This window comes from Cyclopterus lumpus, chromosome 7 (genome assembly GCF_009769545.1).
Source record: "Cyclopterus lumpus isolate fCycLum1 chromosome 7, fCycLum1.pri, whole genome shotgun sequence".
NCBI classification, from domain to species: Eukaryota; Metazoa; Chordata; class Actinopteri; order Perciformes; family Cyclopteridae; genus Cyclopterus; species Cyclopterus lumpus.
The window spans coordinates 10,549,608-10,693,786 of NC_046972.1; the positions used below are offsets into that span (position 1 = coordinate 10,549,608).

The 144,179-nt window shown below is 40.8% G+C and overlaps 5 protein-coding genes across 16 annotated transcripts; 4 read left to right on the forward strand and 1 right to left on the reverse strand.

Annotated features, from left to right (window-relative positions):
• Positions 1 to 16,804: 16,804 nt before the first annotated feature.
• On the reverse strand, positions 16,805 to 66,246 carry LOC117733509 (neural cell adhesion molecule L1-like protein). 12 transcript variants are annotated; one of them, XM_034537219.1, is made up of 28 exons: positions 65,953 to 66,246; positions 44,648 to 44,817; positions 43,973 to 44,081; positions 43,690 to 43,868; positions 43,441 to 43,563; positions 41,899 to 42,069; positions 41,637 to 41,675; positions 41,331 to 41,442; positions 41,047 to 41,228; positions 40,806 to 40,940; positions 39,822 to 39,962; positions 38,760 to 38,871; positions 38,044 to 38,207; positions 37,317 to 37,482; positions 36,625 to 36,749; positions 36,311 to 36,415; positions 34,271 to 34,468; positions 33,790 to 33,860; positions 33,467 to 33,689; positions 33,254 to 33,289; positions 32,434 to 32,549; positions 31,239 to 31,443; positions 30,208 to 30,330; positions 28,567 to 28,749; positions 22,546 to 22,707; positions 22,029 to 22,160; positions 20,724 to 20,796; positions 16,928 to 17,377 (listed from the first exon to the last, which is right to left on the reverse strand). In XM_034537219.1, the coding sequence occupies exons 2-28, from the start codon at positions 44,727 to 44,729 to the stop codon at positions 17,164 to 17,166; spliced, it is 3,681 nt and encodes a 1,226-aa protein (XP_034393110.1). In that variant the 5' UTR covers positions 44,730 to 44,817; positions 65,953 to 66,246; the 3' UTR covers positions 16,928 to 17,163. The 12 variants fall into 12 exon arrangements, with proteins under 12 accessions (XP_034393112.1, XP_034393110.1, XP_034393105.1 ...); XM_034537214.1 differs by having other exon boundaries at positions 21,978 to 22,160; XM_034537217.1 differs by lacking the exon at positions 65,953 to 66,246 and adding an exon at positions 50,879 to 50,927 and having other exon boundaries at positions 21,978 to 22,160.
• A 17,546-nt stretch (positions 66,247 to 83,792) lies between these two features.
• On the forward strand, positions 83,793 to 109,057 carry cntn3a.2 (contactin 3a, tandem duplicate 2). The gene is made up of 22 exons (XM_034537236.1): positions 83,793 to 83,862; positions 84,471 to 84,582; positions 87,849 to 88,024; positions 89,321 to 89,416; positions 89,561 to 89,764; positions 90,585 to 90,687; positions 91,031 to 91,215; positions 92,068 to 92,204; positions 93,282 to 93,411; positions 93,902 to 94,052; positions 94,670 to 94,797; positions 96,065 to 96,234; positions 97,498 to 97,615; positions 102,064 to 102,222; positions 103,333 to 103,482; positions 103,651 to 103,721; positions 104,382 to 104,616; positions 105,160 to 105,269; positions 106,667 to 106,853; positions 107,060 to 107,172; positions 107,329 to 107,497; positions 108,903 to 109,057. The coding sequence occupies exons 1-22, from the start codon at positions 83,793 to 83,795 to the stop codon at positions 108,998 to 109,000; spliced, it is 3,072 nt and encodes a 1,023-aa protein (XP_034393127.1). The 3' UTR covers positions 109,001 to 109,057.
• A 4,752-nt stretch (positions 109,058 to 113,809) lies between these two features.
• exosc10 (exosome component 10) lies at positions 113,810 to 125,544 on the forward strand. Its single transcript, XM_034537060.1, has 25 exons — positions 113,810 to 114,039; positions 114,771 to 114,907; positions 115,328 to 115,451; positions 115,541 to 115,645; positions 115,825 to 115,984; positions 116,073 to 116,181; positions 116,269 to 116,344; positions 116,428 to 116,538; positions 116,727 to 116,870; positions 117,186 to 117,376; positions 117,522 to 117,678; positions 119,513 to 119,661; positions 119,854 to 119,904; positions 120,025 to 120,136; positions 120,252 to 120,299; positions 120,400 to 120,475; positions 120,566 to 120,675; positions 120,768 to 120,860; positions 120,952 to 121,020; positions 121,869 to 121,986; positions 122,080 to 122,153; positions 123,856 to 124,036; positions 124,135 to 124,196; positions 124,293 to 124,369; positions 124,457 to 125,544. The coding sequence occupies exons 1-25, from the start codon at positions 113,893 to 113,895 to the stop codon at positions 124,485 to 124,487; spliced, it is 2,712 nt and encodes a 903-aa protein (XP_034392951.1). The 5' UTR covers positions 113,810 to 113,892; the 3' UTR covers positions 124,488 to 125,544.
• A 1,986-nt stretch (positions 125,545 to 127,530) lies between these two features.
• On the forward strand, positions 127,531 to 131,081 carry srm (spermidine synthase). Its single transcript, XM_034537061.1, has 8 exons — positions 127,531 to 127,744; positions 128,271 to 128,391; positions 128,501 to 128,593; positions 128,947 to 129,100; positions 129,191 to 129,274; positions 129,536 to 129,681; positions 129,838 to 129,960; positions 130,061 to 131,081. Exons 1-8 carry the CDS (start codon positions 127,614 to 127,616, stop codon positions 130,076 to 130,078), a joined length of 870 nt encoding a protein of 289 aa, XP_034392952.1. The 5' UTR covers positions 127,531 to 127,613; the 3' UTR covers positions 130,079 to 131,081.
• Positions 131,082 to 134,205: 3,124 nt separating this feature from the next.
• On the forward strand, positions 134,206 to 135,011 carry LOC117733787 (somatostatin-1B-like). The gene is made up of 2 exons (XM_034537678.1): positions 134,206 to 134,310; positions 134,784 to 135,011. Exons 1-2 carry the CDS (start codon positions 134,206 to 134,208, stop codon positions 135,009 to 135,011), a joined length of 333 nt encoding a protein of 110 aa, XP_034393569.1.
• Positions 135,012 to 144,179: the final 9,168 nt, after the last annotated feature.

Consider the following 144,179-nt stretch of genomic DNA (forward strand, 5'->3'; position numbering starts at 1 on the left):
AAAATAAGAATGTAAAAAAGAAGTGTGAGGAAAAACACTTGAGGTTTAAAAATCTAATTACATCATTCTTTATGATTTCTTCATGCTCCAAAGTCAGATGTTATACCTCGGTCAATACTATCCCCTATTAATTTTGCATGACCAAGGATTCACAGGTAGCACATTTCACAGCTTATCATTGCAAAGATTGTGTTTCAGTTAGCAGGAAACACAATATCTCTGAAGAGATGTGATCTCCTCTGGGGTAAGCTGAGGTTAATAATGATAAAATGCTGTGGCTTTCTCGTGTCTTGGGGTCAGACTTTGTGTTCTCAACGTGGTGAGGAGCCGCTAAACAGATTCATAAGCCACATGAAAGTTGAGTGATGAATGCGGGCGTATCGCTAAAACTGAGGACTGTGTGCTGATACAGAAAGAAAAAAAAGATTTGCTGCAACATCCTGGGATGTTGTTATCTATCAGACCTCTGTGTGATTTCTCACTCTGAAGCTCATGGTTGCAGCTCGCTTGATTCACTGTCAGACAAATCTCACAGCTCCAACAGTCAAGGTTTCCTTGCTGAGGAGAGCAGAAAACTTCCCAGTGCTGTATGTGTCACTGAGATGATGCATACATTACATTACATTTCATTTAGCTGACGCTTTTATCCAAAGCGATTTATAATCATACACCGAAGACACAGCTACGGGGAGCAAGTATCTTTCTTAAGGACACATCGACTAGGACTAGCAGAGCCGAGGATTGAACCGGGATCCACTGATTGAAAGACTCACCCACAGTCGCCGCGCATACACAGAGCTAATTAACTTACTTAAGGTCAGCCTACACCATATCAAGACCACGTGCTGTATCTGTGAAATATCAACATTACTGCAGTCCTGTTTGAGTCCGAATCTAATGAAAGCATGTGCAGCAGCGTCACTTGTGCAGTAGAGGCAGTTATGCATCAGATTTGTAAGTATTCTGTATTACGTGAGAAAGTTAAACTGTCCAGCATATTTTTGTGGACTTTCAGTAAGTGCAACTTTAAAATGAAGTGAATTTTCTCTGAATGAAACACAACACGTTTTGCATCATCAATCAACAAAACAAAGTAAGAAAGTGCCGTCTATGCAACAGCAGGAATTGCAGATACAATATATGAGCACGACCTGGAGAAGATGTTAATTGACACAGACCTTTAAAATTGTATGCGTCTATGAGATCCACACTATCTAAAAAGAAATGTCAAAGCACATTGATTGGAAGTGAGAAGAAGTATAGAGATCAGGCACAGAAGTGGCACAAACTTTTAACAAGCAAGTTTGATAAGTCGCAGCTCCAGAATGATGTTTGAGCCATCATGCCTGCAAAAGCACGCAAGACAGACTTTCAGTCACACACACACACACACACACAGACACACACACACACACACACTGACATTCACAGTTTCCACAGCAACACATCTTTGATTTTTGTGGTGAAAATATGACTTTTTTGGGGGGGGGTTGATAAGATAAAAGTAGCCTTTCGAAACCTGATTTACAAGGTGATGTGAAATGCAAACGCTGAAGACAAAAAGATAGTTAAAAACGGGGACAAAAAAGAGTCAAAAAACTATTTAACAAAACTATACCGAAGGGAACACAATAAATTCAGAAATATAATCTAAATATTGATTTTGCTTCATTTTCCAAGAAGTTACTTTCTGCAAGTTAATTTATATTTATTTTATATATATTTCAAACATATGTACTACTTGTCTAGCCAATGCCAACCCCAAATGTGTGTGTGTATGATTCAAGATCATCATTGGGATTCATATTCAGTGTGATATATATATAACATATTCAAACTCCCTGTAACACCAAAGAAAGTGATGCGATACCACAATTATGTTGAGAAGAGAATCACTGAGCGTTTAATAAACCACATATCATAAGTGTGACTTCTACCTTTAAGAGTGCAAAGTTGTTATCTCTAAGATGTGTGCATTGTACATAGACACAGCTGTAAAACCTGATATATATTTAGATGGCTTTTCTCCCATCAACCTTGACCAATTGTCTTCAACGATTTCTACTTCTAAACCTTCTACCTTTCTCTTAGACCCCATCCCAACAAGGCTGCTTATAGAAGTTTTACCTTTAATTAGCACCTCTCTATTAGATATTATCAATGTAGCTGTAATTAAACCTCTCCTTAAGAAGCCCACTCTTGATCCAGAGGTGTTGGCTAACTACAGACCGATCTCTAACCTTCCCTTCCTCTCTAAGATCCTTGAGAAAGTAGTCGCAAATGAGTTGTGTGACTTCCTACATCAGAATAGTTTATTTGAGGTCAATCAGTCAGGATTTAGAAACACCACAGCACAGAGACAGCACTGGTGAAAAATACTAATGACCTTCTGATTGCATCAGATAAAGGACTCATCTCTGTACTTGTCTTGTTAGACCTTAGTGCTGCGTTCGACACCATTGACCATGACATCCTATTACAGAGACTGGATCAGTTGATTGGCATTTCTGGTACCGCACAAAGTTGGTTTAAATCCTATTTATCAGATCAATCTCAATTTGTATATGTAAACAATGAAGCCTCAATGACCTCCAACGTTAATCACGGAGTTCCACAAGGTCCTGTGCTTGGACCAATTTTATTTACCTTACACTGTTTATATGCTTTCTTTAGGAAATATTATCAGAAAACACTCTCATTGTTTCATTGTTATGCAGATGATACTCAATTATATCTATCGACCAAGTCAGATGAAACCAACCAGCTCACTAAACTTCAAGCATGTCTTAAAGACATAAAACATGGATGACCTGTAACTTCCTGATGTTAAACTCAGAGATCAATTATCTGGTGATGTGGCTTCTGTAGATGGCATTGCCCTGGCATCCAACACCACTGTAAAGAATCTCTGAGTTATCTTTGATCAAGACTTGTCCTTTAACTCCCACATAAAACAAATCTCAAGGACTACATTTTTTCATCTACAGAACATTTCCAAAATCAGGCACATCTTGTCTCAAAGCGATGCAGAACAATTAGTTCACGTGTTTGTTACTTCTAGACTAGATTACTGCAACTCCTTATTATCAGGCTGCTCTAATGAGTATCTTAAGTCCCTCCAGTTGATCCAGAATGCTGCAGCTTGTGTACTCACAAAAACTAGGAAAAGAGATCACATTACTCCTGTACTAGCTGCTCTGCACTGGCTCCCTGTAAAATCAAGAATCAAATTTGAAATTCTTCTCCTCACCTACAAAGCCTTGATTGGTGATGCACCATCATATCTTAAGGAGCTTGTAGTACCATATTGCCCCACTAGAGAGCTGCGCTGAAAAATGCGGGGATCGTGGTTATCTGGCTCGTGGTCCATGCCTACTACTCATTATTAATCATTTCTGTCATATTCATTGAATGTGTTTTAGCTCAGTAAACATTCTGTACACATGACATTTATTGCTTCTGTCCATCCGGGTAGAGTGATCCTCCTCTGTTGCTCTCCTGAAGGTTTCTTTCCTTTTTTTTCCCGTGAAAAGTTTGTTCTGTTCTTTGGGGAGTTTTTCCTGATCCGATGTGAGGTCCTGGGATGTGTACAGATTGTAAAGCCCTCTGAGGCTAATTTGTAATTTTTCATTCTGGCTATACAAACTAAACTGAATTGAATTGCGGGTCATGCACAAACCAACATGCCACTAACAAACACAGATCCAGGCTCACCATATGTTCTTCCTGAGCAGCCACTCTTTAGTTTCCACTGCACAAATATAAGTATTGTGTGATGATTGCCAGGAATTGTCGACGTTAGATGGTTTGAGGACTTTGGACAGAGCCAGGTAAACTATCCCCCCCCCCCCCCCCCCCCCCCATGTCCAGTCATTGGGCTCAGCTGACAAGCTTTTTGCTGTATCACTTCATATTAAATCACGCAAATATGACAAAATGTCAAACTAGTTGACAGTCTGTATGTGGTTCGTATTGAAAAAGCATGTGAAGAGTTAAAGTCAACAGGTGCAGTCTGAATTGTCCAGTGTGAAGAAGCTGATGTAAGGCAGGGAGGAGAGGAGTGACAAAGTGTGATACATTATATGCAGTGATGTTTGATTAAACAAATGAGACGAAAAAGTCTGCAAACAGACCGCCTGTTCTTCTCCGAGCTGCTGTCTCCTCATGAATATCAATGAGGAGGTGGTAGGAGGTTATTTCATAGTTGAAGATTGAATGCAGGGTCTGTCCCTCTGCCTGATAATGCTGCCCTGTTTGTCTTCATGTGGAGATGGAGAGATGTTGACGCTTACAGCTACAGAGCCAGAGCATCACACACAGCACCCTGACACAGACAGAGGGAGAAAGGATGAAGAGAGCGAGAGGAAGACTTTGAAATAGAAGGACAGAAGGCTTGAGTTATATTTGTAAGCAATGCCTGTAGCAGGGGCACATTGACACAAATAAACACGGGCACAAACACACGCAGACATCCGAGTGCGTGTTAATGCAAGCCACGTCGCGTGGGCCATGCCCTCTTGTGACGCCAGCTCAGTGGACACACAGCATGCAGGAGTCATCGCTGGCTGCCATGGATAATTACCATAATGAATGTAAAGGGCAGGACACACAGACTACTGCAGAAAATAGCCCACAATCGTTCACAAGACAACCACTCTGACTGCCGTCTTCTTGAAATAAACATGAGACAAGTCAGGTTTGTGGATATGTGGCATACAAAGATTCCGTGTCAGTAATTCTGCTATATATATATACATATATGTATATATATATATATATATATATATATATATACATATATGTATATATATATATATATATATACATATATGTATATATATATATATATATATATATATATATATGTATATATATATTGTGGATGCACAAATTTACAAAGATTCCGTGTCAGTAATTCTGCTATATATATATACATATATGTATATATATATATATACATATATGTATATATATATATATACATATATGTATATATATATATATATGTATATATATATATATATATATATATATATATGTGTATATATATATTGTGGATGCACAAATTTGCAAAAAGTGTATCTCCTCTCAGATGCTGAGATATTACCTCTGGTCTCCACAGGACATGCCTCCAATTGCCCTGCCAATGCTTTTCAAAGTGTAAATAATCTCGAAGCTTCACAGATCTTACAGCGTTGTTGAATAATGCATGCTTGAAATTACAGTTGCTCTGTTGTATCAGGGCATCCTCTCTCCTTCTCTCACTCTCTCTGCGATTGATCACAGCCCATAATTCCCTCTGTCTAAAAAGTGGGATGTCACAGAGAGGACTTCGATAAGGAATTTCTGCTTTGTCACCCTTTGAGAAAGGTCCCTCTATCTGCGGTCGCACTGCAAGCGGAAATTGCACACTCCACCAATCCAAGAGTGCAAGGTTTAGAAAAGAAATAACACCTCAGAATAAATACATACTGTTGCTGCATGCCATTCCCTCTCTATTTAACCCGTTTGCTTTATTTACTATAGATTGATCAACCAGAGACTTTTCTCCAGGTAATTCCACAAACAAAGTCCATAAACAAAAGTAGAATTTATAAGTAATCCAAAAAGAGTTGGAGGTTGGCAGCCAACTTTAGTTGTAGTCCATAATGTAGTGTAAGCAAAACTACTGAAGAAGATTACATTATAGCTTGTAGTATTAATTCTTCTTATTACTTTGTTTTCTCTTTCATCTTTTATTTACACTTCAAAAGTGAAAAAGGGTATCGTTAGTTTGGCTGAATGATAATATTTTACTTTTATCTTTAATACGATTTCTCCTAACATCTTTATAATGCATTCCTTAGCACACACATATTTTTCACACACAAAGTCTTATTTTTTAAATAGTCCACTTAAAATGTAGAAATCAGCTTTATACATTTAGTACAATCAAATCATCAGATTCAGTTAAACTATTGCAGGCACACATCTAACATGATGGAAAGAAAGAAATACCTCAGAGTCCTGAACAATGTGTTGTTTTGAAAATGTAGAGATGACTGCACTAACAAAATAATTAGTTATCACATTATGTGCAGGACTTCATGAATGCCCCTGTGACAAAAGTGGTGATGACAATGTAATTGTGTTGAAGGCTCTGGAAAGTTTGCTCTCCACTCTGTGGAACAGAAAAGATAGCACCACAGTGCAGTCACCACATTTCTCTGTGATAGCGTTGGGGTTTTATGACCTGCTGTGTTCTTTTCTGATTATACTCCACTCAGTAGCATGGACGCTTTCCAGACACTGTATATACCGCTGAGCTACCTACTGTCTGGGGAGAGAGAAACACATGGTCCTTCAATAAAAGATAATAGAAATGACAATAAGATTTACCATCTTCATTCATCTTCTTCATTACCACCCTCAAGATACTGGGAATAAGAAAAATCCACAAGCCTCACCAGCCCACCAGGTCTAGTGGAACACTGCTTATGTGAGGCAGCTGGTAATTTCTTACATTTAATAGGATGCTACTCTACACTTCAAGGCTCCTACTTATTCAGTCTTTGATAAGAGTTATAAAATCTACTCCTCTGTGAGTCTTATATAGCAAAATATCTGAAGAACTCCTCTGAAAAGAAGCTCCTGGATAACAAACATTCCTGGTGGACGATAAATCAAAAATACTGCATGCTTAAACAATAAAACAAAATAGGTATTTCAATATATTTTGCAAACTGGGCTTATTTCCCCGTCTCAGTGTGTGTGGTGGCAGAGAGCAATGCCACCACAGTAGCCCTCCTCGTTTTCTACAGCACTCAGCTGCAGACAGGAGAAAATTGGTCTTGAAGGGCAAAAGCAGCCATTATGTACTTTAGCTATAAAAAGGTGTAGAGTAGTGAAGTTTCCTTCCAAAGACATGATCCTGTAGAGGTGTTATAGCAGCAACTGACACGTAAATGCCAAGCGAGTGCCTTCTTTCTCACAGAGCTTTTCATCAACAGTTTGATTAGACAAAGATTACACCAATGAGGTGTGAGAGTAGTTATTTACTGGAGAAAGTTAACTTCATGTTATGGAAAGGTGTGTTTGCCTATAGCATGAAAATGTATGTGTCAACCAATGCCGAGCCACAAAAACATCATGTTCCAGTGTAGTGTTTATACATACTCTGTGCACCAAGAGTGAAGAGGAAGGAGGAAAGGATGGACTGAGAATGGCTGTCTCGGGCCTGCACATATGTGCGTCTACGTACAGCAAATGACATATAGAAAAGACTGAATTTCACACTGCGCCTTCTATTGAGCAGAATTAGGCTCCATCACAGCTGAATAAGTATGATGAGAAAGGACAGGGAGAGGTTTTCTAGTAATCGTGCACGTCAGGGGAGATTTCTCTCAGGCAGAAAATGTGTATGAGTTCAGAAGAAGGGTGATGTGCAAATAAACGAGGTAGGCAGGACCTGATGGATTCCAGAGGAGGATGACTGACCGCTAATTGAGGAAGAGGTGCCCCTGCTGTGTCTCACAACATGTCGCCTAAGCATTGGAGGGCAAATTAGGTTTCTTGAAGTCCTACGGGAGGTATAAGGTGTGATGGAGTATAATGGAGGCAAATGAAATGAAGCGATTTAGACTGAAAGATGCAGAGGACACAGCTCCTTAGCCAAGCTTGCGACCACTGGAGTGTGTAAAGTTATAAGAACTTAGGTATTATGAGCCCCGAGTCAAACTCTGTGTCCCTAAATTCTTATCATGGGTTGTAGGGATGTCAAATCTAACATTACTGGTAAAGTTTGACACGGAAGCCAGTTCCACCAAGTTCACGCAATGTCAACAGTGTTGTGTGAACCACGAATATGTTATTGAATGTGTGTGTGTGTGTGTGTGTGTGTGTGTGTGTGTGTGTGTGTGTGTGTGTGTGTGTGTGTGTGTGTGTGTGTGTGTGTGTACTTGTGTGTGTATGTGTGTGTGAGATGCATATTAAAGACAAGTCAAGTTAAGCTCTAAAACACCAAAATATCTGAGTGGGTTTTATAGGTTCAAACAGCAACAGATCCTGACCCGCAGAAGAAAAAGCACGAGGGAGGAAAAATTGTGAAATAAATGCAAAAACAGGAACTCATTACACAGCTGGGGAAGCAATAGTTGGGAAAATAAGCAATTGTGAAAAATGAAGACATCATTTATACAATTAGGAGAAATACAACGTCCAATGCTATTATAATCCAACAATAGGACCATATTAGGTAAAATACCAATAAAAACCACAACAAGAAATTCACTGAATAGGTCCAAGAAAATTTGATTTTGAACAATAGCATGATCATACCAGCGAGCTCTGATGTCCAAACCAACAATAAATGCCACGTCCAAAGACGCACTGAGCATGTATTGACTAACAATATTAAATGTAAAATTGCCTTCCTTGGTATATCTTCACAAGAATCAATCGGAGAAGAAAACAAAACTCAGACAATTAAACAAAAATGACAGACAATAAATAAAAAAGGGCTTGTTGACACAGACAGAAAGTAAATAGCCTGACAGTTCATGCCGAGTCAGCAGCAGAACAAAGCGTGCACAAAGCACAGACAGCGCAGACTGATGGACAGAACAATACAGACTTCACCTGGGCCTTTACACACAGTGCATGCTTGACTGTACAGGGGTGTGCGTTGAGCTACAATTGTCAGTTTGTTGTTGTACTCACCTGTCTGAACGAGTCGAGCGTGTTCACTTTGTAGTCGACCTCAATCTGATGCAGGTTCAACTCCTTTATGTCACTCGGCGTGCTGGCCAGGTCGCTCATTAAACTCTAAATCAGTGATTAATAAAGATAGATGCTACATTTTATTAAACTCCAACGAGGTACAAACATGCTCTTGCTGACCACGCAGCTCAGGGGGACCCGCCTGCCTCCCAGCGGGTTGTGGGAACTTCTCCATGGCAACGACAACAAGCCTGTCCAAGCCACATGCGTCCCCTGGTGTTTTTGTATTTGCAACTATGAGTTGTCAAATTTGCTTGTGTTTGTCTATTTGCATGTGTTTTTCTAATTTGCTGCGCTTTGAGCCACCAGGGCCACAATAAAGAAAGGTGTGTATTATAACAATGAACTATCTCTGAATCTAAACCCAATTACTGTGGCTGCCGCCAGCTCAACTACACAACTGTGAAAAGTGTTGCTCCTGGTATCTTTTGCACCTTTGTGATGCTGTCTCAGGCAAAGGACTCAAACCTGCTTCTGTTGTTGTGTCTCAAGGACCACATTTAGCCGCGATGGAACACAAACACACGCATGGACTCAGAAGGTGAAAGCAATACCAGCCACACACTGTCGCAGATGGTAATTACCGTCCTCGTGTCGCAGCAGTCTCTTACAGAGAAACCAACCAAAGACACACGTTTGTCTCACTGACATCCATGCTGTTGGACGGCAGCACAACACGTTGTTCATGCTACCGCTGCCCGCTCCAGCTATTAACAGATACAAGGATTTGAACTGTGCCCAGGGGACATTATGATTATAATAAAGATAGTGATAAAGAAAGACAGTGAGCGATGGAAACCCCCACTAAACACATAATACCCATCTGCGCTTATTGCTCTAGCGTGTGCATGTGCTGGTGTGTGTGTGTGTGTGTGTGTGTGTGTGTGTGTGTGTTTGAATGCTCAGCAGTAATGGTACACAGCATACGAAAGGATCAAGTATGTTCATGGCGGAGAGCAGGACAAAGCCATTACAGTAATCAGTCCGCGCTGAGTGGAATTGAAAGAACCAGATATGCAGGCTTTCACGTTAGTGCTCCACTAGGATTTAAGAGTTGATTGTGTGATTATGTTTGGCCAGATGATGCCTTTTGCACCAGTTTTCATCCATTACTCCCGCTCACCCTTTTACAACAAATTGTGACATAAAAAGACAACAAAATTGAGGGAAAACATTAAAACCTCACAAAAACACATTTGGTATTGGCTGGAACATTTCTGCTTCGCAAACAGTCAAAGGAGGACCGCTCGGGGGAGGAATCACGAGTAAACAAATCTGATGACAGATAATGACAAAGAAACATTAGGATATGGTCACACTGCAGGTGAAAGTGGTCCAAATCAGACGTTGTTTTTCTCATAATTCAGATCTCAGAGTGACGAGTCTGACGACTGTGGGCAACTTTGTCCGCAGTCATAGCATCGCAATCTCTCCACTAGAACAGAGGTGGGGACAGTGAGGCGTTGGACTGCCATCATTGGTATAGCGTTAACCAGCAGAACTCAAAAACACATCATCAGTGTGTGTTTGAAAGAAGAAATAATTTGTCTGTGACATCAAAATTAAAGCTCTACGTCCTTTTAATGTTTAAGATTGTTGTAGCTGACCGCTTCAGAGTGGATCAAAGTATTTAGTTTAACATATAACGTTGGTTATGAATTAGTTATTTTGATGCTGGGCTGTTGCTGCCTCCCATCCCCAATTGTATTGCTTGACAGAGTGATGCATTTACTTGTAGCCATGCTAGAGACTGGCTTTAGAGGTGGTGATGTTGCTTGTTCATCTGTCTTTTACTATTAAATGGATTTCCATGAAATATAATCCAGATATCCATGCGACCCAGAGGATGGAACCTACTGGCTTTGGTGATCCGCTGAAAGTTATTCTTCATCTTGCCAAGGTCAGCTCACACAGCAGCGCACACAATATGAGATCAACGACTTACTTCAGCCCGTCGGCTTGTTTTTCAAGCTCATTATTTCACATGACTGCATATATTACATCGACACGTTATGCTTCATTCAATGAGTCACAACGCGAAACATGTTCACACATATGTTCATGTGAACTTGTTACATTTGTGCGCCGTGCTCAGCATATCTCTCGTAAACAGGCGAGGAGTTTCACAGCTTGCAGCTGGATTTAGCTGCTGAGAAGGCTCATTCTAACCTCTAAACCTCCTCTTAATAGACACATGTGCATCAGTGTCGCATCCTATACAGACACGTGAACATGGCTTTTGCTCAGAAACAGGCTCTTTGTGTGTGTGTGCGTGTGTGTGTGTGTTTGTGTGTGTGTGTGTGTGTAGCAGCTGGCAACTGAATTTACTCTTGACATGTCCCCAGTTGGAACTCCCGGTATTAATGAAGTTCAGCTGTACAGTCTGTGTTTTGGGGTTACACCTGGCTTTTATCAATCAATCTGTGCTCATTAGCCTGATTGCTGCAATTGATAAAGAACGACCAGGAAAGTATTTAAAATATGATGGATGTTCATATGAGTGTGTCTGGAGTTAGATAGCAAGTAGTGTAGGATTGCAAACTGGTGTGAATAAAATTGAAATTGAACAAAAGATGTCTCTAAAGATACATCTGGAAACCAGCATTTGACAAACAACTGTCATTGCCGCCATCACAAAATAATGATTGTAATAAATCACAACGCTGTAGCTTCTCCAGAGAAACACTAATGTTCTCCAGAATCATACTTTATCATAGTTTATTTACTTCTTCAAGTGGGTTACTGCACTAAAGGGGTCCAATCTGACCCAGTTACATCTCTGCATGATCATTTTTCAGAAAGCAGAGTTAGGTTTATTAGGTTATTTTGTTTCCATGATGCTGGGCTTTCTGGTGGTCCGGTTCTGTGTTCAATTATTTGACATGTACACGAGGATCAAAAGCCTTTATGCATCTTATGCGAACTAGTGTGTTATGCAAATGGAGGTGTTTTAATGAAGGAGCAATGAATAATTCAGGAGTTGTGGGCCACGAGAAACGCACCGCAGGAACAAATTCATAGAAAAAGAATTGCTTTTGAAAAATAAAAATGGACTTGATGGTGTTTCTCCCCTCTGTTTGATATCGAGGGATGCTCATCACTTGCTCATTAACAAACATCCGTAAACTGAAATTAGTTTGTGAAGCACAGGAGATGCACTCAGTCTGTGTCCACTTCTCTCTCTTGCCGGCAGCCTTTTGTACTTTAATAAGACTAAAACTGAATATCCGGGTATGGTTCCAAATTCAGTTTGTCTTTTATTGGGGGGGTTGGTTGTCTGTACACTACTGGAGTCTGATTACTGACTGCAAAGAAAAAAGAATACAAGGAACACACTCTGCAGCATTTGGTCTTCTGACATTTTTTTAAAAACAGACCAATTGAAAGGTTATTAACAAGGGTTTTCTATGCACTAAAAGTAACATTTAAAAACATCCCTGCGGTTGAGCAGGTGCGATGTTCAAACGTGAACAAATGGGAAAGTCATTTTTGATCATGCTCCTTTAGCTGTGTGCAAGTTAAGGATGCCAATTTCACCACGGCTCTGTCGCGGGGACTTTGAGCTGACTTGCGTATTGTGTGCGTATTGTGGTTTGTGCCAAGTTGTTGCTTTGTCAGCCCCGGGCTAAGAAAGGAAGGTGAGAATGATTCACCGCCCACACAACACTCACAAGTCTCATATCTAATCCTCCAGCAATATGAAATCCTTTACTGTATCAAACTAAGGACATGTTGACCTAAAAGGGCCCAGACTGCGTTCCTTAATGACACGCACATCAGAGTTGTTTCAAATCAGCATTAATCACACTACATGTTCTGTTGTCATTATCTGAATGACAGCATAACTTTGGGAGCATCTTTTCCACCATCCACAGCCACTGCCACTCACTTACAGGTAGAGCAATGTCATGCAGATGCAGAGCAACGGAACATCCCAGTGTCCACTTTGTCCTGAGGAGATGTCTCCAAAGCGTCCCCCTGATGTCTGACACAGTCAGGCTGACTTTGTAATCATATTACCGATGCATGTCTCATTAGTTTCTGCCATGGCTGATCACCTTATACCACCCACTCTCTCTCTCTCTCTCTCTGTCCCTCTCTCTCTCTCTCCCTCACTCTCTCTCTGTCTCCTTCTCGCTCTCTCCCTCTCCCTCTGTCTCTCTATATCACTCTCCCTCTCTATCGCTCTCCTTCTCTCTCCCTCTCTCCCTCTCTCTCTCTCCCCATCTCACTCTCCCTCTCCGTCCCTCTCTTTCTCTGACACACAAATGCACATCCACCCAATTGCTGGCTGGCATTTGAGAGTGTCTGGGCTTGCATCTAAAGCATTTCACCAAGGAAATAATAGCCCTCTAAAAGGATTCTCTGTATGCAGAATCATCCCATTGCATTTGCATCCTAGTGAGACAAATTCAATTCTAACAGAAGATGAGTGTAACACCATGTTGAGATGACAAAAGAATGAGCAGGAGCGAAAGGACGCCGGAGACCTGGAATTAAAGTGGACTTCTTCTTGGTGTTTCTCTGTCTGGGGGAACTCTTATTGCAGATACTGATGCATTTTGATGTATTCTAGATTTATTCAGGATTTAGTGGAAGAGGCCAAACGTATTTTAGACGTTTCCAATAGCAGCTTCTTGAATGCTTTCATGTCTCACTCAAAGGACTTTTTGTCTTTTTCTTGTTTGTCTGCTTTGGCCTTCAATAAAAAGGTAAGCCCGGCCGTTCATTCCACATCCATTATAAAAAATGCAGACAAAGAGTGAAGGTTGTTGGAGGAATACGCATTATGAAATACCGGCACTCTGATTGTGAGTCAAGGTCACGAGCCGTCTTTCTACGCTACTTTTCTCCATCTGAAATGATGCTGAAGCAGGTTTCAATTAGGAGGCCGCAGTCAACTCCTCTTCTCTCTCGCCACCCTTAACCCCTTTCTCAGGTAAAGTGCTTAACGCTCATCCCTGAGAGAGTTTGCGTTTATTGCTCTGAATAGGCCTGACTGACTGTTTGTCCCTTTAAGAAAATGGGAGCCGTGACATCGGTTTAACTCCTGATGCGGATTTCTCTCTAAATGCTTGAACAAACATTCTTTCAAAAAGCAGCAAAGAGAAGCAGGTCTTCTGTAGGAGCATCTCCAGAAACACTTGTCTCAGTTCCCCTTTCTGTGAACCTTGACGTTGTTCATTATTAATGAGATCTTCATGGCCATCGAGCTTCCTTTTTCTTACAGCATTAATTCAGTATCGAGCTCCTTGACTAAATGCAAACCCTCCCCGTGTGCCACTGTTTTTGCAGTGTCCGGCCTTTTGCGGCGTCGTCAGTCGGTTTGAGGTTGATGCAACGCTGAGTGGCTCCAGTCTGTTGTTACTGGCCTGCACTCACAGCGTGTGTCAGTATTCTATTGATTTCCTCCCACCAGGCAATTTCCAGGGTACTTAGCTTAAATATCAGCTCTGATCAAACTGACTAAAAGGGAGTGATCCGCTTTGAGCTTGATTCTGAGTGTATGTGCGTGAGTGTGCAGCAACACCATGAGCAAAACACCACACAACAAATATTTAACACTGATCCAAGTGATGTAAACATTATTACATTTTTTACATGTCATTTAGCTGACGCTTTTATCCAAAGCGACTTACAATCATGTTACATTCATACACTGTAGACACAGCTGCAGGGAACAATTCAGGGTTAAGTGTCTTGCTCAAGGACACATCAACTAGGGTGGGGATTGAACCGCCAACCCCCTGATTGAAAGACAGACCTGCTAACCACTGACCCACAGTCACCCCAAACATCCCCACCTTTGCCTGTTCCTTAAACATGGCTGTATAATGATTTTTATGAAAGGGTCACTTGTATGTCCTCCAAATAGATTTAGCAGAGCAAAAAAAAAAAAAGCTGCTTGTGTGACACTCGGGGGGGTTCTGACTAGAGTAATCTTTTGTTGTTGTTTAGAGGTTTTAGCGTTCCATGGAGAAAGCAATTTTAAAACGGAGGAGGGCGTAATCCCCGACAATACAGGGATTATCTCTTTAAATGACCTTTATCTTGCCATGAGGCATGGAGTGCCTTTCAACTCCACTATCCCAAGACCCTAGTTTTATTACGGCTAAAATGCCCATTTATAATCACCAGGCTATAGACACACCGTACGGCTGGAAGGAGGCGGTGTGTTCAACAGTAAAGGTATTTTAGATATGCAAGAAGTCAAGTGACCGAAGTGAGAGGATTTAAACAAGTGAAGACGAAGGGAAAAAGCATTGTTGTCTTTAATGGTATGTGCTTTAAAAAAAACTCAGACTGTGACTGAGGATATTCTTGAAATATGTGCATCTTCCTACCTTGATACATTCAAATGTTTTGTTTCAGTCACAGTTGTTCACTGATGGTTTGTTTTAGAATTTGGGGACAAACAAATATGGTCAATAAGGAAAATAAAAACTTTCTTCTGAACCTCTGAGCTTTTTTTTATTGAAAGGCTCAAAAGCAATGGAGCGAATCAGAGGGGAAGTTGGGCTGTTTGGCTCCCACCAAAAGACGGAAGAGTCGATCAACTTTCTGCCTCATCAAACGTGTTATATTTTACACTCAGAAATTGAAGGGGAGAACACTGCTTTGTTTCAGATAATTGGAGCCATGGGACCTGGCACCAATTATCTGAAGCAAGTAATGGGAAAGAGATTGACTTAAATGTTGACTATCTTTCTTAGCTGAACTTCCTTCCATATGACCTTTTTTTGTAATTTGGGTTTGAAGTGAAAACTCTCTTCATTGTCAACTATTGTTTTGTGGATTTGTATACATCTTCAAAGGAACTCGTACAACACTCAGTTCAGTTGTTTAAATATGAAATGCAGTCCGCTGTGAGTTAAGAAAGTTAAATACATTCTACCTGTATCTCTTTGGTTTTAAAGAATCTTCTTTGTTTCTGAAGACATCTTTTTATCTTAAAAGATCCCAGTGGAGAATCTTGAACTTAAAAAATAAGCCTCGAGCCAATAAAACACTTCAGACTTACTCCAATGCTATCTTGTTTTATTACATCTATTTAAGTAATATTGTTAAATTGGACACATCTCATCTTTACTGACATCCTTGATGAATTTTTCAGCTGCATGCATAATGCATGTGAGGATTCACTGTATGTATTTCGGAAATACAGGAAAAAATTGACCTTTGAGAATGTCGAGTTTAATTGTTAAATGTTTGTATTATTACAATATTGCTTTGTGCTTAGTTTGTAAACATGTTTTGATGTATAATTTTGTAAATAGCTAAGCACAAAGGAAGGAATTTATTTTCTTAAAATGCATTCAGTTTTTATGTTCAGTGGAAGGACATCTCAACTTGAAAGTTAACTTACCATAAAAGAGGATGCTTTTTAAATGACAGAAAAGGAGCAGCAAATAGAAACCGATCATTGCACCACATTTAAATAAAAACTAGGAAGGAAGTACCAAACTATAATAATTTCCAGATAATAAATAGCCCAGCTGCCTAAAGGAATGTGGAGTGATTCATACTGTGCCATCCAGCAGAATGTCACATGATTAAAAAAAGTCCAAAACAAACAGGAGTATGATGAACCACTTTAGTTTCAAAACGTCATCTTCCTTAATACGGCCTTAAGGTGAAAGTCCCTTCGATAAATGTTTTCATGATTCAACTCCAGACACATATAGCACTACACCTTTACACCCTTTAACCTCTTTCTAAACAACATACATGTCTTTGCCATAATTCCCACAATTTGTTCTTAGGTTAATGTTGTTTTTATGTTTATTCTATTTTTCATGTTTGATGTAAAAAGCCATACAAAAAATTTCCAAAATATGTTTGATATAAAAGGTATCAACGGCATCTTTCACACATTTGTCTAATTACAAAAGTCAGACACATACAAATAACAGCAATGGACAGTAAAGCATTTAGGACTATATATTGATTCAACTGTCATCAAACACAGGCTGTAGATGTATATGTATTTCCACTGTGTGTCATTTTCATTCACTGTGTAAAGGAATAACACGTATGGTGACATTTTCAGTGCTTTTCGTATTCTGGGAAATTATTGTTGATCTTCAGCCTTTTGTGAAGGGAATTGACACACACAGCTGAAGATAGTAGTCTATGAGGTACAAAAAAACCACCTTTATTATAATGAATAAAATCAAATGATACAGTTCATTCTCTTACAGTATGTACAAAGACTTACATGGTTTTTACACCGACGTGTGTGGTGGGTGTGTTATTTCCTTTCCAGTCCCTGGGCAAAACATCTGAACATTTGAGTCATTTGTATCCCCCCATATTTGGCTATTCATGCTATATTTAATCCCAGGGAAGCCGAATATAAAAAGAAGTATCTTGAAAAATATTTGATGTCGACCTTTTAGACTGGCTTCATACAGTGACTGGTCTGGGTCCACTGGGCTCGCTAACAGAGCCTCCGTGTGTGCGTGCAGAATATTCCCCGATAAATGAACCGTCCTCGTTGAATTCTCCTTCACTGTCGGCGTAGTCAACCATGCTGTCTCTGCTGACGCTGTCCCCCAACGCGTCGTCTCCAGTCAGGGAACACAAGCTGCTGCCCTTTAGTGGCTTCTCTTCGCTGTCACTGCCACCAACAACAACAGAGGAGGACGGTCAGGGTCAATGGTACAGTGCATATGTTCAGAAGCAACACTCATGGCACTAAGAGGCTGACACACAAGCACGCAGTATTACAAATATACACACGTACACAGAAACACCAGCATACAGAGCCCGCACAGTACATATAGACTAATAAATGCTCGGCTGCACTAACACACAAACAGGCTCCCAATCACAAAGCGAATACTTATGGTTCTTATACGTCACTACGGGAGGTAGGCAGGGGAGGATGCAGCGGCTGCACAGCAGGACAGGGAGCACAAGGGAGGCGGGGAGGGGGCTTGCTACAATCACTTCACTAATTGCTAATTGCCAAGGCTTCAAGACCAAAGGCAATTTCAAATCTCTTTAGAACCAGCGATGGAAATTGCCAGAGTGCAGTGAGAAAAGAAAGAAGATGAGTGGGAATTGTGTGTGTGTGTGTGTGTGTGTGTGTGTGTGTGTGTCGGGGGGGGAGGGGGCACTGCGATTGAGAAAGGGAAAAGGGGGTAGAGGTGGGGCATATGCAATCCCAGACAAACAGCCTGTCATTCCCGGTATTCCCGAAGGCCCGCACGCAGGCCGAGGAGATTAGATGCCAATTTAAGGCTGGGCAGCTGGCCAACTCGCAGGTGTCTCACTACGAGATGCAGGGTCACCTCAAAACATTGAAGATATTTTTCCTCCCTGTCCTCTTTTCTAATTCCCTAAACCCTCCATGTTTGGTAACACCTCTCTCTCTCTCTCTCTCTCCCCCCATCCCTCCGGTTTGGTATTCATAACACAGAGCGTCTGCGTTCAGAGACGAAGCTCTGGTGGCTGGTATACATACGATAGTGCCATGTGAGGCGTACTGTAGTCGACACCTGTGTCAAATACAACCTCGACATTTCGAGCAGCATTTTAGAGCAGAGACATGGTTCAAGCTAAGATTACCAATCCTGTCACCTTCACAGGGACTTTTAATAACCAATCTTATCTACACTATTTCATGAGACCGTTTACCATGCAAGCCACATAAGGTCCGCATTTCAACTCTTATCAAACACTCTTTCTCTGACGACTCCGGAGCGCTGGAGATAAGTGGCTGTTATCTAAGAGCAGTGGAATGCAATGGCCGCCCACAGTGAGTTTGAATACAGCGATAAAATGGGGCTGAGTGCTTTTGAGCCCCAGCTCCCATTCAGACAGTTGGTTTGGATCCTGCTCAGCCTCAGTCTCAGCTGTTGCTGTGGAAAGGCTTTCCTTAAGCCTATCAAACAGGTGAGGGGTGGGGGCACATCACCTGGCAAAAGATAATCAAATTTGTCTTGCCATTGACCCATGCTGACTTGGTTTGAGGGCAGCACAGAAACATCCGGTGGAAGGAGGATTCTCTTTTCTCTTTGCACCTGCAGCTGTATTTATTTTAGTTGAAAAGTGTCTGAAGGAAAACTTCTCCACCTCTGCAGCTTTCTTCCTAATTTCATTTGAAAATGAAGGTGAGAGCTAAGATGATGAAAAAAAGGTGAAGGGGGTTAAACACAAAAGGAAAACAGATAAACTATAGCTGTGGAAAGAATTGCATCACACTGGTGGCTCACAGCGTGCTCAAGCTATGACACCTGCTGTTCTTGCAGTGGACAGAGGGGCAAGACAGCAGAGGGCTGTCTCCAAAGAGAAATTGTCTGAAGCATAATCACCACTTGTCAGGTCCCCAGACACGTGGCATACCAGTGGGTGGTCTAATGCCGTCAGAGATTCAACGAGCACGAGAGAGCACTGAATCCAGCTCCAAAGCCAGGGAAACAACACCACAGTAAAGCTAAGGGCACTCAGGGGGAGAGTAGTCAGAGCAGCCTCATGAAACCAACCATGAGGCATTCCATGCTGCAGCCAAACATTTGCATCAACTTCTGCCTCATGAGAGCCAACTTGGCATCAGAGCTAAAATCTGCAGCACAATATTTATTCATTTTGGACAACGGAATTCTGTAACACAACAACAATCACAGAATTATGAACCAGCTTCACTGAGAGTTGATGTGTGATCATATTGAATCATCTTCCAGCACGTCTTGGTACTTAAACCTCACAGAGAACAATACTTAAAGTGTGTCTGAAAGCCATCTCAGTATCTGCACAGCAATCGCTGGGTCCATATTATCGGTTAACAACCCTGTCCATTCACATAAACAATAAAGTCACTTGAAGCTATGGGAAAGTAAAAACATTGTTATTACATCTGTAAGCAATATAATCTATAAACAGGGCTGTGTAGACAGTGCATTGTGTCTTGTTCAACAGAATTATTGTCTTGGCAAGAATCACAGGAATGTAATTGGCAGCATCCACACAGTTGTGAGTAATCATGTTCTGAATAATATGGTGACGAGCATAATCAAAGCGGACAGAAGAGGCTATTTTAGGTGATTTCTGTCGGGTGTGCACACACAAATACGCTATTGTCACACAGCTGTGCTGTCAAGCAAAATAGGATTCAGTCGATTTCCCTAAACTGTCACCATAGCGGCTAAACAATGCAAACAATGGACATTCAACAGCTATTATAAAAGTACAACAGCTGACTGCTTTGGGCTTAAAGGCTCGGTTTTTTCCACCCATTTGCCAAGCTTAGCTTATGCCGGTTTCAATGAGTGCAAGATATTTTGCATCAGGATTGACTGTACATCTAGAATCAACCTGCGTGTCTGCAGTGAAAGATCTTCCACAGCATTCACCTTAAGGTCACAAGGTGAATCAGGGTTTAAAGGTAAGTCTACAGCTGTCACAACATCCGATAAGCAGAGGCACTCTGCCTAATGTGTGTCATATGTTTTATACATTTATTGGCTTGCTATATCTATCTCTCTCTATATATATATATATATATATATATATATATATATATATATATATATATATATCTATACACACACACACACACACACACACACATATCTACTGCCTACTGGACCAAGCTGAATCACACACTCAGGTCATAATCTGACGTTAAAATAAAAAGCACATAATTCCAACTAAAGGGGGTCAAACTAAAGTGTTTGTTCCCCACTACATCGTGTGATTACCTAGCCCATTAAATGATGAGAACAATGGCTTGCTGGCTGATCCTGGTAAAGCTCATGAATGCATGGTTTTCTTTTGGGATGGGAGAGAAAACATTACTGTGACACATGACAAATGAGTTTCTCCGCCAGAAAGTGTTTAACATATGGTTGTTAGATTAATATTGTTACAACACAATGCATTTGAAGCAGATACACAAATGTAATTTCCTCCGCACACTTTGGCACTGCAGCCCTCCCCCGCAGAGCAGGAGTACAGCTCACCTGTATTCACAGAAGGTGTCATCATTCATTCTTTGTGACTCCACATCAGGGTGGAGGTCCTCCTTCTCTTTCACTGCAGGAGGAGGGGCGGGACAGACATGTCAGCACCGTTGGTAAAAAACAGTCCTTTCATCCAGATGTGATTACATTTTACTTGTACTGTTGGGACATAATATAGAATGTGTAATGCCTCAAATTCAAATAGCTGAAAAGGATTGTGTCTTTAACATTTACAAAAGGGAAATAACTCAAACAGTAGCATCTGCCTTTTGTTAGTTTTAACCATCCAGTGATTTTCTGTCAGACGACTCTTGGAAAGCAGATGTCCAAGAATAAATGATGTGAACTTTTTCCATCACTTGAGTATATATACTCTGTATATATATAGGTGAATTTAAAAGTCAGAACTGAAAAGCTTTTGAGAACAACTAAATCAGACTGTGTAAACATTATACGGAGTCTGCACACTGAAAGCCTCTCTTCTGTTTATCCGCCCCAAAAGTGCTACACATATGCTTTAAAATATACTAGTTGCTTTTTCAACAGAGACAAAAGAGGGGTTTCATGAAACGAGCTGGATGGGCAAAGGGGGAATCCAAAGGAGCTGATAAAATATTCAGTGTTTCATGTCAGAATCTACTGCAGGCAAAGAGGTGGAGCGGTGGGGAGAAGACGGCAAAGCAGGTTGAGAGGAGAGAAAGCGAGCGAGGAGACACTTTGCAGGTACTGTCGGTACCAACGTGAGTTTGAATTTGGCTCTGATACAAGACAGCACAAAGATGCAGGGGAAGAGCCAGGAAGGTCTGGACAGGTGAGGGGTGGGGAGCTGTGAAACAAAGCCAGCTGGTTCCCATTCGTCTGGCTTGACACGGTCTGCAATCAGAGGTAGCGGGCAGAACTAACGGGGCCACACAGAAAGCATCTCGTGGACAGTTAATTTGAGAGGAATTATATTTGACATGGCAACAGTAGCAGAGTCGTCCACATTTCCAAATGTGTGTGTGTGTATGTGTGTGTGTGTGTGTGGGGGGGGTTCAGGGTTGAGACATATTGCCCATTATCATTCTTTCAGGGAGGTCAACCAAAATCACATTAAAGTCAAATCTAAAATTTAAAGATATTTAAAGATTTTAAGTTGCTTATCATCGAGTCCGACTGATGTCTCCTCCATGTACTGTACATTTACGGAGTTGAATTTTGGTTAACTTCGTGAAGCAAGACAACCAGGGGGAACCAACCACAAGGCTAACTGACCTTTCCTCATGGAGAACACGTCTTGCCGCTGGGGCGGCGGCGGCGGCGTACCTGCATACTTGCCACCTCTCTGTTTCCGCACAAAGCAGGCCATGAGCACGACAAGGGTGAGGAGCGCCACAGCACACAAGGTCCCGATGAACCAGCCCTGGGTCGAAAAGTTGCTCTGCTGACTTTCTGCACCTGCGGACAAAACCAGAAAAGAGACAGAGAGCTCAAAAATCGACTTTACTCGGCGGTCTATTGGAGTAGGACAGTTCCCTGAAGCGCTCCTCACACAACTTTATCTTTGACGGAAAACAGAAAACAAACATGATGGATTCTAGTTTGAGAGGATGTTCTCGCGTCGTATTTGACTCACAATCCCTTCAGCTATAAGACTCCATCTCTTATGAAATAATATTAGATAGGGAAAACAAATGCACAGAGAGATGCAAGACAAATAAATAAGCTCACACAGTTGCCACACTCGATATCCATTTGCCAATGCTCTGCTTGTTTAGTTCGGGCAGGTTAGAACTCAAATCACTAAACTCCATTGAGTGCTACACTGTTGTCCTCCTCTCACCTTTGACTCGGGTCTGGATAACACCTTCAAAAATGCTAGCATTATCGAGCAGCCGCTTGGTCATGAGGCGCACGGTGTACACGGTCCCCGGTTTGAGCCCATCAATAACGTGGAAACTTCGAGAAGCGTTTACAGCCTCTGATACCAGCCAGTTGCCATCACCTACACAGCCAAGCACAAGAAGTGCACAAGCAGCAAGTCTGTATTAACATTCGTGCAAAAGAAAATGAAGATTGCAAGAACTAAGTAATAAATAGCTCTAAGTTGTGAAATGTATGTGTTGGACTCAATATAACTCAATGTAACTAAATACATTGTAACACATGTTGAGGCAATCATTGAGATGATGGAAGTAGCCATGCAGACGCGAGGCTTGAAATATATTTGTTACGGTGTTCATATAAAACCTTTCCAGTTGCACCTACACAGGATGCAACCTATAATTTTCTATCAATGTTTCGCAAGGCGGGGACGGGAAAAGTAGCTTACGGTTATTCATATAAGCCACATAAAGCTCCGAGTCCTGCTGCTCTTCTCCGGCAGTCCAGCTGATTTTGGCAAAGGTGTCACTCACATAAGAGCTTATGTTCAACAGCGCTGGCACTGATAAAGAGAGAAGGAATAGGAGGAGGAAAATAAGGAGGAAAAGGAAGACAAGCATAGAGAAAGGGAGAAAGAAGGCAGAAAGAGAGGATTAGCAGGTTCCCCTGCAGCTTGAGAACACTGCAGCTAGCAGAAAAACCCTTCAAGAAGACAGTTCAAAAGGCAATGCTGGGCCCCAGACTTAATTGAGTGGAGCTCGATTTTGACTCATAAAAGGGTAGATATAGAGATCGTGGGCGGGAGTGACATCTAGTCTTCACTCCCTCTGAAGCAAAACTGACATTTTCCTGACGCCTCCTCGCCATGAGTGAATATCAGAATAGATTGAAAAGTCTCCCATTGTTAGTTGAAAGTTGAAGGTATATCAAGAGGAGATCACAGCGGTATCATTGGCTCTACATGTGCGAGTGTGAGCTATATACCTAAAGAAGGATGAGTAGAATTGTCTGGGATAGAGCTGGGAAAAGAGAGAGAACAGTTGTGGCCTGAAATGAGAGAGAAGCCTCAGATGTTAGGTTCCTGCTGCAATGCTGTCAGGTCTAATACTCCATGTTGTGCAACAAGCAGGCTCTATAGACTACATGAAGGCATGACTGTTGAATCAACCGGGAAAACTGGATTAATGGAAGCAACAGCGCAACTTCAGCGCGCCCGATAGTAAACACACCGCTACTGCAGTTGGGTTTGGGTCTGCATAACAAATCTGAATTGCAAATTCAAAACTACAATTGTCACATTATGAAGTTTTTCCTGAACTGTAAGTTAGGAATTACCCACAACTATATCTCGACAAGTATAAGGGACAAACCTTTACACCAACACACCTACAACCTTGTCTATCTCTACCACTACTTCTATGTTAGCGAGCAGCGGCGGCTGCAGACAGCGATACATACTGCTCTGAACAGGGGCCACAGCTGGAGTCGGGGACAAATCTTCAGAGGGATAAAAAGAAAATGAAATACAGCAGAAGATTATAGACGTATATGGAAAGCCAGCTTTAAGGTTTATAGACCAGGCACAGACACAAACACACATACACACAGATGCATGTACACCACCCCTCACAAACACGTGGGCGGTGCATCCTCACAGATACAACCACACAGGTGGATGCCTGCATGTGTGATCTGCTTCTTTTTTTTTTTACTGCTGCTTTGGATTTGGTGACTTGTGGAGAGCTGCGCCACCAGAGTGTCGTAGAGGAAAAAGACCACGCTCTTTGTGCTTCCAATTATTTACCGCGACGATTACTATTGCTTCCAAGCAGGAATTTAACCATTTAGCTTTTGGCTTCCAAATTTGTAATTGTCAGATTCCAAAATCCCATCCAACCTATCATTTCTATTTTTATAAACCTGCATCAACTGATTTGTTTCTTTGTAGTAGACAGTGGGTTGTAGAGCTCTTTAACTGAAAACAGTTGCCTAGAAAACAGTATAGGACGGACATTCCCACAGTCCGCATCAAGATGGTCAGAGCAGCGGCCATCTTTATGTACACCGTACATCATTCTTTTTTAGTAAAATTGGACGCCAGACAGCTTAAAAAATAGCTGATAAAGTTAAAAAAAAAAAGCTACATATTCAGGTGATAGTTTTCTTTAGTTTCATCACTACGAGCAACACATTGTCTGTTGATACATTGTTATTATAACATGATTGATTATAGCAGCTTTAAGTTTGAACTGTTTTAGATCAAATCTCCGGTCAAAGTGCCGACCTATTTAAAAAGGATTAGGTGTCATCTAGCGCTGAGGTTGCAGATTACAACCAGTTGAAATGATTATTATTATTATTGTTATTATTTGCAAACTGTACAATACGATTGATACATGAGTGGTTTATAGTTTGTGATAACCAGAAAACACTTTTTTGATCTAAATAACCTGAATTCAATCACTGAATACTGAATGAATATTATCATATCATTTGTCTGTGTTGGTCATTACACAACGCTGTAGACTGACAAAGACTATTCGGTCCTGAAGAAGATTAATCAGCTTTTGATCATCATGTTTCTCAACCTTTTCAAACATTAAGTATCGGCGATGACAACACGGGTGTTCAAATTCTGTGCCGTAGAGCAAATCATATGATCTCTGGAGGAGCTGGCTATTTCTTTCTGTCTTAAGAGGAACATTCTTCTTTGCGCTTTTGTCATGTTTGCAGTCCGCTTTAGCTCTGCTGCTTTGTTATCTCATGAGACCTGATGGAGAAAAATAGATATTTTGCTTTGCCTGCCACACTCTTCTGCGATGGCTATTAGCTGTTCTCTCTCCGTCTTCCCTGCTCCTCTTTCTCACTGATGCCTCACCCTATCCTTCTGCCACTCACCTCAGACACTCTTTTCATGAGAATAAAAAAGGAAAACACTCATCTGCTAATACCTCTGTGGCTGTTTTTGTTCTGGGATGTCAGTCTGTTTGTCCAGACAATCTTTAAGCTACTTTTTATCCCAACTAAATGGGGATAAGCATTAGAAGCTCACTCAGTTACAAAGGTGAAATATAAAAGGAGCGCTTCAAAGCCTGTAGGCTCACTAACTCTCATGCATTCATTTTTTTCACTGTCGATCCATTACTCCCCATCAACAACTCTAAATTCATGGTGCCCCTGCTCCGTGCTATTGGCATCCATAAATCTGCACTGCTGCATTGTGACTAACTTGCCCTGAGGACATCGCTGAGAAACAGAACTATTTTATCTCCCCACCGAGCCTCCTTATTTACAAACAATGCATCTAATGGCTCTCAGGCTGGACATCCACCTACAAGAGGAAACGCCTCTCAAAGGAAATATCAAAGCCAGAGAGGAATTAATCACTTTTATTAAAACAGCCAGATAGTGGAAACATATTTTCTCATGCGCTCATGTCTTTTTGGCTCGCCCAGTAATGGTGGGAGGAATTTTTTCAGGAACTTTGAACTGTTTGGAAACAAATGTTCCCTGTCTACTGTGTATTATGATGTCTGACATTAACAAGTGACAATTAAAGCTAATACTGTCAATCTACTAGTGTTGAGTGTTAAATTAAGTGTTAACAGAGCTTAACCAAAACAGGCAGAATCTGCATATCTTTGTTTTATGTAAAATACAAATTGAAGCCACCACGTGTGTAGAATCTTAAATTGTTTTTACTTTGGCACCCCGTAGTGGCAAAATACATACGCTGAAAGAACTTATCAGCTCATTAATTCCCTCAGTGAACCTGTGGGTCAAATGGATGACACTCTGAACAACAACCTGGCCAACACTCAAGGTCATTAAAGGATTGTGTGACAGAACATCACCGTGATTTATCAACTCTATTTGAGTGCATAAGAGATCATGTCGAGCCACTGACAGGAAATGCAGAGAGCTGAACTGGAGCTCCATGTTTAATGTACAACAAGCCCATAACTACTTACAATAAAGCTGTATGCATAATGAGAGAAAACAGTGAAAGTTCCACCGTATAGTTTTCTATGATGGATCAGCTGTTAACACCCGTCCCAACCTCTGACATTCACTTCACTGCAGACAGTGAGGGATTTGCTAAATAGTTCAAAACAATCAAAGCTGTTTTTTAGTGAACGATGACAATCCCTGCATTGACTTCTTCAAAAGGCTAATTTTTGTCCTATTTGCCTAAAAGCTCTTCCACAAAATTATAATTTACATATTAATTAACTCAACTTGTGTTACCTTGAATTATTGAAGAAGATTGAGTTTTTCTTGCATGCCTCTATGGTGAACAGAGAACAAAAGTAATCCTTGATGAATTAAAGTATATGGTTTGTGGGTGAAGAATTCCTTGACATTTTTAATTCAGCTACAATAGTGCTTTGAATGTGTGGTTAATGGCGTCTAAGATTATGTCCTTAAAATCATAAACTTGTCTCATGAGATTGAGATTTGGTTGTGGTAATGGTAGGCTGATGATCCGTTTTAAATCATCCGCTTTCTGAAATTAATAAATATTCTGGAGACGTTCCAGTCAGACTTTAAAACAAATGCCGCTGACATCATTGTTTTTCTGGAGACATTTTAAATGTGTCCATCTTTACATCTTGACAAATATTTATGTTGTTCAGGAAGTAGATTTCAGAAGAGCCAAATTAACAAACTGCCTTAATCTCACTTGCATCCTGTCTTTCTCCAATCAAAAACTAGATAAAGTATATCGAAGGCTCAAAGAAAAAACTAAAAAGCTCCTCGCGGCTCAAGATATGCTCTACCTAAGAGTCTTGAAACTCTGGCTCCCCGGATCACATCAAACGTCATACTTTAAGCCTGCGTCTTTGAATCTGAATTAACCTTAAAATCGCAGCAATCAGCAGGGTGGGCAAAATAGCATTCTTTCATCTAGTCAAGTTATTGTAAAAGCCAACATCTCAGACAATGTGAGAAATGCTGCCAATAAGCTGATTCATGCTTTCATCTCCAGCAGACCACTGTAAAGTTTCAATTGAGGTTTTTAAAAAGGGTATTTAGTGGTTAGAAATTATTCACAATTCTGCTGCTAAACTTCAAAACAAAACTATAAAGAGGAAGCACAGCACTCTAGTTTTAGATGGGCTACACTGGCTCCCGGTATCTTTTAAAAACTGCCTAAAATAAAGTCTTATAGCTTTCATAGAAAGCTCAAAAAGATCAGCCTAAACTGCAGAATCCCTGTTGATTTATGTAACTTAAGGTTCACTTGAATCCTCCGCCGTGGGTTTGTTAGATGTTCTCAACTGCTGTCATATGAAAACTGCAAATGCACCTTTTTATCTGCAAACTGTAAAAGCGTTCACAAGGGAATTAGAGAGGTAATCACACTGATCCTTTTAAAAGCAACAGCTTGAAACAGAATTTACTTATTTCACTTCGGTCCCTTAGTATCTTATCTAATAATAATCAAGGTGGATGTCATGCTGTGCTTTTTCCATTGTTATCTTACTTTGTGTTTGTTTTTCCTCATTTTTAGTAGTGTGAAGGGCATAATTTAAATAGCCTATTATCAATTCAAGAAAACATTTTTATTCAGCTTTAGAAGTGAAAATCCAAAGAATTACAAGAATGTGTGACAAAGAACTGATATAAAGACCAACATCTTCTTCTACATATGATGATTAAAAAAAACTGACTTTTACTCAGTGTGGGCGTAGCTCCAAAAGCACAAGCCCTAAAATTCCAACCATGTATCTTTTTGCTGGACCCTCCCCTCCATGCCTTGTTCACACCCACTTCTTTAAACTCCATGTTACAAGTTTGTATCACCTCCTTTACGTAGGCTTATCAATTACTTTAAATATCCCCAATATGTATGAATTATTACATTGTACAGACAACGACCATGTCTGTAGTATGCTTCAAAAACACCGGTAGGGCTCAACCAAATAGAAAAGCGATATTATTAACCAGGACCGGGGAGCTGATTTCATCCACTCACGTGCTGGATTAACGGTGCTGCTCTCCTGGACCATCGGAGGTCCACAACCTGCTCCAGTGCAGGCTCTGAGATGGAAGCGGTAGAGGCTGCCCTCCTCTAGACCATGGAGCTGCCACTGGGTGGTGTCAGCCCCAGTGATGTTCGTCTCCTGGGAATCAACCACCTCCAGTGTGGTCTCATTAACTATAGAAGGAGAAAGATGCCAGGTCAGTTCACGAGGCATGAGTGAGCCAACACATCATGTTGTATGTCACTGTAGCACAACTATAATGAGGGTCAATGGTTGAGGGAGGGAGGGAATGAAGAGATGTCATGCTAGCTCAGGCAGAAAGTGAGTATAGCAGATACATGTCGTGACAGGTGAGCTGAGGAGGAATACATTATGAGGAAAGGAGACGAAAGGAGGAGATAGAGAGCTCAAGATGGGAGGGGGGGGGGGGGGGATGTCGGGGGGGTATAAACAAGTGGCAATCAGTGAATAGAGGAGGCGGAGAGAGGAGTAAGATATACAGGAGGAGGAAGAACTGGAGGATATATGATGACTTGAACTTCGTCGAGACTATGCCAATGTTGAGACACAGGTGAGAACCGATTATGTGCCAAACCTGTGATGCAGCTTCAGAAAATGGATGTTTGTTTACAGCACAGAAAGATGGATACCCCATGTGTTTGTGAACACCGTCAGAAATATCCATTGACTAAATTACACAGCGGTTGCATGACTCAACTGGATGTGCATATACTGTAGTATAACGTATAACATTTAATAGAGTTGACATAAAAACAAAATTCTAGATCTGCCTGAAGTACATGGTGAATCAATACAACGAGAAAAAAAACCTCCCACACCTACAAACTCTATTGTGTGGGAATATCTGTGTAAAGTCTGACATCTGATAGAGGAAGAAGAAGAAAAAAAAGCTGAAAGGAGAGGGGGACCAAGTGTATTGAGGAGCCGGCCAGAGTCCGTGGGTTGTTGGTGTAGGCGGCAAAGGGCTGTCTGCTTTCACAATTCACACAAAAGATTTCAGAAATGTCAGCCAACGAGAGTGTAGGCTTTGAAAACAGAGCGAGCGTAATGAAAGCCCCTCACTCACTCGTTCCACCCTAACGGTTCTCTAGCATAAAAAGGTGGGTTTATGTTGTTGTTGTTTTTTTTAAATAAATGCCAAAGAAGTTAGTTTGAGAGGCACAAACAGCACTGACTTAAATTATTCTTTTGGAAGAGAACCTGCGGTCCATGAGGATACCAGCTAGGAGACACAGAGGAAGGATTGTGACTGCTGCAGACCATTGTGGAGCGTTCAGTGTTAAACAGTGCAGCCTAGTGTCTGGTATGATAACACAGAGGAGAGGAACAAACGGTAGACGGTTAAGTGCGTAGCTTTATCAAATGAACATTGAACCTATAGACGCGATGATATCCCAGGTCAGCCCACTCCAGGCCCCCCCACCCCTCCACACTACTCACACTGCAGCTACACTCCGGTATACACTTCGCCCACATCGTCTCACGCAACAGACAAAGCACTGAGCTACAGCAAGGAGACATCTATGAATGGAAAGCCCCACGTAGGGCCAGAGGTCTGCACTGCGTAAGTCAATGAGTAATTAGTCAAACAGCATTGTGTGTGTACATACTGAGGTGGTGCTGCAGGAGATAACCAGTGAGGACGCCGTTCTTCTCCAGCGGTGGGCCCCAAACCAGCAAAATGGAGTCTCTCTGAGCGTTGGAGGCAGTCAGAATGGGCACTTGCTCAGGAACTATAAAAATGACGGTAATGTTAATGTTTCTACTGTATAGACATGTTTCTCTAGCACCTTGTTATTCATGTCGAGGTGGTAAAACATGGCATCGAAGGGCCAAATAAATTAGGATGTCTTTCTATGTGTCTTTTTTATATTCACACTTTACATTTATTCTGTGTTTTAAGCTTTCTTTTCATTTTTATTTTTTGAACTGATGAAAAACACACTGATTGAATGAACATACGACAGTTTGCCTGTTTTAAGCAGCTTTGTCATTTCCCAAGGCTGTAACATTAAGCAGCCTTTGATGATTTCTTCTTACTCTTCTGGCCTGAAAGTTTAACATTGTATTTTAGATATTTTATTTGAGATATGCTTTATAACAAAAATACAAATACTATAATTTGTGTCGATATTGTTTTTCCTAAAAGGTTAAATTACCTAGTTACATATACTCCTTCTCCCTCTTTGAACATCTACAATCCAATGTGTTTTTTGTCCCCTACATCACTGAAAAGTTAATTCTCAGTGTCTGTTCATCGGAGGTTTTAAGTTGGAAACTGGACCGTGACTGATTTCCATAGTTGCTTGTAGGTAAATTCAGATTTAAGATGAGTACAGAGACATTTTCAGTCAAAACAGTCTTCTGTGTCAAAATCTACACAATTATTACAATGCAATGGGAGCTCAAACATCAAGGTCTAGTAACTTCAATGCAGGGGGCTTTAATGTAAATGAAATAAGTGTTTTTATTTGTACTCCTTGTCACGATACCCAAGTCACTTTCAATGTCCACCATGTTATTAATGTATCCTTCTGCAAGCTTTGAGTGATTTTTGTTGTTGTTGTGTACTTAGTGGCAGTACTTATAAGTGTGTGAGGAGCACCCGTGAGTTGTGTGTGCTATGTCTGTGTCAGCTCACCTCCCTCTGGAGTGTTGAAGGTGACCGGGTCACTGTTGGGGCCATTGCCCTTCTTGTTGAAAACATTGACAGTGAGTCTGTACTCGGAGAAAGGTTCAAGGCCCGGCACGATGGCATGAGTCCTCTTCCCAGGAAAAGACAGCGACCGGCGCTCATCTAAAATCTTGTTGGGGTTCAGCCAACTTCGTTTCCTCAACCAGTGAACCTGCGAGAGGGAAACAATGGAAAATGGTGATGAGGGACAAGTTTGAAAAGAGTGAGAGGAGGGAGGGATGAGAAAGACTGAGATGGAAAGAAAATGTTGAGGTGTGGCAATTAATGCCTGCTTTCCCCTTTAATAAAGCAGATATGTGAAATCAGACATCACATATGAACTGTGAATCTAAGATGTGGCTTTTGTTACCAATCACCTGAAGGGAAGGTGTGCAACAGAAGCCACGCCACACAATGAAGTTGCCACTGTAACACCTACGCGTATCCTTTTCACAGAATTTGTATCACATTTCCTCATTTAAAAATGCATTTTAATTGAATTATTGATCAATTATACATTAATGAAACTACTCTCAAAACTGAGATGCCTCCGTGAGCACATGCAGAAATATCTTCGTTGAGTTCATCAGGTGGTAGTTTCTTAATGACAGAATCATTGGACTGGAGAAGATGCAGCGTTCGATAAAAGGGCCATTAGGGGAGTTTGAGTAGAAACTAATCCAGTCGGCTGAAGCCCACACTATACATTAAATTTTCATGGAATAATCTTTCTCTATGCTCTGTTTAACTATATAATCAGTCGGAGACTACTGGGATACAGCACCTAAACAAATTCACGGCTTTAAAATCCCATAATGAACATTTGCACTTGCATTATTGGCGGAAAAGGGAACTTATAAAAGACAAAACAATGAAAATGAGGTGTGTGTCTTTGGTTGTGAAACCCTGAAGACACATGAAAGAAAATAGATAATAATGTTATCTATTATCATGAGATCTAGAATAAAGATCTAATTGCACCAGGTAAAGGACTTTAACTGTAAGTATCCCTTTGTACCTCTCTCATGTCAACACCAAGTAATTACTGTATTGTAAGATACTGTAAAGTGCTACAAAATGTGCTGTTTAGAGTTCTTCCTTTGCCATCGATCAGTTACACAACGTAGTCTAGAAGTGTTTCAGGACCATCAACAAACCGTACATCGTAGCCCCCCAGATGACCTCTCACTGTGGCAGGTGGAGCAGGGGTCCAGCTAACTCTCAGGACGGTGGTGTTGATCACCTCCACTGCTATGTCCCGTGGTGCTGCAGTCGGGACTAAACCACACAAAGAGGAAGGTCAGGAATACAGGAATAATGCAAACAACAGGTTACCTTTGTCGAAACTCTTTAATTATTACCGTAGAGGATATATAAAGATAGGAAATAAACAGAAACAATACATACACAGTAAGGGAAACAACACAACTATCCTGTTGGACAAAAACAGCCTAGTTTGATGCTCTGAGCTGGCGTGCTTAAGGAGGAACAAGTCGTTTCAGGCTGTGCAGAGATGATTTGTTGCTGGTTTTGGCAGTAAATAAAAACAGTGATGCTGGTAGATCAGCATACATATGCACAAATACAAACTCAGCTGGACACCAAATGAAGCAGATTTTGTTCCTCTTCAGGAGACCAATACAACACCAAACATGGAATGAAAATGCTCTCAATATTTTCAGCTCTACATGCTACTGGAGTAGAAGTAGGAAAGCCCAGCAGACACTAAAGAGAAAAGCAGCCATTGAGCTTCAGTATGTCTACAGCAGGAAGTGTGTCGTAATCTGTCAAATCTCCCACAGCTTCTGAGACAGGAATGGGAATTTGACATCCCTTTGCTCTACAAAAGGTTATCTGCCACCTGCTGGATTTAGTAAAGATGTTTCTTTTTTTTTCTTTTTCAGAGGGGAGGAAAAGTCACTACTGCACAGCCACACGGGGTTAACAACCTCAAGCAAACGGAAAAAAGGAAAGAACTTAACCTGACACATTTTGCCGCAGACAATGCCAAAAGACGACTGAAGACAGGGTGGGATACGATAACACAGTAAGTCACGAGCCAAACAGCAGCTATGTGCTAGTTCAGCCGTATTGAATGAAACAGCAGAACTGAAGTAAATACACTTATATTGAAAAACAAATCTATTAATGACACAAATGCATAAAGTACAACAAGTATTAAGTCTGTAACTCACCGTCTTCTCCAGAGTAACCAGTGACAACTTTAGGATCTGGTCCCCAGCCGTGGCTGTTCCTGCTCTGAATTTTGATCTCATAGGGTACATAAGTGGACGTGTTCTTCACGTCAAAGGATTGCCTTTTCACCAGATGCTCCTTCCAGACATCTTCCACGCCCAGTTTCCTGTAGCTCACCTTGTACTCGAGGCCTGGGCCATTGTGTTCAATAGGCAACAGGGCCTATAACAGAAAAGTGTACTGATGACTTAAAATATCGTGCTTCCAAACTAAAATGGTTTCCAGAGTACAATCGTATAGATCGGTATGCTCTGTCTCTTACCTCCCAGCTTATGTCCATTTGATGAGGGCGATGGCCTTGAATTTTGATGTTTTCTGGGTTTCTTTCAGGAGCTTTGAAGAAAAGTTGCATAATCATATATTTAGAAATGGGGGGAAAAAATAGCACAAAGGAGTTCATCTTACTATTTTTGACTGTAGTCATGTTCTGCTATAATGCAAATATATATCCACGCTGATCAGCTAAAACTAAGAGCTGAGACTCTTTGTCAATTGTAGTACAAGTACCCTTACCCTTCTTCATACGAGAGCCAATATCAAGCAGAAACATGTGCTGAAGCTAATGCTTCTCAGACCCAAAGATATCTACACCCAATACTGCTACAAAATAATGTGTCCAATGGCTGTCTCGTCCACACAGCAACTCTCTGCACATGTCAAAAGAAATGTTAAAACTTTGCATGTTTTCACAATCAACAAATAACCACAGCAGGAAAATGTTAATTAAAGGGAGCGAGTCTCACCAACAGGAGGTGTTTTGTATCTTTCAGTGGGCTCACTGGGGGGTCCAGGTCCAACAACATTAACAGCATACACTCTGAACTGGTAGTTAAGGTATCCTTGTAGTGCAAGCTCGGCTGTTGCCTGGTTACCGGGGACTTTCTGGAGCTCCTTCCACCTGCCGGGCTCCCATTGGCTCTCCTCATACTCCACTATAAATTCTGTTCTCATGGAGGAGACAAGACAGACTCATTCAGTCATCACTGCTGAGAAAGCAATGCATTAGACAACTATTAGTTTCACTTACTGCACAGTCCACTCAACATTACTGATAGATCAACTCCAAGACATGTGAACACTTTCCCAATACCAATAACGGAATAAATAAAAATACATGTTTTTTTGTTTTCTGTCTGAGCGCAAGAAGAGAAGACTTACTTATCTGCGTGTAAAGTACAAAGCTAGAGTCAGGGGTGATTAGGTTGGCTTAGCATTAAGCTTAAGGTGTGTTTTATTTTTTACTTTGGAGAGAATCAGGCTGGCTGTTTGCTTCCAGCCTTTCTGTTAAGCTAGGCTAATTGCCTCAGCAGGCAGCATTTTCTTTAGCAAAAAAGCAATAAAACAAACAAGCGGACAGACACAGAAAACGACTGGGTGGGTGAACATAGCGGAGCATTTAGCAGTTAAAGAGCCAAAAACAGAGCTATAAATGCAGTAGAGTGAATATTGGACAGGTAGCCAGAAACATGACCAAAATATATGATACTGTTACTCCGTAACTTCTGGATATGTAAATGAGCAGCTGTTTGCTAATACATTTGCCATATCAACTTAAAAAAGGTAAAACTATGTCGATGTGCTCACAACTTGCTTCCATTGCCCTCAAGTAACCAAAACAATAAAAAATAATTACAATTATTATATTAGGGTTACATTTCTGCAATTGTTCCTGAAATGAAACCTTTAACTGTGTTGAAAATGATGATGATTTGTTAGTGTTTGAAATCTAAATTAATTGCTACCTAGCTGAATGTTTATCATGTAGAAAATAAGTGATTTTAGGAAGATTTTAGGTAAAGCCATAGTTTTTGCAAATTAATTACATTAAATCAATATTATTACAAACATACATTTGGTGCTGAGCCAAACTTTAGAAAACAAAACTGAGGTCTGTTGCTCCAAGATGTTTGATTAAACAAAAACCCCAAAAAAGGCTGCACATTTCAGGACAACAAAGAATCTTCTTCAGGCACGTCTATTCTAATTTCTGATTATAGATAACGCACATCCAAGCTAATAATCACTACAAGGATATATTTCTCAATTGATCTTCATTTTTATCATCCCCAACTTCCAAAAATAAATGAGTCCTTTTTTGAAGCATAAATGAGACACAAGCTTCCCTGCCAGGATCCTCAGGACTTCACGGCTATTTGCAGCCAGCGCTTGTTAAAGAACTTTAGTTGGAGCAACAGCAGAGTCTGGTAACTCTCAGAGGGGACATGACAGCGTTTTGTGATGTACAGTAACTGAATTAGAACTTGCATCAAATAACAATTATGTAATTTATTTTTCATTTTCTACTTTATTTGATTGAAGACACAGTACTAATGGGGGGAGAGAGAGAGAGAGAGAGAGAGAGAGAGAGAGAGAGAGAGAGAGAGAGAGAGAGAGAGAGAGAAAGAGGTGTATGACATGCAACAAAGTCCGAAGGTCAGAATTTAACCCGTGACGTTGCGTTTATATAACTATTCGGCTACAGGAGCTCCATAAAGAACCATTCTAAATCAATTGTCAATGGTAGTCTGCAGACTTTAGGTGATACAGTAAAGTACCAGGTTACTGGGCAGAGTGTGTGCATGTTATTACTTTGTTTATGTGCTAATATACTCCTATGACGTTTATTGTGTAAAAGCTTCCAGCTGGACAATAAAGCTGGAGTCTCGTCTGTTCTACTATACTCTTTTACACCTCGAAAATGTTGTTTATCTGTTTTTTTTTTAGCACCACTTCCACCTCTTTCAGACCTCAGATCTTCTACTTCTTTTTAATTGACTTCCTACCTGTTACAGAGCTGTTGTGATCACTCCCAGGTATCCAAGACAGGTGAACATTTCTCGGGCTCTTCATTTCGGATATCTCTACATTTCTTGGAGCATCGGGAACGTCTGAAACACAAAATACATACAACATTAGGTGCTCAGTACAAACTGTCACTTTAACACCCAAAACATCTGGGGGAGGGAAGCATAATAATGACAACCAAATCACAATAAAACCACCAGTATTAAATTATTCATATAATTGTTCTTTTCAAAGAATTCACAATGAATAATGAATTACATACTCTACTATATTATTTACTTAACCATCTTACCCAGTACAGTGAGTAGTGCAGTGGCATTGTCCTCATCTAGGCTGGTCCTCGCAATGCATGTGTATATTCCCTGATCACTCAGGTTCACACTCATGATCTGCAGCATGCCATCATCCATAAAGTATCTGAACATGGAAGCACATTTGTTAGTACACAGCTGGAATAGAAATTCAATCAATCAAGTACTCAGTGGGCATAGACAGTGCCTCTGCCAAAGCTGCACAATCCTCTACGCTGTTATTGATTTGGATAATAGGAAAAGTTTAGATTACATTTTTTTTCTACACCTATATCGTGATCTGCATCAAAATGCTCATAGTACTAGACAATCATGGCTTATACGTGCCAGATTTTTCTTCCATTCAAGTAAGTGCAGTAGTTTGCTATGGCCTATATTTTCCGACAACTTTTACTAAAAGCGTTGCACCTTTCTAAGATAGCGAACCAATAGCAGGCAAGACAATATATAACATCCTTGGCAGAGGTGATCAGTAAATTCATTAAGCAGACAAAAAGCGAGCAAAATCCCCTGTCGTTGACCCTCTGCAGGATAAGGCACAGAGCTTTGGGGACTTTTCATGCATTTTTTCTTCCCGAGCATTAGCATAGAGATAAAGACACTGAACAAAGTCCTCTAAAGCAAAAACACACCTGAAAACTAATGGAAACACTATCGCACCACAGCAACTTACCTGGAATTTTCCTCAGGGAGAAGTGGGATCTCCTCCCCATCCTTCCTCCAAGCCAACTTAAAGGTTCCACGCAGGCTTTCGTCAAACTCTGCCTGGCACATCAACTGGGCTGTGGTCCCACTGATGATCTGCACGTCCTGAGGTGGGTATTCTATTTTTGTAGGGTCTAAAGACAAAAAAAGCAAGGGACAAAACAAATAAGATAATAATAATAATAATAATAATAATAATACATTTTATTTGGAGGCGCCTTTCAAGTCACCCAAGGTCACCTTACAATAAAATAATACAGGATAAAAGATAAAAGCATGAAAGATAGGAACAACATTAAAACAGAACATCAACATAAAAACATAAAAAATAATGATATTTATCTCGTTAGGCTGCGGCCAGATAAACATATTAATCATAACTCTTGTAGTAGTAGTGTTTTAATCACTCATCACATACAATACAATGAGTAAAACATATATAAAATATAGTATACAACATGACTGAGAAGGGCAGAAGCATGCTTTGAATCTCTTGGAGTCTTACTTCCAGGACTTAAACTGTTTTTGTTATGTGGTTATACAAACAAGCCAAAGCCTTCTACTGAAAGAATGAAGGAAAAAATAATGTTCCTCCACCCCTAGTCTAGCGAAGCAGACAGAAACATTTGAAAACGGTATCATTTGGGCAAACTGGCACTTGCTTTAAGAAAGCACTAATCCTGTTGCTGAGATACCTTTCACATCCAGCACGGCGGTGACCGCTGACTTTCCCTCCTTGTTAGAGGCAACACACACATATTTCCCGCTGTCGTTTTTTTCGGCACTGATGATTTGCAAAGATCCATTCAGAGAAAAAAATCGTTCCCCCCCGATGGGCTCTAGAGTCTCATCTTTGGCCCTAGGAGAGAAAGTTTTGGCCAATTAGCCGTGTTAATCATGCCTGTTTAATTTCTACTATTGCTATTTTAGGAAAATTTGAATTGACTGTAATATCCTTTTTGCCAACTACTTTAGAAAAAAATCGTGTCCTAATATTCTGAGGGTCTTTGTAAAGTTGAGAGGGTTTTTTCATGACTGTCTGTGATCCTATTTTCCTTTAGGAGAACTGGAGCAGAGCTGTAGTGATGGTTTATAGACTTAATTAGCCCAATTCCAAGAAACAGGAGAGGATTGTCTAATTAAAAAGACATAAGTGTCAACATCTAGGTCCTGCAGACACCTGAAGCAGTCTTGATTAAGAGCATGAATCACTTCTGTGACACAGTAATATAAATGCTCACATCTGTTAACTTCACAGAACTAACTGATACAGCAACGTACGCTGTTAGCTGGAGAAAACATATACACTGAAGGAAGGCAGGAAGTCTTAACACACATGTTAATGTGGTAATGTAGCCCCTGACAGGTGTCACCAAGACTAATATACCTGTTGTTCCTAATCATCACTTACCAGGAGATGGTGGGTGGTGGAGAGCCGAAAACACTGCAGTTGATGACGATGTCCCTTCCTACTACTACAGCATACTCTTGGAAGTCAATTGTCAGTATTCGTGGAGCCATATCTAAGAAGGAGAGGAGATTTCAGCTGCTCAAATGTCAAGTTATTGCCTATGAGCATTTTTTTCCCCGCAAGAAATAGAGACAAAAGAGCAGATGACTGAAAACACAGATACAATTCAGACGCAGGCATCGCACCTCTTGTTACACTTCAAGAGAAATAACATTTGTTAATGAAAACCAAAGTGCTGCACTGAGAGAACTTCATTCAAAAACCCATTGACATTTTGAGTGTCGAGTGGTCATGGCTATATCATGGCTGTAGAGCTGAAACGATCAAACAATGAATCAATTCAAGTCAATAAAACCGAAAATTAATTGGCCACAATTTTGATAATTGGATATGAATGTAGTTTTTTTTGCTAGAATCCAAACACACGCAATCTAAATATGTAACCTTGGAGTCTGGGAAATTGCGATGGGCCTTTCCTTGTTACCATTTTATCACACTTTATAGCACAACAAATAAAATCAGGAAAACAATGAAATGATTAATTAATTGGCTGTAATACCAGCAGGACAGAGCTGGGTTGAACACCACATTAGTTGAACACAGCATGGAACTAAAATGTGAGAAAAATTACAGAAACTGCTGCTGGATATCATGAAAATGGAAGGAACCATCATAAGATCACCTAAAGATTCGCCTCACCTCCTTGCTCCCTTCTGACTCTCTCTGCATATAGGCCGATGTACCTGGCAAACCTCCATTTGACTTAACATCTACTCCTCCAAACGGTGACTTACAGATCCTGTACTACGGAATTTTAAAATGTGAATGGGTGAATGAGAGCCACATTGACACAACTCCAAAACCACCTCTAAAAATGAGGGGAGACTCGAAATGCTATTGAGCCAACAACACGTCATTTCCCACAGCCAGGCGAACCCGATAAAGTAGCCATTGTCCTCGCTGGCTGAGCAAGGTTTACTCACGTCTTGCTGTAATACTCACTCATGACCATGATGTTAATGTTGGCCAGGACACTGCCGTGTCTGTTGGAGGCTTCACACTGGTAGATGGCACTGTCCTCTGCTTGGGCGTTATGGAGGACCACGGTGTCATCAAACACTCGCTTGCTGCTCCCCGGGTCATCTGACAGCAACACACGCACACACGGAAAATACGTGTCATCAGAGTTGTTTTACAAGGGTTGCACTAAAGCACATCCAGCATGGCTTGTTTTAACGTAACAAGTTAAAGAAAATATGACACACGATTAACTGATTAGTTGCTTAATCAGTTAATTCAGACAGAATTGAAACATATTTTAAATATCTTTGATAGAAACATTTTCCGATCAGGAATACATTAGAGAAAGTATACACACACACACACACACACACACACACACACACTTTACAGTTAAATACAACACCTAACCAGAATATACGTTGTACAGTAAACTTGAGTTTTGGAATGTATTCATTTTAAAAGGATAAAAATAAATAATTTTTAAATCACCTATGCACCTAAAAAAATAGTCATATGAATCCATAAAAAAGCCTTTAAAACATTTACAGTATGGACCTCATGACTAACACCACTCCTGCACGATTGCATTGCATTTGTTGCTAAGAAATGACCTGCTCATAATTAAAATGAATAATTCTTACCCATACTTGTTATTACATTTGTCTTACATGTACTTATAATCAGTAAAGGAAAGACTATTACTTGAACTGGTAACAGTGTATTCAGGTTAAATTATAAAAAATGTGCAGAGCATCCTATGAGCTTTGAAGGACACTTGGCAGAACAGCTGCTTGTCAGCTTTCTGTTGTTTGGTTGAAGTTGTGTGGTTGAAGTTGTGTGGTTGAAGTTGTGTGGTTGACGTTGTGTGGTTGACGTTGTGGAGTGGTGTAGCTGCTTGCTGCACTGTCCTCCTGCCCTTTGTCAAAGATGCATAAAACCACAGCTAGAATGATCCTCACTCACCGCTGAACAATTCTCCATTCCTCCTCCATGTTATGTCTGGCGTGGGTTTGCCACTGACCGAGCACTTGATTTGAACATCAGTCCCAATCACGGTCAGCTGGCCTTGAGGAGGCCCTGTCTCCCACTTTGGCCGGTCTGAGGGACGTTAAGAAGACCCATGTTGGTTGGAGACAAAAAAAATACACAAACACTCTCTTTGAAGCAAAAACAAACGCAGCAACAAATACATGTAAGCTCCTACCTTCCACTATTACATCAATGTAGTGGACAGCCTCTCCAGCAGAGTTTTGGGCTTTACACATGTATTTCCCACCATCCGACTCATCTACTGAAGATATGGACAACAGCTTTCCAAAGTTGAGAAATTGTGTCCGAAGAGGCAGCTTGTCTCCCATTTTCATCCATGTTATCGTTGGAGTGGGACTACGACATGAAACAACATGTTATGAAGCGCAATAGCAGATAAATATGACAAGCTATTATTTATCTGTAGAGATAATGTGATGATACAGCATGTATACATACTATCCCTGTGGTATACACTCAAGCTGCAGATTCTCTCCCATCAACAGCACTTTCTCTGTCTGAACACCAGAGGGCAGCAGCAGGCCGGGTATTCTCACTGAGGGGGCTTTAGCTGTGTTGAACATAGAGCACAGCCTTCCTCGGTCAGATGTGTAACTTTAATCAAGGGTTAGATAATCAACACACACGTGTATAGTCAATCTGCTACCAGCAGCTTTCTGCAACATGACAACCAACTCTGCTGCCTGTTCCCATGAGAAGCATTTTGATTTACAATGCGAGGGCTTTGATGTGTGAATCACTCACTGGAATTGCCGCCGTCAGCAGACTCATTGCCATGTTTCACTGGAGGAAAAACAAAATACTGTGAGAATGATACTGGTCGGGGTAGTTAAAGTTCCTGTATTGCTCAATAAAGTGTCATAACAACATGAACGTGATAAGGCAAGCCCTGCTTCTTGGTATGCAATGGAGGATGTTAATAACAACATTTGACTTCTCAGAGATCTCTACTTAATAGCATGATTAGCAAGTGGCTAAGGCCACACAGACTACTTTGTAGACCTACAGTTTGTGACCACGACAGCCATGGCGGTTTTCTGGACGATGGTGCGTATTTTGGTGAAGGCAACAAAGCAACAGTAGTCCTGCCGACTGTCTTTCTGTAAGGCATTAGAGAAGTACAGGTTGCCATCAGCGCCCATGGAAACCCTCTCATCCTGCTCAATGTGCTTGAGACCTGGAAAAAAGCATATTCATATCAATTGGACAGAACTTCCTAGATACATCTATCAGGTGCACCAAATGGTCAGGAGTAAAAGTTAAAAATGATTTTACCGATAACCTGATAATAATGACTCAGGTCTCATGATAGCAGATTGGAGTAGAGTGTCGCGTCATCTACATTAGATGTTAATGGGAATGCCCTGAAGGGTGTCCTTGTATAGAGCCGGTGAACTCATAAGTGCACCGTGACAGCTTATTTGGTTTACATAGAGCCATTATTCAAGCCACGGGTCAGTGATGCTCTGTGTCACTCCTTGGTCAGTGCGTTCACAGTACTTAACAGTTTCCTTTAAAACATCGCCTTCAGTCGTCGCTTGTTTAGTCAATGTTCAAGGCAAAAATGTTTGTTTCCGATTTATATTACATGGCACGAGGTGTACAATATGTTTCCAACTAATGGACGTGGACTGCATGCAGAGAACACAATGTTCTGCTGCAAGCAAAGATGCACATCATCCCGGTTTTCTTTGAGATGTTTTGGTTTTTCAAAGTATCTTGTATCATGTGCGTTTCTTTTTTGATTGTTGTGACATTCCCTGGCAAAATTTTAATGTGTGAAACTAAGAAAACATAACAAAGATAATTTAAAACAAGTATTGTGAGGAAGAAATGTTTTCCTTCAGTCTGCTCCATGCCTCAAGGCCCCATCCACCTAAACATCTAAGTCTGTTTTTCTCTCTGACATCACTCAGGTTTGTTGGAGGCGGCTGAGGGGCTCTCAGGGGGTTTGGACAGAAAACTCAGCCCCTATTGACAAAGCTGTTCACACAGAACTAAGGTGACTTTTTACTCAGTAAATTACTTTTCTTTGGCAGTGGTGGGAAGAAACGTATGGGACTCAAGTGTACCTTTCCTTGACTGTCCTTCTTATTGTCACTGCTAACTTCCCTGATGGCCAGTGGAGGGGAAGGACAGCCTCGTCCAAAGCACATGGTGTGACCTGCTACTCATTTTCAACTGAGAGAAACTTCAGGAACACGCAAGTATCCACACTATCCACAGTATCCACACTATCCACACTATCCACACTATCCACACTATCCCACGCGAGAACCCTACACGGCTTTCACAATGACACAAACGTGATCCCTTACCGGTGAAGACTGCAGTGTTTTCCCCCTCCACCCCTGCACCATCAACGTAACAAAAGTAAAATATGACTGAAAGTGAAGAAGTGGCTTGAATAAAGACCTATATTTGAAGAGCATTGGCTGTTTTTTGTGTGTGTTTGTGTGTGTGTGTGTGTGGGGGGGGGGGGGGGGGGGGGGGTTAGCCAACTAGCTAATCCACCATTTTAAATGACAAGCATAAACAGTTGGCTTACCAATAGACATCCAGTAGATCTGCCGTGGGGCCACGCCTTCTGGAGGGTTACACTCCAGGGTGATTGGCTCTCCCTCCTTAACAACAATGGGTACATTAAACTCCTTTGGAAACTTGGGGACACCTAATAAAACAATTTAAAAAACAATCAAGAAAACATGGGAAGAAAATTCCCTTATATGGTAACTTTTAAAAGCATAAATCAGTAATTGCATGTAATATTTTAACTTCTTATGGAAAGGTTACTCACTGGGAACTCTCAGTTCAATCTCCTCCGTCATGGAAGTTCCCAGCTTGTTGGAAGCGTAGCATCGGTATTTACCCTGAAACGTGACAAGATGCTTGTTGTGAAGCACAAAGGTGCCATCTGTGTGGTCTGTCATGATGTAGGGAGGGACAAACTCTTCGCCATCCTTTGTCCATCTGTACCTGTAGTGAAATATTCAGCAGGTTTTCATCAATCAATTAAATAGTCAGCATGTTATGTGTTTTGTCACAGTTCATCTTCAGCTCATAATGTGTGTTTCACTTACTCTGGTGGTGGGTTGCCCCTGGCTTTACACCTGATAGTAATGGTGTTGTCAAAAGGGAGGGCAATAATGGGACCAGATGTGCGAGTTATTATGGCTGGAGGCTGCTCCACTGTAATATGAAGACACATAAAAGTGTTAAATGTTAACATTGGTGACAAAGTTTCAGGTAACAAAGAAATACAACTGTTTTGGATTTGCCTTTTCTGTTTCCTATTCTTCCCTACTGCCTTATATGATGCTGAGAAGGCCACGTTGTCTGCAAACAGCGCTATAATCTGGACAAATAAGGTGCCTGAACAAAAACCACATACCAGCACCTGATTGCAAAGCCTTCGTAGGCCTAAACAAAGACACCTCTGCTGCAACATTTGTGACATAAACAATTTACTCTAAGTTGTTATCTGTTAGTCGCAATTATAAAAAGCTGCTGACATTCATACTCAAGCAGGGTGGACAGTGGGGGGAAAAAAATGGAACACACTTTTGACAAATGTCAAAACAGAGAGAGGGATGAAATGAAATATTACACATTGAGCAACCAGTTCAATTTACAAATATAATATGAATTGCTTTTTGCTTTCCATGTCAATCACAGTTCGTAAATCAACCGTATATTTACTGGATTAAGTACTGATTACGTAAGCATGATCTTAATCGTCATCATGACACTCCTACCTTCCAGAGGGATGTAGAGGCCTGTGGCTGTGGAGGTCAAGGCCACGAGCAGAACAAGCTGCAGGCTCCCCACCAACCTCATCTCCCTCCTGAATGGAGACGGTGGAGATCAGAGAACGTCTCGATGCAGATCAACTGGCGTCACTTGGGATTTGTAAGGCACAGAGGACCTGGAAGTGTCAGATACATATTAAAACATGGTCATACGTCGACTAATTCAACTTACAAAATAAGAGTCCTACAAGGGTATGTTACAATCAGAGCTGCAGCATTGCATTAACATTGCAGAGGGAGGGTTGTTTTGTTCTAAATGTGGTGCGAATAATCACACTCAAGGTGGCATTGTTGAAAACAGGCCACTTTATAATGTGGCTGACAGCCAAGTGAAAGAAAAGAAAACCAGAATGAGAATGCATGAACAAAATCTGACATCATAAAACCCTGTCAAACCCATGCACTTTGCAGTGTTTCTCTTGGATAATCCCAATTAAAACACATTAAAGATTGCTTCTGTTCCGTTTTGATGTTTCCTTGTCCAATGCTGTGCCTCAGGGTAAGAATAATATTCTTCATGATGTTTTGCAAGTACATGTAGATTAGCTAATGGGCTTTTATTGAATGGAATATGAAAGGCTTGGCACACAGAGGCAGAATGGTTTTAGCAGTAGGAGAGAGCAATGGATTTAAAAACATCAAATTAAATATTGAATTAGAACAATCAAATTTCAGCAGTTTGCACATTAAATATCATATCATCAATATATATTAAATTTAAAAAAGGGGAGCGGTAAAGTTCTGTATCAAGGCTAATTTCAAGAACCGGCCTTATGTATGCAAAATGTCCTGCTAGGGACACTATTTAGCTTTAGTTGTCCCTCATTGTTGTGATGTCAGCGCACCACACAGCACAACACTTGTTCGGAGATTACCCTTTGAACTGTAAAGCCTGGCTAGTGGCATCGCATGGCATGCATACTGTAAACCCGATTGGCACAAATCTGCTGTCTACTACAATGGCTAGATCCAAGATGGCAGACTCTAAATTGGTCTAAGAACGTCAGTATTTCACGGCTTAGTTCTCACAGTGCTGAGACTGTGGCGGCAGCACTGGCAATGCCAAATGTGTTCACCCTCTAACTAATCCTGCTATCAGGAGAATGAAGACGGGGAGCTCCGGCAGTCGTACAGTACGCTGCTTAACAATGACCGAGTGATACTCAGGGTTCTTCTAAGGAGGCAAAGCGGCATGCGTTGTCCCTTCTTAGTGAGAAAGGTTAATGTCGTAATTGTTCTAGACTAGATGCAGGATTAAGCTGCTTGAATTTAGAATAAATTAAACAAATTGAGAGATTGTGGCAGAGTATTATTTGCAATAAGGACTTTTTGTGATTATCTTCCACCAGATTGGATGGTGAACAAAGCTGGATAGATAGTTTGTTCCAGTGGAGTAAACATACATTCTCATGTTGTAATAAAGCTGTAAGCCTCTCTCATTCTCAGTCTGGTGCTATTGTCGACTACAAATTGCACACAGAGGCACACACACACACATGCAGATACAGCCTTGCATTAGAGACCACCTACAACACTTTTGTACAAGCATGCGTAAAAGTGGCGCTGTTGTGATTTCAATCACAGACAAGAAACCAGTCCTCGTTAGGGAGGAGGCCCACAGTCCACCAGAGACACGGGACCTTTCATCCAGATTTGTGTTGATCGTGGCAACAACCAAACAGGCAACTTTCATTCATGCACAGCAAATCCACTGTCTGACGCATGCTCAATGAACCTTGTAGGTGAGGCAGATTACTACGTGTTGTATGCACGTGGAGATCTTCAAACCTGCCACTTTAATGATAACTCAACAAAGCTAACAGAGTCCATTTAAAAAGGCAAAATCTTCAGAGCATGAAATGGGGTGGAGTCCCTATGTAAACAGACAACAAAGCATTTGTTTTGGGAGCCGAGGGATCCATTACCTGAACACATGGCAGATCATAGCCACAAATCCGGAGGGATTTGGTTTCCTAAGCCAACAGTTGGCCAGGGCACTAAGAGGGTGACTACTACATGACTAGGCCTAATCCCTGCCAACACACATACAATAACCTTTAAACTCAAAATCAGAGTTGCCCCTCTCCGACAAGCCATCCCCCCTACGGACCGAATCAAAGTGTAGCTATCAAAGTAAAGACTGCAACGTTATGAAGAAATTATCTGCACATATGTTTTTCTACTCAAATAAATGGACAGCACATACTGAAAGGGACTAATGACAGCATACTTTTCAAGTAACCGATACTTACTGGCTTTTGAGTCATTCTACTTCTTAAATCCGCCTCTAGCAGAGGCCCAAGGCTGCTGCACTACAAGTCCATAAAAGAAGTACAACACAGGACCATCAAGGGATCATTCCAACAACTCTCTCTGAACCAACATCTCTGACATGTCATTCCTCCTCAACCTCACGTTGTTCCTCTCATGGTGCACAGACACGCCTCCCTGCCCGCCCCTCCACTCATGCGGCTAAAGGAGCGACAGGAGACTCACTCAAGTGACATATGTCACACGAAAGCCTCTCACTTTGCAAAGAGGCTCTCTAAGCCGGTGACAATGACTGGGCCAAAGCCTGCACTGCAGGGCTACTCAGTGAGCGTTAAAGAATGGGCGGAGAGGAAGTCCATGCATGTCTCTCCCTCTCTTTCTCTCTCTCCCTTTTCCCCTGGATCCCTCCATCCTGCCTTCCACAAACTATGCACGCCCATTTACACCCTGCTCCGTCTCAATGATTTTAATGCAATGTGTCTCCCTTGAAAAGAGAAGGGAGTCATCTTCTCTCAGAGGACCGGAGCTTTTGTGTACTTTCATTCCCCTGCAGTGCTCCGGGGTATTGATAGATGGAGGCATGGGAGAATGTGCCTGAAACAGACAAAGTTGTTGACAGCAGGCCGCTAGAATGTTTAGGATTTGGCTCTTCATTTTCCATGTTCTATCTTTGTGCAGATTTTCATTGTGCAAGCACAGCTTTTTATCTGGGGATATGTACAGTATTTAGTTTAATCTGTATTTCCCCATGAGCTATTCAAACAACATACACATTCCTTGTATGCAGAGGTCTCTGGATGTTATTCATCTGCAATTCTCTCAATAGGTGCAATTTATATTCCAAGGAGTAAGGCATGAAATTGCAGTTCACCGTTTTGAGGTTTAAATAGATTTTCAGATCTGCAGTGTATTTAGGTATAATGGAGATTGTATCTACAACATCATTTTCTCAGCCTAATGGAGACACATTGGCCGTATCAAAAGGGTAAGCAATGCTCACAGTGCTCTGCAGTGTAATCCAACTCGCAGGAACAAATTGTTCACACTCTAAGCCCAGTATATTAAAGTCTGAAATTAGGCAAGATCTCTGCTTTATGAACTATTCATGAAGGATGGCAACCAGCGTTTTAATGAAAGCTTTGGTGAGGAGTTCTGGAGGGAAAGCAATCTAAACTGCACTTATCCTGCCCGACAAAGAAACTAGAGGCGTCTTCCAAAATTCAATCTTGTTTTTGTGTTTACCTATTTGCAGATTTTAAAAAACTGACATTAACTAGGAAGCTATACTTTTTATACTGTTCCTACTTTGATTCAGGCTTGCAATTTACTAATGTCATTGTCAGTGCAGAATGGCTGGATAAAATTACGCTGTGAATTTAAGACAGTTGTCATCACGTCAAACGGACCTTTTCCATGTTTAAGAGAGCATGGCTTGTGTAAACATAGACAAGCAACTCTAAGGGACAAAACCCAATAGACTTGCATTTTCACTTAACTTGAGCTGCTGTGTAGACAAGGCAGCATGTGCACAACAGATTCATGTAAATGGTCAAACATACATGTTCTGGTAAAAGTTACTGGTATGTAATGTGGGAACAAGTTAAATAAAATACAACAGAACAGAATATTCTATGATGGCAAGGAGTTTTAAAAATTGATTAATTAATCTGCATTTATTTTTATAATCGGTTTAATATCATTTTAAACTGAATATTTCTGACAAAAAGAAAATAATTTAAATTGTACCTTGAATTCTTAAAAATTGGAAAGGTGGTCACTTTGTACACCAAACAATTAATAAAGAAAATAATCGCTGCCCTATGTATTTTTGACCTGCAAAATCAGACTGATGTTTCTCCTTTCTGTTAGTCAAATAAGACAAAGTTTAATGCAGAATGTTGATTTTTGGGGACAGATATGTTCTGAGCTGATAGAACATGCATTAAAATACATATAAAGTACATATATTAATATATTTTAGATTGAAAATCTCATAGTTCATGACTCGCCACTGAGTGATGACAACTCGGCACTCACACAAGGACCTGAACAAAAGAGAGTGAACCGGACTTTGGCAATTGTTGTTAGGGTCTCTCTTCATGACCAGTTTCATTGTGCTTGTTAAAGTACCATGAATATTAAAACAAACCAATGATGGCATCATTTGTGAATTCCGACGTCACGTTTCCATCGACATCTCAATCCCCTGTGGTGACTAACTGAGAAAGGCCCCGCTCTTTTGTCATGACGCATTTTCTCCCCAAACAGATGATTACGAGTCTTTTGTTTACGTCTTTATGCAAAGCTCACAAATACATTGCTATTATAAAATACCTTTCAAACTAACTCAAGAAACCTGTTGCATATTGCAGTGTGTGTGTGTGTGTGTGTGTGTAATGAGTATAATTAAAAGAGAGAACGGAAGGAGACCAGGACACACCTAACTAAGTATGTGCTGTAAAATCTGTTACAACAGCAGCTGAGGTTGTGACCCATTCAGGCTTTTACGACATTCTCAAACATTGTTTGATATCACAAAAGAAAAGGCTGTTAAGACACACACAAGCAGACATATGACTGCAGACACTAAAAATGCACATCGTGACAAGCTTTCCTGTCAATGCAGACAATAGCATCAATGATGGATGGGTGATGTTTCAGACAATAAAAATCTGACATATTTTATACATGAACTACTACGAGAGTGCTTCGGTCAAAGCAGGAACAAAAGAGCCCCAGATTACTTTGGTTTAGTACACAACTTAAACGGGGAGGGCCGAGCTATACTTAAGTTCTCATTCTTAAAATGCAAGATGTTGCACAAATGTGACGGTGAAGAATGTGTAATTATATTAATTTACTGGCTGCCTCAGGAAACCTCTCATCCATGCATTCACGCTGCTGAGCTACGCAGCTAAAACTATTACATTGATCTAGGGTGGAGCAAAACCACATGCAAAAGAATAGTGGTTTTGAGGAACATGTTTGTGAATGTGGGCTTTGTGGCTACTTTCTGTGTGTATTACTGGTACATCTTTGCTTTGTCAGTGACACAAATCGTTAGTCCTCTGGAGATGTTGACTGATTACTTTTGGTGAGGCAAATACCATCTCTTCATCTCGGCTTATCTAGACTGCTTTAACAATACAATATGATCTCCCTGCTTACTGCAGATGACAGAAGTCACACTTACTGTAATCATATTTGCACACACAGATTAAAACAAAAGATCCACTGAACTAAAGCCAACATCAGAAAAAGTCCTGCCGTGCTATTCATATCTATATATGATTGAATCAAATGCAATGTGTTTGTACTCATTCAGGACAGAAATCAATTCCTCAGTTTCTGTTTCCATCAACGAGGAAAAAAGTAATCTCAAAATAAGTTTAATACATGCAATATAAGCAATGAAATACAGGTGAGCTTGACAGCCGATAGCAGCGTTACCCTCTCAACACATCAAGGTTTTGAACACAAGGTTAGTAATCTTGCAAAACTAGCATATATGCTCGATAAAAGAAAAAGAAAAGGATCCAACCTAAAAAAACTGTTGACAACTCTTCTCCCGTGAACGCGCCACAAGTTGCTTAAATCCCTCCAAAGCCACTCTAACAAAATGATCATTATGAACGTAACCCTCTGAATGTAAACATACATGACTGCCGTTGTTATTCACAGCTGTAAAGCTAGGAGCTTGTGGAAGACTCCGCCGATGAGCAATGAATGCACAGGAAAACACCTGCAGGCAGGTAGTAAAGCAGGCAGCCAGCCCGGGCAATCATTTCATTTTGAGCCAATTAATTGATTGTCAGGATGTAACGATACTTTCAACAAAAACGTTTTTGAAGAAGATTACCAACACTGCCTTTAAGCTTGTTAAGGTCTTACCATAAGTCCCCTTACCTCTGAATCTAACGTGTTGTTGTCATTACTTAATGGAGCAGTATCGTGCCTCTGTTTCAGTCCACCAAGCAACCTAGTAATCATGCAAGCCTGGAATTCACACAAACAACTCTGACACACAAACGCATCCACATCAAACCTGTGCATCCAGTATTGCGTTACAAAAGCATTGCAAAGCATGTTGCACTTGCCCTGCTCTAACTTTCTATTTCATACTCCACTGGCAGGGGATTTATTTAAAGCTAAACACACACTGGTTGGAACTCTTTGCCTGTGATCAATCTGGTAAACAGATTTGGTGTAACAATGTAATGTAGTTTTTTGAGGTCATTCAGCTCTCACCACGTACATCAGAACGGTTTTGTTTCTCCATCTTTTAATATAACTCTTACTTTTTGCAGTGTGGGAGTTCGTTGAGGTGTGCCGCTCATGTAAGTGCCACTAAACTATTATGTTCTCTCGTCACCACTATAAACAGGAGCCAGCCTGGCATGCAAACAGTTGACACGCTACTAAATTCCTGATACAAAAACGCAGCCCATCAGATAAGGTATTTCCTGAACAACAACTCTTTAGCTTTTTTGGAAAAAAGCATTTCCATAGAAAATTTTTTTGTAATCTTTCTGTTTAGTGCCACAAGCTAGTAAACAACATTAATCACTATAGAAACACTTCCCTTGCAGAAGTGAAGAGGGACAAAGAGTGGCATTCAGGAGCTTAATCAGTTTTCCACAGCTAGCAGCGCAGGGAGAGACAAACAGTCGCACCCAGCTTCCTCCCTTCAAACACTGAGGCCTTGAGAAGACCTCTTGACACCTTTCTCCACCCTCACACAATGTTCATCACTGTTGCAGAGCGGCAGATAACGGAGCAATGCTGTGCTCTATGGCCCGAACTAAGCTGGTAATTAGTTTATGGGATAATCTTGGAGGCCTAAAGTGGTATTTAGCTAGGTTGGTGAAGTCGTTATTAAGAAGACCCCCCCAAAAAAAAGAGATTTTGCTTGAACACCAGAAGTGTTTGTCGGTCCGATCCTCCTGTTAAAGTTTGTCTTCAAACATAAAACATATTATGGGATTGCAGCTGTGTTTAAGGAACACAATTGCTATCAATGAAAATTATAATGAAATGAAAACTTTCTAATGATTTCAATATTTAATTTTATTGTATGCCACTTTATCGTCAGTCAGTTGTCAAAATAGGTTCCAGTCCTTTGTTTTGAATGTTGGCGGTGTGGGGAGACATCCGTTTACATACACACAAAGGATTATGTCTTTATTTTAACTAAACAAAGATGTACATGTTTTTGGTTGCTCAGAGCAGAAGACCTATTAATACAGTGCTGGCTCAGTGTGTGTGTGTGTGTGTGTGTGTGTGTCTATTTATGTGCAGGATTAGCTCCAATAGCATGAGACACTAGACATGATCATTCAGTTTTTAAACACAATGCATTCCTCGTAGAGAACTTGAAATGTGGGGAACTTGTGTAGTACATGTTGATTTCATTCTTAAGTTATGTATCTTTTTGTTTCATGGATCAAGTGGGTTGGGATGAGGCTACGTTTCTTATAGAGCACTTGTGTGAGCATAAATACATGGGCGTAGTTATAGTTGAAAGTATGGATGCAAGACTAGTGACAGACAATGGGAGGCACGGCAGGATATTTTTCATTTCAATAACCCCTCAGAGTGTGCCATTTCCTGCAGGACACTTGAACCATGACCAATAATGCTGCCCTTCCACTCTAAATCTGTTTACATTACACTATATACAGTGGTATGAAAAAGTTTGGGCACCCCTGATCATTTTCAAGATTTTGCTTTATGTATCATTGGTTGTTCGGAACAGCAATTTCAATTAAATGTATCATATAGCAGACAAACAGTGATATTTAAGAAGTGAAATTAAGTTTATAGGATTTACAGAAAGTGTGCAATAATTACTTAAACAAAAGTAGGCAGGTGCATAAATTTGGGCACCCCAACAGAAAAATTACATCAATATTTAGTAGATCCTCCTTTTGCAGAAATAACAGCCTCTAAACGCTTCCTATAGCTTCCAATGAGGGTCTGGATTCTGGTTGAAGGTATTTTTGACCATTCTTCTTTACAAAACATCTCCAGTTCAGTCCGGTTTGATGGTTTCCGAGCATGGACAGCCCGCTTTAAAACAGACCACAGATTTTCAATGATATTCAGGTCTGGGGACTGAGATGGCCATTCCAGAACGTTGTACTTGTTCCTCTGCATGAATGCTTTGGTAGAATTTGAGCGGTGTTTAGGGTCCTTGTCTTGTTGAAGTATCCAGCCCCGGCGCAACTTCAACTTTGTCACTGATTCTTGAACATTGTTCGCAAGAATCTGCTGATACTGACTGGAATCCATGCGACCTTCAACTTTAACAAGATTGCCAGTACCTGCACTGGCCACACAGCCCCACAGCATGATGGAACCACCACCACATTTAACTGTGGGTAGCAAGTGTTTGTCTTGGAAAGCTGTGTTCTTCTTCCGCCATGCATACCGCCCCTTGTTATGTTCAAATAACTCAATTTTAGTTTCATCAGTCCACAGTACCTTATTCCAAAATGAAGCTGGCTTGTCCAAATGTGCTTTAGCATACCTCAAGCGACTCTTTTTGTGGCATGGGCGCAGAAAAGGCTTCTGCCGCATTCCTCTCCCATACAGCATCTCCTTGTGCAAAGTGCGCTGAATAGTTGAACGATGCACAGTGACACCATCTGCAGCAAGATCATGTTGTAGGTCTTTGGAGCTGGTCTGTGGGTTGAGTTTGACTGTTCTCACCATCCTTCGCCTCTGCTTATCTGAAATGTTTCTTGGCCTGCCACTACGGGCCTTAACTAGAACTGTGCCTGTGGTCTTCCATTTCCTCACTATGTTCCTCACAGTGGAAACTGACAGCTGAAATCTCTGTGCTAGCTTTTTGTATCCTTCCCCTAAACCATGATGTTGAACAATCTTTGTTTTCAGGTCATTTGACAGTTGTTTTGAGGGTCCCATGTTGCCAATCTTCAGAGAAGATGCAAAGAGGAGAACAACTTGCAACTGGCCACCTTAAATACCCTTTCTCATGATTGGCTTCACCTGTGTATGTAGGTCAAGGGTCAATGAGCTTACCAAACAAATTTGGTGTTCCAATAATTAGTGCTAAAGGTATTTAAATCAATAAAACAGCAAGGGTGCCCACATTTATGCACCTGCCTACTTTTGTTTAAGTAATTATTGCACACTTTCTGTAAATCCTATAAACTTAATTTCACTTCTTAAATATCACTTTGTTTGTCTGCTATATGATACATTTAATTGAAATTGCTGTTCCGAACAACCAATGATACATAAAGGAAAATCTTGAAAATGATCAGGGGTGCCCAAACTTTTTCATACCACTGTATACTGTATATAACATTGTTTCCCACACAAATATTAGGAAGCTAGATATATAAAGAATGTTGTGCTATTGTCAACAGTTCATCATAACACAGGTTGTATAGATATTAATGGGGATGACAAGGCAAAAAAAGGCACACCCACAAAGCATAGTGAAGGAGACGGGGTGGGTTGCTGACATCGCCGCAGATCCCTGACACACTGAGGACAGTCTGTCCAGTTGACTGTCGCGGCGGTACGGTGGGGTCCAGAGTTCAAATGAGAAAATGGTGGTGAGGTGGAAAATGCAATTTTTAATCCAAATACCAACAACAAGAACGTTTAACTCCAAACAAGCACAAATGTTGAAGTCAATTGAGCTGCTGAACCCCCCAAGTCTGATAGTGGGGGTTGAGCAGCAGAATTGCTTCATTCCTGAGGCGCCTTTGAGTATATAAAGACTTTCTTATGCATTAATCAAATATGCTCACTGCTCTCCAGCTATTGGTTTCGCAATAACAATATATACCAATCAACAGCACATACCCAATACAAATGATTGTGTCCATACGTAATGGCTGTACATTTTCTGTCTGTCTGAGACAAAGGACAGTGAATACACCTGTTGACGCACTTAACTCTTTCTCTGTAAAGAAAGAACTGACAACAGCCACCCAAAGAGCTTCAGAGACGTCAATGAACTTTGTTGTAAATAAATGCTATTTTGTGACGTTTAGAAAATAACAGCTGTTATGCAATACTGGGGATTATCCTTCATCTCCAAAGGGCTCACACCCAGAATGTATTGAAGCCTCACCTCAAGGCGAAATCTGCCTGGTCTTGTAGCACACAAACACACTCTTTCCCCCCCCCCCCCCCCTTCCTTTTAAAAAACCCAAAACATTGTTTTACTCAAGATTTAGCTCGACTAAAAAGGAAAAAAGAAAAGGGCGATTTTCTTTTCACTTTTACAAAAACATATTTGGGTCTTTCTTCAAGCGCCTTGCACCTGCAGCTTAGATTCTCCTCAAACAAGACGTAAAAGGATGAGGAGTAATATTTCTACCTTAACATCTGTCTGAGCCAAACCTCCAATTCCATACATGTGTGTGATATTAATATATCTAATAATAGGTATCATGCATAATCTGTGAAGATTAATGGGGCAATAATGATACACCATCAAATGCATGATAGCATTCAACAACAATTATATTTAAATTAAAGTGTTGGCAGTTAATTGTTTAAATGCTCGACACTAACTGTGTGCTTGTGGGAAGAAAATAAAATCCACTGCATTTAAAGATTTAACACAATAGTGAGTAAACCATTAGAAGTAAATTACTTATCTGCTAACTCATGGCGCACTGGCAATCACTGAGTTATTAAGCATCTGCTACAACATGTTAAACTCATGAGGCACCTCACCAAGTTCAACCAAGCCCTAGCCCCAGGAAATAACCTTTTAAAATAAATCACGAAAAGCTCCTCAGCCATAAATCTTATGCATACTTCTGGTCTCCTTTGGTAGATAAGAGGCTAAAGAATATGAGTTATATTGTAAGTAAACCTATTTATATTCCCATTCCAAAGTAAATGAAGATCCTGCTTGCTTAGTATATAATCTAAATTTCAAAGTCAATATCACCATTATAACTAGTCAAATTAGCTGTAATACCTCTCCTGAAGAAGCCCACTCTTGATCCAGAGGTGTTGGCTAACTACAGACTGATCTCTAACCTTCCCTTCCTCTCTAAGATCCTTGAGAAAGTAGTTGCAAATCAGTTGTGTGACTTTCTACAATTTATTTGAGGAGTTTCAGTCAGAATTTAGAAACACCACAGCACAGAGACAGCACTGGTGAAAAATACTAATGACCTCCTAATTGCACCAGATAAAGGACTCATCTCTGTATTTGTCTTGTTAGACCTTAGCGCTGCGTTCGACACCATTGACCATGATATCCTATTACAGAGATTGGATCAGTCGATTGGCATTTCTGGTACCGCACGAAGTTGGTTTAAATCCTATTTATCAGATCAATCTCAATTTGTATTTGTAAACGATGAAGCCTCAATGACCTCCAACGTTAATCACGGAGTTCCACAAGGTTCTGTGCTTGGACCAATTCTATTTAACTTATGTATGCTTCCTCTGGGTGGCATTATCAGGAGGGAAACACTCCATAAACGTTCATTGTTATGCAGATGATACTCAATTATATCTATCGATCAAGTGAGATGAAACCAACCAGCTCACTAAACTTCAAGCCTGTCTTAAAGACATAAAAACATGGATGACCTGCAACTTCCTGATGTTAAACTCAGACAAAATTGAACTTATTTTACACCTCAGAGATCAATTATCTGGTGATGTGGCTTCTGTAGATGGCATTGCCCTGGCATCCAACACCACTGTAAAGAATCTCTGAGTTATCTTTGATCAAGACTTGTCCTTTAACTCCCACATAAAACAAATCTCAAGAACTACATTTTTTCATCTACGTAACATTTCCAAAATCAGGCACATCTTGTCTCAAAGCGATGCAGAACAATTAGTTCACGTGTTTGTTACTTCTAGACTACTGTAATTGCTTATTATCAGGCTGCTCTAATAAGTCTCTTAAATCCCTCCAGTTAATCCAGAATGCTGCAGCTTGTATACTCACAAAAACTAAGAAAAGAGATCACATTACTCCTGTATTAGCTGCTCTGCACTGGCTCCCTGTAAAATCAAGAATCACATTTAAAATTCTTCTCCTCGCCTAGAAAGCCTTGATTGGTGATGCACCATCATATCTTAAGATGGGAGCCAGAGCCTTCAGTTATCAAGCTCCTCTTTTATGGAACCAGCTTCCACTTTCAGTCCGGGGGGCAGACACAGTCACCTCATTTAAGAATAGACTTAAGACTTTCCTCTTTAATAGCGCTTATAGTTAGTTAGTTTCAGGATACACTCCTCTCTCCTCTTCTCTCTCCTTTATACATTACTAACTCTACTTCTTCACCGGAGTCTTTGTGCCTTCTCGCCTCATAGGGTCATTGGACCTGGCTGTGTCTGAAGCTGGTCCTGGGTACTGACTCCTTGCCCCTGCTTCCTGCATCCAGCCTCTGGCCTGGACCTGGCCTCCTTCCCAATGGCCCTGCCTGCGTCTCTGTGCCTCCAGCCTCAAAGGCCTGACCTCGTTGGTCTGGCCTCCTTCGCGATGCCTCCTGCCTGGTGGGCCTGCCTCCTGCCTCCATGGCCCAGCCTCCTGCCAGGGATCCTCCTTCCCCCTTTTTTACAATTTATAAAGATATGCTCAGGCAGTCTCCATGTTTTTTTACTTTTGAAGTTAAGACACCATCTATTTCAGTATAGCCATGTTACAAATAACATAAATCTCCCCCAAAATGTAAATAGTGATAAACACAAGGAATATTTATCAATATTTATTTATGACCGAAGAGCTCTGTGCGAAGGCAGATTATTGGAGTATTCAAGGGCAAGCAGTGAACTGAGTTCCCATCATAGATCTAACTGGACAAGGATGGCTGCTGACTCCTCCCTGAGAATGGCTGTGACTTCCCGTTGGCCTAAACTCTACCATAAAACTAACATCTTTGGCAAAAATAACACAAGACTTAATGAAATATTTTGTTGTAGACACTTCGAGCACTTACACTTAAGACATTTATATTTGTATGACTTTATTGTTAAAATAGATAATAAGAAAGTTTGAACCACATACACTAGGTTTACAGATTCTGATAGCTGAAGCCACAGGGGTGGACAAGGTACCGGGCCTCATAGGCGAAAGCTATTCGTTAAACATCATTACATGTGAAGCAAACTCTGACAAAGGCTCACAAAACATTACCAAGAAAACAACAATTTCTGAAATTAAAATGTAACGAAGAAAAAAAGATTTAGATTAACTCAACTAAGTGAGTAGGGTCAACTAAAAACACAATTTGGGTAATTCTAACGTAAGAGTAACTGATGGTGGATAAAAAATGCTACTATTACAGCACTAAAGGCAGCTGGGGCTTTTATGTACTGGAAACTGACAAATGTTCTGTTTGCCCTTAATCTGTGACATCACTACGATGGCTCAGAGCCAATGGCATTTGAGGACACTCATCAGATTGGTAGGTCTAAATTACTCTTGGAACAGGAGACATACTGTAGTAGTGTACCTTGCATCACCCTGAGTGGCACTGGGGTACCCCTGTGAAAGTGTTAGGGTCGTGCTTCATTAGCATTTCTGGAACATCATGAATGAAAGTGTTTGTTCCGGTCTGGGCGTCCAATTGAAAAGGTCCATTAAAGAGTGTGTTAGGGGTTCCGCTGTGTTTAGTCGGAAGTTTTTAGGGAGCTGGTGTACAGAGGAAGGTGCTAGAGCAGAGAAGAAATACTCAGAAGGCCTCGATCGATCTGTATGCAGATAATGCACTGTTTTTAATCTTTCAGCGTGTGAGCAGGTGAGCCACATAAGTGACAACATAAATTAGGTTAATAAATGTTTCAATATAGATGTTGAATTTGTTGGCAGGTTGTGATACAACTCATGGAGGCTGGTCTAACATTCAGAGCTAAGTATCAACTGAAGCCTATTTACTGTAATTCAGAGATTGCAACATCCCCCGTGGCAACTCTGCTGACTCCTTGCTGTCGGTCGCGAAGCGACAAAGACTGTTTTCAATGTATGTACTACTTTACAGCCACTCTCCATGCACCTCTCTGAAGTGCCAGAGATGTCCACGAGTTGGTGTCAATTTCCCTTTTCTTAAGGTTTCTCTTGATCGTGTCTTTATAGCGGAGCCGAGGGCGGCCACGATGTCTCTTGCCAGATGGTAGCTGCGAGAAGAGAATCTGCTTCGGCAGGCGATCAGTTGGCATTCTCAGAAGGTGTCCTGTCCAGTGGAGATTCTTTCTGATGAGGAGGTCTTCCATAGAAGGGAGTCCGGTCCTCTTGAGAATCTCTGTGTTAGTCACCTTGTCCTGCCATTTGATTTTCAAAATTGACCGCAAATGTCTCATCATAAAAGCGTGTAGCTTCTTCTCTTGGCTCCTGTACACTGTCCATGTCTCAGCCCCGTACAGCAGGGTGTAAATTATAATTCAGAGATTGCAACATCCCCCGTGGCAACTCTGCTGACTAACAATTAATAAATACCTCATATTCTCACACAAAAGGTACTGCCAGGAGTAAGAAGGGCATTCAGAGAACACCTGCGGCACAAAGTCCTTTGACTACCAGGTGTGCGAAACCGTCACACCTGATGACTATTTTATAAAAGTAAGAGCCCACTTGTGATATATTGTGATTATCTCAGATATCCGCTTTGCGTCAAGCCAAACAATGCCCTTTAGCAGTGATAAAAAACAACATCCTGTCGTGAGCTGCTGCTTTAGTAGATCATGGTTAAGTTACTAAGAAGGACACATAAGTATGTTGCTGTTGGCACCTGTGGTTTACCGTAAACACAGATTAATGATGGTGTTCAACTATTTTGCCAGGATTAACTTCACAATGTTCTCAAATACAATTTAAACAGACCCCTACAAACCAATCACAAAGTATTTCTGGATTTCTGCAGATTCCTTTCACCAAAAAAGTCTGAAATTCAAGAAACATAAAAAAAATGTTTATCTGAGGGACTTTTTTAATGAGGGAGATTTCATAAAAGCAAGGAGGTGCATGCTGATTTGCCTGAACTTCTGTGAGACATAATGCAGGATGATGCAGAGTCATAGCAACACCTGCTTTCAAGGTGGAACTGCATACAAGAGTCTTGTGTCAGATTACTATGAGCAAGGTTATGACCCAGCGCATGGATGAAAGTAAGAGAACGAGAGAAAGACAATAACAGACAGAAAACGAGAGGGAGGAGGCCGAGTTTTGGGGGTGATATCTATGGCACAGGGGAGACCAATCCATGGGAATTCGTCTCATTAGCATATGAATCAAATTCCGCAGCGGGAAAAGACAGACATTCAGTTCAGAGCCTGTTGTTAGGAACACCAGCAGCGGATGGGCAAAATCATTGGGGTGAGGGCAAGGGTCAAAGTTAATTCTCCCATGGTGCGCTCCAAAAGTAGAACGTAGGATTTCAGGGGCCGAGGGAAAATATGATAAGATAAAACATATTATCATGGCTCACTGTTAGAATTCAAGAATGCTCACCTTAAGGGTGAAACTGAGCTTAACAAGGGCTGCTGGTTCTAATGATTATTTTAAAAACGCTTCTAAGATAATATTTTTCAACGTATGTGCTAATTAAATGCATCACTACATGTTCTGCTTTTAGTGTTAAAATTATACGAGTCAAAAAAGGCAAACAGCCTCTAAACTGAGAAGATGGTATCCTTTTCTTTGTAATACATGATAAGAGACTAAATATATATTTTGTAATTGTTTATTGGTAGGACATTTACTTAGAGCATTTCTGTCATTATTAGGCTTTCACTTGGATACTGATGAATACTCCTTTCAGAACTGTTCACTTTATAAGTTACTAAAAACCAAGAAATATACTGGAAATCGTACACAAAAAAAAAAAAAAAACATCAGTGATGGCTCATGTCGATCATCCCAGCCTTAAAGCAGCAGAACATGTATGAACATGAAACTGGTGCGTCATAGCCAAATTCTTTACTCCTGTTAAACACGGAAGACCTCTTATTGTTATGTTTCCACACACGTGTGCCTGCTGTCAAGTCAGAACTAGTGAGATTGTGAGATTGTCTAGATTCTGAACAAGCCTATCTAAAGTTTCTCTCTCTCTACAGGTTGCAGGACCAAAACAAAGCAAAGTTTGCAGAGATCCACTCAGAAGTCGGCAGGAGGTGACCACACACAGAGAGGATGTTTACTTCATAGTCTGGCAACTGGGACGGCGCAGTCACTGCCAACCAGAAAATGTGCCGTGTGTGTCACAACTTTCTTTCTGTATTTCCATCTCAAAGAGAGCGTTGGTCTTGAAAGGGGGATCTTAACAGCGAGGGCACTGTTCAAAAGCAGGAGTCCATATGAATGCTGTGAAGAGCATTTCAAGTGCCAGCAAACCATGTTCCTCACTCACTAGGAGGAATGCAGCCTATTGTCAATTGAACTTGTATAAAAGCTCCAGAAAGTGCAGCACGGGGGATAGAGGGAGGCTGAGGACACCATACGTGACCGCCCTCGAAGCCGGATCATCCTGCTTCTGTTGCTCCAATTCAGACAGGGTGCAAAGTTATTTGTGCCCCCTGTGTGAGGCGTTGATTTCACCAAACAGTTGTCGGCTGGAGCGGTCATGACCTTTGAACCTGGGTTGTTAGGAACTGCAAGAGCTGCGAGGCAGAAAGCCAGACACCATGGAAACAGGACTGCCAGTATCTATGCTGGAAATATTTACTGGGAATTTGGAAGACTTTTCCATGCGATACAAGCGTAATCCCTTTGGCGGGTGAAAGTTTGATGCTAACAAATCTGTCAACAAATGAAAAGGTCGACCTGAAGGACAGTCTGAAGACACAATCAGTTTCTGACAGTGACCCCTCTATTTTAAACCACGGTGTTAATGGCGGTGAGTTCCTGTGTCAGCGACTCCTCTAAATATTTCACAAGCATTCCGAATGTGTGCTGGCCGTCGGAGGAGGAGAGCGATAAATCCCCTCACCAAATACACTCAGCAGTGCTCCCGACCCGTTTAGTTTCTCTATCATGGTCGTCTTCTGATCGAGCCAACACAGCATCATTAAACTATCCAGCGAGGAGTGCGGAAGGGATTCCAATGCCAATGCATGTCCTTTTATGGCACAGAAGCAGGGAGTAACTACACAAACTAATACTCACAGCAGGAAAGGCCTTGGGAACGTTAAAATCTCCCTTTAGATACTTTTTGGGGTTTTGTATTGGGAGCTGGTTGACGACTGATGGCACTGCGGTCCAGAAGACTGGACATAATATGAAAATATGAATATAATCAATTAAACATTCAAAGATCCAGCATGACAGTGTGTTCTCAAGTACACACACAGCCTAATAAATGTATTCATGTGCAGTATTCTGAGATGATCTTCTTAAACAGTTAATCCACTGGAACGCTTTCTCCCAGGCTATTGATATGTAAAATGTGTGATTATGTGTTTCTCTAAAAAAGCAAACACAATCACTTTTTTTTCTCCTTCTTCTAATTAATTCTTTGCTGCGTATATATTAGATATTTTTCAGACTTTGACACCTACTTTAAAGCAGCCTCTGCATTTAGTTTCCCACAGACAATTTAGTTGAATTGATTATAGACATGATGAATGATTGAAATGAAAGAAATTGCAGAGTCGCATTCAGAATATGTTCATTTACACTTAGATGTTGTTCCTACTGCAATTATAGAGCTTTGCCCATTGAACAATGTTGTATCTTATGGCTGTTTAACAACATTCACATTTTGCAGTGGGGAGAAGCTTTGAATTGCTTTATACTAAATGATTGTTGTGTGTTTGCCTCCCTTCCTATACTTTCCAATTAAGGAAGCCCCCAACTGTGTCTCCCTCGTCAATAAAGTTCCAACACAGAGATCAATTCCTCGTGGCACACTGTTATCACATCACAGCAACTAACCATCTGAAATCCCTCTGGAAGTTATTTGCGACGGTTTATTGTAGATTAGATTATTTGGTTATGTGATATTCCACCATGCGGCGGCTGCATGTTGATAGCACATGAATATAAGTGATTGGCGTGGAGTTTTTACTCTCCCCAGCGCGTCACTGATTAAGTGGCTGAGAAGCTCGCCCCCTGCCTGGTGAGGCTCTTACGTTGCACTAGCTGCTCCTAATGGATAACAATGAGCTGCTCACATGCTGAAAGCAGCTAAATATACTCTGTTCTGTCACGACACATTGGGCTGCGTCTCAAATCAATTCAATGCATTATACAATAACAGAATGTTTTATAAATATGCTACATATGAATTAATCACACAGTAATAATACGTTTTGGAAGAGTTTTTGTCAGTTAGGCTCTTCTGTGAAACCAGGGTTTTACAGTCCAACTGCAGCACTGAATAGCACTCTTCTGACAGGCTGAAATTATACAATTACAGATGTTGCTGACAGGCAATTATCTCTCCCTTTTTTTCTGGAAGTCAGAGTAGAGAGGTGGAGACAGCATGCCTGGCATGTGGCAACACATGTTGGACATACCAGGGTGACTGTGTGTACAACCTCTGGAAAAGCAGTAGGAGGTGATTTACAGCGTGGGACACTTTTACAATGATGTCCTCTCATTGTTGCCCCCGGTGAGCCATTTGCCTTGGGAAGTTTTGATTTCCATTTCACGGTGTCAAAGCATTATGACATTTCCAGCGCGAATCCCCTGTCAGTTTGCATTCAATTGCTTGCTTCGTAAGAAGTGCACTCAGACAAACCACTCACCATCTGACATTTAGAATTTATCATCCTCTCTCTGCCTCGAAACCGGAAAATGCCGGTGAGCCATGGATTTGGAAGGTTCAATTTATATTTGAAGAGAACCCTTTAGTCAAAAAGAACGAGCATGATACAGGGTTTCTTAGAGAGAGAGAAAAAAGCTTTAAATATTCACACTGCACAACGCAGAGGCAGAAATGTGTGTTTAACCGTTTGATCCAACTAGCTGAAATGATCAAACAAATTGAAATGTACAACTTTTTTGCAAAAATGCCACGTTTACTCGTTCCTGTTTATCAAATGTGAGGATTTTACTCGTGTTTTTCTAAAAGATTATTGTATATCTTTGGAATATTGTACATTTGAATACATGTATTTACATTTAGAGGAACTGTGAGGGGTATTTTTCACTGTTTTCTGTGATTGCATACAGGGTTACAAATAACTATCATTTCCATTATTGGTTTATCTGCTTTTCCTGATCAATCGGTCAATAAACTTTTATAAAATAGTGAAACAATTCTGGAGATGTCTTGTTTTTATTTTTTAACTATACTTGCTGTTACTGCTGCAGTGACATGACAATTTCCCTCCGGGAATGAAAGTATCCATCACTCCAACTGAAACCATTAAACATCTTATTACCTTTCTGTCAATTAACTACTCAATTAATCAGCTAACCGTTTAATCACTAGTGCTTAGCCTGCTCATCAATATTGATTTGTATACAGCTTAATATAAATGAAAAACTGCAGCAATGCTGCTATGATACATACACTTAGTATGTTAAAAAGCTAAAGTTTAAAGTTTAAGGTGCAGCTGAGGCTGATGGGAATTAAGTTATTAGTTGTAAAAGGTATCCTCTCATGAAGTGGAGAATGTGTGTGTGTTTGTGGCACTACGTGACTGACCCCCCCCTCCCCCTCCCTGAGCCAGGGTCACCTAAGACTACATGACCCTGCACGTGAGAAGGGGAGAGAATGTGAGTGCGATCACACCGCGCCTGAATTAACACATATCTGAATGATTCTCAAAGTTTGAATTAAAAGCTGACCCGTTTCTCATGCAACAACTGGTTGTACTGTAAATTCATTTATTGAAAGCTCGGCCCCGAACATCACCACGGGGAGCAAGGAACCCAGGATTCCCCAATTACCACATTTCAGTCAAGTTGGGTCGCACAAAGAGAGAGAGACTTGACCCATGCCGCGATGACAAAGCTGCCGAGGCTTGAATGGGCCGGCTTCACAGGGCCGAGCGTGGCCAATGCTGTGGGGCGACTCACCCGCCGCCGCCACTCCTCTTCACTCTCTAAGTGGCCAGACAGAGGAACACAGAGATGGGCTCTCACTGTGAACCGATCTGCATTCAGAAGGGAGTCCTACTTTTGAAAGCGGCAGAAGGCAAGTGAGTTTAACATGTTGATGCACTGCAAAGTCACCAATGTTTAGGTCCATTTTTTAACACTCAAAAATGCTGATTAACACTAATTCAATCTGCTGTAGGAAATGAAGAGCCAACATCTCAGCTGCAATCAGCACAACCTGCTACCAGAGTAAAGAGTGGTACAAACTCTAATGTTTCTGATTTTCAGAGCCCTTTTCAAACCCTGGGTCACAAAATCCAATAAGCTTTGACTGAGGAGTGAAAATGTGAATCATTTTGTATAACTTTGAAGATCATTTTGGTTGGGAAGCAGCTAGAATATTTACATTATGGTGAGTGCCGAACACATGAGAAAAGATCACGGTTTATTATGAAGCAGTGCTGTGATATGATATAAATGTTAACGTGAGAATGCATTGCACAGTTACAACAGGTACTAATGCCAGAATGGACTATAATCATTTGAATAACGTTGTCCATCAAAAGGCCTCATCTCCAGAGGGAGGGAGAAGCACACAGTAAAAACACTGAATCTCCAGAACAGACCAAAGATTAAAAAAAAGAAATCATAACTAGTTCTGTGTTTGTTTCCCCCCATTCACTGCAGATCTTATACTGTGGCTCCAAAAGCCTGCATCGGTACTGATTCGTTTTGGATTTGTTTAGTCTCGGAGCTCCACAGGGAGCAGACAGCTCGCAGGTAAAGTCTTTACCTGAAACTGCCCCTAATTCACTTTCATAAACAAGAGTTTCAGCGTGATGGGTTTATGGAGTGCGTCGGCTTTTATAGCACTGACTTTATTCTAACGTTATTCCAACGTATGCGTCTGTCTTTTTACGTCACACACCTGGAGAAAAACACCAGTAAATTGCCTGGAAGTGAATTTAGTGTCGCAGCTTACCTCAACTGAAGTGACGACAGCGAGAATCCTCTTGGTTTCTCGTTTTCAGGTCCCTCATGAGCAGCTCGTCGTGTCCAAGTGATGACAACTTTTAGTCCGCGACACGACAAACATCACAGCTCCCTTTGCGATACGTTGAGAGATCAGCGATGAAGCTCCGCGTCTGTGACGGACGGCCCAAACGGCTCCGTCAGCAACTCCGACTCAAGTCTCCTCAAGGTCGGGTCTCTCTTTTAAAAGCGACAGAGGTCAAAGGACACCGAGTGCTTTGAGTAAAATATGTGCGTGTGTAAAACGTGGGGAATATTTTCTTGCGCGTGTATGCGCGCGCGCGCGTCACACGTCAATCAAGGGGAAGGCGTGAGAGCGGCGTCGCCACGCCCCCCACCCCACAATTCACAGAGTACACTACCTGAGCACAGCGCTACTTCTGATAGGCTATGAAGGAAACACGTGGTCAGCCTCCTCATGGAAGTCACTCAGATGTGTTATTAGTGAGTTAAAAGGTCAATCACTGCTCATTCATGCACGACAATTGCCATTTTCGAAGAACTAAAGAGGACGAATGTCCGCTCAGTGGTCTTTCCTTCTCTCTCCGCTGTCTGCACAAATGAAAAGGTGATACAGCTGGAGTATAACAGTGGCAGTGTACAATGTGTATGCACTCTTTGAAAGAGTTGGTGCCAGTGTTTGTACAAAGCAACACACCCATCACTTAACGCTCCATCTGCATCAGTCACATCAGCTGCACGAGTGGCCGAACACAATCGACACCCACCAAGAAGGAAAATGTGTTGTGTATTTTACAGTCAGTTGAAACATTCAGGCTTGATCACGTGTCTGAAGGAGTGTGAAGTGCAGGATTGTGGAGAGAGAGCATACCTGGAGATAGACACAGACGTACACATGTTGCCTGAACACGTGGAACGAGCAACATATTGTTCAGATGCTCATAGCTATAAATAGAAAACTCTAGAAAAATATTCTATTCACATGGTGATTGTACACATCCATACCATTTGAGCACAACAACAGCTTTCATTAAGTAATGTAAGCTAGGACCAGTCTCAAAATCTGAATATTAATATTAACTGAATTATGTTCTGTTCATTCACTGAATCACTCTTGGACTGTTGGTATATTAACTTGGGTTGTAGTACATTTTCTGCCATTTTATAGATGATTTATTGATAACTGCAAGATCAATCAGGAATGTAGAAAAGTACTTCCGGTAATGCAAGCCTATCTCTGGCCTTTATTTAACTAATATCAGAAAATGTTAAGTCAGAAGGCACTAAAAGGAGAATTCCTAATCTTGTTTACACAAGTTAACTTCGCTGATACCGAACAATATCTACAGTATATCAGCTTATTTTGTATAACAGTATACCGGTAATAAGTACATAGCTCTGTTGTTAGACAAACTCAAGACCTCAAATATGTATTTCAGTGGCAATGACACGCATTACACCTATAATTCAGATTTAACTTCACTTTATTCACCAGACACAATATATTAACCTTATTTTAGTCATTGATACTGAAAACACTTAGACGAAGCATTTCATTCTAAGCGCAGTACGTCTTTGTTGATACTCACTGTGTCATTAGAGGATCAAATCACAGAGTGAGGGACTCCTGTGTAAAAATAGACCTTTGTTAAGTACTAAGTACTCTTGGACTATGTTTTTGAGATGATAATGTACATGCATACTTCAGCAATTAAGGTTAATATTAGGCCTTTACAAATGGTCTTGTGGGAGGGCCCTTCAATATACAACAAAAAGGGTTTCACAGAGAAGCAAGTGTGTTTGCATTAGTGGCATCAAGTAATGAGGTTGCAGATTGCAAACAACAGCAATAGTGCTGAAAGAGCAAATTTACCTGAGGGCGAACCCGGAGGATGGGGGATCCACTTTTAACGTCTGTAACCGCCGAATGAGAGCAGTGCAGAGCGGCAGCCATGACCTGAGGGTTCAAATGCATGCTCACATGCACTAAAAGGCAGCCCGGCTATGTCAGACACACAGAGGGTCAGCGTCTTCATTTTCTGCTCAGGTAGACATTACTCTGCTGGAGCAAACAGTTGTTTGATGCTGTGGAGCAGGAGTTTTCTAACTCCTAGGGGACGGACCCCTTACAGGAGGAAGCATTTTCCAAGGACGCCTTATTAATCATAACACCAATTAAGCATATGCTTACTTCCATTTTTATGCTTCTACGCCATGAGAACTATTTGTATTATAAAAACGTTCAACCTAAACTCAAAACCTATTCCATACACACATTTCGATTTGAATCACGTTAATATAAGATAAGATGAGATGGGGTGACATAATCCATTAGTCCTTTTGTGAGGGCCCTGGGACAGAGGATGTCATATGTGTACAAATTGTAACGCCCTCTGAGGAAAATTTGTTATGTTTTCTTCTATAAAATAAATTGAATTGAATTGAATATTCCCACCACGGGGAAATTCAACACCACTTATATAACTTTTTTACTAAACTTTCAGCATTTGTAAACAAGACATGCATCCTAATAAAACCAGATAATTAAAGTACTGATTTAATACTGACTTTCAGTAAGTGCTTTAACTTAAACCTAATTAACTTGTTGCTGTGTTCGACAATCATACCAGAGTTTCTATTGGCACACAGCTCACAGGGTTGGGAGTAATGGACACAATATCCTTGCTTTATCAACTCAAATTACCCCAATCTGTAGATAATCACGTTTTAATGATCAACACAATTTTTTTTAATGTTATAGCAAACTATTTATGTGCCCCACTTTGAGAATCACTGGGATAGATAACCTTTAATTTAAACTTTTAACCTTTCAATTTAATCTTGATGAGACGTTTAAGCTGTTTATGGATTGTAAATACACTAGAAAACTAAACTTACCTCCGTCGACATTTATTGACATAAGGCTCTTCACTCTCAAGCTGTCCGCACCATGCTCCGTTCCCACAAGGTCCAAACTTAATTGTAAGGCTGTAGAGAAGAAGCTTACATTCCAATTACCACTCGAACCGAGCAGTGAATACTGTGAGCTGAACCTTGACATTACCCTCCATGGAGAGAGAGACATCGAAGCACAGCTTTGACATCACACATTTTCACCCATTAGAAGGCCATTGTGTTGCACTGACCTGTAATCTTGATCTCAAGTTGTGTTTTCTCTTTGTTCAGAGCACTTCACTGCTGATAAGCGAGATCTACAGATTCCTTTACAGGTTTGAGTATGCATTTTTGTTTAATAGTAATTGTGTATAGAAAAACAGTCTGCCCAAACTAAGTATTCAAGTGTTTTAAGAGTCTTACACCGCCACATAGCAATTCATTTGTATCAATATGTACAGCCCCAATGGTCGTCCACGTTGACCTCCGCCCTGTGTTTTTGAGCTACAGGGAAAATGTGCAAAATATATTCCACTGAGCCCGAACAAATCTAGTTGCCATAGTAATGGATGTATATTTTATTGGTGGCAGGTGGTCCCTCGTGTGGTATAACAATGCCCCCTAGTGACATCTCTGATGGCCCAGCACAAACGGGCATAGCAACAAAAGCAAGTTCAGAGTTTGAAATAATTTAACCAGGCTTTAAATGTAATTTAATTTAACTATATACAGAATCTATATCACAGTGTCAACCTCGTGCAGTGAGTATGAAACATAATGACCGACCAGCTGCACCACAACTGCTTCTCCCATGGATTTGATAGTGGTTGAATATGGAAGATCTGTGGGGATCTTTAAGTATTATTCTGGTATTTCTACTGCTGGATTTGTTGTGTGTATATTGTATTTATCCGAGTTAAACACTAGATGGAGCATCTGGGTATATTTCTCTGAGATTTCCATAGTGCTGTCTATTAAGATATTTCAACCATCCAGGTAGTGATTTAACGTGCAATACAATATTGCATTTAATCACCTAATCTACTTACCAAAATAAGTCTTCACCGTAATCCTGCAGGTTGAATAAAGGACATGGGACTCCCTGGTGGGTTAGTGGTCTAAGAACCACTCAGTGCTTACCATCTGTTCAACCTTGTGACATCATTAGTGACCTTCAATTAACTGCCTTTCTTTCTGTGTTGTGTTTCGGCCTGACCAGAAAACATCATGGTACTTCATTTGAAATCCAAAACTGTGGCGCTGACCTTTAGATAATTGACGGAAGGGGAATGAAGCTGAATACAAAGAAGAGTGAACAAAACACAAAAAAAAATACTTTTTTAAATTTAAGGTCAGTACAAAACATTTGCATTTGAAAATATTTTTTTATGTTGGCCCTTTATTATAAATGGCAGATTCTGAATATCGAATGATCAGAATCAAAGTTGATGCAATACATGTTGATAAAGTGAGTGTAATATTTGATTTATGTGGGCCTCTTTAGATGACAGATATCTAGCTGAAATGCAAAATAAATCTACTCAGTAAATGGTTACCTATGATTCAGAGGAAATTTGAATCATAGGATTCGCACATCTAAAAGATCCCTCAGATACATAGCTAAATATCATGGGCAATCTGCACTGCCATCTGCTTTTGATTGATAGTCCATTTGCTATTGCAAGGCTATCATTCAGATGGTGATCAGCAGCGCATCAAGGAATAACCATAGCACCAGGATGAAATACTGCTCACTGAAGAAATCATCCAATTTTAAATTCCTTTGTATTGAAGAGCAGCATGTGGGAACGTTGACCCAAGGATGTCACGGATCTTTCTCTCCATTCCTTTCACTACAATGTTCAACATCTGCCGGCCTCGTACAACACAGGTGTTCCGCGTCGGATCGAACCAACTTTTACCTTACAGTGTCAGATTCATGAAAGAGTGCCAGAATGGAAGAAAGGGGTGTGGAAGGAAAAGGAAATGATGCTCTGCGGAGCAATGTTCTCTCTGACGAAGAATACTTCAGAGAATACAGAACATATGTCTCGTATCGGAGGAGAATGCTACTGCATGCATTTTTTATGACTGATCGTATTGTGTAGACCACGCTGCAAACATCAAAAGCCGCATGCTAATTTTCAGTTGTGCTGGCGATGGATTATCTCACATTTGCTGCCCAACAATATGACAGCATGGGTGCTAGATGGACATGAACTGGGGAAAAGGGTTGACTGATAAGTGCAATCAAAGTGTGATTGTGTGTAATATCAGTGCTCAGTGTTCAGTCAGTATTAAAGGCAGCAGGAACAAATGTTGTTAAAATATTAAATAACTTTAATACATGTGCACATTGGGAATATGTGACTACGGGTTGCATGTATGCTTTATAGTGTTGTTCTGGGCTCTACTTTATGTAATGTAGGCAAAAGTATATCTTTAATGTTGTAGGATTATGTGTGGCTCAAGGCACTTTGGTTTCTCTAAACTATATGAAGCTCTTTTCTGCTGAACTGTTCAGAATATTAGTTCATAGAAAGGAATATTCTGGCTTTGTCCAGATTGGTGTCTTGTCTCAGCCTTGTGCAAATCTTTGTCCAATAATAGCTGTGAAAGATACATGATTCATTCTTTGTTAAAACATGAGAAAGGATTTACATAAAAGTTTAAATACTAATATAGAGTCCTGGGATTTTTACTGGGAAGCACATTATAAATCATTTTTATGTAATAAATCTCAATGAACAAGGGGAATCACATAATGTGTGTTTAATTTAGCTCTCTTTAGTTTACAATAATAGAATAAAGTACAGTACAGGGAGATATAATAACAATATAATAACAATAACAAGAAAACGCCCTTACATTTCACCCAAAAATGTTTTATCTTCATGGACTTGTAATATAGATTGTCAGTTTCATGTAGACTCATAAGTCAGCTTTTTGACCATCGAGGGATCCTTTATGTTAATTCAGATGTTTGAATAATTCATGTGTTTTCCATCCTTAATGCTAAGAGACAGATGTGTTTGCTCTTAACCAGTTAATGATCATCTAGGAAAATAAGAGCCAAGCAGATCTATAGCTGTTCGTGGTGGCCATAATGAGAAAACAATGCCATTTCACACTATTTCTGCACCATTTGTCACCAAAAAAACAGCAAGTTAACACTTGAGAACTGCAGAGTAGTCATTGGTCACCAGCTGTTGAGGTCGATTGTGTTTTTGCACTTCCTTGAGTGTGAGACCATTTTGTGTACTGCATGTCGTGTGTTGATATTGCCGTCTATTTGCAACTAATGCACATCTTTAAAAATCAGCCGTGATCATTTTTCTTTTAATACAAAAGCTAATTATGCCTGTAGCTTTTAATGCATGCTAAGTGCAGGGGATCGTTGTGTCATTGACAAGTAGAGAATGAAAACATTCATTAGGAAGATTCCACAGGAGGAAAATCCATACTTGCTGTGTGAGACTTGGCGCTATGCACAACTAAATCCCAATCACAAGATAGATCTTTTCATTGAACGCTCGAGAGCAATGTGTTAAAACAAATGCCAGCAGCACAGATGCAGGCTAGCTGCATATCCACGATGTGTGCTTTTGTGCAGGAGGCCTCTCTGGAGAGGGAATGTATGGGAGAGAACCCATTCGGGTGACATCCTCATTGTTTGTTCCATTTTACTGCAGGGTTCACTTGTGTATATGCCTCTAATGCTCTCAAAATGAAAGTAAACACAACTCCCAACTGCCTCCTTTTCTCATGAAGGAGGCAAACATTTCATTTAAATGTGCACACTACAGAGTGGCAATTGTTGGGCTAAGGCAGTTGGGTGAAGCTGGAGAAATTCGATAACATGTTATATTAGCTCAGTCAAAGATGTTTTCTTGCGGTTATATGATATAGTCTGGGTTTTAGATTTCAGCGATATTGTTAGAGTTAGGTACATGAGTACAAGTACAAGAGTACAAGTACATGAGTACAAGTACAAGAGTACAAGTACAAGAGTACAAGTACAAGAGTACAAGTACATGTTGACCAAACTGAACACACAAGAGCAAGTTGTCCTGCACACTGATGACAATATGTATTTCTCTCCACATTAAGTGCATCAATGCATTTTAAAAGGTGGCTTTTCACTGATTTTCTCTCACTGCTTAGTTGGCTTCCGTTGTTGTTGTGAACTGGTACTATGTTTTTATAGTGCTTACCTTCTGATTGACGAGTCAACAATCAAGCAATTTGGCCAGTTAGCACGTGTATTGACCAACTGGTTCATGGTGGTGGCATTTTGAATGGCAGTGTTTTGAAATGCAAACAAGTGACTTCATGTCAGATTCCTGAGTCTTATGTAGAGAATTGTGTTGAAAAAAAAAGCCATGTTGAATTGCAAAGTGGCTGCTAAGCATGGTTATGGTCAAATATGGTCAAAATAAAATAAATAAAGCTCTGCAATCAAAACCAAACCAATCTTTTGGGCATTTTTGCAACAAAATGAGATGCACGTGTACTATTTGAATGACTGCTGTTTTTTTTTTTCTATTTCCAAGACAAAACAACTGGTGCTTGTGACACAATTATTGACACCATAAGTCTTGTAACTCATCTATAAACCAGAAGTTTTAAAATCTAAAACACGCTTTTTGCAAATAACAAAACACGGTTATCTACATTAGACGAATCATTCTGAACTAAAAGCCTGAGTGTGTTGTTTGTGTAACCGTTGAAATACATCACTCAATTATCAAATCATCTGCATCCAGAATAAACCTGTGAAAAGACCTTACAAGGTCACTCGGAAATTAGAGCTTGAACACAAAAAAATACGATTCAGGTTTGCTCTTTGATGTGCACAACAATTTGAGAGAGTACTGCAATGCCAATTTACTGCATTTTATTTACAGTGCAATACCGTAACTATGTTTTGATTGCTTGCACACTAATGCTAAGGGTGAATGTAAGCTATAAAAAAACACATGTGATTTCCTGTTCACAACAACAATCAAAGACAACATTGCAGCGAGAGGCTGGTTCTTCAAAAACATTTTCTCTGACAATATCTCTGGAAAACTCAAACCCTATATACTATATCATTAGAAAAGAAGAAATGTTAAAAGTGCTTTTGATTGAGCACAGCCGTGTGAAACGCGTTCAAAGAGAACATGATCATATAAATGATTGTATAGTTTTGAATGCAGAGTTGAATTTTGAAGTCATCTTTTGAGTAGATCTGAGGTGTTTGTGTGTGGATGTGTGAATTGTGTGTGTAGTGCTTTCACAAAATGAGCCCTGTTTTCTCAATCGTGCTTAAGCAATTACAAAAAACTGCATTAGTTTTTCACATTCTTTTGAGTAAGCTAAATACATATTACCAACTGTATCTGTCTTTCCTGCCCATATCTTTTCCCTAGAAAGAGAAGAAAATGTGATCCTGCAGCCAACCAAAGACCGTGCGTGAATGTGTTAGTTCATGCAGCTTCATTAGGGGAAAAAAATTGCCAATCTCATGAGAGGTAGCCTGACCTTGTAGGTTCAATAGCTTTATTGATTGCAGATGTCAGACAACCTAATATTGGGCAGCAAAGTTGAACCCTGCAAACAACGTACTCACATCTGTATGCACACATACACACACACAAGATGAGTCAATGGAAAGCTGGTGAAATGAGAACTAAAATATTTATAGGTAATGAATATTCAGCTGAGAATACTTGTGTATCATCCCCCACAACAGTTTTACAGTTCTAACAGTTATAGCTGCTTAAATAAATGGAGCAGCCTAAACATTGGGGACGTCTGGGTGAGAATACACACGTGGTCCATGAGGTTCGGCGGTCTCTATGGAAACAAAGAGTTTCAGTTTTCTAAAAGCATGATATAAATGTGTAAATCTCCTTCGTGCTGTCAAATCTCTGAATATGAGAGCAGGGAAGACTTCCTGACTGAGAATTTATAACACATGTTCCATTTAACAATCCCCTCTTCCCACCCTTTACCACACTTAACACCTCCCCTCTGCCCATCCTGACTGAGACGAAAGCATTAAAGCAATTTTGATTCGCTTATGTGTTGCCATTGGCAGAATTTATAACCAAATGAGCTGCACTAAAAATGTCTGTTCCGATTGACACGAGGACGTGGGCAGTAATGTCTGCTGCCACCTGCTTCGTTCCCAATGTTTTCTGCTCAGCAGTGCAGGGCCACAGGCAGTGAGTCTAATTCTGTCTGCACTGCGAGTTCAAGATTTAGGTACCTTTTACCCGGGCATTAAAGCCAACGGGAGGTGACGACGTCAGTGCAATTTAATCTTTAAACTTCAACGTTGGCCCCGAAGTAGAGATACTGACTATCAACAACCTACTGTAAGAGACTCTGCTGGGTTGATTCCTGGCACCGGGTGAGGAGCGTATAGGACATTTTTGCACAGTATCAACTGCGAAGTGGCCGCTGTTAGAGACTACAAACTCTGCTTAAAAGCCCTTGAGTAAAACACTAAAGCTCAAATGACTGTGAGGGTGATGTAGAGCTGCTAAGAGTAAGACACTGGTTGACTTTTTTGTGCTTCTTTCAGCTGGCTGCAAAACTAATTGTAACAACTGAGCTTTTTATATCGCTGGTAAAAAAAAAAATGTTATCTGGCACATGCTGTTGCTATTCAACTTCTCAATGACTCACTTGTGTGAAGGCGCCTTTTTTGTTTTAACAGTCGTCTCTGCATCACAAACGCTGCGGCATTATATAATTCAAAGGGGACTTCTCAACAAACATATTCCACACACAGGAAAAACTGCTCGAGCAAAGAGAAGTAGTGGTCACAAGTAGACCCTCATTAACGCCGACTATAAAAACACTTAGCTTTATCACACTACAAACCACAGCCTCTGAATGGCCATCGAGTTGAATCAACACCTGGCAGCCTTCAGCAAAGCTGACCATTACGAGTTTAACCAAATTGTATGTATTTTGTTATTTTGCCCATTGCGTATAGATGGATTAATTTAGTGCTGCGACTGTACAGCATGTCTGCCATTTCAATCAATTAATAATTGTGTGGCATTTTTAAAATAAGTCATTCTTGCAGTAAATGACTTGATATCATGAATGAAACTGTGCTCGAGATAATTATAGCTTCTGTTGCACATCAGAGATATTGTAAGTGCTGGACAATTATGATCCAGTTTAGGTTATGACCACATTTCCAATAAACCATATTGCTTCCTGTTGCGAAGGAGATGGCTACTGTCCACTCCCTCAGGCATTACCCCGGATTAGTTTGTTAGAGTGGGATAAAGCTGATAATGGATAGAGCAGGTGTTTCATCAGTCTTTCACTCACACCACCATCTGCTGTAGCTGTAGAAATAGTGTCCTGTTCATCCTTTGTGCCTTCAGCCAACCTCTTTGTGTCATAAATGTAGAGTGAAGTAAAATCTCTGTACACAGTTTCCACTTCTGCACAATCGATGTGTCAACGTATCTTATGGGTTTTTTGTTAGATGGGGGTCGGCTGTAGCTCATTGGGAGAGTTGTCGTTCAGTAACCACAAGGTAGCCGATTCGATTCTCCCCATAGTTGCATGTCGAAGTGTCCTTGAGCAAGACACTGAACCCCCAGTTGCTCCCGGGCGCTTCACTGCACCCCCACTGCTCCTTAATAACTAAGGATGGGCCCAATGCAGAGAAGAATGACCCCACTGTTGGATCAATAGTGTACATTTCTTCTTTCTTTACACACTGAGGAGCTAAAATGTCTTTTTTTTAATCCTGAACTACCGCAGGTTTTTACTTAATCAGGTTTTTTTTCCTGTCCCAGTAAACATTGAACTACAGTGGAAATCTGGATCTAAACCGCTCTGTGCGATACACAATAGCATTCGGCTTGACAAAACTGGCATTTTTGTATCATACAATAAGCAGTGAGTGTCAAACAAACAGAGATATGTATGAAAGAAACATTTCCAGGGTTGACTGCCATGGTGCAAAAACATGAGCAGAAAGAAGCATGAAAGAAATGTTTTGGGTGAGTTTCTACCTTTCGCAGACATGCGATATAGTTGTGATGTCCCATGAAACAGTTGTGATAATAGCACTTACAGCTTAGACAATGAGCTAAAGTCATTCACAAAAACTGCCTGTAATAATGACTGATGATTACGGTTATAGTGCAATGAAGCACCTTTACTGTAAATTCAACTCCTCAATACATCAACCTTATAGGTTTTTAAAATACTGATTATTCATAGATAGATAGATAGATAGATAGATCGATAGATCGATCCCTGGACTCTTCCCATGTCAGACCTCTCAAGCTGGTTTCTTATTGCAGGTCTGTTCTGTTCCCAAGTCAATTTTCCTTTATTGAGCTACAGGAGGATGTATCTCAAAGTGGATCTTTTCCATCATTAGTCCCAGCAGAGTCTCCATCAGCAGCAGTGGAGAGTAAATTCTTGATCCTCCAGTAATGGACCTCGACAGCCATGGAATTGCAGTATTCTTGCCCATTAGTCTTCTAAACAGCCTCGCTAATGAACCATACCAGAAACTTCAAAAAGAAAAAATTAAATCAACAAGAGAAACTCACTGAGACAATATAAGAAAGAGATAGGGAGGGCATCCTTATGAGTGGCTGTGTGATATATTTGAGTGGACTAGAGATAGCATTCAAATTTTTAGATTGACAACGTGGGTGAGATATGTTGTTCGGTTGTATTATGGAACAGAGCAAATGGGTATGAAGGGGAAGATGATTTAGGATTTTTTTGAATAAGTATCACAACAAAAGTGAGAAAGATGTAGGTTTACATATGTGAAGCGATAACTGTTAAATGTTTCATGAAATAATAAAGTATCGTGTTTCCTCCAGTCCTGAAAAATTCACAAACAGCATTCCATTTCGGTGTGTGCCAGTGTGTGTGTGTGTGTGTGTGTGTGTGTGTGTGTGTGTGTGTGTGTGAGAGCCTCCATTTGCCACTTCTTCAAATGCAAGCATTTTCCACACAAAGCCTGAGGAATTTCTGGCAGGTGTGCAGTCAGAAGTTGAGCAATGTTCTGTGATGAAGAAACATCATAATTAACATCTTAAATCCCATTTGAAGTGTGTGCATTTGAAATTTCCTCCGCTACTTGGTTGGAAATTGCTGGGTTTCGCTGTCTCTTAACCGACCTGCAGAGTGAGCAAATTAAGCCGTGATGTTTTCCCTTGCAAAACTGGGTTAAACACGGGGGTCGCTGCATTGTGCGATAAGCACAGATCTTGCAACCATTCGCACTTTTCTTTGTGCTCTCACAAAATTAGACAAGCTAGTAATACAGGAGAATTTACATTGAGACCTCTGAATGGTTGAGAAATAAGACCTAATGACTTCTGCAGCTTAACACAGGCATTTAAGGCACAATGTGCATTGCAATATTGTATATACACACACACACACACACACACACACAATGAAGGAAGTTATACCTTCCGGGGGTTGCTATTAAGATGGTTAATCCGTGGGCCTCGAGAGGAGCAGGATAAAATATTCCTGGAGGAAGCTTTTCACAACAAGCTCCTAGGATCAAGTGCATGAATAAATTACAGGCATAATTAAAGGAAATGTCAAATGGCTGCTGTATGGAGCATTATTAACGATGCCCTGGCCATGTTGAAGGAACCTGGGTCTGAAATGAGGATGACGAATGTAGGTTTAATGGGGCTCCTAGTAGACTGAGGGACTGCAGGATCCAGGCGTCACTGAGGCTCAGTACACATATTGACCTGACTTTGATGTACACAAGGAAAACATAACTATGGTAGTAAAAAAAAAAAGAGAAAGAAGAAATGAAGGACAGTTGAGATTGAGAGGGAGGAAGCGAGTCGGAAGAGAGCAGTTTCTTTCCAGTCTCGTCATGGGAGATACATCCTTTCATCATGAACCAAAGCTGTCAGCGGATGCTTATCAAACACAGTGAAACGTCAGCAGTCAATTTGTTTTTTTTGCAATCTGTACAATAATACAACACCCTTTATTTATCCCCAGAAACTCCAATCAGATAAGAGTGGGGAAAAAAGCTTGAAGAAGAAGTAAAAAAGAGAAACCTCAGTAAGAACAATAGATGACGAAACCCTCTTCCAAGATCAACAGACATGTAATATCTGCAGAAAAGACTCAGCATTACAGTATTAAGAACAAATGGCAATTTTAGGCAAATTACATGAAAGTAGATCCCGAAGTAAAGTAAATAATTCAGAAAATATTAAGAATGTCTGGCAAAATGCAGGATGTTTGCAATACTGTGGATCAATGCTGCATAATGGTGCAGGTAGTGGCATAAACAGGCTTTTTTTCAAAGCAGACACGTTGGCTTGTCGTAGCATGAAAAGCACAGGTGTTCCGAATAACATTAATGATGGCTCAGTTGCATTCAATACCAGCATCCTGAAACTGAAGCAGCTAAATTAAATTCATTCTATTTTTTCGCATCCGTCTTTTTTCCCTGCTGTGACACGTCAAAATGTCAGTGAAAAGGACCAATTAAAAAGGGAGAAATGTCAACAGCATTAATACCATCCATTTGTATGTGTGTGTTTTAACTGCAGGTCCCTGCTCCATTGCATTTCCGTAACAACCAGGTCTGTTCTTTCTTTTTTGTGTGTACAGGTTCAGTTGTACCCACGACACTTCAGTCTCCTCCACTCACAAAACTAGTTTGAGTGATGTCACTCAAGCCCACAAGCATGCCCCGCTTGCACCCAAAGAAGAAGCCCCACGCTCACACATTTGTGAGTAATTTTAACACCCCACTCTGCAGCTCTATGTATTCAGCCACTTGCAGCTCATTATACTGGTTGCCTACATGTGTGCTTCAGTACCGATGACTCTCTCTGACCCCACATATTATAACTGGCAGCCACTCCTGGCTCATCAGCTCCCACAAGCTGATTGTATATGTTGCCCATCCAGAATAAAGAAGACAAGTAAGTGGTGAGAAAAGTGACCAAGACCCATGTTTTTTTCAGGAGTGAGTTTTGGAAAAGGTACGCCCCCTTGTGGTCAGAAATGTCTGCTTACAGTAAATATGCTATACGTGATGATGCTTTTCCTCATCTAGCACCTGGAGACATAACTGAAAATCTCTATGATTCAGGTTTTCAGAAAGACTGATTAAAGAAACCTTCTGTGGGGAAAAAAAATCCAGTTTATCATAACTATTGGTATCAAACTGGAAGCAGCTACTTGTTTAGGAAGTGTTTCCTATTCCACTGTAAATTCACATATTATGTTTTTTGTGCTATGTGGTTTATAGATCACAAAATGGTCTCTATAATCAAACTAAAGTGTTGTGGGAAAAGCTTACTAGTGGTCAAATATTGCTTATTGAGGCTTTAATAATCCACTTCCACAAACTATCACTGTGATTCAATTTTAGTTTTAGGTAATGTTCTGCATAAGTAAGTTGCACTGCATGATTTGGACTCTGTCGTCTTTGTGCACCTTCCCTCTGTAGACTAATTATATGTTGCATGTCCCCAAATACATTCTTTAGAAATGAGCTTTGTGCATACATTTGTGTTGCTTAAACCTCGGAGACAAGCCATGAAAAAAGACAATACAAATGAGCCCGTACCCCCCAGCTCCCTGATAGTTGGTTGAAATACGGAGGCTCACAGTTTCGTTGCAACGCTGTGGTCTGCCGCAGGGGGGCGCACCTCCCCGCCAGGTGCGTCTTCTCTCTCCCGCACCTTCCCATCCCGTCGCTGCTGGCTGTGGCTGCTCCGTCGCCTCCTCGCCGCCGTGCAGCCCACTTCTTGTTCGCAGGGGGAGCTGACTTGATGTGCATAATAAATCATCTCTGCGAGATTCCCTTTCAAGCCCAATTTCAGACCTGCGCGCGTTGGATTTGAGAGCGTAAACACAGGCGAGAGTCGAGCCTCTTAAACTGGGGATGTTTCAAATGTGATTCAACACGGCAAACAACGTGGGTGTTGTGTGTGCGCGCGCGCGCGCGCGTGTGTGTGTGTATGTTTTGCTTCTTTCTTTTTTTCGGTGGGGAGTGGAGGAGAAGGGGGAGCGCGTGTGTGTGTGTGTGTGTGTGTGCCTCCTGCGTTACCCGTTATCTCTGACTGACCACCGGCTCAATTCTTCACCTGTATGAACGACCTTGCGATTGTGACCACATTTTCTCCTAAAAGGGTTTCCATGGAGGATCAATCTGTCGCTTTTTCCGCGAGGGCTGCATTTGGTTCCTGCTGGTCTCAAGATATTTCAAGATAAGAGGTAAGACAAAATATATTTATATATATATATATATATATATATATATATATATATATATATATATATATAGTAGCCTATGAGCTTTGAAATTGTGAACGTGCCCAAATACAGAAAGCTAAATTATTTACACAGTGATATTTATATGCTAAAATATGTATTGACTGTAACCGGCTCACATGTCGGTCTGTCTTGCCCACTGTCCCGAATTGGCCCATCAATTCCTTTGATAATAAAGATTTCGGCTGGAGTAACGTGACGTGCCCTCCCAACTGCAGCCAATTCCTCCACACTCGAGCAGTCTGCTTTTGGAGGGGCATGCATTCAGACACGGGCACGTTGATGTGTTGTTTTTAAATAAAGAGCTCTTCTGGAGCTCGGCCGTGGCTTTCTTTGTCAAACTGGTGTGTGGACGCTGCTACATTACTCACGTTGTGTCGCCTCTCACTGCTCCTGAGGTTACTACCTGGTGTGGTGCAGCCACTTTGACTCACCCTCTCAAATGTGTTGCTGCAGGCCAACACTAACACGTTGGTGCGCATATGGTGCTAGTGTGCACAAAAAGACACTATACATGTGCAAGTGTTGCAACGGTCCCTGTTCCACATGTATCAGAGGGATACATGCAGCATGCCTTGAGAAGTGGGACAGCAATGATTGGCTGTATGCCTACTGAAAAAGTGTAAAAGGTACGCACACACACACACACACACCATGTCTTCGCCTGCAAAATTCACAAGGTAATTGCATACTGGTATGCCACAATGTCAGCTGGAATATATGTGATGAATGCAGCTAAGGCCTTCAAAGTAAGTACTCTCCCGCTCTGCCAGCTGGGGTATTTGTTCAAGCAGCGTGTTACTTGGATGCAGGTGGAGTGAGATGGAGGTGGTAGATATCGTGATTATACATTATTTAACCCAGTGGTGTCTTGGTACAGGAACTGGAAGGATCCCTCTGTAATTGATAGCGATTCACCCTGTAAAGCGTTCTCACCTCCTATCATGTCATCGTTAGCACCATTATCCACGAGTGCAAGCTGCGAGTGTGTGTACGCGTGTGTTGGCTATGTGCTTGTGTACGTGGATGTAAACAATCTTATAAAGTATGTACATGCAAATCACAGAGCGATCTGCTCTTTGTCATATCACTGACAGAACTCCATATTTTGCATTTGTGAATGATTTATTAGATCTGAATAAAACAAAGGAACTTATTGCATCAGCTGTTAAGCGGTGGCATCCCCGACAAAACCCCATTACAGATGCAAACCATAACATGCATAGTCGACAGTATAGTGTAATACCCACTGTACCTTCTTCCACACACCAATCCTCAGTCCTGAGGTGCCAGCAGTTTGCACACTGGGCCTATCACTGAGGTTTGGCATGCAGGACTCGTCTTGAGAGGAAGCGTACCAATCCAATTTAGCAGACTTTGGGTGGAAGAAGAAAGGACCGAGCACACATGAAAGGTAGGGAAGAAAATTCTAGTTGAGACCCCACGTGTCTATTTGACATCCAGGCAGCTGACAAACAATTAGACCCTCAATAAGTAGCGCTCTGAACCGGGCTCGGCCCAAGATTAGGCCCTAAATGAGCCGCACATCACGGCTTATGTCTTCTAAATGGGAAGCGAGTGAGTGTGTGTGTGTGTGGTGGTGGTGGTGGTGGTGGCGGCGGGGGGGGGGGAGCCAGGGTGTTATACACGTTGTTCACGCGGTGAGAAAGTGAGTTTGGCGTGTAGGTGTATGCAGGCTGTGTGACATTTAGCAGATTGGTGTTATTATCTGTCTCTGCCCTTAATATATCTTGAACACCTCTTGAAGAATTGTGTGTGTGTGTGTGCAGACCGGCTTATTCACATGCTTTCATGCAGGCACACATTGTTGTACATTAATCTGCATGTACGCTGCACACGTGGATGTGCGTGTATCTGCTCACTCAGCTGCTGTGTTCTAGCTGGTTCTTTGTTGTGTATATGTTTATGACATTCCATAATTGCATCATTACTCGCTCAGTCTCCTGCAAGAAGTTGGTGCATCGCAATTTGCAGCACATGTTACAAGCAGACAGACACTTGCCCTTGATTATGGACCTGGATGGAATGGCTTCCTCATCAGGCTGTCTTGATTCACCGCAGCATGTGGGGAGACACATGCTGCGGTGGGTGAATCTAATTGATTGGATGGCACCCAATTCCCAGGTCCAAGTCTCCTAAGGCAGCCAGAGTGAATCCGTCCAAGTGAAGGATGAGCTAAGGCGTTGGTCGCCTCCCTAATAGATTGGCATGGGCTTCTTCCCATATGCCTCTGGTATCACCCTCAGACATCTCTGACAGCAAGTTGGCCAAAGCCCACCACAACATGACACTTCCTGGATCTTCACTGGTCAGAAATGTGAGAATGGACAGAAGTAATGAGACTTGCACCAAACCCCAAATACAATTTGATCATAGCTATATTTCCACTGCTGAAATGTACACTTCCCCTGTCTTTTACTGATGGATGATTACAAAACATAATGTTGAAAGTGGGACAACAATATTGGGGGTTCGCAGAGTTTTGTGTTTTACAACAAAGTCCTTGTTCCATCAGGTCAAGCGTCCCTCTCTCGGAGAACACAAGTGCCATTTCAAAGCTTATTGGATGAAAGTCCCATTTGCCCCTGGCTGCCAAAGATGATGTTGCCATGGAAACAGCTTCTACTGTTATCAATCATCGACTGTCTGGCAGGTAAACTACCTTTTTATATGAGTAATGATTCTTTCCCGTTTGGACATTTACAGTTGCGGAATAATAGCTGAAGAGGTGAAAATCATGTCAGTGTCAGAGATGATAGGATGGCCCAGGTTTAAAGGGACACTCCTCAGTATTGACTTCCATTCACAACACAGAAACAATACTCTCAATCTTCTTCTTCACTCTACGCTGTGATTGTAACCCGAGAGGTTTCTTTCTTTTTCTTTGATGTTGTCCTTGATTTCATTAACACAAACCACACAGCAAAGAAAAGGATTAAAACTCATTGTAATGTATAGCAATTTACCAATGGATGACTGATCTTTCATCATATGGAAATGCTATTGTTTTAAATGCATGGGAATGGCATACTATCCATATTTTTCATCTGGTTTTCTCAGAAGAATCTGCACTTCGAGATTGAAATGTACAGTATTTCCTCACTTCCCATTTTCAGTAATGCCAAATATTCCATTGTGAGAGAGCCTCTCTATTAGACCTGAATATCCTATATCCCCCAGAAGAACAGGGAATTATGATGGCCAAAACTGCACATTTTTTGTATCGTTACACTCAGGCTGTTACTGTTTCTCTGACAGATTGTCTGGACAGTGGACATGGTCCAAGATGGAGGATGGAGCCAGGTGACTTGTTCATTCCTATCGACTCCATCGAAGAAGAAGCTACTCTGACCTGTGACGCAAAGGGAACGTCACCTCCTCAGTACAGGTGAGACCACATTCAAGTTATTCAAGTGTGTGGAAGCGGTAAGAGTTCCAATTTGTGGTTACTTTAATTATTAAACCAAGTGAAAGTCAATAATGTCTCACAACTGCATTACAAAAACTAAATTTGCACCACAAAAATGCTGTATTTTATTTAGTCGGTAGTAACCATCCAAATGTATTGCTTTTCTTTGTTCAAACTCAGAGGGACTCCAGCAAAGAATCAGCAGCACTCGCTTCTCTTTATTCTTCACTCTCATCACTGAAGGCACTCTGTGTCTTGAGAGGACCGTGTTTAATGTAAAGTACCTTTTTGGGGCTTGGGGACATAAGACCCTATTCACATAACCGATGACTAGTTAGTGTGTTAGTTGTTGGATTTAGTAATATGGCATACGGGTTGTCTTTTCCTGGTTTTAAAGGCTGCATTACAGCAAAGAGATGTCATTTTACCAGACTGACCTAACTGTTCTATTATTTGCCTTTATTCACATCGTCATTACTAATTATTATTATTGATCATTTTGTCAATATTGGTCAGCCTATGGTCAACTTTACAATATCGTTGCAATATTGGTATTAATGTTGGTCAAAAACATTGTGATATTTGATTTTACGCCCAGCCCTAAGACATGTGAAGAAAAGGAATAGCTAATTTGTTATGCTTTGAGTGGAATGATGAAACAATAGTTAATAGTGCTGTGAATGAGAAAGTATAAAGATTGTTCCTATGCAATAGGCAGGTGTTTGCTCTCCTTTTGCTTTTTCTCCATATGAGACGGAGATGCACACAGACACTGATTATGGCTTTACTAACTCATATCGACTCGCCAGATATTATCTTTAGCGACACACGTGCAGCATCTTAATGCATCTTTAAATCTCCTGTCATACAACACTGTGAGACCAATGCAGGTCGCTAGACACCAGTTGGCCCAAGCAGGCATTGATTACAAGTGTCTTTGGCGTTCTGCAGCAGAGTTACTGCGGAACAGCCCGGACAGACGAGCTGAACAATGGCGGTTTTGGAGTGTGTACACTCATTATTTCAGGCTTTTCACATTCCACCGCCTGAGACCAGGTATTTCCATGTCCTGATTAAAGGTGAGACGAGCATGTTTAACGTGGTGTCTTGTCAAGCTGGCTGTGCTGGGCTCTGCAAGTCCTCGACACCTCTCTGGCTCCTCTCTTGAAGTGTAAATAGGCTCACACGGCTCCCTCTCCCCTCCTCTCCTTTCCCCCTTCGCCTTTCCTCTGCCAATCCTGTCACTCACAAAGAGATGAGACTGTCATAGTAGGCACACCGCAGCGGCATAATAACTGATGGGAGAAAACCACATCTTATGGAAAAGAATCTTCTCCTCAGCGGATCGTAAAAAAAAAAGATGCATTTTATTTATTTTTTGGTGACATGCCATACCTTTACTTGACATGCAGTTTGAAGCCTGAGGCAGCAGGATGATCCAGAATACCTGAGTCTCTATGCGGTCAGATGGTCAGACAATATGTGTTCACAAACGAGTCTCAGGCAGGGTCATTTGGTTTTGGAGTTGCTATTCGATCGCCTGCCCAATGCAGGTGACTCTTGGATAAAGATACATGGTGACTCTTGGATAAAGATACATGGTGACTCTTGGATAAAGATACATGGTGACTCTTGGGTAAAGATACATGGTGACTCTTGGATAAATAAGATTGGGTAAAGAGCTGAATGCACTCGAGTGGACACAAACATCTAAACACACATATTGATGTAACACTAGCCGAGCCAAATATAGTATTCATTGTACAGAAAAGTACATAGCTCTATAGCCTTTAAGAAATAGGGTTAACTCCAATACATACAGAACAACCAATATCAAGTATAGGTGTCTGGAATATGTCAGCTAGCACTCATTCAATGGTTTTGGATATTCTTTTAGAAATTATTTTGGAGGTTAGACTTGAAAGCTTCTGGAACGTTGGCCTCCACATCTTTCATTTCCACTTAAGTGAAGTAGAATAGCAGAATGGCTGAAGGTAGGAAATTGATAATTTGTATGCTTTGAGAGCAGTGATGGAACAGTGCTGTGTCCTTGAACCCACCAATTCTCCATTTCGGAAGAGCATTTATAAAGAGGTGATTGTTGTGGAAGAAAGTATTTTATTGCTGAATATTGGGGCTTTTTTAAATCAATTAATTAATCTAATGTTGTTGAGAGTTCTTTTAGGTCCTTTGTTTATCTTCGTTTATTTGATAACACAATCTTAACCTGCTGTGCAAAGTATTTTTTCATAAGGATGGATGTGATGGTAGGTGAAAGGAAGCATAAAAGGTATCCTTTGTTACACAAGCCCAGTATTACCTCTTGCCAAGTGCTAATGTTTTGTCTTAATGAGAAGTCAAAGGTGGAATAATGTCACATTATGTAAATATAATGTGACAGGGAAGAGGTGATTATGGTTAAGACTGATGATAATATCTAGGATGGCTTCTAAAACCTTTATCTCCTGCTTCCCCTAAATAGCCGAAGACAGCTTTGTGTGCGATACTCCAAGATTAAACTTTAATGATCCCTGTGGGGAAAATGGGATAGCTGCAGCAGCAAATAGTGGTAGAGCAAAATAAAGAAAAATAGAAAAGAAACAGAAATATACAATATAAATAAGAAATGTGCATTGTAAGGGTTATATAAACACGTAACCAATAGCATGAGAGTATGTTATAGCATTATGGATTACAGAACAACTAAATTACAGGGACAAAACAATATGCAACAATCGTGGAACATGTGCAGAATATTATAGGTAAAGCATGAAATCATCAAGAACTTGCAGTTTATAAAAACGGCTAAAACAATTTAGGACTGAAACAAAAGAAGACAACAGAGAACATTCAAATGCTTATCCTTTTATTTACTTTTCACAGATCTACACACACATTTATTTATTATGTGTCTGTTCCAACTTACTCTTCATGACATGAAGAAAAATACTTTCCCAAACAAAGTTTCAAACAAGACTCGAGAAAATACTTTTGTTTTGAAACTTTGTTTGGAAAGTTGAAGCGGTGCAGGAAAAGAAATGAAATGAAAAAAATTACAACCTTAAAGTTCGTGCTGTTCTCGCTTCAACCTGCGAATTCTTCGACACCGGCACAAATGTACAGTGTATTATTCTTGCTTCAAGGGAGTTGTGTTCTCCACTCGCCTCCTGTCAGACCACCTCGGTTGGTGGAAAGAAGGGGACAGTGTGTTTTGCCAAGGACTGATGGTGTCTTTGCCCTCGCAGATGGTCATTGAATGGGACTCTCATAAATCTGGGCCTGGATCGCCGGCGGCGTCTGTCTGGGGGCAACCTCATTATAAGCAGTCTGGACCGCTACCAGGATGTAGGAATGTACCAGTGTATGGCGTTCAACACTGTAGGAGCCATCCTCAGCAGGAGAGCAAGTCTGCAGTTTGCCTGTAAGTTGAAGTCAGCGTTTGTCACTTTTTATGAAGAAATTGTATGGAAGTGTACACTGCACTTAGCAAATAATGCCGACACATGCCAAACTAGGTGGTTGATATTTGCAATATTTATGAGCGCTGCCACAATAGATGCTGAAGTAACACGGGGGCAGTTTGAGTGTGATGTTCTTTACTTATGATCGTACATCCAAACTAAGAATGACTACTTCACGTTCCCTTGCTTAGCTCTGTCAAAGGTCGGTCGTGTTTTATTGGATGTACTCTGGGGTAAAGTAGTCGACCTAATTCCTAAATGTAGTGCATGAAGAATACCTCAATAAGGGCTGAAAATATAGTTGCCTCTTTCTCCCAACATAAGAACGAAGAGTAACACAAATGATGAAAAGAAACTCCAAACATTGTTTTTTAAAACAACTGCATTGCCACAAAAATAAGACTGTATATACAAACTGTGATTTCTCTCTCATCACATTTATTTGGTGGTGAAACCAGAAAAAAAATCTCAAATTAATTAAGAAATGAAAAAACTCAACCACAATAAGTGTTTGCACAAATAATTTCTTGGTTACAATATATTATCTACACGCCTCTCTGATAAAAGTTTTACCTATTTTCACCTTCAAATGAATATAGTCCAACTGAAAAATTTGAAACTGATTCAGTCTGTGGATTGTACAGAGTAAACGGGAGTTATACCTGCGTGGCTAAATACCACCAGGCGTAGGTAGGAAAATGTGTGTGCGCTTTTTGTGATCCTCATCCTTTCACTATAAGCATGCACTGGAAAACATATATGATAATACTGCTATTATGTGCTTTCTATGTAAGCTGATAGAATAATAATAATAAATCGTTACTTTAACATACTACAGCTATACAATACTACATTATACCATAGCTTTAGCCACCTTGGTCTTGATGTATTCCTGTTAGACACTTATGGTTTAGGATTTGCAGCCGATGCCGACATGCCAAGCTCAAGCGGTCACTGAGACATGTACACAACTGGAGTTATAACCTGTTTTTTACTAGTCTAGTTCTAATATCGCATTCAGGTCCTGAGCTAATATGTGTGCTTTACAAAAAAAAACCTCATATGAACAGGCACTTTTCTGTCTCTCGGTGTCTCTCCCTCTCTCTCTCAGGCATTCGCCGAAGTGCAATTCTCATGACAGTTTCCTTATGGCCCTGTGCCAGTGTCTTGATGAAAGCTTTTGCTCAGCTCTGTTTCCAGCCTGATATGTGAGATCCTGCGGTGATCTTTCTTTTCATGTTTTGTTTCCCCATCAGACTTAGATCATTTCAAAGTCCACACCAGAAGCGCAGTGTCAGTCCGCGAGGGACAAGGAGTGGTGCTTCTTTGTGGAACGCCCACTTCCTCAGGAGGTAATCGCTGTCCGTGCACTTCTTTAAAGTTCTGGTGTCGTGTAGATTAAAGTGCAATCGTGTCCACCTTTTTAATAATCCCATCTAATATCACGTCGTATTCTAACCACGGTCGTTTCATTTGTGTCCCTGTTTGTCTCCCAGACCTTACGTATGCGTGGGTCTTCAATGAGTACCCGTACTTTGTTCAACAAGACAGTCGGCGTTTCGTCTCCCAGCAGACGGGAAACCTTTACGTTGCCAAGGTGGAGCCCTCTGATGTGGGTAACTACACCTGTGTCGTGATGAACAGCATCACAAAGGGCAAAGTTCAGAGCTCACCCACGTCTCTGATCCTCAGGACAGATGGTAAGACACAGCCCACGGCCATGATTTGACAAGCACGCCTCTCAGCCTTGTATTGAGAACCTTTCCTTTCAAGATGGCTTTAATCATCGTACTTGCATGAGTGCTCTTTGTCCTGTCGTGCCTCACTGTGGTTGAGGCACCAAGCGCTAATGCTTGTAAGTAAATAGTTGCTCGTCAAATGTAGGCCAGCAAACAAAGCACCCAAATCTCTTCTTTGCTGACTTTGCTTTTTTATAATTTGCATTCCCTTTTAAAAGCTTTCCCTGTGCTCAAGCCAGTTCTCTTTGCTCTGTTGTTCTATTCTCTGTTACGCCTTCATAGAAAGAGTGAATAAAGATTGCCTTGGAATGAATTAAACATGAGCCATACGTCACACGACCATTACATTGAGTGTTCTGGTGGCTCAACCAGTTGGTTTCCACTCAGTGTACTGTACATGCAGCTGAGTAGATTTAAATCTCATCGCATCAATTTCTTATCCTGGTCTTAAACACTGATGCACACAATAAAACACCAGCAGTTGCCCACTCAAGCTTTGAAATAATAGATAAACAGCCAGACTAGCTGAAAAAAAAACAACAACAAGATTTCAAATTCCACTCAAATTATTCCTTGCTGGTATTTCACTGCGCTCTTGCGACTGCACATTTAAGTGATGTACTACTTTGAGTTTACCCATCAGGGAATGTTTGCTCATGTGTCTTTTATTTCTCCTCTGTTAGTTGTACAGTGCTATTGTTTGGTCCGTAATGCAAGCCGTATTGCCTGTAAGTCATGAATAATGGAAGACTGAGCAAGTTCTTGTGCTTGCTCTTCATAGGAGTGATGGGCGAATACGAGCCAAAAATAGAAGTTAATTTCCCAGACAATGTACCCGCCGCAAAAGGATCAACAGTTACGCTGGAGTGTTTCGCCCTCGGGAAGTAAGCTGAATGCCTTGAAGCATGTTTTCAATCTTCTGCTGTCTTTCATTCCAGACCTGGATTTCTATATCCTAAAGTTACCGTGGCAATTATATTTCTTAGAATGTGGCGTCAAGACATGATTGGTCTGAAAGCCTTGTGAGGCAGCTTTTTTCAGTTGTTGGATCGGGTTAACTCCAAACCATTCATCAGCAGAAAAAAAAAAAAATACAGTGAAAAGGCTTTTAAGCTCAATCAAATACTTTATGGCAGTCGGATTATTACACCTGCAACCCGAGTGACAATCTTGTAAAGCACTTGAATCAGAATCTCTGCTGAGGTTTTCTTCCTCTGTCTCTTCCAGCCCAGTCCCAGAAATCACCTGGAAGAGGGCTAACGGCGTTCCCTTCCCCAGCAAAGTCAAAATGAAGTACTCAAATGCGGTGCTGGAGATCCCCAGCTTCCAGCAGGACGATACAGGAGGATACGAGTGTGTGGTTGAGAACAAGATGGGCAAGAACATAGCCACTGGTCGACTGGCGTTCTATGGTACGGAGCCTTTTGTTTGGCTGGCTAAGACGACTAAGACATCCTACTGATATGAGGAGTTGTGTTCTTTGTTCGGTTCCATCCATCCTGCTGTTGCTGTTATCATGTGACATCAAGAAGTGGTTGAAGTGTTTGAGAGTTGGTAATATGATAATAGTTATAATCCCAACAGCTCATTGTTACATGTACGGGCGGAGACAAAGGCATTACCTTCTGCTCGGATAATAAGCGCTGTTTAATTTGACTCCAGCAGTTACATTTGTGGGTTCCTGGCTCACCTCAGCCACTGTGAATTTGTGAGAGAGGGAAAATTACACCTTTGAAATTGGAATTGATGGTATGTAAAGTGCCTGCGAAGTGAGCTGCGCTTATTATGAGCACAACCCCTCTACCCATGAAAATTCCTGAAAAGCTATATATATGTAAGAGGTATGAAGCTACGGGAGTTGTGTGTGCCGGATGGGAAACAGGCCGGGGTGATCTTTATTATACACAGAAGTGTGTTAAGGTGACAGGTTGGGTGGGGAGAGTGGAGACGCCGGGTGCACTTGAGAGCTTTCTGATTTGTGGCGCATTGTTTCGTGCTAATCTTGAGTTCCCACAGGCTGCTGACACATTAAGTGATGAAACTGAGTGATACCCTACATTCACTCCTCTCTCCTCTTTAAAGACAAACCCGTTCTCCCAAAGCTTTATGATTTCCACTTATTTGATTTATTTATTATTTCTGTCAATCTCCGCACGCTTTCCTTTGAACTATTTTGGATGAGGAAAATTTGGTGAGATAATACTGCTCCTTCAAAATCTGTCCCCCCTCCCCCCCCCCTGGTGATTATATTTCTGTTCCCTCAGCCAAGCCTCAGTGGATGCAGGCCATGAAGGACACAACCCTGGCCATAGAGGAGAGACTGTACTGGGAGTGCCGAGCCAATGGCAAGCCCAAACCCTCCTACACATGGCTGAAGAACGGCCAACAGCTACTCTCAGGGGTGAATTACTGCCTGTCTTCTGCCACCTACCAATGTTTCATTTTAATGACTTAATCCGCAGCTTCAACTCATCCTTTCATTTTAGAGAGCCCGGCGTCAAACACGCGGCGGTTTTTCCAAGTGCAATTCAGAGCGAGATGAGAGGAGAGGGTAAACATCTGAGGGGTGCCAGTGAGGAGACATGGATGTAACTGTCTCTTATTCTGCTCTACCTTGGCAGATTACACAGTCTTAGAGAGTGGATCAGTGTAGTCCCTGGGAGATTGCTCCATTTCATCTGAATGGAGAGTCGGTGGTTGTTTTTTATAATTCATGGTGCATGTTTTTGCTCCTCCAGATTTAGGGACAATGGGTTTAATCTACTGTGAAATATTCTGTTTACCACTTTACACCTTACCCCAGACCACCAGGGAAATACATAGCGTTAAACTTGATTTGACCTAAACTAGACTTGTTGTTGTTTTTTCTCAGTAGCATTTCATAAAGCTCAGAGCAAGTCTGATTTTGTCATTAAAAAAACTTTCTAAAATGCTATTCTTTAATTAGATTTTAGGAATATAATTACAGTTGCAAGATTTAGAATATGATCAGCATTTGATTGCTGTTAAAAGAGCAGTATTGTCTAGTTGTATGTTCGATATATCGAAGGGAGAGCATAAAACCACTCACACACAAAACAAAAATAATATAAGATTGGACTGGGATTCGTTGAGCAAAAACCTTACATGTAGCTCCTCAAACAACATCTGTCAATCAATAATGTCTGATGATGCATGGAAAAATAAATTACTTTTTTAACAGGACCTTTCATTTAGCCACCCATACACAAGTGTTAATGCTCAGTTGTCACTACAGGATATAATTACAAGCTGTAAAGACTGCTTTACAAGATTGAGAGAACAAACATGTTTGGGAAACAAAATTGTTGTTTCATTCACTGCAACATAATCCCGATTTGATCTACGCCCAATGACAATGCTTCTCAACCAATCCGATGCTTATTGAGCTTTGCCAGAGGGAAAGCTACCTTTTTAAGGCTGAAGCAATAATTGCTTTCTTTCATCCTTTTCTTCACAGGACAGAATCCATGTGGAGGATGGAGTCTTGTCAGTGGCGGCGCTGACACTAGCCGACGCCGGCATGTACCAGTGTGTGGCTGAGAATAAACACGGCGTCATATATTTCGTTGCTGAACTAATGGTTTTAGGTAGGATGGCATTTATCTCTCCCTTAAATCCTCCAATCATTGTTGTCAAAGAATCTTAAAGGTTATTTTACTGTCATTCTTAAAGGTTATCTGGATTAGCGGATAATGGGGTCAGCAAAGAGGGTTTTGTGGGGCCAAACACATTAAAAAAATCTTTTCCCCTTCACGATATCCTGATTTACTTTGATGTTAAGGTGAGGTTGGGGGGGATTGATACCGAATTCCCAGTTTAACAATAATAAACAGTAAAACCAATCAAAAGATACAATATGTTTTGGACAGATGTCCTCATGAATCCATTCTCTACATTGAAAATAGAATAAGAATCTCCAGCATTTATATTTTCTTTTTTTTCCCCTCCATCGCAAATGTTTCAAATGTCTGTCTCCATTACTTTACGATTTGATGATTTTTGCAGATCGAACTGAAGCGTGCCTCAAATTCCCCGTGAGATTTGCTGCGGTCCTAAAAACAGTTTATTTCCACACAGCCTCTCCTCCAGACTTCACAGGGAACGTCCTCAGAGCTTTGCTCAAAGCCAAGGCAGGAACCACGGTGACTTTAGAGTGTAAACCCCAGGCCTACCCCATCGCCAGCATTTTATGGAAGAAAGGAAACCTGCCTATCCACACCAGTGACAGGTGATGCTCCGAGACCACTTCTATGAGGCCATTGGATCGATGACTGTTCAAAGTTGACCATTACCAAAGTCTAATTGGTTCATATTCACTGCACTTACACAAACTGCTCGATGTCTATGAAGACGTAGTCATTGACATGTAGACAAAACAAGAATCTGAGTTTATCTAATGATGGACAGTTATTCGTATTCTATTGTGTATATATATTTTGCACACTCTGTTTACATTTAATTTAATTTAATGTCCTTACACACTGCACAGTTATTTGTATTCTATTGTGTGTGTGTATATATATATATATATATATATATATATTTTTTTTTTTTTTTTTTTTTTTTTAAATATATTTTATTTTGTATATATCTGTCATCCCTGTTCTTATATTATATTTTATTTTGTGCGTTTAGTTTATTTAGTCTATTCCATTTGGTGTCTGTAAAGTGTTGGGCGCTACTATGATGACAACAAATTTCCCTTTGGGGATTAATAAAGTATATATCTATCTATCTATAAAATATATATATATATATATATATATATATATATATATATATATATATATTTGGATCTTGGAAGTTGTATTGCAAACTGCTGTCTGTGTGTGTGCCCTCCTACAGGATCACACTTTCCCCAGATGGAACATTGAGGCTTGCCAACGTGAGCAGGTCTGATGCAGGCAGCTATACGTGCTTCGCTAGGAATAGATTTGGCATGTCGAGCACAACTGGAAGGCTCCTTGTTACCGGTAAGCTCGGCTGTGAAATAGCAGAATGAATGCTTGTGCATCTCACTTAGTAAGCAGAATTTGTCGCTCAGTATGGATTAATGCAGGGGAGAGCTACTGTACCGTGAGGACTTGAGTCAATAACTGGTGGGTCGAAACATAAACAAATTTCAGGTTTTGCTCTGAGGAGTTTGTCAAAACGAGGGAATTCTCTGTCCACGAGGGACTTTACATAATTAAGCAACAGCCTTAAATGTTTTTAGATAAATTTTTTAAATGTCATTTTTGTGTTTATTCATTCATTCAAGGGGGGTGTAGTGGTTACGCAAACTCAAGTGCAACTTGCTCTTGTCTTTCAGTAGAATTATTTTGAGCGGCTGCAATGATGCACTTGGAAGGTGTTTGAGAAAATACTCTATCATTGTTTTCCTCAAAGCATTTGAAACAACCAATTTACTGCAACAAATGTTGTGGCCTGAGTGGAGGCAATGAAAGCACTAGTGAGGAGGTGTTACAGATGCTGTTATTGTCGAGCGCGTTTCCAGTGGAGTGATAGTTGAGTGTTCTCTTATTGGTTTTATTAATGTGCTGAACGCTAGCGTCTGCCGCTGTAACTGCCCAGGCCTGTTATTTTTTTAAATGGCTGGGTTATTTTCCAAGGCCATAATGACACAGAGCGACACAGCGCCATGACCCAGACATTGATTATCACCAGCCTAAGAACTGAGGGGACACTTTTTACATCCCTCGGCATGCTCATTCTCTTCCTTTTGTGCTGCACCTTCGTTTTTTTTTATTCCAGCAGATTCATAATCTTGACTTTTGAAGCACGACAGACTTAGCCCAATGATTGCTATTGTAGGCTTTGAAGCAGTGCCCTTCATTTTGGTCGTGGATGCACAGAGCAGCCCATTACATGAAGTTTTATCTGATCTGCAGTGTATTGTAATTGCTATCAGGATTTGAGAAGATTATTCTAGCTGTGTCAGCCTGGAGTATTAGGCCGTTTTAGTAGTGGCAGGCTGCGTGTTATCCCATTATTCGACTTAGACTTTCATGAGACCTTCCTTTATATAGATAATACTGTGCCTGTGACTCAGTGTATTACATAGCATGGCCTCCTAAGTGTTGGCTCACTATTGAGCTGCTATTTCAGGAAAAAAACAACAACAATACGCTGCTCATCTCGTTTCATCTCACAATTAAATGTCTCATGCTCTGTGTGAGATTGGCAGTCAGAAATGACTCCCTCTCACAATGTTTTTTTTCTTCATTTTGTCTGGGGCAGATCCAACCAGAATCACCCAGGGGCCAGTGGACATGGAGATCATTGTGGGCGAGAGCATCGTGCTACCCTGTCAGGTCGCCAGTGACCCCGTCCTTGACGTTTCTTTCTCCTGGGCCTTCAACGGACAACTCATCGCCAAGGGAGACGGTCACTTTGAGCTAGTGGGCGGGGTGAGTGACCCGCAGTCATACTTCTTCAGAATGTGTGAATGGGCAGTTGGCACCTCTTCCTGTCTTGCTTCACTTCATCCGTGCCATTAGTTAAAAGAGACAGCTTGTGGTTTGACATCATGAAGATTTACTGGGGCTAGTTTTGCTGCAATGGGTGTGATACCATCATTTTTGGCAATTCTAAAGTGTCCATGGAGGCATATTAAGCTGTTGGAATATGAACATCTTTCGACTATTAGATCATCCAGCCCCACTCGGCTTGTACTTTTGTGAGTAAAAACATAGCTATGCCATGTCAAAATATACTTTCTACATCGACACCATTATGTAGGTAAGCATTAGTTTCTTTGGCATTGTGACAAGTTGTCATCTTTTTGAGCACACTTCTCCCCCTCAAGCTCAGCCTTGTGAAATAATACATTCTTTAAAATCTTGATTCTTGAATTATTCTTAATTCCTACTTTAACATAGCCTGCTGCACAGCTCCTCATAACAGATACACATCATCAGAGGTGTCTTGGCAGAGCCTCAAATAACAAAACACTTTCAGAACACCCTCACACCCTGAGAGATTACCATTCTTCATGTGTGTGTTTGACTGACAATGTTCCTATCTGAAAAGAGACTTCCCCAGAAATGTCCCCAGTCCAAAGAGATTATCAACTTAACTTTGCTGCTTCAAGGAAATTTAATTTCCATAATTAAACCACGTTGGCTCTTCTGCCACATTTCCCTGCCAATACCAAGAGAATGATTTTACCACTAATTTACCATTTGCTGCTTACAGGGCCTTTTTATTTCTTCTCCAGTCGAGCAAAAAACAGCAGAACTCAATAGTAAAAGCTTATTTGTGTAGTTTCTCACAACAGGACTTGAAGGTCAGGATGTTGACCTCTGTAAAAAGCAAAGGGAATAGCAATGGCCTTGTAAGACGCAAAAATTTGATCCTTTTCATCCCGGCGCATTTTGAAAGTATGTGACTAAAATGTTGTGTCATATTCCGGATTTTATCGTTATGTTTTCCTTTTTACGGCTTTGACTCCAAGAACTGTCAAGACAAGCAAAATCGCTGTAAAATGTTTTTTGAAAAACAGGCTGGAATTTTCCTCTGCAAAGTGCTCGCTAAATAACTGCAGGATCTGCTAATGTTTTTTGGCACCGCTATTTACTGCACCTTATATATGCCTCACTACATTCTTTAATAAGCTGTCAGGAGGTCTGTTATCTTTTATGCTACATAAAGCTTTCTTTCCTCCTTGGTAGAGAACAGCAGGAGATCTGATGATCAGGAACATTCAGCTTTACCATGCCGGCAAATATATCTGTGTGGTGGACACAGACGTGGAGAGCCTGTCAGCCGTGGCTGTATTGATTGTCAAAGGTAAGAAAAGCGCCTCTCCGCTCCACAGGCACTAATTAAAACAGGGCGAACAGCCAGGATTGTTTTAGGGTTGCTCTTTTTAAAAAAGAATAAATTGGAGGTAAAGTGTACACTGCATAGATCTAAGTATGTCGATATCTCTTCTATCAGTTAAAAGAAAAAGGGGGAAATTATTAAATCTACACTAAATTATAATCGGTAGACGGTAAATGGACTGCACTTGTGTCGCGCTTTTCTACCTTACCAAGCGCTTTACAATTGGCCTCTCAGTCACACGCGTACTCACACGTCGAGAGGCAGAGCCACTTCGCCAGGCGCCGGCCGGCCCTTTGGGAGCAACTTGGGGTTCAGTGTCTGTCTTGCTCAAGGACACTTAGACATGTAATATTTATAAAGTGGGTAATAGCTGTAGCCAACAACAAGCAATAAAAACATGTCTGTACTCTGTAAGGGTTAACAAACAAAGCTCTGTTTATAATAAATATCTTGTGTAACAAGTCCTGTCACAATCCCCGGGTCCCAGCCCCAAGGAACGAGCACGCGTCGTGTAACGTTTGGCACTATTCTTTATTGTGATCCTGCTCTACCGGTCTCCTGCTCCATCTGCAACGCACCCTGATATAGGGTCCAAGACGCATTCCCCTGATCTATTGCAGCTGAGGCTAATTAAGCCTGTTCCCTGAGCCACTCCCCCACTCCCCCCCTGCAGCTGAGCCTAACCACGCCCCAGCCACCACATCTTGTAATATGCATTTCTGAGAATATAACGAATGCTCGACGGTCAGGGCATATAAATGTTCATTTTGGGTTTTAAACTCTAATGGGTTTGGATCAAAATGCCCATATCTTCACGAAAATGATTGTGGCTGTCATCAGACAGTCCACAGTTTGTTTTGTCCTGCTTATTTTTTAGTAGCAGTCACTTGATTACATATTAGAGGAGGCTGGCAGTCCTTTTGTATTGCATTCAGGGATGTTTGTGGAAGATAACTTGACAGAACTGTGTAAAAATGTTCTCTCTTTTTTTTTTAATGACCAATTTTCAATATTGTGGCAATGCACTTGGCAGTAGAATGTTTACATGCCTGTCTGTGCTCACTCATGCAGTCTGTATAACTCCAGAGAGACACGATTGTCAAGAGCTACATCGGGCAGAACAAAATAGAGCAACTTTTGTCCTGTGTTTCGCGTAGAGGCAGATTGTATGTGGTGTGCAGAGTGAGAGAAGGGAGGTATCTGGCTTTGATCAATACGTCAAGTAGCCCAGCAAATTGACATTACGCAAATGTCTTAAATGTCAGATGAGGTGAGGGATGATTTTGGCGTCTGTATTTGCCATGGTTGGATCCATATATTTATCTTGTAAGGATAGCCACCAGTGATTCAGCTTGGCATGTTAAAGATCTTCAAGGCAAATGCCATTAATAAGCACTTCTTTGGCTGAGGACTAAGTGGAAATTCGTCTGTTTCTCAAGCAGAAGCAATATCAAGGCCATGGAAATGGATTGGCCCAGTATCGACTGGGGAGGAACTTGTCTGTGATTCAGATTGGCCATTATTTACACTTCCTGCTCATGGCAGCTGTCGTGGAGGTCTCATTGTTTGGATCGAACGGCTCCAAATGTTGGGCGTTAAAGCATGAAGCTGGATAGAAAACGGGTCATTGAGGGCGAAGAATGGCGTTGCTTGATCACAACTGCAGACCTCTAACAAACTGACAGAACACATGCAAAGTATTCTCTTTAGAAACCTCCACTACCCTTATACCTATGACCCATAAAGGATACTTCAAATGGGTAACACTTTGCAATAATGTGCAACACCAATTCAATTCTTGCAGTTCCAGTAACCACCCAAGATACAGGGCTTTGGTCACCCAGTTTACAAAGATGAAAACATGTTTCACCTCCAGTGGTATCTACCCATGAAGGTACTTTTTTATTTGCCCAGGTTGTGTCACATTACATTTTTGAGAATGCAAACACCTCAATACAATGTAAAATAGCCAGTGGTGGAAGAAGTAAGCCTACCCAGATCCTTAACTTCAATACAACAATCTATAAATACTCCATTACAAGTAAGAGTTCTGCATAAAATGTCTTACCTACTGTAGCTTTAACTATTTTAGGTAGTTGTGCCCAGTGGTTCCCAACCTGGAGGTCACAAGATATATCTGAGGGGATATGAAATTATTGATGGGTTGGTAAAGAAGAAGAAGAAAAAAAGATCTGCAAGATAAATTGTTTTAATTTTGTATTTATTTTGTATTACATTTTTACTTTTTACACAATATTGGGGCAACTGCTAAACAACTCATGGATAGCTGAAAAAAGCACGGATTGCACAATGTATTGTGACAGATAAATGCAGTTGAGAAAAATAAGCACACTATTTCCCGCTTACATGTAGTAAATTAGAAGTACAGTACTTAAATACAGTACTTGTGCAACATACTTTTTGCCACTAACAAACACACTTTTTGAAAGAATATCCCTCTCCCCAATAGGAACTACCAAAAACAAATCCTGTGTTGTGTGTATTATTCAAAGCTGTGAAGTTTTTTTAAATGTATTTCTTCATATATAAAAAAATCCATTGACGCTCATTTATTTTAGGGTGGAAGCAGACGAGACAGATAGCTCAAAACCGTGACAAATTAAACCAAAACATTCTGCGTGGCTAAATGGAGAAAACACTCTTCCCTCAGTGGCTGATGTTTACATGGACTCAAAACATAAAATTGTAATGTTAAGTCAACAATGTGAATATTGCAGGACTTATTTGACTGTGATAATGAGTGTGTCAATGTGATCACGCTTTCAGTTAGAGCCAGCGTGAGCGCAGCAACATGTACAGACTAGGCAATAATGCTGGTTATTGGTGTTATTGGCATTATTGCAATTGTGTAATATATCAGGCAGTGAAAGCAGCGCAGTCAATTTTCAGGTTGCTATTTCCGATCCTGTCTCGCTCCACTCGTCTCGTGGCACTGAAGGTCAATGATAATCGCTCCTGACACAAAGACTCTTGAGTGATCATCTGGATGCTTGTTTTTCACAATGGCAGTGGCAAATGGTTTAGATGCCACTCTACGAGGCCTCGCAAACACTCGACTGGGTGGTGGTGGTTATGGAGAAGGTCATGTTATACAGATAACATCATAGTCATTAGCATCCAAACCGCTCGACGAGCACTTGTGCTTGTTTGACAGTTGCATCACCATCATCGTCCTCCTGGAAGGCCGTACATAGGGAAACATGACAACTATACGGCATTTAGTCTGGTTTTTTATCACTTGTATTATACTATTATTCAGATTCCCATCTTACGATTGTTACAATATCTTACACATATGAGTAATATTCAGTCCAGAGCAAAATAATACACTGTGTCTGTAAGTATTCACAATACAACCAGATATTAATGTTCCCTGTGCCAAGTTCACAATAAAAAACCAGACAGTCTGTCCATATTAATAACAGATTATTTGAACACCCTCAAGGCACTGACAGCACCCTCTTGCCTCAGCCAATGAAATATAATTAAGAGGATAAGGAATTGATCCTTGATTGTGTGCCCCATTAATATGTATTACTGAAGCCAGTGTATTAAAGTTTTTTTTTTTAATCAGGAGCTGCTAATGAGTTTTACAAAGATCAATATCTCTAAAGGCAAGGCTGTAAGGCCAAAGGTATGTCGCCTGCTCGGTCAAGGCTTCTGTAAACAAAAAACAATTGTGGTTCAGCAGTTACTTGTTTAGCACACACGCATTTATAGATGTGGGACGTGCATGCTGCATAAACCATTGGTTGTGTATTAAAATAGTAATTTAACGTATTAATAATTAGAATATCTTGCCTGAGATTAAAAACCTCTTCTGAGGCGGTAAGGAGTGTGAGCGGAGCTACGGGCGTTATTATTCTCAAAGCTCTCTAGTGGTCTATTATTTCTGATGAGCCGACACGTTCATTAGAACAGGAAACAGAAGATGGGGCTAAAGTAAAACATCACAATGCTTAATTGGTAAGATAATGAAAATAAATGATACAACTATGGTGCTTCAGGGCTATGAGGCCCTTTTTCATCTTTTACCTTTTAATTTGACTCATTGCATCTACTTCCAGCTGCTTTTTCATCGATCAATTACTGGGAAGACCACGAAAGGGAAGGAATACACGTTGGTTGAATCTTGGAGGATAAATTTTGTAGCTTTTTTTTTAAAAACGCGTCTCTTTCTAATGTTGATTTCAAGCTATAAAGGCATCGTAACCTCTTGGAAGCGATGTAGTTTCGGTGGAGGTGTTTTTTTATGCAAATATTTTTTTTGCTGTTCATGTTTTCCTCGCAGTACATGTGAGTGCACACATTCACGTCCACATTCTGCAGACCGGTCTGTGCCTCCTGCGTGTGCGAGTACCTCACAGTGTCGTTTCCTGTGATTGAGCCAGGCCCCCCCAGTCCTCCAGACTCTGTGACTGTGGAGGAGGTGACAGACAGCACAGCCCAGCTGGCCTGGAGTCCCGGCAGAGACAACGGCAGCCCAATCACCAATTACCTCATCCAGACTCGGACTCCCTTCACCGTGGGCTGGCAGAGGGTTAATACAGGTTGGTAATTCTTGCATCGTATTCCACAGCAGATAATTCATGGATCCCCAAAGAGAAATTCTCGTATTTCTTTTCCCGCGAAGCGTCGGGTCAGCGACAGAACGAAGGCTCAGGTGATGCTCGGGATTCAGTGTCTTACTCAAGAGAACAAGAGGTCATTGTTGCTGCTTTTACATGATCTCATCCAAACCACTTAAATGACCTTTACATCCTCCTCAATCAAAACCCAAACCTTTTTCATCTGCTGAAGTCCAGTCTGTGTGAAAGTCTTCTTGAGCTCTTGAGGCTATGGAGGTTGAATGTACCCATTGGAAGTTGCTTTGGACAAACGGGTCTGCCAAACAAATGTCATTAAATAAAATACATTCTATTAGTTTATTTGTCTCACATTGTTCAACAGAAAGTGTAAATGAGCCATAGTTAGCCTAAAAGGTTCATTTGTATTTGCTAAATGTTGAAAAGACCCCCAAGAAATTGTCTCTGATACAATTAATATACAAACCATAAACAATGCTCAATAGTACAGTACCCATCCACCAATACGTAATACAAAAAGTATAACGCACAGTAGTTAGCTACAATCCCTGCTAAATAAGCGAATAAGAGAAAACAAAGTTTTAAATGCTATAATAAATTATTGTTATTCCATTCTATTCACCTGACAATGGATAATGGGTCACCTGCAGTTCCCCTCAGTTCTATAAACCTTTTAACTTCACTCTCACCATCAGGTTATTTCAGAGAAGAATGTAGAAACTAGCAGAGTGGATGGACACTCTCAGGAGACATAGCTCACCTTTGTCGTCCACCTTTCACTCTTCCTTAGTATTAAGGAGCAGTTAGCTAGCAGTGTCCTCCTCTGAGCTTTCAGCATTTTAACACTTGCATGTCAGTTAGTTTAGGGTTTTCCTGCACAAGGTAAGGAAAAACAAGGCACAATGTCCATGGCAGACCTTTTACAGACCATGCACCTCACAATTATCACAAAGTAAAAGTATTTTTAATTTAAATATTTTGTAATTGCGTATAGATTTTGTTATCTTGTTTTAATCTTCATGTTCAGCGTGTATGCTTCTATTTGCATAGCGTATGTGTTGTGCTTTATTCCAGTCCCAGAGCTAATCGTTGGGAACACGCTGACAGCCACTGTGGTGGACCTCAATGCCTGGGTGGAGTATGAGTTTCGGGTTTTGGCCAAAAACAGTGTTGGGGTTGGAGAACCCAGCCCTGTGTCAGTCAAGACCAGGACAGAGGACGCAGGTGCAGTAAAACTGATTCACTTTTTTCACCCTCAAATATTTGTCCCTCTTATCAAATAGTAAGTGATCTTCAAAAATATAAAAAGGTTTGAGGATTGCAATACCGTCTCATTTCATTAAACTTTTGCAAGCCTGAAGTGTTTCTCATACGGAGGTCTGCGTTATGTAGTTCCTGATGCAGCACCAGGTGACGTGGGTGGAGGAGGTGGAAGCAGATCGGAACTGGTCATCACATGGGAGGTAAGCCATCAGTCTTATGCTCTAGTCTGTTACACAAAGTGCCTGCAGTTAATCACTTTTATCCTTGAGTGAGGTGCTTAATATTTCTCACTAAATCAAACCCCGTGCACTGGTTGGCTTGCGGCTGTCATACATTTTGGGGCCAATTGAAGTCTAGCGCTGCAGTCGTTGTAATTTCTTAGTTAAAGAGTCTGCATGTAAGGCAGCAACAATGTATAAACAAGCAGAACACTTCATCTGGCAGTTATTGTCATTAATGAGTCTTGGATCTGTGGTGAATTACTGTTCAGTCAAATCTGCAATGCTCAAATCTAGTTAACGAGTAGGGTGTTCAAAAAATAATAGAATAGTGTGAATACTAAAGAAGTCATTAGTTGGCTAAATCTATCTCATTATTTGAGTTTTCTCATTTCATTTAATGCGGAAATAACTTTCAATTTTAAAAGCTGCACGGACATTTTGTAATGAGATTAGATTTTTTTTCAAATGGCATTTTACTGCTCATTTCATTTCGTCAGGTGGGTCACAAAAGCAATTTGTGGGCCACGCAGTTCCTTTGGCACCATGAGTGGGTGGTGATTGTGTCAGCCCAGCTGCGGGATGAGCGTGAGTGGCTTGTATATGTTTTAATATCACTATAGTTTTGTGTTTCACTCTCAGCCTGTCCCCGAAGAACTACAGAATGGTGAGAGCTTTGGTTACATCATTGCTTTCCGCGCCTTTGGAGAAGTGAGCTGGACTCACGTGGCCACCTCTGCTCCTGGTGCATCGCGCTACGTGTACCGCAACGACAGCATCGCGCCCTTCTCTCCATTCCATGTGAAGGTTGGCACTTACAACAGCAAAGGACAGGGTCCCTTCAGCCCCGTGGTCACCATCTACTCTGCAGAGACTGGTGAGGGAATGGCCGTGAGTGGGGGTTTTGCAAAGCTACAAAGCTTTCTCTGTCTTTGAAAAAGGACAAAGATCATGAAAATGGTTTCATTGCATTTACTGGGCTGAGAGTGCTGGAGAGATAATAAGACTTGCCTGAAAATGAATGTGTTGAAATCTTTTTACAGGTTAAAAAAAAAGAAAAGAAAAAAGGACAGAAAAAAAACATGTTTATGTAAGGAGAGGCAAATAATCTCCAAATCTCACCACTCTGTTGAATAGCTATTGTGAAGTGAAAAACGGTTGGCATTTAGATCTATGCTACCTCTGAGCGGGGGTCAGTCTGAAGTGTAGCGTTGGACTATTTACCAGCAGCGTGTGTGTGTGTGTGTGTGTGTGTGTGTGTCTGTGTGTGTGTGTGTGTGTGTGTATGTGTGATGAATCCTCCAAGTAGAGATCAACAAGAACGCGGCTCAGTCATAAATGTACAAATTCAAGAGATTTGTTCTGCCTGTCTCTGTTGGAAGAAGGCAGCAATGCTCAGTCTCTTGTCGTCTGTTTTCAGAGCCAAGCGGGATGCCAGCAGGAGTTTGGGCCAGAAGTGTCTCAGCCTCGGAGATTGAGGTGAATTGGCAGGCTCTCTCCTTCTCTCCTGAAAGGGTTCTGGGCTATGAGGTACATTTTACTCTTTTAAATGGAAATAGAAATCTCACACACACACACACACGCAACACAATTACAATGCTTGTCATCACCCCTGTTGTACCTCAATGTCGTCACTTCCAAACTCAGTTTCAGTTGGGAGACTGTTAGAGCCAAAATGAAACCGTTCTTTGTACCGACACGACAGAAAGAAAACATGTCAGAGCACTTTTAAGAGAACAAAAGGAAATTGCTTGTCCACATGCCTTTTTAAAGTGGCTGTCAATTATGGGTTATGGGTATCATGCTACAGAACTCATGATGGTCTGTGCTGCAACATCAGACCTCGTCGCAGAATACCAAGAAATGCCCCCGCACTAAAAACTGCATAATTATTCCAAAAGCAGCCTTCTGTTGTTTGTTTTTGCAGTCTAACAAAGCAGCACCCTGGGAGTGAAGTCTTTTCATTGTTCACTAAATAGAATAGGAATGAATTAAATTACATTTTCAAGCTAAAGCAGTTGCATTCTTTTATACCTTCAAAAAGTGGGACAGCCTGATTGCCTCACCTGCATACTTGTGGCTGAATCATCAGGCTGATCAAAGGGTTTTATTATAAGATGTTGTTGTTATTAATTTTTTCCATTTCCCATCTGAACTACACCGCAATGTCAACATCAGCTAACATTGAATAATGATGACAGAAAGGGAGATGATTAGGATACTATATCTTCAATTTGATGGTTATAAAAGTCACTTATTTTATGATTGGTAACTTAAGTTGGTAGTTGATCTGTCTTATTTTAATTGAAATGTATATCACATCCTGATTTTGATTAGTGGAAAAATAAATATTAAATTCCGTAATACGCAACACAGATTGATAAATTGATTGTACCACTGAAACGATTACACAATAGATCCATCAGTCGAGTGACAAAGAATTCTTGTTTCAGTCATCAAGCAAAAATGCAAAACTGGACCTACATCTCGAGCATATGATGCTTTGTAAATTAAATACCTTTGTGTTTTCAAGTGCTGGTTGGACAACATAATAATTTTGATGCTTTGGGAAATTGTCATGGAATCTTTTTTGTAGTTTTTCATGATTAAATAATGTATCAAAAATCAATTTGAAAAAAGGATAATTCACTCCCTATTGTCCCTCTCTTAGTTGTATCTGAACATCGTGCAACAAGGTCTTGTAAAAGTCCATTAACAAAGGATTTCATGATGTCAGATCAAATATCCTGCAGGAAATGTGAAAGAAAATTGTGATCTCTTTTAAGAGGATACACCCAGTCAACCCTTTAACAAAACCACATTCCTCCCAAGGCATCAACTACTCGTGCTGTATGTCACATTTTGCTCCAATCCCAAACAACATATCACGGTTAAATCCCAGATGACACGCTCTCTGTCTTGAACAGGTGGTATACTGGGAAGATGACACTAAACCAGAGACCATGGGGAAGGTGAGGGTGCCTTGGAACCAAACCTCCGTCACAGTGAGCGGCTTGGCCGGAAACACGCAGTATTTCTTAACAGTCAGCGCCTTCAACACAGCAGGCACCGGCCCCTTCCTCCCTGCAATCAACGTCACCACCAAAAAGCCACGTAGGTCACAGCACCCAAGATGCCCTTCTGCTCGGGTGTTTTGATTTTTGTGTTTACATGGTAAAAACAATATCTTTTTCTCATGTCATCCTTTGAAGTAGTATAATTCCAAAAAGAGAAAAAAATGATTATTTCCTGTCGAATGAAGTGACAGCCGTGTGTTTTTGTTCTGACATTGAGAAAATAATTATTTTGAAATTGTGCAGCACCAGCCCAACCGCCGCTGAATGTCGAATGGACCCTAATTGGCTTTCAGCTGTCTCTTTACTGGGAACCTGTGGTGGCAACGGAGTCAGAGTCAGAAGTTACAGGCTACCAAGTGAGTTTTACTCTCTCAATATGCTCCACAGTAGCATGTTTATTCCTATTACGAGTGAAAGCATGGACCGTGCCCGTATGGTGGCTGGCTCGAAGCTGTCGGACTGTAAGTGCATTGCACTATGTGTCACCCACCTTGTTTCTCCCCAACATTCAGCTGTCATACAGGAGACGGAGGCACAAAGAGGTAAAGACACTCGCAACCGCCAATTCAACAGCAGAGCTGACCCTCGCCGAGGAAGATGACGACTACGTCATCCACATCCAGACGCTGAGTGAAGGAGGGCTGGGCCCGGCCTCGGATCCCATACGAATCCACCAGCTAAGTAAGCGCGTTGTTCACAGGTGTGGTGGTTAAAACAGGAAAGTTCATGGGCTAGTTTAAGTTTGGCTTGCCTCTCAGATGGAATAAAAAAAAATATTTTCAGTATTGAGTTGTAGCAATTTGTAGAAATATGCTGATGCCACCATGTTCTAGAGCAGTGGTTCTCAACCTTTTTTTAGTGATGTACCCCCTGTTTTAAATATTTTTAAGTACACCCTAACCAGCGCAAAGAATTTGTCGTTGAAGAAAAAAGTGTAATACACAGCGCTATGCCATCAATGTCTGATTTAATATATAACATATAAAATTCCATTTATAAACATACACTTATATTTTATTTAATATTTATTAAATCACTATTTTTAAAGGATTTTTGAATTGATTATCATTTTAAATATGTTTTTTTATTTTTATCTCACATACAGCCCTGGAGTGCCTTCACGTATCCGCAGGGGTACACGTACCCCCGTTTGAGAACCACTGTTCTAGAGAAACACACCAGCATGGCAACATTTGACATTGATTCACCGGGACCTCAATTGCTCATAACTTCTATATTTTATTATTTACCCGCTCTTGTAAATGAATTCACTTAGCACTTTTTAAACCTGACCGGGACATTTTGTTCTCCGTTGAGTCACCATTACTCGTGTCCCCAGCCGCCCTCGTCGGGCTCTTCCAGCCTCATATTTTGCAGAAATATGCAGCGCAATCCATCTGTGTCGCAGAGGTTGACTTCCTCTTTTAGTAGAGGCTATTACTGTCCTGTGGGACTCCAGGGGGGCTCTTCTTCTGCTCTAAATGCTAATTTGCATTGTTGATATTCTGTGTTGAATTCCTGAAAATAGCAGTTGAGAGAGATTGAATTCCACAATGGCTTTTCTTTTAAATTTCATTTGAAAAATAGGCAACTTTTTTTTCCCAGAGACTCTTTAGATACCGTAAAGAAAAAGATGTGGGCAAAACACATTAGCAGGCAAAACAAAGTGCTGTGTATATAGAAACTAGGAGCACTGAAACACCAGAAGTGGTTCAGGTTTTATATGGATGTCATTACAGGAAAATATTCAGTGATCCATAGGAGCCAATTGACTCACTTAAATCATACATGAGAAACTAGTGATTAGAGCAAACTGCACCAGGCTCCGTTACACCCAACTCCCTTAATACACATTTTACCTTAAGCCAGGACATGAATAAGTGTTTACCACATTTCAAGATCCCCTGTGAAACATCAGTATTTATGATTTGGAGATATAAGTATCTAATTTTCAGCTAGAATGCTAATCTGTTTTCAGCTGTGTCTCTAGGTAACATAGCTAAGAGCTCCAATTTAAGATGAGGAATACCATCCGCTTCCTCCAGCAGGTTTCACATTAGTTTATTGTGTTTCTTTTGTGTTCCAGGTATGAGTGCCCGCGGCTCCAGAGCCTGGAGTGTGTACATCTGCCCCCTCTCCCTGCTCATCGCCATCGCAATATCAACATTCGGGTCAACGTCGTGACACCATGACAAACTCCGCTCTGTTTTTCAACCTTCTTATTGGTATTTTTTTTCCTCAAATTTGTGAAAGTTTCTGAGTTTTTTTCTCTAATTTTTGGAGGTGACCACATACTATTTTTAGGTGTTAGATTGCGGGTATGAGGCAGCACAAGAGTGGAGCGTGCTGTCAGGCACTTGATTATTAGTAAATGCTTGAGCTTTTTCTTTATGTAGGTCTGACATTTTTTCTGGCTGGAACAATGCTCCATTTCAACTCTATTTTTTTTTCAACTCTAGATTGATACAGATGCCTTACTTCCATCCATGTGCCGAAGTAGTTTCAGCCTTCTTGTTGTTGCTAAGACAGCTGGTTTCCTCAACATTTTATTCCTCACAGTTTCTTATTATTGATCGTCTCGGTGTACCTCGCGGACGGCCGTGATGAGAAGAAGTATTTTGTATTTTTGAATATTTTCAGTTTTCCTCTCCACATCTGAATTGGCGAGCAGGAACATGTTTATTCACCCGTGCCCGTGCCTTTGGAGATTCTTGTAACGCCGCCGATCATCGACACTAGTCAGTGTTCCAGAACGTTCTGCCACCGCCTTCATCTTAACCTGCTCCATTAAAGTCGTCCCAGATGAAACTCATAAAACAGCTCACAGTGCCAGTGTAGACATTTACCTTTCATCATTTGATTGTGGAGAGCTGAATGTGTACCTTGAGGTTTTAATGGCTCAGGCCAGCTATTGTTATGGCCCGCTGATTGATGGATTGGACTTAATTCTGCATTCACAAAGATTACATCTGCCTGTATACAGCAGTAGTGGGAGAGGTATATGAGTGCTAGTGTATTTCCTTCAACACTAATGCTGAAACAATCAGACATTCACCAAAAAATAATCAACAACAATTTATTTTGTTCATTTATCAAGGAATGAATGCCAAACAACAATAAGTGTGCGTTCGATTGAAATCCATTTGACACCACAGAATCCATTTCGGCGGGTATTATCACACTTGATACCATGGCCACATGCCAACAAACTGTCATCAACATTGAAATAACATTCAGACATTCAGTTACTTATATCACAATTACTTTTTCTGTTTTTACTGTAACAACAATATCCCCATAATGAAACAAGTATTGCATTTTACCCCCGGCGTTAACGGCTTTCTGACACTTTCGCCTTACGACTTGAACATATTTCCCAAAATGCTCTCACTGATTGCACTCAAATCCTGAGATTAATTAACAGAGTCAAACTTCAATAACATAACAGTGTAATATTTTCTGAGCAATCTTGACCTCTGAAACTATAGTTTCATCAAATAATCTCACCTTAAAATGTATTTACTAGATTTTATGCTCATCAATATCAGCAACACATAACCGAAGTTTCAAACTTCAGTCAGGTGACTTTAGTCAGCTCCATGTGCTGATGAAAACTGAGACTGAGATTATTTTGTCAAATAAATTGGATACTGGTGCATTCATTTATGATAGCAAACAAACACCTGTGTCAGAAGTGTCTGGTTATACTGTCCCTTCACCAGGCATAAAGGGACACCAGGCAGCCAATCAGGAATCCACAATGATCCGCGGCCATGGTATCCATGGCATGGTGTCTTGGGGTTTTGGACTTGGTCAGACAAAACAAGACGAACATTTGAAAACGGCACCGTGGGCTCTGGGAAATTGTGATGTGCATTTTTCTTAAATTTCTGACATTTTACAGACTGAATGATAAATAATCATTAGTTGGAGCCCGAGTCTACATCCATCTGGACAACACACAGGAGTTGTGCCAGTGCATAACGTCAATAATCATCAATTGAAGTCGAGACGAGAGGTTTAAAGTGCTGCCAATTGTGCCAGTCTGATCATTGAAATCTAGCCACCAGCTTAGACATTATTTGGCAAAATGTATGGTCAGCTGTGCTTTAATACTTTGTGAATCTGTCTATCTTGTCAGTTGTATTGGCTTTTCTAATGTGGTATGTGTTGTCATTGTTTAGTTATGTATTTCAGCCAAACCCCACTGCTCAGGTGTTCAGACCTGCTTCACGTTACGTTGCAATAGCCCTAAAGTGGCAAGAGCAGATATGCCAGTAATCTGTCAGCACACAACACAAGGGTCTATTTAAATGTCTGACTTGAAGAATGGAAAGCCTGATATGTGCCATGATTTAGCAGACATTAAAACATCTGAATGAATTAGAGCAGGCCTGAGGGGCTTCTGTGAGAAAGGGCATAGGAGTAATGGTACTAATGACACCCACACAAGACTAATGTATCAGGATTTAGGGAGAACTAAATCAGGACAATGCCATCAAGATGACACCAGGAAGATTCATTGTGTGTGTGTGTGTGTGTGTGTGTGTGTGTGTGTGTGTGTGTGTGTTTTTCAGAGGACCATTCTGCAAGAAATGGTTCAAACTAATTTCTTCTATTTAAGCGTGGTTCAGGGCTTTGGGCAACTGAAGCATTGTGGACATTCAAATAGAGTAATATAAGGTAAATATGGAAGGTTGAAAGAAAAAAAAAACAGTTTCACCCAGGACAGAGTTGAAATGCCGGCTTTCTACACAATTACCATGGATGCAGGTGCAAAGAAACAAGTCAAAAAGAATCCAAGGCCATGTCAGGTACAAGTTTGTGTTAAATGTGAAGACATAAGGCTTTCTGCCCACGATGAGTGTTTCTGAATGCGGTCTTTGAATCCTGTTTTGTTGTTTTGGTGGCTTTATGTGTGGTTAATCTGTAAACGTTCATTCATTACCGAATGTCATTCTTAAGCTAAGCTTTCTGTCTGATTTATTAATTATATGAACTTAAAAAAGGTCAACATTACGCCATTTTTTTAACTTGTGTCTAGGGTACATAGAAGCATTGCCGACCTCTTTGTTTTTGTGGCGTATCAGTACTGTGGAGATGTTTTGACTTTGATTTCCCTTTTTTATTTATGGTTCCTAATTGTTTATTTTGTTTTATTTCCAACAAAAAATTCTGCACAAAGGTCAAGTGTTGCTTTAAAATAACGAGTAAGACCATACAGTAAAATATACTGTATGTATGTTGTTGTGATTTGAAGCGATGTCCCCAACTGGGAGACCGAACTGTGGCGTCCTACTTCCAATTTGAATTTGTGTCAAACCCAGAATCTGAAAAATACATGAGCAGAGCGAAACATTTCTTAGCAGTTGCTCTCACACAGCCGTTTGGCGCAATGACACAAACACTACCTGTTACAAGGTACTCGACCAGTGCACAGTAGATAATACCAGTATCTACTTGTACTTTTTATACCAATACAACATCACACTTTTCTTGTCACTCTCAAGATCAGAAAAGGAAATAATTGAGTTCCCCAGAAATGTGTAATTCCAAAAATATTGATGAAGAAATACAATTAGAGCTCTGGGTGACAATGCTTGGCCTTTCTGTTGTGCCTCCTCGGTATTTTGATGTCTGGGTGATCTCCGTGAGATCGTGGCCGTAACGTTTTCACATTGAAAAGATATCAGCAGATCTTGATATGCTGAAGCTGTGCATGTACAATATTGTTTGGTGCATTTGTGTTTTCTAAATGAGGGAGTTAATAAAAACAATTCACTGAGGATTTTCTCTTGGATTTCTTTGAATTATGTGTGGCACGGTGTCATTTTCAGCATCAGCAGTTTTAGTGTCTTTTACTGCAGGAAGAATGTGAGTGGTGCCTTGAGGCACCATCAAAGCTATAAAATGCATAATATTATGAAAAAACATTTAAATGAGAGTAAATGGCAGCAGTAATGTCCTATTCCGTGGATAAAGAACACATTTGAAAATATTTTTGCTGCATATAGTATCTGTTTTAATATATAATAGGAACTATCATCAAAGAGAATCTAAAGTTTTGAATCCATCTCAGAAAATACACTTTTGGAAAGTAGGCTTTGTGCAGTAGCTTTTACAAAGAATACTGAATCTTTCTTCTTTTATTAGAGCATATATCTGCTAAAGTTAAGATGCCTTCCACTAAAACAAGGGAATGACATGAAAAGCTACTGTGAAATATTGAATAAGCCAGTGTTGCAGAGATGCTTTTAAGATAATAACAGGGAGAGGACCCTGTGAAGAGATCAATAGGAAGAGGAAGTGAAGAAAAGAGAGGTTTCTCCCTGCACACCCCAGATCATCCATAATGAGCTGGTTTGTCAATACTTCGGCAATGGCTCTTCACATGCTATTGACCGCTGGATCACAACACTAGGCTACTGTATAGCCACTGAAGAGAGATGATTAGTATACCCACAGCATCACCTCTATTGCTGAAAACTGCAGCGTGCAAATATTCAGATACGGATCAGATATTGGCTAAGACATGATTAGTGTATGTGACTTTCCCCTGTAGCACACAAATACAGTGCAGATGCTGTAGCTTAGTCTCCATTTTGCAAATGGCAATACTGCCCCCTCATGGTACCAGCATCCTGATGCAACACTGTGGTCAGATTGGATGAGTGAGTCAATACAAGGGAGGCAGTGTCTGCAGTGACACTGCATTGGATGAACGGGTACATGGAGGACCAGAGCCTGGCGATGCAGTGGAGTAATGACAAGATGCATGACCAATCTTGATTTGGATCTCAATCTGAGTGGTGGTAATCAGCACAACATTAAAATAAAGACAACCTAAAATGTTGCAGGTATGTCGATTAAACTTTATAAATGTCATGCATGAGTTTAGATGCAAACGCAAACATTTTACATGCGATCATGTCGCAAATTGTCAATAACGTGTAGATCGTCCGTCGTGTTGCGGCCCGACCCCTCCACGCTGCCAGGGGGCGCTGTCTCTGTCTCAACTTCCTTCCTGCCAGCGCAGAAGAAAACATTATGAGCAGGAGCCGCTTCCTGTGGCTCACATGTACACAGCGCCCAACAAGATGATGGATTCACCGAAGAGTAATGACTCCACAAACAGTGGCCTTCGAGACTCAACTTCAAAAGCCAACGACGAGGAACAAGACGAGCTGTGTCCCGGTTTTAGAAATGCGGATGCTTTTGTGAAAGTGAGTGAACAAACCGAGCTGGCCGCAGCTTTCGAGTTGAGCCTAGCAGTCAGGTGGGCAACGTGGATGTGCTTGTTGGGAGCGGTGGTCACGTTATGAGTTAGCTAGTTAGCTGTTGGTGGAAGACGTGCACAGCTATCTGTTGACGAAAGATGTGATATATATATAGATATATATATATATCTATATATATATCACTAGCTACCAGTTACTTTTAAATATGTAACGTTAACTGCCACATGCGCACACATGTGGCAGTTAACGTTACATATTTGAAAGTAACTGGTAGCTAGTGTTCGACGACAGTTGGTGCGTTAATTGGCTAAAACGATATGTCTTTTCAAGGTAACGAGACGTGTTTTCATGTCACGGTACCGCTTTATTGTGTCGATTAATGGTTTTGACTCCTCTCAAAGCGATGCTCACTGACTCAAGGACCATTGTGAGTTGAGTCAAACTCAAAGAAACTATTAAAGAAAACGCATATCCAAATTTGAAAAGGTCATAATAAAATGACTAAAACAAGTCATTCCAGTAAATTGCATCCCTCAAACGCTGTGTTAAATATGTATCGTTAACTGCCACATTTCTGTGTAAAGCCTTTTATATTAGACGTCAAACCAAAAAAAAGCAACACTTAACAGACACTGCAGTGTTTCTCTTGAGTTTAGATGTTACTCCACTTTATTATATTGGTATTGACTAACCGCTCCGCCTGTCTCCCCCTGCAGTATGGATTGGGGGCCGTATTATCTGCCACCAAAGCATCCGCCTCCTTGCCTCAAACTGGAGACGAGGATGATTTCTATCGGAGTTTCCCGGGATTCCGGGAGTTCTGTGAAAGTCAAGGGGACAAGCTCTTGCACTGGTGAGTGTGAATATGTGTGTTGCTTCACTCTGTCAGACTTGAGTTGTGTCGCCCCGCTTTGTTGCACACTACCAGACTACACACTGGAACATCGCTCTCTAGGGCTGTCCTCGACTAAAGAAAGTCTCAGTCAACTAACACTTGTCAGATTTAGTCAACTAATCAATTGCTTTGATTGACCGATCTATTGAACTGAGTCTCCCCTCAAAAGATCACACGAAGCACCGATTTAAATCTTGAGAGCCCTATCAGTCTCATAGTCAATTTACAGCCACTCAACATTTCCTGATTACGTTTATCCAACTAAAAAAACCCATCACATCCTGTTTCGATACTAACTATGTTACAATGTTGCCACACTGAAAGCAAGCCGCAGACATGCAAACACAATAAATTCTCTCAACTGTGTTCCTGTGTTAGCATGAGTCAGATAATGCAGCACCACGGCTGCAGATCTCACTTGAGAGACCAGAGCAAGCTGACGGGGCTGGAGGAGAGGTTTGACTTGGTTGTGGACTCGAACGACGTCATTCTCGAAAGAGTGGTATGGCCTACAGCTTTTGGTGTTTGTACAAGTTTCTTCATGGAAAAAGTTTTTTTCAAGCTAACCAAGCTCTGATATCTGATTTGCAGGGGATTCTTCTTGATGAAGCCGATGGGGTGAACAGGACCCAGCAGCCTGTCCTGCCTGCAGGGTTTCAGCCTCCCAAGATTGTAGTTTCCAGCTGGAATCGCATGGTTGGTTAAATAACCTCTCAGCTCCAATACTACCGATGCCAGTTTTTTTGGGGGACGCATTAAGGATTAAACATGATGTGCCAATCCTGGCATTAAAGCACTGGAGAGGTTATTTTGAACACTTGGTTATTCATAACAGCCCGATACACCGTTTTGTAAACAATGCTTTTATCGATCAGGGTTCAGGCTCCAGAAGTCGTTCTGAGACGTTCCGCCTGCTCCATGCCAAGAATGTTGCGAGGCCTCAGCTGAAATTCAAGGAAAAAGTTGACAACAGCAACACACCATTTATTCCCAAGATCTTCATCAAGCCCAATGCAACAAAGCCTCTTTCTTCTTGTAAGTTAAAGCTACTTCCTCACACCTGTTGGTGCCGTGAAGTCATAAACACTTGTAACATATCTGTTCTCTTGCTCTCCAATCGTAGATTTCACCAACAAACAAATTCGTAAACAGAGACCTGAGGACCTTGATGTCCCAGCTGCCCTGGCTGACTTAATTCACCAACAGAGGACTCAGGAACACGTTGAAGACATGTGAGACTTGTCTCTCTTGTAATGATAACATTCGGTCGTCTTCTATTTCTCTTTTTCCGTCTTAACTTGTGATTGTGATCCACGTAGGTTTGCACACCCATACCAATATGAACTGGATCATTTTACAGTACCAGAAGGCCTTCTGTCTAAGCCAGAACCGCAGGTTGGTTATAGTGCTCCTATAATACTGTGATCCTCTCATTCTTGGCTGTGCTTCTACTAAATGTGTCGGATTATTTTTTTTAGATGTACAAGCCAATATCGAAGACCAAGTGCTCCTTCATTGACTCACTGGAGGACCTGGTGGCTCTGAATGAGAAGCTTTGCAAATTGTCTGAATTTGCAGTGGACCTTGAGGTAAAGGATTATGAGAAAGTTCTTGGATGTACGGGAAGTAATGTCATGTGATCCAGTACAACAGCCAAGCAACAGATTGTGCCTCTGTGGGTTATAATGCTGATATGTTGTGCCAGGAAGGCATTGATCACAAATCCTGTAGGTTCTTTTGTATAAATGTTTTATTAACACTCTGTTCTCCATCGCAGCACCACAACTACAGGAGTTTCCTCGGCCTCACCTGTCTGATGCAGATCTCTACCAGAGAGGAGGACTTCATCGTCGACACCATTGAGCTCCGCAGCGAGTTGTACATCCTCAACGAGGCATTTACTGATCCGGCAATTGTCAAGGTAATGGAACCGCTCCACAAATTGATTCTTCCTGTGTCCCATTCTATGACTTAAATTGTCTACAGGGAAAATGAGATTACATGTCTGATTAGATTATTTTTTTATTGGAAGCTGCACAAGGTTTTTAGTTTTTACGAATTACAATTTGATACAACCATGAAGTGAACATCAGAGAAAGAAAGTGTGTGGTTGTGTTGCGTTACGTAGGCTTGAACCGCAGAGAGATCTGTGAAAATAATCCACGTTTCAAATAACTGTATTTATTTTTGTTATCCAGGGAGGTTTCAGCTGAATATGCCTCTCTCCTGTTCTCAGGTATTTCACGGCGCCGACTCCGACATTGATTGGCTCCAGAGGGACTTGGGCTTGTACGTCGTCAACCTTTTTGACACGCATCAGGCCAGCCGAGCTCTGAACCTGGCCAGACATTCCCTTGACCATCTGCTCAAACACTTCTGCACTGTGGACACAGACAAACGCTACCAGCTGGCTGACTGGAGGATTCGGTAGGACGTTTTAGAGTTATTGTTTTTGATTAATTGATGGATAGAATTCCTTTTAATCTCGTATCTGGAAAATCCAAGATTGTTTGTAGTATTGCTCTTAAACGATATTCTTGACTAAGACATGTCCCATCTCTTGGCCTTGTAGCCCCTTGCCAGAGGAGATGGTGCAGTATGCCCGGACAGACACCCACTACCTTCCCTACATCTACGACTGTGTGAGGGCGCAGCTGTTGGACTTCAACCACGGCCAGCCAGGTCTGCTGCAGAGCGTCTGGAACAAGAGCAGAGACATTTCTCTGAAGGTGAGCACAGATCTCACTTCATACAGCGTTGGGATTAAATCAACAGGTACTAGAAAAATGCTGCACTTTTTTTTTCTTTTCTTTTTTCTGTGGATGTTCAATCAGTGCTGATGGTTAATATAGTCCGTTGAAGCAAAAAAATTCCTCAACACCCGCTATATTAACAGAGAAAGCTGATTTTCTCCTGCTCGCAAGGCATTGTGTGCTACTGATTCCCAGCCAAAACATGGTGTTGCAGCAAAACTTGGAGGCTTCGCTGTCCGAACCAACCAAAAACTCACATTTTATATTTACACAACAACAAAAGTGTTAGGTGACAAAAATACTCACTCAATTGTCATCTGCCCTCTCAACCCCCCTGATCTTGGTTTCCTGAAGCAGCCTCCAGCACACCTCACAGCAGACTGGTTCCCTTCCTGTCGTCATCGGGGGCCAGTTTGAGTGAAATGCACCACCAATCTGTTTGCTCTCTGCAGCTCATTTCTTCGGCCCAACACACTCTGGCTTGAATTAATCCGGCTGAATATTAGTCAGCCAAAACACTAAAATGTGTCCATAATGTCCTCTGCACACGTTTTAGGATGCCATTTTATCTGTTGAAGATGTAACTAGTTTACAATACAAACCGAGAAAAGGACATCCAGAATTTGTAATTTTTTTTTTAATGAAAGGGTCTCAATTTAATACTGATGACATAAGAAAACGAGATCATGAGCAAGAGTATTAGCTATTTCTATATAGTTATTATTGATGCTGGTTATTGGTGCTGGAATGAAGTGTGCATCGGGAAATGTTCACCAGACAGACGCAGACCCTCAATTGTAGTATGACTAGATCCGACCACGTGTGCGTGCGACCGTTACAAGTCTGCAGCTTTCCACGGAACAGGGAAAGTATATCCAAGGCTTGATTTTGAACGAGTTTCGTCATTACGAGAACCGTAATCTAAAGCAAACGCACTGCATTCAAATTGGCACGTAAACATGTCGCAGAACTGCAAATCCAACCTTCTTGCCCGTGTAGAGAATCCAGAGTACTCTACGACTGCCTGTCGAACGTAAACGCATTAACATGAAATCTCTCAATCGCACACAAATCTGGCATGAGTTTTACACAAGGCGGAGCCTTTCTTTCCCTATACTGGCTACCCAGAGTAGTCCGAGCTGAAATAAGCTGTAGTTCTTCTCGGCCATGCGTCACTGTTGCGTCGCATTACGCTGCTGGATGCTGGAAGTACATGACATTTTGCAGCAGGAGAATTCAGCTATTTTAGTTATTATAACACACACTATCGACACTGTTTGGACATCCACATAAAAAGTGTCAACGTTGCCTTTTAAAATGGACTTTGCTGAGGGATGTTTCTCCTGGCTGTAACAATTCCAATGAGAAGTAAGCATAACTTGACCGTTTTTGTTTAGTAATCTAGACTGAGTGTTAACGACTTACTGTACTTTTATATTATACATCATTATTGGTTATCAGACAGTGAGAATGTGTATTACCTTTTTTATTACGGAGGTCTTCTGCTAAGTTTGGCATCAGAGTTCATGGTGATCCCTTGTCGGCTGAAAGGGATGCCAACTATTTTGTTTAATCTTCACTTATCAAGGCATTCCTTCTTATTGAGATCTTTTGTTTTCAATGTTTTTTTCATTTTACGCTGTCGTTACAATTAAGTCATGAAATAAAAAGACATTGACTCATCGTCTAAATTTCCATTGACAGAATTGGCTCGGTCTAATAGTGGTGTGGTTTCTGTATTGCTGTCATATTTGTATATTTTCTTTTCTGACATTTGTCATGAATCACAATGTGCCTTCCCTCCGTACAGAAATACGTGAAGCCCATATTCACAGAGGAGTCCTATTTGGAGCTGCAGAGGAAGCAGAAACGGTCTTTAAACACCCAGCAGCTCACTGCCTTCAGACTGCTGTTTGCCTGGAGGGACAAGCTGGCCAGGCAGGAAGATGAAAGCACCGGGTAGGCTGTTTGGAAATGGATGGACTCGCTGTCCTGGAAATCTGCTGGAGCCGTTTTCTTATTTATAGTTGGTGTCCAGCCAGAATTGGCAACCCAAATGTGGGTTGCCAATTCTGTGGCAATCTCCTTGCTTTTAGAATCATTCAGTCTTTCTACATCTGTCTTAACATGGAGTTATTTGTGTGTTTTTAGATTCACCCTGCCCACTCACATGATGAACAAGATATCCGAGGAGCTCCCAAGGTAAGTTGAATAGATTTCCCACTTACTTTTTGATTCATTTGCTTTAGTGCTGTTCTCACAACAGGTGAATTTAGTGTTATTCATACCCACCAACCAAGTGTTTTGTCTTTATTGACTCAGGGAGCCTCAGGGCATCATTGCCTGCTGTAACCCTGTACCCCCACTGGTGAGGCAGCAAGTCAATGAGCTGCATTTGTTAGTGCAGCAGGCCAGAGAAATGCCTCTCCTGAAGGTAAGAAGATGGTTGGAACCAATGTTTCTTGTGGCGTAATATTAATGTGAAGTCACTTGTCAATGAAGGTACCTAAATCAATCAAACATTGCAATGTTTTCTAAACTTCACACAGGCGGAGATTGTAGTTCCAATGACAAAAGGACTCACAACTATAAAAAAGGTTGGTTAAAACCAGATGGAATTTTTTGATTTTGCATTCGTAATTTTAAAAATAAACCATGACTGGAATCAAATTAATGGGATTTTGTATAATTTTCCAGCCAGAGGTCACAATGTTTGGTCCTCATGATACATCCAGGGTCTCTGAGAGCGATCTTCACCACTGTTCCCGTGATGGTAAACTGGATACACATGCACGTTCACCATTGTATTTGGGATTTTAATATTCTATCCCATTAGGTCAAACAAAACTTTCCCTTTTTTCAGAAATGCCTGTCAAACAAGGGATGCTCTTCTCAGAGGATGAGGAAGAAATGGATGTTAGTGTCCGGAATACAAGTGGTCTCGTGGCAACTGCTAAAATCACACAGTTTGAGGTAGATGTCGACTTCTAGTTTACTTTATTCAGCCGGTCCGATTTGCATGCAGCTGTTTTACCTCATGTGATAACTCTGCATTCTTTTTGAAGGAGCTGGAAACACCGAATGACCAAGACTCCCACTCTGTGGCTCAAATGAAAGCCAGACGTATCATTGAGTCTTTTGAAAACCCTTTCAGAATGGTACGGTATGACATGGTTAAGCCTCAGTATTGTTTGCATTGTATTTTATTCAACCGTACACAGCATTCAACCATCTTCCTTGTAATTTCAGTACTTGCCCTCCAGTGGTGTGCACATCAGCAAGAATGCCAAGTTTGACCAGTCTTCGAAAATATATGAGGTAATCAAAAAGCGCAATACATCCAGACTTCTTCATCTGTGTTTCCACTTAACTACTAAGTTTGGATTTGTTTTTTTTAATGTAAAGTCATGCTCTCAAATTGAAAGAACACGCTCTATATAATAAGACCTTTCTTCAGAAAAATCATACATTATTGTTTACTTTATCCTCTGGATGAAATTGTCCTGTTATATAGACCTCAGCTTTGTGTAAACAAATACATTTAAAAATGTTTAAACTTGCATCAGCTGTGGTAGTCACATAAATGTGAAGTTCTTTGGTGATCCGAAACTATAGCTTCTGTTGCGCTTTGCATTAAAACTCAGACTTGAAAATCAATGACAATATAATATGTGATATCAGACATTAAAAATAACATGTGAAACACTTATTTACAACACTGTTTCCAGACAAAACACAAGATTTAAAATGTAAAACTAAACAATGCAATTGCGGACATCACCACATATTTAATAAGAGACACCCTCATCAAAACATAGTAGCTAATTCATATTTTTGGGATTCACCAATATTAAAATGTTTCTTTCATCCACACTCACTCTTGTGTTTTTTTGTTTTGTTTTTGGACACGATTTGATCTATTACATTTTACATTCACCTTCAAAAACTAATCTGAAAGCTGTATTTGTTCTGGGGGAAAAGGAGTCGCTTGATGTTTGTACAATCTGCTGTTATGCAGTCAAACATAGACATGCAAGGACGCACACTTTTAGACTTGGCCTTTTAAATGTTTTAGAGTGTACGTTTTTTTTTAGTTTATCAAATATTCATAAACTTGGAGGAGGCTGTACGTTAAAATAAAATAACCAACCATCTCACATTTACAGATTAGTAAAAGATGGAAACTGCAGAGTATTGAACAGCAACAGAAGGAGTTGGAGGCCAAGAGAGAGGCCAAGAGGAAATCCAAGGAAGAAGCAAAGGAACGTTCGAAGAAAGTGACAGGTAGTCAAAACTTGCTCTAAATTTACACTTTTTCTTAGTAACGTCCCTCATTGTATTTCATTGTATTACATTTAGTATTGTTTATTTCCGCAGAGGAAAGGAAGCAGGCTAAGCAGAGCTACCAGGAGTCTCTCCAGGACGTTGCCACTGTTCGCCAGCAAGCAGCGGTGAGTTATTTGCTCTCTTGGCCGTCCATGTCCTCGATGCTAGGCTTTGCACTTTTTCAACTTCGCTGTGGATGTCCCTGTTGGGAAGGTACATATCCATGAAAAACACAAGTGTTATATTCAACCAGGAGCCTATCAAAGATAGTGCTGTAATAGGCAGCAATGCCCCCATTTTCTGAAGACTGATATTTCTTCACTGCAATATGGTGACTTGCAAGCGAGCAAACTACTGCTGCCAGTCTGCAGCTCAAGCATGCCGGTGGCCTTTTAATATTTATATCTGTCACATGAGGTGCCTGGGGAAAAGGAATGCGCAGCGTGGGATTGCAGCATTAGAGACATGACCCCTCACTCATTAAATGCTTTTCTTCTCTCCCGAGGAACACCAATAGCTTATTTCTGCCCAAAAGCCCACTTCCTGTAGCTCCATCTGTCTGGGCTATGTATATGCACACTCCTACATGCTCTTGCCACAACTCCGATTTGAAATGCTCAGTTAGACAAAAGTCTTAGTTTTTCATCTTCAGTTCTTGGTGCTGGGAGGCAGAAAGAAATGTCTCCACTCTGACCCTGGTGGCTGAACCACTTCCCCTCTACGAGGGCACACAGCGGTGGCATGCTCCACAGCAATCCATTGTGTGATGATGGATTAAGTGAAAAGTTAATTTGAAGCTGAAATGGCGGCTTCAAATAAACATGTTGGTGGCATGCATTATAGTCAGAACTGTTGGCAGCAGAACTTGAGAGTAACACTCCTCAACCTGCCAACTGCTGGCAAATATTGGCTCTGTCGGCTAACTGTGTTCCAGCCGATGCTTTGTCAGTGAAGTGTTCTTGTCTCATTTCATTTTGAAAGAAAGCTTGCTCCTACTGCACTGATTGTAGGTTCTAACATCACTGATTTTCTCCTTTGCCTGAGTCATGTTCATGAGCAGTTGCCTCAATACAAAAAAAATATGTTTTAAAAGCATGTTTGATAAATAAATCAGAAATAACACATTACATATGTGAAGATTCACAAGTGTGATGCCCAACCATAAATATGACTTAACTATACATATAAAGAAGAATGGTAGATTCTTGTGAGTTTGACATGAAGCTGCAACCCCCGTATTATAGCTAGTTGGTACATTATATGGAGTGTAACTTAACTCTAAACTTGAAGACTGGCTGCACATCTTCTATGGAAAGAGAGTATTGTTGCACTGATTCCAATCGGTTAAAAGATTACATAGTTTCTGTGCCTGCAGAAACCACAGAAATAACAATGTGATGGTGCAGAGCACGGCACCAAGTGAGTGTCAACCTTTTAGATGGCAGCAAAAGCTTAATTTTTGACTGCAGACTTTCATCACTGAGTCAATATAATGTTGACTTTAGTAGGTCACTTGCTTACCATTCTTTCAACTATATTTTTTTTTTTTTTTTTTTTTTTTGAATGATATGCAATTTAATAGTGCACAATAAATGGATAAACCCCAGAATTTTTAAATGTCAAACAAAATGTAAAAAGTAGAAGGTTGTTTGATTACTGGTATAACAAAACTGCACCCACAAACCACTTGTCCTCGAGCTGGGAACACTTATCCAACAGTGATCATTAGCTTGTTGGTTTACCGAAATACATCTTTTTTAAGTACACATTTATTTGAATGGTTATTCTAAGAATTGCACAGAATATAATACTGACAAATTTCACTAGGAATCTGCAAAAGGCGACGTAAAGAAAAGGGAGAGGGTTGCCAGTGAGGTTGGAGAGTTAACTCCCAAACCGAGTAAGAAGCTGCTGAAATCTGCAGAGAAGCCCGAGAAGAAGGAACCGCCTCCCCAAGACGACTTCAATCCCTTTGACTACAGTCAGTCAGACCTCAAAGTATTTGCTGGTAGGCATCATGTCACTACTTACTTTACATTCAGCTAAGTGTACAATATTGTATTATAAAAATGAGTTCAACTCGGTGCACCTGCTTTGTTATTACAGGTACGAAACCAAAGGACAACACACAGTTTGATCCAAATCGGCAAGCTGGTTTTAAGAAAAAGGTATTTGTTTATTAATATAGTCGTAATAATGAATGTGTTTCTAAAACTATACGTATTTCAACTGTGCATGACGAATTTAAATCTTTAATTCAACAGAAAAATGCCAAAGGACAAAAATCCAGTTCTGGACCTGGAAACCGAAGTATGTCGTACATGGCTGGAAAATCCGAAAGGTAATTATGTACAATATACAGTAGCTTTTTTGCCGCAAATTCAAACATCTCAGTATGTGAACCAGTCTGTCTTTTTCTTCTTTACAGAGGAGTCCGGCAAAACTGGCCCAAAAGATAAACTCTCGTTCCAGCTCTCTTTTTTTTTTTGGTCCTATTTTAAAGTTGTTTTTTTTCCTATTCTGCAAAAACAGTGTTCGCATTTTTTTTTTTGCCTTCTTCAGAGTGAAATTCAGTAATTTCAATATTAAATGAATTTCAAAGTGTATTTTCGTCCATCTGTGGAACAGTTTACTCTGTAAATATGTGGAAGCACAGACCTCTTTATAAAGATGATTTTAGACGAAAAAGTTCTTGTGTCCATTTTTATTGTCAATCAAACTTTTGGTGGGGCAGTATCATGAGGTGTCATAGTTATATGGAGCTTTTTTCTTGTCTTCATTCAAGAGAATGGTCTTTCAATTTGAGACCTCGAGCTATTGATTTCACTCAAAACCCTGTCCTTGCAATCAAATATCCCCTGCATGTGCTTTTGATTTGCTCTGCTTCTGCTCGAACGGTATGTTTGCACACATATATTATATATAATATATTATATTGGGCCTCATGCAAGAACCACTCCTCCAAATGGATTAATTCTTAAAAGGCCTGTCTAGTGGTTTAGGAGAACTTTGAATTTCCTCTGAGGTAGGAGCCATATTTATAAGTGGTCCTGACCTGTCGTCGGAGTCATGTGCAATTAGTCTATTATTCAAACAAACACATTTCGTCAATGGCATGTATATTTCATAAAAATGTTGCTTTAGAAAATCCTTTATAAATGACTTCTTAATTATGTTCACCATATCTTCTTTGCAGTTGGAATTATAACATAAAACATTGTCTATTGATGCGATTGTACAAAATGACATTATCAATATGAACCTCTCAAGCTGCAAAACGACAAGTTCTGCACTAATTGAAGGTTAATTTTTGTCTCTGCATATAATGTCAGTGGGAAGTGTAAATGGGCTCTTCATGGTGAGACCGTGCAGAGACATGGATGCTTCTTTCCATGCAGGTTTATGCAAGTGGCTGTACAGGAGAACATCCTCTAATGCAGGGGTATTCAATAAAATTCAGCGAGGTCGAGTTAGAGATGTCCTCATGCAAAGATCCGCGACATCACAATGTCACATTTTAGCTCTATGATTTTGTGCCATATGTATTGAAGTAGCCAACAGTTGTATTAACGTCTGTATGTCGTAAACCAATGACTGTCAAATGAAATAAAGAAAGTTCAATTGAATAACATCGAAACAATATTTATTATTACAGATTTCCAATTGAACTGGATAAAAATTTAAATAATACATACTCTAATAATAAATACATTATTATGCAGGACACTGCACTTGGCTGGTTTTATTCTTACCTTTTTAGAAAGATCGTACTCGGTCACCATAGGTAATCACTCGTCTTCTCACATTACCTGTGGTGTACCACAAGGTTCAATTTTAGGTCCACTTTTATTCTCTATCTACATGCTTCCACTCGGCCAAATCCTCCAACGACACAACGTATCTTTTGATTGCTATGCAGACATTACATTACATGTCATTTAGCTGACGCTTTTATCCAAAGCGACTTACAATAAGTGCATTAAACCATCAGTCCAAACTCAGAACAACAAGAATCAAGCAAGTACAATTTCTTCAATAACAACATAGACGACACACAGATATACCTTCCGCTGAGACCTGGTGACCCAGAGAGCCTGGCTGCTGTCTTAGATTGTCTCTCTGACGTTAACTGCTGAATGGCTCAACATTTTCTTCAGCTCAATAACTCCAAATCAGAAGTCATATTATTCAGTTCCCCAAACAATAACACCAGTCTCATCAAGAGTCAACTTGGTCCCCTGGCTGCTTATTTAAAACCTGTTGCCAGAAATGTGGGTGTAATGTTTGACTCTCAATTACATTTTGAATCACAGATAAAAAAAGGATGAATCCTAATTTATTGGTGAACCCTGACCTCTCCTCTACCAGTCTTGTGTACAGAGCAAATAGTAAAAGATACAATTGCATTACTTATCAAACAAAGGGCCATACAGTCTGTTGACATTCTTCAAAGAGGATAATCATGATAATAATCCATTTTATTTGTATAGCGCCTTAAAGGGTACTCAAGGCACTTTACAAACAATAGAAGCAACAGCAAAACAAAAAAAGATCACTTTTTCAATAATATCACAGCCAAAATGCAGATTTAAATTAATGGGTTTTAAGTGCGGTTTTGAAAGTGGCGAATGACAGAGATATCATGAATACGGCCAGCATGTCAAACTAAAGGTCTGATTGGTTGAAGACTATGACAATCAATGATAACGTCCCCATGTACTTTGAGCTGCAAAGGCTACCTAGAGGGCCTCGGGCCCCTCTTCTTACATAGAGAGGTGACATCTGATTGGATAAAAGCTCTCCTTTAAACAAGCTAAACTGGAAGCCACACTGCAGCCTGGAAGCAGAGCAACAGAGGAAGACAGCTGACAAAATAAGCTAATAGGGAAAAATAATGACAATACATGCATTATATTCTGTTTTAAATCAAGCCTTTATTTTACTTGAAAAAAGAGAAGATAATGTATTTATTATTAGAGTATGTATTATTTATAATGTATCCAGTTCAATTGGAAATCTGTAATAATAAATATTGTTTCGATGTTATTCAATTGAACTTTCTTTATTTAATTTGACAGTCATTGGTTTACGACATAGTTGAATACCCCTGCTGTATTTGTTCTGGGGGGGGAAAGCAGTAGCTTGATGTTTGTACAATCTGCAGTCAAACATAGACAAGCAAACCATGCAAAGGCGGACACTTTTAGACATGACCTTGAAATGTTTTAGAGTGAAACGTTTTTTGTTAAAGTATTTACAACTTTAGTGGAGGTCGTACGTTAAAATACAATAAACGAACAGTCGTCCTCCCTTGTTTTCTAATCCACGCATGCGCGGTGGTTCCGCTTCACGTGGGCTACAGCCTTCGGGCGTCGCTGCTTGTGTGAAAGTCAAACAAACTATACGCGAAACGATTCGTCCTGGCGTCCCATTGGCTCACGTACCGGTATGTCACTGACGTCGGCGGCATCCCATTCGCTATATAAGGAGGCGTTACGTTTAGTCAGACGACGATCAAGTGTCACTTGTTCACATTGCCACACTTTCAAACACGTTAGTGTTATTTGTAGCCGTAGAAAACTGCCATGGAGCACATAAAGGATGGGTGGTTTACGGAGTCGTGCGCGCTGTGGCCAGGCCAGGCGATGAGCCTCCAGGTGGAGGAGGTCCTCTACCAAAAGAAATCCGGGTTTCAAGACATTATGGTTTTCAAGAGGTGAGTACTTAGAGCGACACAACTTTGCTAACGTCGCTAGCTCTTAGCACCCGCCAGCAGTGAATGACTAACCCGAAGCTCGTGGGGGTTTTGAAAAGTTTTTAATCCGCTGGTGACGTTCGCTCACCTGCCAGTTGTTCCCTTTTGTCCCCGAACAGGTTTGAGCTCGCGAACGAACGAACTAACGCTAGTTAGCTAGCTAACGTTAGGTTGCGAAATGAGCACCCAGTGATAGCTCGGGTGGTGGGATAACTCTGAGTCGATGGAGAGTAACGTTTACGGTACCCGATATACTGACAGGCGAGTCTCTTTTAACAACGTCTGCAATTCAACTTGGCTTTATTGCCATGAAGGGGAAAAAACAACTGAGAAAAAACATTGATATTATTATGATTGTGTACTTTTTTCCTTTTGTATGCGTTGGGAAGATGAAGACAACACTAACATGTGCTGCCTCTTGCTCAAGTTATGTAAACATACGTTTTCAAATGTGACGCTCATACTTTGCCGTGATGCCACTTTTCAGTAAAACCTATGGGAACGTCTTGGTGCTGGATGGAGTGATCCAGTGCACAGAGAGAGATGAGTTCGCCTACCAGGAGATGATTGCAAACCTCCCACTGTGCAGCCACCCTTGCCCCAAGAAGGTATTGCTCAATGTTATTGTTTGGGTGAATGAAAGCCACCGCAGTCAGGCGTGACCCAGGATAACTTGCATTTCTTGTTTTGATAAGTTGGATTGTTTGACTTTCACAGGTGCTGATTATCGGCGGTGGAGATGGCGGAGTGCTGAGAGAAGTGGTGAAGAGTCCACTCGTGGAGTCGGTGGTTCTGTGTGAGATCGACGAGGTAGAAGCAACAATGCTGCGGAGCATTCTCACTCACTCACAAACACACCGTTTTATCTCCATTCCTTTGCTTTCTTTGCCATACGTTATATTGCACCCGAGCAATGCCTGGTCGTATTGGCGGGACTGTGGCTCAGTGGTGAGCAGGGTCGTAAGCGGTTCGATCCCCGGCTCCGCTAGCCCATGTCGATGTGTCCGTGTGCTAGACAGTCCTGTCTAGTTAGTGCTGATGGTCCTTCAATCAGTTTATGGATGGATGTGAATGTGTGCATGATGTCATGTTGTGTTAAAGTACTTTGAGTGGTCGGAAGTACAGGAAGTACAGGTCCATTTACCATGTTGTCATCTGTGTAGGAAGTTATTAATGCATCAAAGAAGTTCCTCCCAGGGATGGCCAAAGGGTTTTACAGTCCCAAGCTCATCCTCCATATTGGAGACGGCTTTGAATTCATGAAGAAGAACCAGGATGCCTTCGACATCATTATAACCGATTCCTCAGACCCTGTTGGTGAGTGCCACTTTGGAATTGTTACAACACCATTTTCTTTGCCAACTGTTAATGAAGGCAGTCAATTTCGAGTTCTAATTTTTGTTGCAGGACCTGCTGAGAGTTTGTTCAAGGAGTCTTACTATCAACTGATGAAGACAGCGTTGAGAAACGGTGGCATTCTATGTTCCCAGGGTACCGTTCACACTTTACTTGTACTTTATATTTTCACTTTTGTGTTAACATTTGGAGACAGGCTGGCGAGTAATTTTAGAAAAATTATGACTATGCTACGCCCCCTTTTCAAGTTTCTACTCATTAACTCACCTGGAGCTGTTATGTTGTATTTATAGTCTAACCTCCAACTCTCTCAAGATGGGATGATGCTTTAAAAGAAAAAAAGTGCAGGCAGGAAATGAACATGCCCTTCCTTCTCCTCTTGTGTCAACTTTACAGGAGAGTGTCAATGGCTCCATCTGGAGCTGATAAAGGAGATGCGAACCTTCTGCAAGACCCTATTCCCTGTGGTGGACTATGCCTACAGCACCATCCCAACTTATCCCAGTGGCCAAATTGGATTCATGCTCTGTAGTAAAAATCCCGTAAGTGTGCTCGTCTCTCCGTTTACCATCCACCACCTGCATGATTGCCTTTGAGTGCCTCTGCCTTTTTTATTCTAGAACCTTTCGGTAGCTAAATAAACTTGTCCTTGTGATGTATGTCAAATGACTGAGGTGCCCCCTTCACTTTTGAATTAGGAAACAAATTTCTTGGATCCAATGAGAGCGCTGTCAAAAGAAGAAATGGAATGTATGAACCTTAAATATTACAACCCTGAAATTCACAAAGCATCATTCGTCCTGCCTGAGTTTGCAAAGAAGGTAAATGTTGTTAAAATCACTTTTACATTAAATATCAGTGCACTTAAAAACTGACACATATTTGCTTCCTTTCACTAAGTGTCTTCTTAACCATTGACAGGTACTCAATGAAGCATGACCAGCAACAAAGGCCCATGTTCATCCTCTACCTGGCCCTCAGACCACATAAGTACAACCCTCTAAGGCTTCTTCTCCTCAACACGGTTCAGCACCACTGACGAGGGTCGCCTCCTTAAGATTTTATGGATGGGGCACCTAATATGAAAAATAATAATAATCAGTGGGCAGGAACTTGCTGAGTTATACAGGGAGAAGTGTTAGTTGTTTCCTTCCTTCCAGTCTTACACGCTCTTGGTGTTTTTATTTATTTTACTGATGTATTTGGTTTTTCCTTTTTACTCTTAATTGTTTTATCAGCATTTTGTGAAGAGCAATTTATCGGCTCCGGGTTGAATGGGGAGAGCGTTGCCGTCAAACCTGACCTCAATCTGAAACCGTGTACTGTCTATCGGATTCACTGCATCCACACCTTATGTAATTCATTACCATACCACAGTACATGTTGATGTACTTTTATTTGTAATGTTTATTATCAGTTTGTGCTCATGAGAAAACGCACAATCGCCATCTATCATGATATTCACAATACTAATGTGTCCTCTACACAAAAACCCTATAGTGCCTGAAATTGGTCGTTTGTTGTTGGTAGGGGGAAAAGACTTGCTCTGTATCGAAGTGTACCAGGCACACAGTGGCCTAGAAGAAAGCTCATGTGTCCCTTATCACCAACACCAGTAAGATTATATACATTTGCTCAGCTTTGACCATCAATTATAACAGTGTTAAAATGAAAATTGTCAAAAGAAATTAGATATGGCGTTGGAGTTTTGCAATGCGAAAAAAATGTAATTGAGGTGTGAATTAATTATGCAATTATAAACTTGCAGTATTATAGAGGGCTTGTATTGTAGTAAGCCTGTATGCTGAGTCATTGGATGGTCAAAATTTCAGTCATACGTATTAGCGCAAGTCCACATGGAATCTGTTGAGAAATATCTGATCAATGAATTTGTGATTTATTTTTTTTAAGTACTGTAATAAATTGGTAACATAAAATGGTTCTTTGTGTTCTGTGTGCATTCGGGCATATGCTTTATTTGCATTAGCACTAAAAACAGGGCAAAATTGCAGTTTATACATTTCTGATATCTCTAAAATGTGTTGATTATGTGCTGGCTTCAGGACCGCAGAAAAATATGTGGAAGTAATGAGATGTTCTAGGTCTATCTGCCAAACCATCTGCACAGCAATGGCACCGGGCAATGGTCAAATAAAATATTTATTCAATGTTCAATTCTTAAATAACTTACATTAGTTTACCAGAGTTGCTACAAATGCCAGTGTTCCAGGTCTGCCAAACCTGCTTATTTTTGAGCTAATCTTTACCAATTGCAGCATCACTTTCCAGGCGTGTGCAGATTAATAAGTAATGTTTCAGCTTCAACGCTAATGGGAAACCCTCAACGTATCTGGTGTGAACAGTGTTGTAGCGCCAGTGAGTTGCAGTTCTGCTAAGCAGGCACTAGATGGCATCCTTTAATCTTATGTACAAGCTGGTTCGCATAAAGGAATGCATTGAAATTATACTGTTCAAATTCATCAAATGCATATTGCGAGAATACAACGTATTTTGAGGTTTTGTCTGAATATTAAAGGAAAGCCGCTTTGGCCCCCTTTTAAGTTGTTCAGATCAGTCAGTGTTTTGCGATGTGAGGCGCCACTGTTGCCTTCAGTTGCATCAACTGTGGTGATTGTGTAATACCTCAGCCCTCGCTGGTTTTCTATTAAAAAGTGGCCAACCTGTGACAGTGCAGAACATTATTATTCGACCGCCTTTATTAATGCGTTACGGTGGCTGTAGCGAAGGTGGTTCGTGTTCATGAGTGTTCTACTGTAATATATATCCACATGTCTTCCATTAAGACAATTCACGGAGTACCCATACACATTTAATTCAATGTGTATTTGCTTTAATGATAATATCTGTACTGCAGTAACACAACTTTGAAGACTGTGTCTCTTGTCCACCAAATGTAGATGTCTCCAGTGCAGTTTTACCCACACATCCAGATGTACCTGTTTCATGGAAAACACTCAACACATAATCCTCGAATGATCTTTGAGTCGGTGTTCCTTTGTGATCCCTTTCAGAGAGCGGTTGAGCTGTTGTTTGAGTCAATATGTGAAGTGGATGTAAGGAAAATGGAGGCTTCCACACACATTAATAAGACCTGGGAGTCATCGTGCTGATGATTTTCACGTTGTGAAGTCTCTTTCAGCTCAGACTGCAGATGTTTGTAAGGAGACAGTTTGTTGTAGATTCTTCAAACACGCTGGATTGCCAATATATAGGCGTTTCAACAGTCAGCTAATCTTTGTATTGGCTCCAGGCCTTCTTGAGATCAGCAGTGTATGAAGAAAATACCTCAAACACTGTTTTGAAAGCACGACAAATCCATTTAAACATATCAACCGAGGCGTACTGGAATATAAGTATTGTATGTTGCCTGCCGGTAGCGACATCTAAAGACGTCAGAACAGTAAACCCTGTTAATTGTGCTATTTCAGCGATACATCCTGGAGGGCAGCTTCTCAAACACATGAAACCATTTTCTTTCTCAGACAAGAGTGTATGTGTTATGCTGTAATCAACTCTCTATAATCAGTTTTGGTGAGGAGTTAAGCTCGTATAGACCAGTATAATTGGGTTTAGAAGTAGTACACACAAATGTATTTTCCAAACTGTGAACTACATTGAATGATTCTGTTTATATACAGTATTTAGAAATAAATAAGTCTTCATGTAAGCTGCAACTTATGTGTCAGACAAATGCATACTAAACGTAACCATTTGTTGCCACACTTGTATGACGAATATAGACGAGCAAAAACTGCATTGTGCTTCATTAATATTTCAGTGGATGCTTTATAAATCATACTGTCCAGGGCAAAGCTCCAAAAAATATTAACTTCGCTGAAAAAAAAAGAAGGTAATTTACTCATTTTGATTATGCACTGGAAGCCATTTCTCACTTGTTTAATCCACAGCCTAGTCTGAATTAAATGGAACTGCAGCTACAGCCTATCGTATATCCAACTGGGATGTATTGTACCCTCACAGTCATTGCTACTTGCAGATTGAGAGTTTTTGTCTTACTAATTGGGATATAGTTTGTATTTGGTGGTACATTTATGACATCACTCTACAGTCTTTTCCCAAAACCTGCCTATGTTATCCTGACCCAAAGGCTGATTTTGTCTTTATTTCAGAGAACAAATACAAATCAATCTCATTTGATCCACTTAACTGCTCATGTAGAACAAGGGGAACCATCAACTCCATTGTACTCCCAGCACTAAATTACCAAAAAGGAATCGCTTTTTCTTTTAACCGCTATGTTTCCTCCACTAGATGGGTGATGAACATTTCCTCAAGGCACTTCCTGCAGTCATGGTCAGTGTCAGACCGCTCAATTGTAATCTGCAGGTGTCAGAGTGGCACATAGAGGCACTGCGACAGCAATCAGATGTTGGCTGAAGTTCAGAGCGAAAGAAACACTGGCACAAACAACAGTGATCAGTCAGCATTGTTGTCAGTTTATATTTCTTTTAGATATTTTGATTGCCGCGACAGGAAAATGTGACCAATGCGCTCTTGATTGTTCAAGACGTCTCGAGTACATTACCCAGTTGATGAGTTGTGGGATTGTCCACGTACCTGCCTGAAGAGGTCATAATTGTGATTGGCTGTCAAAATTGTCAATACATTAGTTACATGTTGATGCTAAAACGTGGTTTTAGCCCAGTGACGTCGTCGCCCTCTGCAGATGTTCCCAATGTGTCAAAAAGGTGAAGTGTTCAGCGGTTCCATTTGTTCTGTCCTGAACCCTTCATCTCCCCTCCTCTTCCACGCTCACATACACCCCTCCTACCCCCCGTAGCACCCTCCACCCTCCGTCATACACCCACCACCCTGTACGTCAGTGGCAGACCGTATAAAAGAGTGAAGGACTTTGGAGGTAGAGCAGAAGAAACATCAGTGGATTCCAAATCTTGTGACCAGCTGCACTGCACTTTCTCCACCACTCTCCTCTGGATCTCTGAGCTGCTCAGACTCCTGCACTCTCTCTCTTCCTCAAACACACACTCCTCTCTCGGCTCCGTCCCCTGCACTCCTGTCACAGCATGCAGCTCCTGGTGGTGTTAGCGACTCTCATGGGGGTTGTGTTCAGCATTAGAGCAGCCGCCGTGCTTCCCGTGGAGGATCGGAACTCCATCCATGTGAGCAGGGTGAGGAGATTTTTATTGTTCCTTTGTAGTTCAAATTGTCCCTATAATTACCACTGTCATTAAAGAGATTTTCTTTTTCTGGGGTAAAGGAAATGTTTTTAATAATAGTTATTATTAATATAATCATATGGTAATAATAAGTATAACTTTAAAAAGAATGATCTTGAAATAAAGATTGCCTGTGAAATCAACACAACTGAATCCAATTCAATTCAATTTATTTAACATAGCCCAAAATCACAAATCACAAATTTGCCTCAGAGGACTTCTGTACTCATTCGACATAGCTTGTGATATTTCTAATGTCTTTAATTCAGCCTGTTTGTTCGTACTATTTTAAATGTGAAAAGTAAATTATTATGATACCTTAGAATTCAATTAAGATGTAAAATATAAAAATCGTCCATCGTCTCTCTCCCTCAATGTGTTTAATAATAATCATAATAATTCATATGTATTGTACTTGTGGTCAGGAGCTGAGCAAAGAGCGCAAGGAGCTGATCCTGAAGCTGGTGTCGGGCTTGTTGGATGGAGCTCTGGACACCAACATGCTGCCCGGGGAAGCATCACCTCTGGACCTCGAGGAGCCGCTGGAGTCTCGTCTGGAGGAGCGGGCGGTCTACAACAGGCTTTCACTGCCTCAGCGGGACCGCAAAGCCCCCTGTAAAAACTTCTTCTGGAAAACATTCACCTCCTGCTAACAGTGCTCTGCCTCCCGGCCAGCTCCTCATGAACTGTAGTAGACCTCAGCTGTACATATCATCTACACCCGTCAGACATCGATGGACTTCACTGACACAATGTGTCTGTTTAAATATAAATGACTAATGTATCTTTTTATGTATACAATATATGTATTTATGTATGTAGCCGTTTCTTTAAGGGTCAACAATAAAGCATGGATATAACGTTTGAGATGGTCACCACAGTTATGTGCTTTTGCAAATTGTTCAAAAAAGAAAAGGTCATATTTTCCACCTGCTTCAACAATATAAATGCAAAGAAGATCATGCAAAATGGTTGCTGGATGAGATCCTTTTATACACTAAAATTGTGGAAATATATTATGTATTTCTATATCTGCTAAAAAAAACAAGTTGCAGTCTTAAATTGCGCAATACGTATTCAGAGACAGTTTTCACCCTCTTCATTAAAGCCTTTTTTTAATGCTGCTCATAAGAGATAACAGAGTGCAGTTTATAATATTAGTACCGTACTTATTCTGCTTTCTAGGCTACTTGTTGCTGTATAACTATCTTTTTAGTTTATAGGCAAATACAAATCTAAATAAACTATGTAACTATATGAATGAAGGATATAATGAAATAATTTAAACATTTAAAATTCCAATTTAAAAACAACAATTCCAATAGAAGTGCCACAATTAGGTCCATAAAAGCATATAATTGTTTTCCAAATAAAAAATATACAATTATTGGGGCAGGTAGGCTGGGCGACATATGCTGCACGTTGTGCCATCTCTGTCTCTTTTCAGCTGTGTCGTCTTATTAAAAAGGCAAAAAGCCCAAACAATAAGAAAACATTGAATAAGAAAATGACCTAATTAAATGGAAATGCTTTAAAAAAATCATTTTATAAATACAAATATACATGTAAAAAACAACAACTTGGTGTTGAGAGTCTACAATGTGAAAATAATTGCACATGTTTTATTAGAAGCCACAGACAGTGGTCCTAATTAATTCCTCGGCACGAGTTGAGGGAGACGTTACAGTGACTTATCACTGGCCGTTAAATACGTCAGTAAGACCGGAAAGTTCACTCAACGCTGTTAGCAGCAGCAGCGAAAGCACACGCAGCCTGTCGAACAATAAAACAGTGAACACAAATCTCAATAGAAAAAGACGTGTGTAGTGTTGATAAGAATCTGACGTCACAGTTTGACAGTGAAAGCGCACATGTTGAGATAATCAAGTGTTCCCCGTGTGACCTTTCGACCTGGTATTCGACCCTCGCTGCAAACGAGACCCTGCGTTGGGCTGCGGGCGGCTCGACCCTCGATAAGTCACAACGCAATTACCACACGCTCTCTCAGCCCTTAGTCTGTGACATGTAGGTCTTTTTACCCCACTAAGGTAGGGAGGAGAGTAGGTGCTGGCAAACAATCAAATATTGACTGTCAAGTCGGGGCCCAGAGTCCCTATTAGTGAACTGATGGATTTAATTACATGCAGGTGAAATATCCTGCTTGTTGAGCCAAGATCAAATGAGTACTTTTTTTGAATGCAAAAACCAACAAACAAAACCAACAAAACAACTCTTTTCACATTAAATAGAGGACTGCTGAATAATGGCTGAGAATTACAAGAGCACTTTCAGTACATTATCGAATAATATGAAATATGAATATTTCTTGAACACTTTGCTGCCTCTGAGAATTCAAATGAAATGTGTTATTTCTTTTTGCCTCGGCAGCTGTTGATCAGGTCAAGCTGTGTGTGGTATGAATGCATAAAGTGGCAAAGCAAAATTGAATCCAGATTGAGTCTCAGAGCAAACAACAAATATTCACCTCGGCTCAAAGATAATTATTTTCATTCTTTTTATTGAGCTCTTGTTAATACTTGACATGTAACTGTTGTTCTTGTAAACATCGACAAGCAGCTGCAGTTTACCGCCAGCTGCAATTTATGCCCATTACTGTGCAGATGTTTGGCACCGGGCAATAGTCAAATTAAATACTTATTAAGAAATGTTGAATTCTTAAATAACTTATAGTTTACCAGAGTCGCTTCAAAAGCCAGAGTCGAGGCAAAGCTCAGAGTAGTTTCCTCAACTGGGTTACTGTCTCATTTTCTTCCCGAACAGGATGAATAAGAGATAATATTAAGTGTGCTCGTTGCAGGCGCACAGACGCGAGTTCACAGAACTGATTCAGTTACAGGTGGAACATTAAAAGACACCTTTTTATTGACAGTTAAGAAAAAAAGCCATTAAACGATCCCTCCGAGTCTTCATTGAACAAGGCTGCATAATCCTATGAAAGCACCATTTGATGGGGAGTTACATTTCAACAGATTTCAAAGAAATTTAATTGCATGTCTTTGGCAAGCGCTCCCTTTTTAACGATGTTGAATAGGACAACGGCACATGTGGGCTTACTTGATTACAGTTCATCACAGAGCATCTTTCATTCTCATGTGCGGTGAAAAGCATCATACCAAATGACACATATTCAGGTGTACGTCTTGTGGGAGAGTCACCGGATGGATAAACACACTCGTTTTCAGAATACAGAGATGAGAAAACACAAAAAGATGTCTTCTGATACAAATCAGTATTTTTGGGGGGTTTGAGATGATAAACACAAAAACAATTTGATGTCGGTGGAGGTGCTGTCCACTGACTTCATGACGCTGGGCTCAAATGAGCACGCAGACTAGCAACATCAAAGCTGATGCCTGCAAGCAAAGCATTTTATTGGCTTTCCTTTTGATCTGAAGGAGGAGGGAGAGGAGTGCTCAGGCCTAACAGTGGGATTCAACTTTAAATGTGCCGGTGTTTAAAAATAACAAAGACTTAGGTTTTGTTGGTGCTACTCATAAGAGGGAAAAACAACTTCAAAGTGAACCCACCGTGGTTACATAAATGCAGAGATTAGTTTTAAACTTTGTGGGATGTGACGATATATGGTGTGATATGTTATACACCTGTATAAATACAACCCCACATATACATTGTATAAGACTGCTGGACATCTAGTAGTACGGAAAACTATTCCATGAATCAATATTTTCATATCGACATCACAAGGTGTCGTAAAGGAGGGATCGGTTGTAGACACACAGACGTATTATATACCTGATGATTTCACCTTCCCTCTAAGCTCCGCCTCACTGAATGCTACATGAGCACCGTTTGTCTCTGCGCTTCACGGATGTGTCAGAACTCATTTTCATCCCCCAGTGAGAATTTAGCAACGGTTAAAACATCAAACGATCCGCTTCCTTGGTCAAGACAGGCCGAATTAACACCCAGCGCTCGGCTCATGCTTCTGAGGAACGGTGCTAACTGGCAGGTCGTGTGGCGGCTGGCTCCCTTTTTACAACAAACACTATCAACAGAGTTGTGCTGAAAGAAATTGATTCATATGAAAGGGACTGTAATGATCTTTTCAAATGAATGTGTTACACATTAAGGGGGCTGCGGCTGACACCTTGTTAATAGCATGTGTTCTGTGTACTCAAAGCATATTGAGTCAGTAAATTGGGAAAATAAAACCACATAATCACGTTAACTTGACGTCTTAGTGACGAAAAAGCAAGGTGAAATACTCATCAAACCCATTCCTGAATTTTATACCATACATTATACAGTGGGTGTACATGTTTTGTTTCAGAAACGGAGATGGAAGTTCTGTGCACTCGACAAACATGTACTTTATTAACCCAGTGACTGTGGACACAGCGCCTGCAGCAGCCTTATTCACTAAGTTGTGACATTTGAGATTTTTAATACAGAGCACAGTACGGTTGACCAGCTGAAGTAAAATAAATACATCCGTTACCAATATAAAAAATGTTCTTGAGGAAAGGAAATGCCCAGTAATCATGGACCTGCTTTGGGGTCTATGCAGCGAGTTTGCATCACTCTTGTGAAAGATCATTAGTTGCTATTCAGGGACTCTACTCTCATCAGTTGATAGTATTACGACGTCTTCCTGTGTTTGAGTCGTTGCCCACTATTTTTTCGGGTTTTTTTTAATCAAGTTTATAGCAAGTAAGTGTTAACAGATACATTAACAACAAGACGTCTCGGATTAAATGTTCAAAGGGATCATAAAGAGCGGCATCATTGGGAGACGCTTAATGATGCCCTCGCACACACACACACACACGTGCGCGCACACACACACACACACACACACACACACACACACACGCCAAAGTGTGCTCTGATATATTTCTCTCAAAGAGTTCTCCTGTTTGGGAGCACCGATGGGAATGGAGAGATTGTTTCCCAGCAGGCTCTAATGATGCCTGATGGCTTACTCAGCCGCCCAGTGCCAGCGCTAAAAGCTCATCATTATAGGGTCCTCTGCTCTTTCGGGGGTAAAGCCGTGGCTCCGAAAATGAGCTGTCACCAACGTGGGGAAGGGATGCAGCACGCCGGTCACTGAAGTGACCCCGTTCATTCTGAATGCCGCTGCTTTGGGAAGCAGGGCAGGTCTGTGGTGAGAGAGACAAAAACACGGTTTCAAAGATTTGGGTAACGAAGGCCTTTAAGTGCTTGATGGATGCAAACCGCAGGTTACATTTATTGTTGCAAGAAGTATCAAATTTATCAGTTTAATGTGAGATTTCTTAAACTACAGCTCATTAGTGTGCCGACGATGACAACAACCTCCTGAGGTTTTCCCCCTCTATGTGTAATTAGGACTACCAGCAGACAGAATAAATAAGAGTAAAAACTGAAAATGTTTTTACTTAATCCCCGATGACTCCCCATGACAATTTACTGTGTACACAATTGTTCATTTATGAAACCTAATGCTTTATATCTGTGATATCCTTGACTTTTATATTCAGATTTTCCATGTAAGGCCAATTTTACACTTGCCTGACTTACAAAAATAAAGGGGTTCAGTTTATAGAATACTATATCTCTGTAATTTGTACAATGCCATACATACAATGTTGCATGGTTATTTGCATGTTTTAATAATTAAAAACCATTTCCTCTTAATATTTCAAACCACAAACCATGACATTTGAGTCAAGTTATGCAGCATGACAGGAGACTATTGTACAAGCAGCTGAGCAGCGGCATTGGTGCAATGATGTGGGGGTGGGGTTGTACTTTAGGTGGCAGTGCAAAACATGTAAAGATTAATTGTTTTGTGCTCCGTTGACCTGCTGAATGAGTCTCTACACTGCCAACTAATCTCATCACTTTATCTGTTTTGACTCCTGCTGTCTCGTCCAAGCAAATAAGTGGTGTTTCAAGGTTGTGAAGACCAAACTTCAGATCCTTAACCAGGCTGTGAGCCTCAAGAAACAATTTCACCTGGGGTTGTTAAGGCAAAAATAATAACTGCCAAGGTCAAGCTCTGCCCTATTAGTTATGTTCAGCAGTTGTAAAATGTTGATTAGGGTTTAGCAAAAAAACAATCGAGCCATATCGGTGTGTCATTTTCTATCACTGAGGGCTGCTGTATTATAGTCAGTAAACTTCTATTGGAGTATCCATTGTGACGCAGCCAAGGGAGTCACCATCGCAGTTCATTAGTTTGGCTTTTACACAAAGCCTCAGACTCATGACCAGGAGCCACTCATGCTGATAGTGTCATTAGAAAAATAGGACTGCAGAGAGGGAGCAAAGCACCACAAGATGATATTGACTGTCTCGTTTAAGCACTCCAGTGTCCCATACGCTGTGTACACTATAGGCCTCTAATCACAAGGGTGACAATCCCGTGATTAGCTACCAGAATAGTCCCTGCTTTGCTCAGCCTTTGCACCTGTTATAGATTGATTGCCACAGCAGCGGATGAGGATCTCAAGTAATGTTATTTCCTCCCAGTATGTAGCACTGCTTAAGACAATTTTCAGGACAATTGGGCCCTTGTGGGATAGCAATACACCTGATTGCTGTTGCTCTAACAACACGACATCCCCACTTGTCAAATGGTCTGGCCGCGATACAGAGACACACACACACGTGCGCACAAAAACCCACATCCTAAATGTTACCACAGTATTACGGTCGACAGTGATGGTTTCCATTAATTAATAGCATGTGAAGTCCTCGCTGCCGCCGCCGAGAGTCTTGCCATTACTCATATTGGAAATCCATGTTTAATGTTCAGGCTGACCATCATTTTTCTCAAGCCTAACAGACCCGAAAATGTTTAATCAATTATACAAGAACTAACCCATCATTAACATAACTACTGGAGTCATGGCCTGTCAGCACTATTATATAGTTTCATATCAGTGACATGCGTGTGTTCACAATGAGTCGATGAGTTATGTTATTAAAAAGAAATATAGTCATTTTCTTTCTTGGAGGCATTTTCTAACTTGTGAAAGTTATGCTGGGGGAGCCAGTTGCAAATTCTCTCCTCGCTTTAAATTGTAATTCAGTAGTTTTGTGAAAGAGAGCTGTTTGAAACATGATTAAGGAAAAAGCACGGTGGCGTCAGGCTCCCTAATGAAGGAAAGGATTCCGGAGCGAGAGCAGCACCTGTGTGCCATTTCTCATCATTGCTTGCTCCCGCCAACGTCACTGAATGCTTTACTGCCTCATGGCGGTGCACTGAATTGCTAAAGCTGGGGCCTGTTTGAATTAGCAGAGAAATGACCGTATTTGTTATCTGTGAAAAAGAGCCATGCGGGCCAAATCTGAAGAGTAATGGGGCTTGACGTCCGGAATGAAATCCAGCACCAAAAGGCTCAACAGGAATTCATCAGGAGCCACGCTTTCCCATTAGCATCCGGCGATGCTGGTTACCGGGAGGAGCAATAAATTATACACTGAACATGTGTGTGTGTAGCGTTTGGGACACTTTGTCGTCAACGTCACAGCGATATGCTATCCCTGTATTCATCACAATACAACCCTTGTTCAAAATATTTTAGTGGATTTCTAGGATAATTGATTTTGAAATGCTGTCTTTTTAACCTGGATACTGTATATTTTGCAACCATTATTTATTCATGAATTCAGATGTATTGGTATTGTAAAATAGGGGCATACACTTCATACAATAACTTGCATAACAACAAAATGAACCACATTTACTGAAAAGTTCAGGTTGTTGTGTCAACCAAAACAACGCTGACTAAGATGTGCAGCATCAGTAAACAGAGTTAGTTATTCGAAAATAACAATATACTGTATATTGACAGCATTCAATCAATTCTGTTTCACAGTCAAGTGTAGTTTGAAAATGAATTTTACGAGACAAACAAACATCTTCTAACTGGATTCATTAAGATGTAATATTTGTTAAAGTTTTTATTTATCTAAAACCCTCCTTTTTTTTGTAAATTGTCAGATCCATTCCCCCCTGTGTATTCTCGTTGAACCAAGATGAGAACACAGCACCAATAGCATTCTTTCTTTGCATTAATTTTCAAGTCCTATTTTTTTACTTCCATCCTTTTCTCTGAAACCATGCCCGAAAAAAACTGAAGAGAGTGTTAAACAAGAAATTGTTACGAGACATTTCCAGGTGTTTTCGTTGTTTTTTGCCATTTAATATATTCTCCCTGCCCACGCACAATAAGCATTAACAATGGCAGTGTTAATGGAAGCATTAGACTGAACCTGCTGCTCCCCACAGAACAAAGAGGAATGTTAATATATATTGACGGCATTCAATCAATTCTGTTTCTCTGGCTCGTGAACATCTGGCCCGGAGGCGGCAACGCGGTGAGTCCCCGGAACGGCAAGAAGCCACAAAATTCTAAACCTATTTTCATTTGTTTGGCGAATTAAATGTGTATGTTCCTGCCAGTAACATTTTACATTTCTGCATTGACAGTTGAGACGCTGACAGTCGGTGAATAAACATCTGATACTAAGAGACACTTGGCCCATGCTGCTTCTAAACTGTCTTTTATTATCAGTTTATTTGTGCTGTGGAAGCCTAAATCCTATCTGTGTCTGCATAACTACAGCGGAAGAGCAAATTACAGTGGATTAACTCTACATTGTTTCTCGATGTTCAGCCAAAGTGACACATCCCCACTTATTCAAGTCCTTAATTACAGTTTACAGCATGTGGGTGGTTGAGACTACTGTGAGTGCAGCCAATGAAGGACGAAGAGGATAAGAATGAGGATGGCAGAAGGATGTAGTAACACTCATAAAGTGTCCTACCATTTTTCTAACTCAAAATGTTCACAGGGATGTGTAAATCCCGCAAAATGAGAAAAAAATTACAGAAGCTTTCACATTTGCCTCTGTGCAGCACCTTATTAATATTGATTTGAAGCGCTCTCTCTTCCTGCATCTCTATCCCTGCCTTTTCTGACTCTCCAGATGCACAAACAACCACTGTCCTTTCTTCTTTTCACTTGATCTCAGGTGGCCTATTCTTCATTTAATGACTGACTGACTTCCTATGAGGAAGTACTTCATTAAGGTACGGTACAGCAAGCAGCTGAAATAGCTCGGTGCGGACAGCGTCTGTCTTGGATATTACATGGACATTCTAGATTTGATCATGCTGAAATCCAAACGGCCTGTGCCTTGTGTCTCTGCACGTGTTGTGTGTGTGTGTGTGTGTGTGTGTGTGTGTGTGTGTGTGTGTGTGTGTGTGTGCGTGAGAAGATTATCTATGATACATGCTTAGTAGGTACAAGTCTTGCAGATGTACTTTGGTCATGATGCACACGTACAACACTTAGCCCAATATATGCAGCTTGAAGCCTTTATAATATAATATGTGTGTGCTTTGAGGATGGGATTCAGAGTTGCTTGAGTCACATAAAAGCTCTTCGGATGACACAGGTCACAGCTACATGAAGATTTTCACAATCAGATAATAAGAAATATAAAACAAACAAAAAATAACGAACAAAGTGCAGTCAATGCAGTTCTCTGGGTAAAATCTTCTCTTAGTAACACACTTCTTTAAAGGGAAAATCCACCACACATCATTCTCCTGATTTTGGATGGAAAAGCAGATACCCCGAGGCTTGAATTGATGGTGCCACCAGGTGATGATTTTTGGAGACAGTTCTTGAAAGTGAATTAGGGAACAGACATTTTGTTTAAGGCATTTCATCCACCCCAGTGACTTTCATTTGAGTGAAAGGCTCCCAGCTGCGAATCAGAAAATGTCCTCATATCACAGTAATATCCCCATGGCTGCTGTCGTGATGTGCGCAGTTGTTCCA

Bases quoted from the DNA above. Each gene is read 5' to 3' on its own strand.
- cntn3a.2 (XM_034537236.1), top strand. From the start codon at position 83,793: ATGATGTTGCCATGGAAACAGCTTCTACTGTTATCAATCATCGACTGT. The intron at 94,798-96,064 runs GTAAGCTCGGCT...TGTCTGGGGCAG, and splicing joins TGGAAGGCTCCTTGTTACCG to ATCCAACCAGAATCACCCAG. The intron at 103,722-104,381 runs GTAAGCCATCAG...TTTCACTCTCAG, and splicing joins AACTGGTCATCACATGGGAG to CCTGTCCCCGAAGAACTACA.
- LOC117733787 (XM_034537678.1), top strand. From the start codon at position 134,206: ATGCAGCTCCTGGTGGTGTTAGCGACTCTCATGGGGGTTGTGTTCAGC. The intron at 134,311-134,783 runs GTGAGGAGATTT...ACTTGTGGTCAG, and splicing joins ACTCCATCCATGTGAGCAGG to GAGCTGAGCAAAGAGCGCAA.
- exosc10 (XM_034537060.1), top strand. From the start codon at position 113,893: ATGTACACAGCGCCCAACAAGATGATGGATTCACCGAAGAGTAATGAC. The intron at 115,452-115,540 runs GTATGGCCTACA...TCTGATTTGCAG, and splicing joins ACGTCATTCTCGAAAGAGTG to GGGATTCTTCTTGATGAAGC. The intron at 124,037-124,134 runs GTAGGCATCATG...TTGTTATTACAG, and splicing joins AGACCTCAAAGTATTTGCTG to GTACGAAACCAAAGGACAAC.
- srm (XM_034537061.1), top strand. From the start codon at position 127,614: ATGGAGCACATAAAGGATGGGTGGTTTACGGAGTCGTGCGCGCTGTGG. The intron at 127,745-128,270 runs GTGAGTACTTAG...GCCACTTTTCAG, and splicing joins GACATTATGGTTTTCAAGAG to TAAAACCTATGGGAACGTCT. The intron at 129,275-129,535 runs GTACCGTTCACA...TCAACTTTACAG, and splicing joins TGGCATTCTATGTTCCCAGG to GAGAGTGTCAATGGCTCCAT.
- LOC117733509 (XM_034537214.1), bottom strand. From the start codon at position 44,729: ATGAGGTTGGTGGGGAGCCTGCAGCTTGTTCTGCTCGTGGCCTTGACC. The intron at 33,690-33,789 runs GTAAGAGACAGA...TTTCTGTTATAG, and splicing joins AAATGGACATAAGCTGGGAG to GCCCTGTTGCCTATTGAACA. The intron at 22,161-22,545 runs GTGAGAGGAGGA...TTTTGTCCGCAG, and splicing joins TATCCAGACCCGAGTCAAAG to GTGCAGAAAGTCAGCAGAGC.